The sequence below is a fragment of the Schistocerca serialis genome, chromosome 2, assembly GCF_023864345.2.
Source record: "Schistocerca serialis cubense isolate TAMUIC-IGC-003099 chromosome 2, iqSchSeri2.2, whole genome shotgun sequence".
In the NCBI taxonomy this organism is placed as follows: domain Eukaryota; kingdom Metazoa; phylum Arthropoda; class Insecta; order Orthoptera; family Acrididae; genus Schistocerca; species Schistocerca serialis.
The window spans coordinates 255,653,315-255,797,493 of NC_064639.1; the positions used below are offsets into that span (position 1 = coordinate 255,653,315).

At 41.3% G+C, this 144,179-nt stretch overlaps 2 protein-coding genes across 3 annotated transcripts; both read right to left on the minus strand.

The window, feature by feature from the left end:
• Positions 1 to 1,112: 1,112 nt before the first annotated feature.
• On the minus strand, positions 1,113 to 77,232 carry LOC126457013 (glutathione S-transferase-like). 2 transcript variants are annotated; one of them, XM_050092984.1, is made up of 5 exons: positions 77,074 to 77,232; positions 27,112 to 27,247; positions 20,286 to 20,453; positions 15,166 to 15,308; positions 1,113 to 1,464 (listed from the first exon to the last, which is right to left on the minus strand). In XM_050092984.1, the coding sequence occupies exons 2-5, from the start codon at positions 27,245 to 27,247 to the stop codon at positions 1,297 to 1,299; spliced, it is 615 nt and encodes a 204-aa protein (XP_049948941.1). In that variant the 5' UTR covers positions 77,074 to 77,232; the 3' UTR covers positions 1,113 to 1,296. The 2 variants fall into 2 exon arrangements, with proteins under 2 accessions (XP_049948941.1, XP_049948942.1); XM_050092985.1 differs by lacking the exon at positions 77,074 to 77,232 and adding an exon at positions 57,145 to 57,297.
• Positions 77,233 to 94,741: 17,509 nt separating this feature from the next.
• LOC126457014 (glutathione S-transferase-like) lies at positions 94,742 to 100,851 on the minus strand. The gene is made up of 5 exons (XM_050092986.1): positions 100,698 to 100,851; positions 99,743 to 99,878; positions 98,995 to 99,162; positions 97,671 to 97,813; positions 94,742 to 95,016 (listed from the first exon to the last, which is right to left on the minus strand). Exons 2-5 carry the CDS (start codon positions 99,876 to 99,878, stop codon positions 94,849 to 94,851), a joined length of 615 nt encoding a protein of 204 aa, XP_049948943.1. The 5' UTR covers positions 100,698 to 100,851; the 3' UTR covers positions 94,742 to 94,848.
• Positions 100,852 to 144,179: the final 43,328 nt, after the last annotated feature.

Genomic DNA, 144,179 nt, shown 5'->3' on the forward strand with positions numbered 1-144,179 from the left:
CATGAAGAACAGTCACTACCTATATCATACTGTTATAATCCATACAGACCACATTTTCCACCAGGCTGTAAAATTTCACGATCTTATTTTCACATCAAATACTGAAAAATATAGTAGTGTTATTATGATAAATGAGATGAAGCTCTTCTTTCTTGTGTTAAGTTGAATCTCTCATAAGATGATTACCAGATTTGAGAACAATATTATTACATTTGTTCTACAACAGTTACGTTATTTTTCAAACATTAGGGATAATTTATGACTGATATTTTTAGTGGGAGCTCAGATCACAGTGTTGAAGTGCAGTAGGTATCACTTAGTATCTACATTGAGTGATAATGCCATGAAACCATCACCGTCAGCACAGATGTAACTAAGCTAGATTATAATGCCTTGACTACAAGCCAGTGAATTGAAACCCCCGAAAAGGGAATAAATTTTTACACGCAAGCCAATCCACAGGAGAGTGGAGAATGGAAACAGAGCACTGAATGAGGCTCAGTCTTGATCCATGGGCATTGGAAGGATTGTTAGAACTACTGGGTCAGACCTATTGCTGCAGGCAGATAAACACCTGGGTCAGTGGCTCTGCCCATTTCACACACACCCTCTGTGAGAAGAAAGTGTACTATCCATTTGCAATAATCACAACAGATTCTCTGCATCCATCTCAATGTCTGCTGGCATGGATATTAAGCAGCATCTCTGTAAAACAATTATATTCTTACTTTGTTTAAACAACAACAAACTTCAATTGTAGTTCAGTTGTAAGCCCTCTGATGCCAGCCCCTTTCACATAATAAACTAAAAGACTTGCCAAATATTATTTGCAAGTTATAAAAGTTTACATGCAAATAGTACTAGCACAAAATGTAAAATAAATCAGTCAGTGCTTCATGTGCCATTCTGTGTGTTACTTTCGTTTATTGTGCTGTTACAGATCTAGCATCTTGTTCTTCCAATACATAACTACACCAAATATAGAAGACACATACTCCAGAGTTTTGTTTTTGGCATACCAGCCCCCCACAGGACAGGAGTGTAAGAACAAGGGACCTGTGCTCAGTTTTTACAACAATGTAAGTGATATTTTTGAAACAAAACAAGAGAAACAGTTTTTAGCATATATTGTAAAGATACACAATTAATATAAACATGCAACTTTGTTGCAGGAGCTTATTTTTCTGTTATAAAACAGCAAGAAAAAATTACATATTTAAATCAATGTATGTTCAATTATTTAAAAATATAATTCATCCTCTATATTTTCTTCAACATTATGAAACAATTGTGGCCTCAAAGGTTTGTCACTGGTCTCTTGCTGATCCATTCTTTTATGGCTGGCAGTTCACTTATCTTCTTCTTAAGAGATGCTAGATTTGGATAATCTTTTGTAATATCAAACTGAGCCACACAATTCATGTAATCACACAGTGCAGCAAAGAAAATGTCTCCCCAAGTCAGCTAAAACAAAAGAGAAAATGAAAATATGTATTAAGTGGTATTTCAGATTTCATATTAATTACAACAGGATTGAAGTGAAGTAAAATGAATAAGTCATAATACTATAGTTTTTACTTTTCGTAGTAATATCTGTGTTCCAATATACCAGAAATTTCTTGAACAATTAACAGCTGCATTTCCTTTTAACTTCATTTATACAGAGCTACCTGACATCTAACAGTATTTAAACATAATCCATTATTTTGCAACTAGCATTTGGTATATATGAGGGGTGTTTAAAACGTCCATGCAAAATCCGCGAGATGGCACCACCGACGTGTATCGACGTCATATTTAGTTAGTAGCATCTTTGGAAAGAACACACACCAAGTTTCAGCCGTATTTTTCTATTTCTTTGTGTCTGGCATTCACGTGAATCAAGAAAGTTGAGTGATTGTCAAAAAATGGACGAAAAAGAATTTCTTGTGGTGATTAAACATTACTTTGTGAACGGCAAAAAGCCTCAGGAGGCTAAAGAGAAGCTTGATAAACATTACGGTGACTCTGCACCTTCAGTTAGAACAGTTTATAAGTGGTTTCAAAATTTTTGGAGTGGCCATATGGGCACAAGTGATGCTGAATGTTCTGGATTCCCTGTGGAGGTTATGACTGCAGAAATCATTGATAAAATCCATGATATGGTGATGGATGACAGAGGAGTAAATATGCGTGAGATTGCTAGTGCTGTGGGCGTCTTGAATGAATGGGTACATAATATTTTGCATAAACATTTGGACATGAGGAAGCTATCCGCAAGATGGGTTCTGCGATTGCTCACACTTGACCAAAAACGGAATCGTGTGAAGTGTTGCAATGATGGTTTGCAGCTGTTCAGGAAGAATCCGCAGGACTTTAAGTGCCGTTTCATCACTGTGGATGAAACATGGATACATTACTACACTCCTGAGACCAAACAACAATCCAAACAATGGGCTACCAAGGGAGAATCTGCACCAAAATGTTGAAGACCGTTCCTTCGGCTGGAAAGGTTATGGTGACTGTCTTTTGGGATTCGCAAGGGATAATCCTCATTGACTATCTGGAAAAGAGTAAAACTATTAGAGGTACATATTATTCATCGTTACTGGACCATCTGAAAACCGAGCTGCAAGAAAAATGCCGGCAATTGGACAACAACAAAGTCCTTTTCCATCATGAAAATGCACCAGCACACACCTCAGCAGTTGTGGTCACAAAATTAATGGAAATAGGACTCCAACTCGTTTCACATCTCCCCTATTCTCCAGATCTGGCTCCCTCTGACTACTATTTGGTCCCCAATTTGAAGAAATGGCTGGCAGGACAAAGATTTTATTCAAACTAGGAAGTGATTGCAGCAACTAATAGCTATTTTCCAGAATTAGACAATTCCTATTATTCGGAAGGGATCAAAAAATTAGAACAGCATTGGATGAAGCATATAAGTCTAAAAGGAGACTATATTGAAAAATAAAAAAGGTTTACCCCAAACATGTAAGTAGTTTTTATTTTTGCACGGACTTTTCAAACACCCCTCATATTAACAGACAATGGGCATACATCTTTGCTTGTACTTAGCTAGAACTAAGTTAAATTTTTTGAGCAATGAAAAGTCTATATGAGCTGCAGTTGGAATGAATATATAAAACTGACAATAGGCATGCATCTTTGTAGGCACTGTACTTAGCTAGAACTAAGTTAAATTTTTTGAGTACTGAAATGTCTATATGAGCTACAATTGGCACGAATAAATTGAACTTAGCAGCATTACTTCTACAAAATTTGCCACTTACTACTGAACACTGAAGAAGATAGACTTCCACTGTATGTATTTAGCTGGCACTAGCATCATATTGTATGATTCATGCACAATTACTAACAAAAGTACTAATAGGCAATCTAAGACATAAGAAAAGTTTTAGGGTTGGGAAAATAGGGTAAACTATTAAAAAATACAACTGGGGTTCACTGAAAGTAACACTTCTGGAAGTTGAAACATACAGCAGCATAATGGTTGTTCTTTTAATATGAATTTTAAGAGAATCAGTATTACGAATATGAATAATGTGAAGTACAGAAATGTGTCATAGCAACTTATCACACAACTTTAAAATGTATAAAGACAATCCGAAAATCTTTACATTATCCCTGGAAAATCTAGTGAGATTAAGTATGGTCATGTGTAAGATTCTTGAAAGATCTAACATTGAATCAACTGCTAGGATTTTTACATGTAAGTGCCTTACTGCTTAATTTCAGCATGAAAAATGAATCTGACACAAACACACAGTTCTGCATCCTCATGTACTACACTTACACCTATATCACAATGAAAACAATCAATTATTGATAAAATTATTTAACTGGATAGATAACAAATCTACTCACTTAGTGGCGGCAGAGCACACACATAAAAGATTGTTGTGATTAGCAAGCTTTTGGAGCCAGTGGCTCCTTCTTCAGGCAGGTGGGTTGAAGGGGAAAGAAGCAAGGTGAAGGAAAAGGGTGGAGAGGTATAGGAAAAGGGGTAGATTTTGGGAAAATCACCCAAAACTGCAGGTCATGGGAGACTTACCATATGGGATGAGAAGGAAAGATTGATTGTTGGGGACTACATCAGATAAGATTTGAAAACCTGAGAGCTTAAAGGTAGAAAACAAGGTAATATGCAAGACAGAGATTACTACTGAAACATCATACACAAGTTAATATGAGTGAGAAGCTAAGTGCATAACAGAGGTGGGAGGGGGTGGTGAAAAATAAATGGAAAAGACAATGAAAAACGTAGGAAATTAAAACGGAGTGAAGCAAAGAGTAGTTAGTGAGGAAATGCTGAGACGGAAGAAACTAAAGTAGATTAAGGTCAGGTGGGTGGAAAGAACCATGGACATGTTGTGCTAGTTCCCACCAGTGGAGTTCTAAGAAACTGTTGTCTGGGGGAAGAATCAAGATGGCGTGTGTGGTGAAACAGTCACCGAGGTCACATGTGTCATGTTGTAGAGCATGCTCTGCAACAGGATATTGCAAATTGCCAGTATATATCCTCTGCTTATGCCCATTCATTCTAATTGATAATTTGGTGGTAGCTATGCCAATGTAGAAGGCTGATCAGTGTTTACATAACAGCTGGTATATGACATGTTGTTTTGCAGGTGCCTCTCCCTTTGATAGTATATGTTTTGCCAGTTAAAGGGCTATTATAGATGGTGATAGGAGGGTGCATGGGGCAAGTATTGCAGTGGGTATGGTAACATGGATAGGAGCTGTAGGGAAGGGAGATGAGTCCAGAGGGAGCATAGGGTCTGATAAGAATATTGCGGAAATTGGGAGGGCGACAGGACGCTATTCTAGATGTGGTGGGCAAAATCTCAGACAGAATGGATCTCATTTCAGGGCATGATTTTAGGAAATCATGGCCCTGTCGAAGTAGCTGATTAACACATTCCAGACCAGGATAATACTAAGTCACCAATGGCGTGCTCCAAAGCTGTTTTGTGGAGTTATCAGCAGTACCAGGATTGGATGTGATGGCCTGGAAATCTGCTTTTTAACTAGGCTGGTGGGATAATTATGTGCAATGAAGGCTGAGGTGAGAATGGTGGTGTGTTGCTGTAAAGAGTCTGCATCCGAACAAATACATTTGCCTCAGATGCCAAGGCTGTATGGGAGGGAACATTTGACATGGAAAGGATGGTAGGTTTAATGTGGGCAGAAATGTGTAGCTGGCCTTCGGTGAGGACGAGATCAAGATCAAGAGAAGTGGAATGGGATTGGGAAGAGAACCAATCAAATTTCAGGTGGTCCTATCCTGGCCTTAATTTACATTGATTTCTTCTGTCTCAGCTTTTCTTCACTGTAACTACTCTTTGCTTCACACCATTTTAATTTCCTACATCTTTCATCGTCTTTCCTGCCTATTTTTCACCACCCCCTCCCACCTCTTATGTTCATTGCACTTAGCTTCTCACTCTAATTAACTTGTGCACTCCCCATCTTTAAGCTCTCAGGTTTCCAAATCTCATCCAATGCAGTCCCCAACAATCAGTCTTTCCTTCTCACCCCGTACGGTAAGTCCCCCATGACCTGCAGTTCTGGGTGACTTTCCCAAAATCTACTCCTTTTCCTAGAACTCTCAAGTCTGTTTCCTTTACCCTACTTCCTTCCCCTTCAACCCTTCTGCCTGAAGAAGGAGCCACTGGCTTCGAAAGCTTGCTAATCTCAACAGTCTTTTACATGTGTGTTCTGCTGCCACTTGGTAAATAGATTTTTTATCTATCCAGTTAAATAGTTTTATCTATATCATTTTTCTGAAATATGTTGCATGCATGTTAAGTAAGAAAATACATACAAAACTGGTTGTTAGCTAAACGAAAACTATTTTCACAAATTACTTTAATAATGAGGCGCAGAAGATAGTTTCACTGATGTGTATCCAAGCTGCCTTCTCATTGTATGGACTAACATCTGTGTGATGGGATTATGGATGCATTCAAGTGAATAGCATTTACTTTTTGTTTTTAATAGACACATACATCACCAATTTCTCTTAATACTTCAGTTTGCTTTTAAGCATGAATCCCCAAAGAAAGCTTCCTTCACATTGGTGATTACTGTTACACAACATTTCTCAACTCCAGCATGATACATAAAATAGCCAAAATGTAATTATTACAGCGGATTAGACATAAGTCTTATCCAGTGACATGAGTGCATTCCATCTGGAAGCTCTGTGTTTTTCACCATTTGTTTTGCATTCATTCAGAAAGGTATTGCAGGAGGAGATTGTGAACCCATGCCTAATATAGTCTTTCACACCGAGGCATTGACATACACAGTGGTTGACAATGGCCTTCAGTAGTAACCTCAAATGGAGCTTATTATCTGCATCCATTTTCTTCTGTGGTAGCAGGTCCTTTGTGTTTTCATTTGAAGTGCTTCTTCACTTCTTTCTTCAGTTCCTCACTTAATGAACTTCATAAACCACTGTTTCAGAATTCTCTTGCAATTGCTTCTGCACAACATGTTAATTAAGTGACACTGTTTAAAGTCCACTGTGCTTTGAAAAAAAAGCAAATTTTAACATGGTAACAAAACAAAAAACATTGCTTTTACTTAAAATTTGCCACTCATGACGCTTCTCTGAAAGTTGCAAATGAATAACATGCCAGGCTAAAATGAACTGTTGCATTTTCGGCAGAATTCTTTTTAGATACTAACCAAAGCAGAGGTGACATTTTTTGAATGGTCACCATACAAGTGTGGGCGTGGAGAGGGCCCACTTAATATTTACAAAAAAATATGAGTGTAGGCTTCAGTTTCAAATGACAGTTCCTCTCCAGCAGTTGGTATTTCCCCTACAGTGCCTTCCCACAATCCCCATCACTACTGATCTCCCATGTGTGCCCTGCCACCTATGCATCTACCAGCTACAGTATTGTGTGTGGACTCTAAAGGAACAAGACCTATGGAGTGTCAGTACAGGAAATGTTTAGTGGCCTGTTCCTCTTCCTTTACCACCTGGCACCCCACTCATTCCTGTTCTGTGCCACCTCCCTCTACACTAACATCACCTACACCTATGACCTTGCTACTGTTGAAAACTGCCTTTCCTACACCCAATTGACTCTATTATTATTTCTTCTATTTCTGTCTGTAAGCTTGTGCTTTTTATAATACTAGTGCCATCTGTAAAAAGAAGTAATTTTGCTTGTTGCATATATGATGGAAGTTCCTTTACATATATGACACAATAGTGGATCCAAGATCGAGTCTTATGGAACCCAAAAATTGATTTCTCCCCGTTCAGAAGATTTTCCATTGTTTACTTTGATTGAATTATTAAGCACAACTTTCTGCATACTTTTATTTTGATGTGACATTATCCATTTGTTGGCTAAACTGTCAGTTCCATAAAACCTCAATATTTTTAGGGGAGTATCATGATTCACATGGTCAAATGCTCTAGATAGGTCACAGAACATACCAACCCCAGTGTTGATTTGCTATTTGATGGTTGTGAAAAGTGTAGAGAGCATTCTCAGTTCAGCATGTCTTCTGAATTTCAAACTGTGATTTATGAAGGATACATCACCTCTCATAAATTTTGGAAAATGATGTCTGTAGTGCATGGATTTGCCTGCATTATATCTGAAACCCAACTATCTTTATCAGAGTTGATTTTAAAAACAAAAGTGTTTTCTAATTTAAATATATGTTATGGAAAGTTATTAAGCACTTTGAAAGGATGTTTGTATGATTCCCTTACTTTTACCTCCATGCATTACTTAATGGCACTGTTTTGTGTTGCAAGTGCACTGTGTGATGCCACAAATTCTCTACATCATTATTCCATTACAGAATGTTGGGTAGCAAGTACTCAAAATTGTTTCTGTAGTGGTGCATAGAACATAATGTCCCATGAAATGAACTGGCAAAGCAGTGTCCATATACTGATTTGCTTCATGAAAGACATTACACAACACTATAGTTTCTCGTCATTTACTAGAACTATCATATCCCCAACAAATAAAACAATCTTTTCATTTACATTTGCTCTCAGATGATAAATGTATAGCAGGAAAATAAAGCGGTCCATTAGCCAATCCTAGGGACACACCAAAGTGACTGCATTCAGTTGGCTATATTTCAGTGATTTTTTTCTACTTTTGATCAGAATACCTTACTGAAATCAATTTTGCTTTAATAAAAGAGTTAATTGAAGTATTTTTTATAGAAATTTCAGATATCACCACTATCTGTTCTTATGAGAAGATATTTGTTATCATCCACAGTAATAGCTTCTTCCAATTTAAAATCATCTATTCTTTAATTGTTTATCATACATTAGATTTAACACACTGCTGAGTCATTCACAAATTGCTGTCTGTGTTGATTTTGCCCTTCTGAACTCCTAATGTGAGCAAGACAGTATGTCATTCTTATTTTCAAGTGACATCAGTTTATGATGTATAATTTCTTTGGTCTGCCACATACCCATGTGAGACATCATTATCAGCATCTGACAGACACTGAAAGGGGGATTTACATTTGGCCAACTGGTTGAATCATGCAATATCCAAACTTGTGGGGCACTTGGATATGACAGTGAGCCAGTGTTAGAGAGAATGAGAAGTTGAGGGCAGGCATTCACACTGTCAAGGTTCCATTGGCCACATCTGACCACCACAAAGGAGGATTGAAATATTGTGCACCATGCATTGCATAACCTCTTCACATCTGTGCTGCCATCCAAGTACAAGTAGTAGACTCCCTGCAATGCACTATGTCATCCTGCACCATTGGTTATGACTTCACGTCACGGCTGGTAGTGCCTGAGGGTACTCTGATGACACAGTGGTACACCACAGACATTCTGTGTCCTCATCTGTTGCCTCACATCTGACAGTAACATGGTGCCATTTTTCAACAGGACAATCCTTGTTGACACGTACCACATGTCTTTATGAACTGCCTGTCTGATATGGAGATTATTCTGTGGCCAGCAAAATCCCCAGATCTGTTCGTGGTAGCACAGTTGCAGGACCAGCTCATATGTCAACTGCATCCTAGTGCCAGTATGCAGGATAGCATGGGCCAGTTACAACACTTGTAGGCCAGCTTGGCCCAGAACGGAATACAATGGCTTTATGACATTCTTCCCAATTAAATCAGTGCATGCATACAGGTACAGGGGGTGCAATGCCATTCTGATAAGTGGGTTCATACTGCCAAGTTCTTGGGAAATTTGACTTGATTTTGTAATTACTACAATAACATCACATACCCTCTCAACCTGTGAAGTTTCACTTTGTTTCCTCCTCTCTTTCTGGGTGCTTCATTTTTCTGTCAGGCAGTGTATATCATCACCACTATCACTTTGACTTATTGGTACACTTAAAGACAAATAACTACCTCATAACGTCAATGAGTATTGAAGTATGCCAATAGAAGGCACCATTAAAAGAGAACATAAATGTATATGGCATATGAAAGGAAAAAAATCTTGGGTTGCGCAAGAAATGACTACCTAGAAGAAGAAGAAAAGAACATTCAAACTCAAGAACAATAAAGATAATAAATGCTCAGAACAAGCTAGAAAAAAGTGGCTAAAAGAGAATTGTAGTACAACTCATTAAATGGGGAGAAAGGGAAGACATTATTTACTGTAGAAGTGAGTAAAGAGTAGGCTTGAGCTTGAAATCCAAACTTTTTTAGAAGCTACTATTGAAAGACAAAAATGTAATGTACAAATGTCACAAGAAAGTCGTCCAGACATGGGAAGAGTATTTAAAATTGCTATATGACACAGATCACAAATCAACAAATCTACAGTTCGAATCCTTGAATGATGTGGATGATGTTAGGAAAGAACCACTAGCTAGTGCAGTTTAAATGAAAAACAGGAAGGCAACAAGTACAGATGTGAGATCAAGAGAAATACTTAAGAATTTGAACCAAGAAGCAATAAGAGAAATACTGAGGCTATGCAACAAAATACATGAGAGTTGTGAATGGTCAGAGAACTTTTTGACAGTACTAATGATGCTAATACCAGAGAAACAGGGAATAAAAGAATGTCTTGAACACAGGATAATTAGCCTAATTTAACATGCCACCACAGTTAAGGTGCAAGACAAAAAGACTGAAAAAGATAATGGAGGTGGAGTTGACTGAGGAGCAGTTTGGTTTTATGAGAAATAGAGGCACAAAATATACACTAATGACATTATTTTCCAAAATTAATGAGAAGATGATGTACAGTAAGGCAACTATAATGTAAGGAAACTATGGTGCTCACTAAGGTAATACCAGACTGAATAAAACTTTCACACAACACACACAATACTGAACTGTTGTGGAACATATCATTTCACATGAGCTTCCAATTTGTTGAGAAACTACCTGACACTTAGTAATAAAAGTCCTGAATACAAAGCTCTTCAAAAAACATTATTCCAGTAACCTAGTACACTGTTGCATCAAATGGTGGTGGTAGGTTTCTTTTTTCTTTCTAGTGTGGAATGTGACAGATGCAAAATTCAAGTTTTGCACCTTTTTTTTGCCATTTTGACCATGAAGAAGCAACAAAAATCATTCTATACATTTTTAAACTAGGCTGAATTTGTTGCAATTTCAGATTAAAATGGGCTTGGAAGAGCTTATATTATCTGAGATACAATTTTTCAAAGTCTGGCAGATTTTCCAAACTTGGAAATTTTAAGCTAGTTTTCATGTATCATCACATGCTGTAGTCTTTCTATCTTCAATAACCTGTCTGAAATGTTTCAGCAAAGTAAATAATTATTCAATTTAACATTCTGATTGGCAGTTGGAGAAGCTGATTTGGTGGGAGGTCACTGTTCACAACAAGGTGACTGAAATTGTAGAAAAAAAGTGTACATAAAAAGTTTATTTAACAAACATTTACTTGAGGTGAATGCAAAATGTAAATGATGTGAATGATAGTGTACACAAAATGTGAATTAAAGGTGTTTCCTCCTCTAAAGGACCAGTGCTAAGCAAATCTGATAATCTGCCTTGTTCAGTGCCATTTTCATTGTCCTGAATGTCCGGAAATGGAATGTAAATATGTATTTGTTGATTATCCCAAGGTATAACCTTGTCAAAAAGTCCTAATACAAAGGCAACCCACATGTTGATAAGTATTAATTGATAGAAATAATGATATCAATACCTGATATTTTTCCTTGACTTGTCTGAGCAGCCTATACATCTCAGCATCTTCATTGAACTTGTCCAAGTCTTTGGTTTTGAAATTGATGTCTACCATAATTTCTGGCTGCTTTTTGCAAGTTGTCTACTGCAGGCTTTCCTATAGCTGCAAGCATTTCTGCAGGAAATCACATTTAGCAGGTTTGAGGGGGCTTTTTCCCTCGACACCATCTTTGTCTAAAGGCTTTGGACTGTAGCAACTCATCCCCATTCGAGCAGTTTGTTTTTGTAACCCAGTCACTGCTGCTCCTGGTGTTATGTGCGAAACAAATGTAGCTCTGTAGCATCTTGCATGGGAGGAAGTCTCACCATGTCAAAACTGGTCTTGTAAGCAGCCCGTGTGAAGAGCAGGTAGCACAGATTGTTGAGGATTTGACTGGACCTTTCCCCATTGTACAGCTCAATGAGGAGTTTCTCCTCTGATTCAGCTACTTCAGCAGTTGTCACGGCTGGATTAGAAAAAAACTGCAGCTGTCTCTTTAAGGTCTACATGTTTCTTTAGTATGTGAAACAACTACAGTTTCCCCTGGCCAGAGAAGCATGCAATGAAAACACAGTCACTGAAGGCATGAGGTGACTGACTGTGAATGTTGGGGTGGTTAAGTAGAAGGCATCTGGCATTTCACCTCTTCCGCACTTCTGAATATGTATAGTACCTTGTGTGGGACCACCAAGATCAGTGAGAATGACTTACAAGTCTTCATCCACTCCTGCAATAAGCATGACATGAAAATTAAGAGTCCTTTCTGATAGTGGTCGTGATGATTAATGTGTCAGCACCTTCTTCAGCCTGAATAACCTCAATGTGTTTGGCTTCAAATTTCACCTTCAGCAGTTGAATGAACCTTAATTTGTTTTTATTAGTAGATAACAAATTTCCTTGGGAAACAATGGGAGTGGTGGTTTCCTCAAGGATAAGAGGATTTATTGCCCTTCCTCATCCCTTCTTGAGTGAGTACAAACATCAAGAATGGTTACAGTTCATACATGTAGAAGTTCTCCAGTTCTTCATCCGACTTTTTCAAAATGCATACCCTGTGGAACAGGGTGAGTGGGTCAGAGGTTACTTGTCTGCTGTCAACACTAATAGTACACGTGGAAGAGAAAAGAGAGAGACTTTGATTTTAGACCCAAATTTGACATTTTGGAAGTTTTCCCCCAAAACCTTCAAAGCGCTTTTTTTCCTATTATCTTTTGCCATAGGACAGTTGACACTTTTCTCTCCTATATCTCCACTGCTTAAGAACATTATCAACCCCATTTTATGAAATGGAGGGTACTTCAAAAATCAGTCACACAGTTTCTTTTTATCAGATTCATCTCTAGTAATTCACAATGATGTGATTTATACTTCTGCTTCTTTCATCAATTCACTTATAATATTAAGTTCGCAGAAACCATCAGTAGGTTCCCATCTCTCACTATGTGTTATTTTTCCTATATCTATGTATTCTCTGCCTTCAAAGTATCAAATTGGATATATTTTTACTTCACTCAATCATTTCACACAGGTTATTGACTATGTCTTAGACAAATGACTATGACGAAACATGAAAATTAGCTTAAAATTTTCAAGTTTGGAAAATTTGCCACATTTTGAAAAGCTCTATATCAGAAACTATTATGTCTTCTGAGTCAATTTTGGTCTCAAATTGTAGCAAATTAAATCTAGTTTAAAAACATCACTGACAGAAACGTCTTCCTTCTTGTTCAAAGTGGGAAAAACTGAAAAAGTGTAAAAATTTTGCAGTTTTGGGATACTCAAAAGTGATCCAGGGGGCTGGTGAGGTCAGAAACTTGGATTTTGTATGTTAGTCACATTAAAAAAATAAATAAATAAAATAAAAACCACGTAAGCTATTACCATCACTTGATGGAACCTAGGCCCCCTATTCATGACAAAGTTACTGGACTGTACCTTGCAGTCATATTACATTTAAAATTATATTACATTTTTAATTAACTGGACTTCTGAGAAATTATTTATGCAGATTATGACTTACCAAATACATGTAGAAAACTGTGTTATCTGCAGTTCTGTAATACTATATAAAGACAAGACATCATTTGACATTGCTATCAAAAATAATAAACATTTCTTGCAGGCAGTTTTAACTGTGTTAGCATGGCATTTAAATCAGTAGACAAATTGTTTCTGCCATATATATCCTTTTTCCTTGCATATAATTTTAAACAAAAATTGTATACACAACACTGTGATGTTTTGTTCTCTTCCTCACAGTCAGTTTTCACAGAACACACGAAATCTGTATTTATGGCTTATTGGCTTATGATTAGAATACTGTAACATAATCTGAATTATCTGACACTTTGTTATCCTATGCATTCACTGATTAAATCTGCGCAAAGTACTGTCACTGAAGCTATCATTCTCACTGATCCAGCAACTGGAGAGGCATCTACCAATGTTCAATGATCCCAATCAATCTACCCATTCAATTTAAGTGACTTCAATTCCCAATCAAAGTTTTGTTTCCAATAACAATGAACAAGGCTCAATGTCAGAGAAAGGGGGGAAGAGAAGGAAATGGACACAGAGTGGGGTAAGGAGGATGTGGAAGATGTGGTGGACAGACAATTGGGAGTGGGTAGAGATGGTGATGTACAGACAGAGGGGGGGAGGAGGAGGAGGAGGAGGAGGAGGATGAGGATATGGGTAAAGAGGGGGGAGGGGGGAATGAACATTGAGAGGGGGAAGGAGGAGATGGGTAGAGAGAGAGAGAGAGAGAGAGAGAGAGAGAGAGAGAGAGAGAGAGAGAGAGAGAGAAGGTGAGGTGAGGGGGAGAGGGGGGGGAAGATTGTGATGGACAGACAGAGGGAGAGGGGGAGGGGAGAGGGAGGATGTGGGCAAGGAGCAGGGGAGATGGACAGAGAGGGGGAAGAGAAGGAGATTTGAACATGCATCCAATTCTCACACATATTTAGCAATGGTACATATTGCCAGCTTTGCTATTTATAGATGAAAAATGAGAAATAAATAAATAGTTTTCAGCACCATTAATATATTATGAAGATCCAACATGGTACTTAGAAATTACAACAAAACAACAATAGCTTCCACAGTTTTATATGAATTCTGCATGTAAACAAACACAGTCAGCTGTATGATTATATATAAAAAAGAACAGAATACAACAAAGAGACAACCATGTCATGAATACCATCAATTGTGAATTTATTTCTTTTTCTCCGGGGTGTGAGCAGGTGGATAGAAATATTTTATCAGTTGTTCCAATCATAAGCCATTATTGTTGATTTCCAGTGATTTACAAATAAACATTATCAGTTGAATGGACAGGTGAGAAAGTTCATATTAAAGTGTAGATGTGTTGTGGATGGTACTCCTTAGAAGTTTTTCCACTCTATGTTTTTTCTTTGGAGTACTTTTCTGGAATCTCTTGTGTATTCCAATGGACCACATTCACTTTAAAATAACCAATAACCATGTGGGTCTCTTTCTCAGCTTCATCAGTTTCATAGTAATAGACATTTTTAATACTGTCACTATAGTGCAGAAAGTCATAAAACACTTAACAAATGAGTAGGCAGCAATAATCATGGATGATACTTGAGTAATATCACATACAAGATGGAATTTCCCTGTGAACTGAATAATATATTCTGTATTTATTACATCTGAGCTGCTAAAATAGTGTACCATACTGTGACCTAAACCCGAGATAATGCCTTTCCTCGAGAGTGCATATCCCAAACTCCACTATTCAGGAAACGTTAAGGGCTGATTTAAAACTGACTATTTATAGAATTATTCCACACTTTCTTAATTCTGCAGGTACTTCTCCATGGTACTGCAGGGCTAGGATTTCTAAGAGAGCAGATTTGTTTTTAGTATTTAGCTTTACCACAACCTTGGGGTTGTCACTTGGATAGAATTGTTATACTCTCTGTAGAGCACGTAATGTTACTTACCTTGCCTGCTGCAAGATATCCTCCATTTTCCTTCACCTGTTCATTAAGCCTTTGAAGATAGAAGGGTAGTGTTTCATTAAACACAGTTTCTTTCTTCTTCTGCTTAATAGCTTCATCAGGTTCCCAGTAATAGTCACTTAACTCTGCATCAAAATAGGAAAAATAAGTTTCTGTTATTTAGAACCTAAATGTGAAAACACAGATTTGTAAACACGTAACTCAATATTTATTACTGTCAGTGAAATTACAATTTTTTTAAATGCATGTAATTAGTCCCAGAAGTTTTATTTTTAAGTAATTTTATTCAGATACATGATGTATTAAAAACTCTATAAAAATTCAGTACTATTATAGTCCAGGAAGTGCTAACAACCTAATACTAATGTAGTACACAGAAACAAATACAACTTAAAGGATTGACTATGTTTCTTTTTATAAGTTGAGCTGTGAGGAACAAAAATAAAAATCTTTAAATGAACACTTGCAGAGTTCTAACACAGTGAGCTGGACCTAACTCCACTTTCTATCACTGGTCGCCTACTAATAACTGTAAATTCCCCCCCCCCCCGATTTCCATCTAAATCTAGTCACAAACATCATGTAAATATAGTGTGTGCATAAATTAGGAACATATACTGTGTTCAGACATAAAGATTTACTTCAAAGGAAATAGCCTATTGACAAATAGACAGAATGGATTCAGATAATATTGTTCGTGTGAAATACGACTAGCTCTTTACTCACACGAAGTAAAGGGTGTTGTTGACAGGGGATCTCAAATTGATTCCATGTTTCTCGATTTCCAAAAGGCTTCCGATATCTTTTCTCTTAAATGGCTTCTAATCAAATTGTGAACCTAAGGAGTATCACCTCAGTTATGTGACTAGATCCACGATTTCCTGTCAGGAAGTTCACACTTCGTAGTAACTGATAACAAGTCCTGAAGTAAAGCAGAAATGATATCTGGCACTCCACAAGGAAGTGTTATAAGCTCTTGGTATTTCTGATCTATATAAATGATTTAGGAGACAATCTGAGCAGCCATATTAGATTGTTTGCAGATGATTCTGTCGTTTACCATCTACTAAAAATCATAAGTTTAAAACTGAGTGCGAAATTATTTAGACAAGACATATCTATGCATCAAAAAGTGGCCCTAATTATCCTAAGGTCATCAATATAAGTACTGAAAGGACTCTGGTAAATTTTGGTTACGTAATAAATCACATAAATCTAAAGACTGCAAATGCAGCTAAATATCTAGGAATTATAATTACAAGCAACTTAAACTGGACTAATCAGAGAGAACATTGTGGGGAAGACAAATCAAAAACTATGTTTGATTGGCAGAACACTTAGAAGACGAACAGGTCTACTAAAGGGACTGCCTACATTATACTTGTCTGTCCTCTGCGAGAGTATTGCTGTGTGGTATGGGATCAACCAGATCGGATTGAAGAACAACATCAAGAAAATCTGAAGAAGGGCAGCTCATTTTGTATTATCAGAAAATAGGTGAAAGAGTGTCACAGGTGTGTAATATATGACTTGGGGTGACAATCATTAAATCTATCATACGAGACACAAATGATGTACACATACAACAGACAATACAATCCTATTACAGAATGGTTAATTCCATCCTGGGATCAAACTGTATAATGCATACCAACATGCAATAATAATGAACAGACAGAATTTCAAATCAATGGAGAAGAATTACTTGATCAAGCACTGCATCTTCACAGTAAGGGAGTATCCAGAAAAACAAAACTGCAGCAATAGTTTGTCAGTCAACTGTTTCTGTGAAATGTATAGAGTAATAAAATATTTTGCAATATTACCTTTTTCTAAAGTGATGGGTGTAAAAAATTTCAAGAAATATATGCCATGATTAAAAAATGGTCCAGAGCACAATGTACTGTCATAAATTCTCAGGCTAAATAAAATGTATGCAGGTAGAATGATGATGCTATTGTCAACTTTCCTGGGTGTTTGGATTTGATGATGCAACAATTTTCACAAAGTTCCCACACAGTGCTGTGCAGTAATTTGGGTTCTGTGTTCCAGAAAATCGGTGACCAGTGGGCCCTAGCAGTTAAAAAGAAAAAAAAGTCATTATGCTTTCCTGGAGCTGCCGTGCCTGTTAATTTGACTACAATGTAAAAGTTCTGCTGGGAAACTCTTACAACGCCTCCATACAATCCTGATCTTTCCCCATGTGATTTCCATATTTTCGGAACCCTAATGAGAGGCATTCATGGCCATCAATTTGCATCAGACAAAGAGGTGCATGCCTGGTACAATCATGGTTCTGCAGGCAACTGCAAACATTTTTCCATGAAGGCATTGACCATCTCACAGTGGGATAAATGTTTTAACAGTTACAATGATTATTCCAGAGGTAGTAAACAGTTTACATCCTTTTATCCCCATTTGTATCAGTTTCATTTGACTGCCTCTTATAATGTAAAGCTAGTGAATCACAATACAACAATATTGTTTCATTATTGTGTCTGTTGGACATGTAAAGACCATCAGCACCCTATTTAACAAAGATGTTCAAGGTGAAAAATATGCTCTGGCCTGATAGTGTGAAGATCTAAGTGGACAACTAGTCATGTTATTTGGTATTCCATTCTATTATTTACTAATTTATCCATCTTTTTTGTTTCTGTGGTCCACATTGTGAACATATCATAGGATACAGAACAAGTCAGTCATACAGATTTGTTGTGGTATCATCCTATGGTATTATGTAAATGGTACTATTACATTTTATATTAAGATATCTACCATTGTCACAGTCATCCTTATCCCATCACCATTGAACTTTAAAGAGAATGACAGGAGAAACTGCCATTCACCTGGTAGTTTAAGGTGGATCTCAGATTACAAGGAAGTAACCCACTCACTATGATTTTGTAAACCATACATCACGCACATGGGTATCAGACAGGTTATTTCACAAACCAGAACTGCAGTGAACTGCCATGAGCAGCATCTTTACACCCAATTCATTTGACATGACAGTTTGGAATCTCAGCTGTGAAGTGTTCCTCTTCCATTTGCTTCGCCACTGGGTCCTAAGGCGTTGGGGAAAAGTACTGTGGAAAATGACATGGGAAAAGATGGGGCATCACAGGACATACTTCATCAGCTTCATCTGTTGAGACCTGCCTGGCTCATGAGACCCTCCAAGTAGCTACACTGCTTCCAGTGTAGCCCTCAGTTTCACGCCTCAGCTTAATAAAAATAATAAAAAGTAGAGAGCCCAAAACTGAGCCCTGAGAAACTCCACACGTAATGATACCCCACTCTGATGATGGTGAGATACCTGCTTTCTGATTTCTATTAGAAAAGTATGAATCTCTGCTGCACCACTTACACCTACCTTTGTGTAACAGTATTAGGTGTCTGACACAGTCAAACCTTTTTGTTTGGATGCAAAGTATTCCAGACATTTTCATTATTTTATTGATGGACTCCAAAACATTGACAGAAAATGCAAATGTTGCATCTTCTATTTATCACCCTCTCTGAAATCCAAATTGACTTTTTCTGATGATATTGTGGTCACTAACATGCTTAATACTTCTGGCACACATTAGTTCCTCCAATCCCTCAGAAAAACTAGAGGGCAGAGAGATTGACTGATAATTAGCATGATCTCCCCTCTCTCTCTTTTTATACAGTGGTTATACAACTTATTTTAAGCCTTTCAGGAACTATTCTTTGCGTAACTGATGCATCAAAAATGTGGAAAAGGATTTTACTTACATGGCTATACCAGTATTTTAATAATTATTAAATATGTTGCAAACTCCTGTAGAGTTTTTACTTTTCACAGACTTAATGATTCTTTCAATTTCCTGTGTAGTTCCTGTTACCTCATTCTGTTGTACTGTGCTGTATACACTGGCTTGCAGAAAATTACTGGCTTGATTTATGGAGCCTCATAACCCTATTTGTTCTGTTACTATTAAAAAGATTTTTTTGGAAACATCAGCACCTGCATTTGGACACAATGAGATTATCCGCATTTTTTTATTTATTTTTTCCGTCTCTAAAACCTGCACTTTTCTGTTTCCTTCTATACGAAATTCCAGATAGTTTTTACTTTATTGTTTGAATTTTCAATTCCTGCCTTCAAAAACATGATCTTTTATTTATGTATAGTCTTGTTAAGAATTGTACTGTACAGTTTATAATGCATAATCTTGTTTGATTTCTTGGCATTCTGCGTAAAGCTCCTTTCTTGTTCTACAAGAAATTTTGACACCCATAGTAATCCAAGGCCTATAACCTGATTTAAAAAGGTTTCCACTAAATTTTTAGAAAATATTTCTTCAAATACACTTGTACTCTCATTAACAAATATATTAAATATGGAATTAACATCAACAGTAGCATACACAGGAAACCAGACCACAAGCTGTAGTTGATGATTAAAGTGTTCCATGGTTCGTTTGATGATAATCCTCCAGATTTTTCAAATGAAATTTACTTTTCTTGATGAGAAACTATCCATCATGGTCAAAGAGGACATCTATAATATTTTTCACTGTTAAATTATTATATCCATCCTTGTGTATAAACATGTTGTCTACTGAAGTACTGGAATTGGCTGGTGCTCTAGTTTGAGAGTTTTACCACTGACACTAAGTTGTAATAGCACATCAGGTGTACAAGGTCTATTCCGTTTCTATTTTCTGTTAAGAAGTTCAAATGAAAGTAGCTCATTACAATGAATGAATTAGTTTTCCTAGACAGCAACGGAAAAGAGAAAAACAATGAAGTTCCAGCAGGAACACTGTAAATTGACACAACAACAACTGTTGCATTACATTCAGTTACCTCTCTGCCACACACATCCAAGCACTGTTTAGCACAGTATTCACTTCAATCTAGAGATTTATATACTTCATTATTTCTATAAAGAAACTGCAACTCCACCTTTTCTCATACTAGATCTACAATAATGAGCAGCCAAATAGTAGGTTTCGATCCATAACATGTGGATTTTGTTTGTCAAACACTGTGCTAGTACATTATACATCTAGAATGAAATTAATTATTTCATAAACCATATTTCAAATATTAATAAACACAAAACTTACTCAATCTGAAGTCTGTTATCGTATCAACAGCCATATCAATCTCAGCAGATTCCCAATCATTTTCACCTGCCAGCCCCAGCTTCTTGCCTAAATAGCGGCATATAGCAGTGGATTGATGCATCTTCTTTCCATCAATTTCAAGAAGGGGAAGCTTTCCATACGGTGTAGCTTCAAAATTGGAAACAATAATTCATATTTTGCACATAAACAAAAGAGAAATCACATAAATGAAATTGATTGTACTGGTGAGTTCACTTTGAAATCCTTATATATAGAGCTGTATTTCTCCAGTAATCAAATACAAAGATAAAAAGACAACATGAATTATGAATTCTGATGCAGAATAGCTATTCATATTGCTGCTATAACTTGAATCCTTGAACACATGTGACACCTCAAAGTGAGACAACACAAGTTCTTGCAAAAAATGAAAAACTGATTTTCTGTCAACATTTTTTTCTAAATTTAGTCATAAAATAATTCTTAAGTCCAGAATGAGATTTTCACTCTGCAGCGGAGTGTGCGCTGATATGAAACTTCCTGGCAGATTAAAACTGTGTGCCCGACCGAGACTCAAACTCGGGACCTTTGCCTTTCGCGGGCAAGTGCTCTACCACTTGCCCGTGAAAGGCAAAGGTCCCGAGTTCGAGTCTCGGTCGGGCACACAGTTTTAATCTGCCAGGAAGTTTCAATTCTTAAGTCATCACCCTGCTTCATACAGTGTGTGGAGGTGGATAAAGTACACCTACAAGAAACAAAAAGGAAGTAATAAAGAAACCGCCATTCCATATTGCCACCTGGAATGTCAGGACCATGTGCCCAAGATACATCAATGATTCCCAAGAGGTTGATTTCATTTGTAAGACTGCAGTTATTGATAGAGAGCTCCACTGCTCGAATTAGGGCAATGTGTGACTACAGGAGACGCGGCTACCAGACATGGCCTCTATTAGAGAAGCTAATTACACATTCTTCTGGCAGGAGAAGTCACAAGATGAGCCCAGAATTCAAAGTGTAGGAACTGCAGTTAAAAACGCCCTCCTGAACAGTATTGTGCTAGCATCTGGTAGAACAGAGCAGATTCTTACTTTACAAGTATGCTCTTCAAGTGGAACCATCAACATCATTAATGTGTATGCTCCCACCTTATCATCCAGCATAGAAGAGAAGGATCTGTTTTACGATTTACTCAGTGACAGAATAACCAAAGTGCCTGGCTCAGAGTCACTATATATTCTAGGCGACTTTAATCCTCGAGTTGGGTCAGATAATGACATATGGCTGACTTGTCCGGGTCATCACAGAGTGGGAAATATAAATGATAATGGCCAGAGAGTGCTGGAAGTATGCTGCTTTCATGGTCTGTGTATCAAAAACACATATTTCCAACTTAAAGATCAACACAAGGTGACCTGGTGACATCCCCTCTCTCATTACTGGCACCAATTTGATCTTGTCATAGCTTGGCGTTCAGATCTAAAAAAAAAATGTCCTACTGAAACAAAGCTATCATAGTGCTGACTGCAACATTGACCATGCTCTGGTGGCAAGCAGACTGAGGCTCACGCCTAAGAAATATCACCATGCTAAACAGAGAGGTCAACCGCAGATCAACACATATCATGTTCATAGCTTTCAATGAAAACAAGAATTTGCCAGTAGTTTTGAAAGTGCTTTATCAAGAAATGCACAAACAGAAATGAATATTGATAAAAAATGGGCACAACTTTCTGATGCTCTACAACTCACCAGTATTGGCCTATGGAATGAAAAAGAATAGATACAAGGACTACCATGAGCAAAATTTGGAGGAGATGGAAACAGTCATTGAGGCAAAATGGGAAGCCCTGCTTTCTTATACAAGAAACCCAAACTGAAGAACTTTGGATGACTGAAGTGAAGCAAAGAACAGGGCACAACAAACATCTAGGCGAAATTTATGTGCAGATATACAGAAAGCTGCCAATTATGGGGACATTAAGGCAACGTACGATGGTATTAAGAAAGCGGGTGGTCCAACTGTCAAAAAAGCAGCTCCTCTGAAGACGAAGACAGGAGAAGTTATTACTGATGAAGGCAAGCACATGGAGTGCTGGGTTGAACACTACCTTGAGCTGTGTACAGCTGAAAATGAAGTAAGGAAGGATGGACTTGATGCCATCAAACAAACAAATGCCAGTTATGGAAGAGCTCGATGCAATGCTCACTATCTAAGAACTTGGCAGAGCGATAGACTGCCTAGCTAATGGAAAGGCCCCAAGTGAAGATGGGATCCCTGCAGAGATTATTACGTATAACAACCCTGCCCTTCTACAGCACCTATATTCACTTCTCACAACCATCTGGGAAGAAGGCTGTGCCCACTAAGTATGCAAAATTCAAAGATTGCTACTTTGTATAAACAGAAAGAAGATAGAAGTGATTGCAACAATTACCAAGGCATTTCACTGTTGAGTGTAGCTGGGAAGGCTTATGTACGAGTCATCCAAATGCAAGTGCAATTCCTAGCATCTAGAATTTACCAAGAATCCCAATGTGGCTTCAGACCTGGCCGATCAACAGTGGGTACGATTTTTTCTCTACAACTGCAAGAGAAGTGCTTTGAGCAGCAGAGACCACTGTATATTGATTTTGTTGACCTCGTCAAAGTATTTGGTTTAGTGAGCAGAACCAGGCTCTTCAAGTTGCTGCAGAATATTAGTTGCCCACCTAAACTACTATAATAACTAACTGTCTCTTTCCATGAGAAAATGCAAGCAACAGTCTGTTTCAATGGCAAAACAACAGAATCATTCCCAGTAAATAGCGGTGTAAAGCAGGGGTGTGTGCTAGTTCCTACTCTGTTTGGCATTTTCTTTTCCCTTCTGCTGAGATTTGATTTTGGAGACTGAGGACGGAGTGTATTTACAAACAAGGTCTGATGGAAATCTCTTCAATATTGCCTGTCTCAAGGCCAAGACCAAAGTCAATACAATTGTTATTCGGAAGTTGTTATAAGCAGACGATGCAGCTCTGGTAGCAAACTCAGAGGATGAGCTGCAGTATAAGTTATCACATGCATGTGGGAAGCTTGGTCTTACCATCAGCCTCCGAAAGACTAAAGATCACGGCACACAGCACCACCAACCTTCCATCCATCAGCACTGACAGCAATCCTCTGCAGGTAGTTGACGATTTTACCTACTTGCGATCTACAATATGTAGCAACTTGTCTGTGGACACAGATTACCAAAAGAATTGCAAAAGCATCGGCTGTCATGGGTAGATTGAAAAACAGAGTATGGAAGAATGGACTACTCACATTAAAAACTAAATTGAAAGCAGATAATGCTTGGGTTATCAGCACCCTTTTGTATAGCTGTGAGACATGGAAAACTCTTGCTAAACACGAATCTCGACTGAACAGCTTCCATCTCCATTATCTCCAAAGGATCCTTCAGATCTCTTGGAAGGATAGAGTACCCAACACCAAAGTATAATGGCTCACAAGCACAACCAGCATTCATGCACTCCTAAACCACCAATGTCTAAGGTGGCTGGGACATGTCAGGCTCATGGATCCTGAGCGAATATTGAAAAAATACAGCTGGTGGCCATGTCAAGTGGCAACATGCTGTACGCAATGGGGTTGAGCTTGCAGAGAACGAATGCATACAAGAAGACATCAGGAAGAGGGCAAGATGGAAGGAGAGGGTGGCCTCTGGTGGAAGTCCTTCACATTTCAAGTGCCCAGACTGCAGCAGAGACTGCCACTCTTGAGAGGGACTTTACATCCATAGCAGATGTTGCAGAGTCTGAACCAACTATGCTACACCATCATCTGACTACACACACAAACCACATCAAGGACGTTTTTACCAAATTTGTAACCTGATTTTTTACCCTTCTGTGCTATTCCTTGTGCCCTCTGCCTTGAGCACAGCATCTGTTATATCTGTCTTATCATCAAATTGTGTCTTTTCCTACATCCTCCCCCCCCCCCCCCTCCCACCTGAGTTGCAGTGCTGGCACAATGCACAATATAGCTCTACAGGCTTATAAAAGAGTTTATAGACAGTTGTTCTTCCCATACACTATTTGCAACTGGAACTGAGAGGAAGATAATGGTACCAGAGGCACTCTCCACCACACAATACAAGGAGGCTTGTAAAGTACAGGTGCAGGTGTAGATGTATACTCTACATCTCTGAAGAAGGATTTGACCAAAAGTTAGCAAAGTTCTCAGAGTTTTGTATGTGCCTATCAATGGCTCAGCATCTCAGTTATTCAATAATATTTGAAAGGGGATGATTCATGGACACAGCATGTAGTTATTTAACAATTTATTTCAATTTTACTGTACAATACTGAAAAATAAAGACTGGGCTAACGCTCTACAGCAACATTTATGGTGACCAATGACAACACATGGCTGTAACAATTTACATTTTATATTGCATCTTAACTTATGTAGCTTATTATACTAAAAGAAATCAAACTTTAATCCAAGACCTTTCACTTGAATACAAAGTCATTTAATACACTAGTCATGTCTGGCTGGAGGAAGAGGCTTCACTGGTATGTTTACTATTGTATCTTCTGTTGACAAATATTCCAATGTCAGAGAACACTACAGAAAAGTAATACTTTTAAAGTGAAACCTTATTTGAATGTGATTGATTTTCATGTGAAAATATGAGTTGCATGACAGTTTTCCAGAATATTAATTGTTATTATAAGATGAAGTATGATAGTTTCTTCAGATTTGGTACTTTCATGAAAACTGGCAGTTAAATTACTTCCTTCACTGCTTCGATGAGATAGCTGTACTTGACTTCAGTCAGTGAAAGAGCAATAGATTTGTGCATACTGAGAACTATCATATCACCCATCAGGATATGAAGTTGTAGCCCGTATATGATTTTGCACTAGTACCAGAATTCCACAAACAGCATGATTTTCTACCTTGTGCCAGAATTTCCCCAATCAGCATCTGTAAAACTGGAGAAGTAGATAATCTTCTTCTCTATGGTTCCTCCAATACACATCAGGAGTCAGCCATTTGCCAAAGAGCATTATGATTACTGTTGTTGTAGCTCGATAAGGCAATTGTGTAACTTGTTTTGGTTCAAAAACTGACAGAAAGAATTGATATTAAACAAATTCTCTGAATTAATCATGAGTTTTGTGTTCTCAAGTGGCTGTTTATGTACGCAAATTACTTCCAATTACAGTAGTGTCCTTGTCAGCTTTCTTTCTCGTATGCTGAATTGGTGTACATTTTCTCAGACATAACAAATTTGCCATTATTTGTATTTTATTTTCAGGTTAATTGACCTCTGTAGCTTGGCAGTACCTTCTGGTTCCTAGGACCTTTACACAAAAGCATGTGTATATCTCATTCTTGATTTCTATATTAATTATTATGTTACCTATGTACATGAATATGAAGACTGGCTGTTGTCTTTGATTGGCTATATAGACATGGGTCTGAGTTTTATAATTGCAATAATATTGATTTTAAAGTTGCATTTAACTTAAATTAACCATTGTTACATGCCTAATTGTGTACATAATTGACTTTTTAGATTTACAGTGTTTATACCCAGAATCCAATCACATTGATCAACAAATATGGCTGCTCCATGACTGTTTCTTTGTCTAAGTCTCCAATAAGAAATGCATTGGTGATATCCAGTTACAGATATGACAGTCAAACGTGTTTGATAGAGCCATACATAACTGAAATAAAAGTATAACTTGTCTCATAGAAACACAAGTAGCTGAAATTCCACAAGACAAATCCAGATATTTGGTAAACGACTTTAATTTCTCCAAAGTAAGCTCCATCACTACTGTATTTTTTCCAGAGTGGTTTTGTATTCTATTTATTCATCTGTTGTCTCATTTATAGCCAGTGGCCTAATCTCAGTGTATATAACCTAAAAAATGTCTTGATAATTTTGGCACCCTTCATTTATAAATGGTGTTAGTATCTATTAAATTTGCAGTGAATTCCATGAATTGAAACACCATCCTGAGGGAAAAATCTCCAGTTAAATATGAGGCATCATCAACTTAGTTAAGTCAAGATAAGCACATACAGATTACAGGTACCTGCTAAATGGTTTAGATAACTCAATATACCTCACATGAGAGACAACAAGAGGAATTAAAGTACATACCATTTCACAATAACTATGCACTGAAATGAAAACAGTTTGTAAGCACACCCAGGATTAGAATGTGGTACTACAAGTCAAATGCAAATACTGATGATTCCTGAGCTGTCTATCATTTTATACTATAATCTTTCACTTAAAATGTGTTAATTTGCATCAATATTAAAGATTATCGTGAATTGTATTACTGGACACCTCCAGTGTGACATACCATGTTAGCTTCAGTAGAAACAAACAGAAGGAGAGATAAAAAACAAAGAAAATAATATTATTAGATTAAATTAACTACTCTGCTGTTAAATACAGTATGATTTTACTCATGTGTCTATGAAGGTGTTATAAACTCAAGATTAGCTGCACAAGTAAATTACAAGAACTAGCAAGGTTCCCCTAAAATATAAATCTACTTTGTCAGATCATACACAACATAACATTATGAATTCAATATTTTTGTTAAATGGTAATCTGCTTGATAAGTTCCCTGGTTCATGAGTTAGTTCTCTTTTCCTAAATATACTACTGTTTGATACAAAATCACCTTTCAGCATACGAAATTTATTTAGATATATTTGATTAAATTGCTTGTATTCAATTTCTACAACTATACTTATACAGAAAAGAAATGTTTTAAATGAAGTATACATTAATCCAGACACCATACTTACATGTTTTCACTGGTGGCCACTGCTCAAATTCATAACGAATATCCTCAAAGTCCATCTTCCCATAGGACAAAAGAAAACGTATTGGTTCACCAAGCCCCATAAGAGCGAAGTAAGTTAATTTACATTTTGGTGCCATCTGGAAGTAATTTATATTAAAAAATTAAAAAATTGAAATATACGAGCACATTTAATATAAATAAAAATATATTATTTATTATTATTTACTTCTAGTGTGGCCACATCAATGGTTCTAATTCATATATCTCTGTCTACTACCTTCCTCACTGTTTTAATGAAAAACTAAATTCAAAGTACCACAAGCACTAACAAAATATGTAAAAACTACTTCAGTGCCTTCCAGGATAAATGTTTCCCATGTTTAGAATATCTTTTTTAAAATTATTCAGACTGACATTACTTACATGAATGGATAGTATACATTCTACAGAGTCAGCGAAAAAAATGCATATACTCTTTGTCAGGCTCTATTGAGATATCGATATTGTCGTTCAATCTGGGTTACGAGTGTGTTGTTGTATGGTCTTTGCCTCAACAGCAGTTCTTTCATCTCAGTTTTGAACAAACAAAGTGGCTGGAGCACACTTGACTTTCAAGCAATGAAAATGTATTGTAAAGTGGTTTTTCAAGTTTGATAATGCCATTGAAGTGCAATGTCAGTGGAGGTGGGAGCTTGAAGCAGAACCACCAACCTGCCTAACAATTAAACACATCATTGACAAGTTTGAATTGCATGGAACAATTTGTGATATTCACAAAGGAAGAACAGGAGGACAGCATACAGCTACAAGTCCTGCTTCGTTAACTTTCATGTTGGAAAAGTTTGTTAATTCTGCACAGAATTCTGCTACCTAATGTGCACATGAAGTGGGGGGTAACAGTAAAACTGTACGAAGAATTCTGAAAGCTGCCAAGTGGAAAGTTTACATTCCACGATTACTGCGCGAGATTAATGATTACAATCCTGATCGCCGAATGCAGTTTTGTGAATGATCAGCAAATGGTAACTGATGACAAACAATTTGTGATGAAGGTAGTGTAGAGTGACGAGGCACAATTTAAACTTAATGGAACCATGAATTGGTGTAACATTGTGTACTGGGCACCGGAATATCCGCACGTTTATGTGGATAAAGCGGTCAATCTATCAGGGGCTCGTGTGGTGTGGACTATCATCTAGGGGCTTAGTACAACCATTTTTCTTTGATGCTATTGTCAGAGGAGAAATGTACCTGGATATGTTATGCACATCAATTTTGCCAGGTATACGTGCGCATGTGTGCATGTGTGCTGTATGGAGCTGATCAAGAGGTCTTCGACCAACAGGATGCGACACCATTGCACTATCACCTAGCTGTATGAGCTTTGCTAGATGACAGTTTTCTGGGGCATTAAATTGGACAAAGAGTTCCCTTCATGGTCGCCATACCTAACATCTACGGATTTTTACTTGTGGGGAACTGTGAAAGATAATGTCTATCAATGTAAACCATGCATGCTGGAGGAACATCACCAGGAGATTACAGTTACATGTGCACCGATCTCCAGTGTAACATTGACTGACGTAGTTGTGGTGACCGCTCGACATTCTGTTATGTGTACTGCAATCAAGGGAGAACATTTTGAACTTTTAAAGTAGCCATGCGCTAAACTGAAGTTTGTACAACATGTGTGATCAATTATTAAATGTAAAATAAACACATAAGCAATATTTCTCATTCCTTAAAGTGTGTATACATTTTTCCGGAGGACACTGTACAATAACAATGTTTTCATACCTGTAGCTAAGTGAAAATATATTTCACTTATGTAAACTAGACACACTCCCTAAGAGGAACATGGTGACCATATTGTAAAAAAATCAGAGTCATTATCAGATTATTTTCACACCAAAACTTGCACTTTTGTCAAGTTACTGTACACATCCTTTTCAAGAGTTACATTCAGATCAAATTTTCTTCTTTCAGACCTGTTAATAATACAAAAAGTTTCAAAATAATTGTTACTAATGGTCTGCTTCAGGTAATTTTTAATTGGTTTAAAATCTTAAAATTTGTAGAAAATTCATCTGTTAACAATAGCCACATCATACAGGAAAATACCTTTTTTTATATGTTTCCAGACTGTTGTGGATAAAGATTACTTATTATAAGCAGCTATTTGGTGCATCTACTCATATTCAGATCATCTGATGACGGCTTCCTAAAATGTTAACATTCGTAATGACACCATCTGTGTGACCCTAGTCTGGAAAAAATAGTAAAAGGTATTTTCCTGTATTATGTGGCTATTGTTAACAGATGAATCTTCAACAATACTTACAATTACACAACCATTTAAGCAAACCATTGGTAACAATTATTTTGAAGCTTTTTGTATTATTAACTGGGATGAATCGTCGTTATAAACGCTAACACTAATAAAAATCAATTTTGTAAATACTGCAAGGAAAGTTACATACCAAACAGGGAGAGAAACACGAGAGGGTATGTTTTACATAGAGCATTTCCAGTCCAACAGTTTTGGTAATAAAATAAACTGCTCAGCACATTAGGGGAAAATAATGTGATAAATTCTGTTGATCTTAAGAAAACTGTACTGAAAATTTAGGAGAATCTTTCATTGGTTGTGTCCACTAGAAACAATTTCATGTGAAATTATATGAGCATTTATTCTTATTGAGTCATTCCACATCAAATGGACCACTGGTCCCCATCTGATGAGCTCCTATCTGAATGAAATTTTTCACAAATCTTTCCCAAAGAAATAAAATAAACTGTGCACAATTCTGAATTCAAAATGCAAAAACATTAAAGTTTAAGAGGCTTTCAGTGGAGGGCTGCAAAATGTTAAGGTAGCTCAAGTTTTGGAAAAAATTTAAGACAGGTTAAAACAGAAATTAGCAGTAATGTAAACAAGATATCTGTATTTGATAGACAACGTTTTGTGCTCTTCACACTGTCAGAATTTCAAGGCTATGTTCAGTACCATTTACGTGAAGCACATGTGTGAAGTTGTAGAAGAATCAATTGTGACGATTTGCAACCATTTTGTAGTTGCAGTAACTTTTAAACAAATTAAGTACACTGAGTGCTCTTTAGCAGTCCCACAAAGAAGCTGTTTGTTGTTGGTTCTGGCAAACTGTAGCAGTTATTACAAGTATGTTACAAATGGTTAAAAGGTAAACACCCCATTAAATTTGCACAAACTTCAATGTTGTATTGCTAATTACTATCATCTCTTTTTTTTCATGACAAAGTGCAGATGTTTTGTAAAGGAAAACATTTCTTTGTTTTGGGGATCATCTGGATAATGTTTATTTAATGAACTACACAATACCAATGTCAAAGACTTGCATATTGTTTTTATATATTTGACAGATTTTAGTGTTTTTAGATGTAATTATGTTTGTTTGTCTCTATTTTTACTTTTTATTTACATCTAATCACAAACAAAAATTTAATGTCAATGGAAAACCAGGATGGAAGTAATTATAAGAGAACTGGCTACCACTCACCTTAGATGATTTTACAAATGTACTTCTTCAAATACTAGACATATCTACATGTTTCTGGACAAGCTCTGACTGACATATGCTATCTTTTAATTGCAGATTGTAGACACCAACAATTAATATCCAACTGTCAGTGTGTCCTTTGAGTCAAAAGTGACTATTTTTGTTACATTTTCAAAAAGAGAACAAGCTACTATTCACCAACAGACAATAATACAGATGTACTTCTTCAAGTAATAGACACAGTCATTTCCAGGCCCACACTGTCAAATTTGTGCTGTGTTGTAAGTGGTGACAACAGTATGGTCTTAAGGGAAATAATTGTAAGTGACAGCATTAGCCCTTCTTTACATATTCATCTTTCAATGCAACACCAACAATAGATGACTTTCTGGAGACCTTGCTTGTATAAGTCAGCAATATGGCTGTTCAGGAAATGTTCCACTTTGCAAATCACCTCTTTGTCATTCAGGAAATGCCTCTCATGGAACAGTTTCTTCATCTGAGGAAAGCTGAAAAAAATCACTGGGTTCAGTGTCAGGAGAATATGGGGGAATGAGGCAGAATATTACAGCCCAAACATGCAGCATGTATGACTGGGTCCTGTGCACAATGAACTGGGGTGTTGCCATGGAGCAAAAATACCCCCTTGGACAGCTTCCTGCAGCACTTTGTCTTGAGAGCATCTCATACCTCATCAGCTGATTCTGATAGCATGTTCCTGTAACAGTTTGCCCATTATAAGAATCATCTATTAGCAGGGGCGGTTCTAGAAGTCGGTCAAGGGGGGGGGGGGGGCTAATGGTGGGGGGTTGGGGGAGGAGAGGGGGTTGGGGGAATGGAATATTGCTTAACAAAAGGAGAGTCGGGGTCCTCCACTGACAAATTGGTAAAATTTGGATTTGCTTAAAGTAGTTTTTGATAACTGTTTTGGAGTTCAGGGTTAAAACATATCTACAGAATGTGTGTGCCCAGGAAATAACACGATTTGACCCAGATGTCCAGTTATTTTGAAGTTTTTGTCTGGGGTCAGCAATTTAAGTGTTGGTAGGCATATCTGGCATCTTTAGCTTTCTTGATTATTGTAAGTGGTACTCATACATTAAAATACATCCAGTGTATATTAATAAATAATAAGACGCCCATTTTAAGTTAAATGATATTTATTGGTTTAGATAGTAAGCTATTTGCCACTCTTATCCTTTCGTTAAAATGTGTTTGAAATACATTGCAACCTATATTGCTATACATTTTTTTTTACAAATTATTGAATCTGTTGAAGTAATATATTCGCTGATTTCTGAAGTCATTTTATCCAGTGTAATATGATACTCCATTGGGGGGGAGGGCGGGGGGGAGGGGGGGAGGGGGGAGGGGGGGGAGGACTCCCAGAACCCCCTCCTCCCCCTCCCCCCTTGCCACAGCTCCTGTCTATTAGCTGCACACAATGGTAACACTTCGTTCACCTTGCCCAGTGTTAGTTGGGTCTATGCCTTTTTCACTCACTTCCTTCTTTGTCCTGCCTGTACTACCTAGTGACTGTGTCGTATGATAGTGCATTGTTGCCATACACTTTTTCCAACTCAGCATGGATTGTTGCAGCACTGTTCCCCATCAAAATGCAGAATAAAAATGTCCACATGATCTTACTTAATAAGTGGTATGTACCATTTTGTTTTCGCTCCCCTGGTGACATGCTATGGTAGAGCAGTGCTTTAATATGAATATGTACCAGGATGAAAATCATACACCTGCAAGCCAGCAGAAATTTATTTATGTAGCAACATTTTTCAGAGGTGATAGTTAAAGCTTTATGACTGCCCCTTGTACATTTGTACACATCATCTATAGGTGAGTGGTAGCTCGTTCCCCTTATAGAATTATAACAAAGAAATTGGTCACTTTTAAGTTGTAAGGGAACTGCTCAGTGCTACTATGTCTCTAAAATATCACAGAACATGGTACTCACATTAAATTCACAACATGATCCAATGGAATCAAAATTGTAAACCTAATAACGTAACTCACTCTTACATTTTTCAGAAATATAAATGATATATGGAATCGACACAAGATTTACTTCCAACTTAATTTGAAACTGTAATCATATTTTAAAACTATTCTCATTATTCCTATTTGTAAAAATTATTCTGAAAACAATTAACATGACGTATTTAATTATATATATGAAACTCTCTGGAAGTATAAAATCAATGTATTTTGTAATCTATAACTGTGATCTTTTGTATCTGTATACCAGTTGATCTTTGTAAGTAGTATGTCACATTTTATGCTGAAATGATGTAAGTTAGAAGTGTGTTATGGTGTGAGTTGTTGTGAATACATTAAAGAATTGTGACATTTTACTTAAATATGAGATGATTAGTAAAAGGAAGGATAAAATGTCATCATGCAGTGACACAATGTCCTTATTTGTCAGGTACTGGCTCAGTCACATTCTTAGACATGACATGGATAACTACACGGAGCTGTGTATTGACCTAGAATTTCTTTAACATGTTTTGGAATATTTATATGGTAATTGTAATCTATCCACTAAGAAATTATTCAGACTGAAATTATCTGCTGCTTTCATGAAAATATTACCGAAAATTTCTACAGGTTTTGGGTCACCTTCAATCTGTTTAAAGAAATTTACTTATTGCACTGAATATTTTTTGTGCCTCATTTTTTTTACCATTTTCCAAACAGGTTTTATTGTTGCTGAAGAAACTCATTTTTCTCAAAAATATATTCAGTGGTACAACACTGCTTATTCTCTATGATATTGTGATTATATTTGTGGGATTTAGGATCATCTAATCTACTTGTACAAATCCATTTTAAGAACAATTCTTTTCACAGTCTATGTTTATGTGACAGAATATATTATATTTTTCATTCACATGAAGTGTGTTATGTAGACATTTCCAGTCTGTAATTCTGTCATAGTCTTCACTGCAATGCTTGCTCACATCTAGTGCTTTTCCTTCTATAGATCTAATCAACTGATGTTTGAGTCTTAAACAGATTGATCTTGACATGGGTAAAGGAAGTAAAAGCTTAACATTTCTTTATAGCTGAAGGATTTCCTAAACCACTTTTCATGATCTTTCTATATGCTCCTGCCAAAGCTAAATGTCTCATGTTCCTTCTTTAGATATGATATCACTGCCTTAGTATCTACTATACTAAACATCTAAATCTTTCTACTTGTTTTAGTTGCCCTTTGTACTTTGGCAAACATTTTTGCTACAACTGCCACATAGTCACAGACCAATTCCAGTGTTGACATCCTCAGGTAAGTCAGGACTATTTATTGGGTTTAGACCTAATGTATTTCCATAATGAATTGGTTCTGCAATATATTTTATGTAGTTTTCAGAGGAGGCATTTAGCAATGTTTCACAGGGTGTCTTGTTTCGCCAACTACTTACAAAACTGTTACTATCCCAGTCAAGTCAATTGTTAAATTATTATAATCTACTCCAGTGATGATAGTATGAGTTGGAAACATATGCATACACAAGCAAACTGAGGTTTTCAGAGACAGAGTGTCTGTACAATAGGTCTGAAACATTGTACATAAATGATCTAATGGATAGTGACAGAATCTCCACGTTCGGGAATGACGACAATGGTTTGTGTGTGTGTGTGTGTGTGTGTGTGTGTGTGTGTGTGTGTGTGTAGTAGTCGAATGCTAGAAACATGCAGAGAACTGTTGGAAGACCTACAGTAGATTGACACTTGATGCCAAGATTGGCACTTGACTCTCAACATAAACTGATGTAATGGATTGTGTAAAAATAGGCAGAAAGACCCATTATTGTTTGACTGCACAACTGCCACACAATCATTGCAAACAGTCACATCCATTATATATCCGGAAGTATGCGCGTGGAATGATTTAAATTTGAGTGACCACATCACACTAATAGCAGAAATGGTTGAGATTTATTGCAAAAATTCTTAAAATGACGACGAATTTGACTGTAGTATTATAAAAAATGAGGGAAATGATGTGGCAAAAAACGAAAATTTTTCCACTAGATGGTGCTGTAAGCATCATTATGTAGTTGGTTACAAATGATAGATGAATTGCAATACCATGCCCATGGTATGAGTTGCACATTAAAGCAACCATATTATGCAATGTGCCTGATCGCTCAGGTTTGGTGTTCAATAGTTGTGGCACTGTTCGTTTGGTAAGTCCACCCACCACACAAGGTCGTACCACATCGAATGGGAAAAACGAGGTTTTAATTGTCCTGCGGCCAAAAACGGCACAAAAAGCTACAGTGAGAAAGGTTTTTAACAGTCCTGTAGTCAAAAAGACACAAAAAACAACAAGCAAATCGGTTTCTATCGTGAGACTGGCACAAGGCGCGTTCAACATCTTGACCACCATTTTCTGCCACAAATTGAAATGAAGAGACAGCACATTCCACAACAACTTGGAATGTATCAGGGGTCACGCTCAGTATGTGTTGCGCAATGCATCACTTCAATTCAGCTACGTTTGTAATCAGGACACAGAGCACACCATCTTTCTGATAACCCCATGGCCAGAAGTCATGCTGATTAAGGTCAGGTCATCTGGACGGCCATGCTCTAGGGAAAAGACAGCTGATGATTCTAGCATTTCCAAAATGTCTCTGCAGCAGCTGCTTCATTAGCTGTGCAATGTGCAGAGGAGCGCCATCTTGCATAAACATGATCTTACTCATACGTCAATGCTGTTGAAGGGATGGAATGACGTTGGTGCGCAAAAAGGCTCTCACAACGATTACCAATGACGGTAAAGGTAACAGGACTCGCAGGACCCACCTTCTCGAAAAAACATGACCCTGCCGTCAACCCGCACCACACAATTACCCTCTCATAATGAGGCGGTACCAGCTGATGTACAAGCAAATTTTCCGTTGCCCATATTATGCAATTCTGTGTACTGACAGGTCGTTGGAGATGGAAATATGCTTCATCTGTCCACAGAATGATACAAAGCCATTCACTGTCTAATTCCAGACGAGCGAAAAATTCTAAAGCAAATGTTTGTCTTAGTGGCAGGACAGCATGAAGCAACTCATGAACATGGGTACTTTTGTATGGACAGCAATGCAGGATGTTTTGTAGAATTTTATGCACCATGGTCTCATGCATGTCCACAGTTCGAGCAATTCCCCATGCACTGCAAGTTTGCACACCACCACTTGACCTCTCCAGCAATGCTGTGGTCACATCATCTACTGAGATCGGATCAATTGTTTACCACCCTCTGCCATATTCCACTTTAAAAGAAAATGTCTATTCGAATTTCTTAACCATTTTCTCCAGACCTCTGGCAGACATCGGACCAACACCTTTTCTCATCCCCTTGAGTGTCCGCAATTTCTGCACAGCTACTGGATGCACAGTAGCCGTTCTTGTAAAATAGCTTTACCAATAGCGCAGGATCCTGCACTGAGACATTTCATGCCGAGCGTTTCAGACGCAAATTGAGGGGCAGTCGTGTACCCTGCGCCTTTTATTTTGCATAGTCTGCCACTTACAGCGTCATACAATAGCATGGTTTTAGATAAACTTTTTTTGTTGCTACAACGTTTTCCCCTTCTTCGATAGCATTCTTTTCAAATTTGACGACATTCGTTTTTTGCAGCATTTTGAAACTGGAACTTTAATTATAAGCATCCTGTATTTGTTCTAAGTCTGAGATCCTTACCGGGAAGAAGTGACAGGTGAACTAAGGAGGATACAAATAATCGCAGAGCCCTTCGTCCAGGGTTAGTTTGTAAGTATGAAAGCGTCACGAGGCAACTCCAGTGGCAGAAAGTACGATAGAGGGGTTGTCGATCACGGTGTGGTTTACTATTGAAACTCTGAGGACATACGTTCTTAAAAGAGTCAGTCAACTGCTTTCTAAAACTTTTATCTCGTGAAAATACCATGAAGGTAAGACTAGAGAGATTCGAGCCACCATTCGTGAGACTTGGGCAGGAAATTGGGGTGGGACAATCAAACGTGAAGTTCAAATGGCTCTAAGCACTATGGGACTTAACTTCTGAGGTCATCAGTCCCCTAGAACTTAGAACTACTTAAACCTAACTAACCTAAGGACATCACACACATCCATGTCCGAGGCAGGATTCTAACCTGCGACCGTAGTGGTCACGCAGTTCCAAACTGTAGTGCCTAGAACCGCTCGGCCACCCCGAACATGAAGTAACACACCATTTGGCGGCTTACGGAATAGAGATGCAGAACAAAATCAGTCGTGGCCTTGTTTAAGGCACTATTCCAAAAATCACCTCACATGTTTCAGAGAGGGGAGATGTAACAGTGGGGGCAGGAAAAACTGAATCAGGATGACCATGTGAAGAACTGAACCCCGCTAATATAGAAGACTGTTGCCATTTCATTTGAGCAAACACTCATACAGTAAAACTTCCACCATCACCTTTTTAGAATCGCCGTTGTGTGTCGTTTAATTTATCCTTCATTAGCATAACTTGTCGTTTAGCGTCACAAGTCGTTCGGCTTTTACTTTTATTGGATGAAAAGTAGCTCTCCCCATAAGTGTCAAACCTAATGCAAGTGACGAATGATTAACTGAGGTTTGCATATAAACAGCCACCAAAAACTTGAAGCAACATGTGATAAAAGAATAATATTTACTTCAATACCTGGATTTTGCGATTATTACATTTTGATGCTCTCAATATCCGACAATATTACTAAGCCCCGTGCAAACAGCATTTTGCAACGCCTGCACGAAATGTCGACTATTAATTCCGCTGCAGTTGTTATTTTTGTGCAGTGTAATGTCTGTAAATTACTCCATCGCTGTCACTTCAACGCCACCTTAACAGTTGTCATTCGGCATCTTAATACATTTGCAACTTTCTTGCAAAGGACATTATTATTTTATATTTATTATTATTATCATCATCATCATCATCATCATCATCATCATCGTCATTATTTATTCAAGGATCATCTCACTATGATACATGAACTGTCGAGGTAATTCAACGCAAAACAACAGCTCAAACCATGCAACATATACTGAATACGCAACATGCTTTAAGAGGATAGGAGAGGTGGTCGGCCGTGATCTCGATTAAGGAGCCTTCCCGGAATTTGTCTTAGTGATTTAGGACTGCCACACGGAATATTCAAATCAGGATGGCCGGACAAGCAACTCCATCCTCCCAAATATGAGGTCATTGTCTGAACAGACGCACTGCCCCATTCGGTTGGTTCCTACTGTACAATGTTCCATAATTTACACACAGTCTGTTTCAGATAAGTTTTAACATAAAATACAGTAGCGGTCTACGACGCCGAACACACTAAGGACACGCGTTGAAGACTCCTGGACTGTGAAGGTCCTGTTATGGCTCTTGCATCAACTACAGTCTGTCCATAAAGCAGGTCCCGTGTCTGCAAACTTTCTACTATGCTTCTCAGTCTACCTGAACAACTGCATCAGCTGCCCCCCTTCCTGATGCGTGAGACGAACTCAGGAGAATGACAAGACATTCCTATCATGCATTTTACATCTTGATCACGATTTCCTTGTGAAAACAGTAAAACGTGATGTCGTACTGAAGTGCCAGAGGGTGTTTTAGTTTTCCCGTTTCATTACTACCCACTACTTTGACCCCTGTAGGTAATCTTTAATTATGAATATGCATTACTTATGGAGAATGTTTTAGCTACCTTCTTAAAGAAATATTTTAGTAATATTTTTCATTTCCTTTGGCGATTTACTATACAGTTTTATTCCCTGATTGAGCCAAACAGAGCGTGTACAGGTACAGCTGCCCTTGCAGCTTCAACACGATACCACAGTTCATCAAGAGTAGTGACTGGCGTATTGTGACGAGCCAGTTGCTCGGCCACAATTGACCAGACGTTTTCAATTGGTGAGAGATCTGGAGAATGTGCTGGCCAGGGCACCAGTCGAACATTTATGTATCCAGAAAGGCCCGTACAGGACCTTCAACATGCGGTCGTGCATTATCCTGCTGAAATGTAGGGCTTCACAGGGATCGAATAAAGGGTAGAGCCATGGGTCGTAATACATCTGAAATGTAACGTCCACTGTTCAAAGCGCCGTCAATGCGAACAAGAGGTGACAGAGGCGTGTAACCAATGGCACCCCATACCATCACGCCGGATGATACGCCAGTATGGCGATGACGAATACACGCTTCCAATGTGCGTACACCGCGATGTCGCCACACACGGATGCGACCATCATGATGCTATAAACAGAACCTGGATTCATCCGAAAAAATAACGTTTTGCCATTCGTGCAGCGAGGTTCGTCGTTGAGTACACCATCGCAGACGCTCCTATCTGTGGTGCAGCGTTGAGGGAAACCGCAGCCATGGTCTCCGAACTGATAGTACATGCTGCTGCAAATTTCGTCTAACTGTTCGTGCGGATGGTTGTCTTGCCAACGTCCCCATCTGTTGACTCAGGGATGAAGACGTGGCTGCATGATCCGTTACAGCCATGCGAATAAGATGCCTGTCATCTCGACGACTACTAGTGATACGAGGCCGTTGGGATCCAGCACGGCGTTCCGTATTACCCTCCTGAACCCACAGATTCCATAGTCTGCTAACAGTCATTGGATCTCGACCAACGCGAGCAGCAATGTCGCGATACGATAAACCGCAATCGCGATAGGCTACATTCCTACCTGTATCAAAGCCGGAACCGTGATGGTACGCATTTCTCCTCCTTACACGAGGCATCACAACAACGTTTCACAAGGCAACGCCGGTCAACTGCTGTTTGTGTATGAGAAATCGGTTGGAAACTTTCCCCATGTCAGCACGTTGTAGGTATCACCATGAGCGTCAACCTAGTGTGAATGCTCTGAAAAGCTGATCATTTGCATATCACAGCATCATCTTCCTGTCGGTTAAATTTCGCGTCTGTAGCACGTCATCTTCGTGGTGTAGCAATTTTAATGGCCAGTAGTGTAGTAATTCGGATTGCACCTCCTACTTTTCCTCTTCTCGTGCCTGCCACATTCTCTTCATGAGCATAACGCTCTAATACAAAAGAAAGAAAGAAAAAAACCTTCGCTTCACGAATGAATTATCCTAATGGAAGGAAATCAGTAAATGTGATGTAAATGTACGGACAAATAAATGATTACAAATTCAGAATTCAGAAAAACTGGGTGATTTATTTAAGAGAAGGAGCTTCACAGATAGAGCAAGCCAATAACGTGTTGGTTCACGTCTGGCCCTTACGCAAGCAGTAATTCAGCTTGGTATTGATTGATAGAATTGTTGCATGTCCTCCTGAGTGATAGCGCCCAAATTCCGTCCGGGCGTTATACTGTCGAAATCCCTAGCTGGTTAGAGGGCCCTGCCAATAATTCCCCAAGCGCACTCAGTTGGGGAGAGATCCGGCGATCCTGCTGCCCAAGGTAGGGTTTGGCAAGCATGAAGACAATCAACGGAAATTCTCGCCGTGTGAAGCAGGCATTATCTTGCTGAAATGTAAGTCGAGGATTTTTTTGTTTTTTGTTTTGTTTTGGTTTTAGGGCGCAAAAATGCTATGGTCATTAGCACCCGGTCCGTGGCTTAGTAAACAGTAAAAACCGAAAATGGAAACCAGCAGAAATGGGAACGAAACTCAAAAAATTGGAGAAACTAAAAGCAGAAGGAAGGCTTAAAAATCCACTACAGAAAGGGGTTGGTTGTCCAAAAAAAAAAAAAGCTTCAAATGACTGACGTCATTTCACTGGCACTAATAAACTCGAGAACGCGATCGGCCGAGCGTGTGTCATCTGCTAAAATGGACGATATATCAGGCGACAGCTGTAGACGGGCGCGTAACGGAGTAAAACAGGGGCACTCAATTAAAAGGTGTCTTACCGTCCACAGCTGAGAGCAGTGGGGACAGAGTGGGGGAGGATCGCCGCTTAAAAGATGTCGATGGCTAAAAAGACAGTGCCCTATCCGGAGTCTAGTTAAAATTACCTCCTCCCGACGACGCGTTCGTGAGGAAGAGGTTCAAGCACATGGAAGAGCTTTCACGTCCCGTAATTTATTATGGGGTACTGTCGACCAATGTGCGTGCCATTAAAGAACAACTCGACGACATAAAACGCTCCGTAGATCGGTGAAGGGAATCGATTGAATAGCTGGCCGAAGAAGATAGACTGCAGCCTTAGCCGCTATATCGGCCGCCTCATTTCCACAGATACCAACGTGTCCCGGGATCCAGAGGAACGCCACCGAGACGCCCCCCAGGTGGAGCAGGCGCAGACAGTCCTGAATCCGGTGGACCAGAGGGTGGACAGGGTAAAGAGCTTGGAGACTGAGGAGAGAGCTGAGAGAATCTGAGCAGATAACATATTGTGTCCGCTGATGGCGGCGGATGTAGTGGACAGCCTGGAGAACAGCGTAAAGCTCCGCAGTATAGACCGAACACTGGTCGGGAAGCCGAAATTGATTTGGGGTGTCGCCAACAATATAGGCACTCCCTAAACCTAATGATGTTTTCGAGCCATCAGTGTAAATAAATGTGGCTTCCTTCATTTGTGCACATAGAGCAGCAAATACCCGACGATAAACAAGTGAAGGGGTACCATCCTTGGGAAATTGACAAAGGTCACGCAGCAGGCAGATCTGGGGACGGAGCCAAGGCGGTGCTGTACCTCAAGTTGTCAAGGTTTTAGGAAAGCGGAAGGAAAGAGAATGGAGCAGTTGACGGAAGCGGACTCCCGGTGGTAGTAGGGAGGAGGGGCGGCCTGCATACCCTACATCAAAGGAGGCGTCGAAAAAAATGTCATGGGCTGGATTAGCAGGCATGGAAGACAGATGGCTAGCATAACGACTCAGAAGGACTGCTCGCCGATTGGACAGCGGAGGTTCAGCAGTCTCAGCATAAAGGCTTTCCACAGGGCTGGTGTAAAAAGCTCCAGACACTAAACGTAATCCACGGTGGTGGATAGAGTCGAGACGACGAAGAATAGACGACCGAGCAGTGGAGTGAACTATGCTTCCATAGTCCAATTTCGAGCGCACTAAGGCGCGATAGAGGCGGAGAAGGACCACTCGGTCCGCTCCCCAGGAGGTACCATTCAGGACACGGAGGGTGTTGAGGGATCGCAGACGGCGAGCCGAAAGATAGGAAACGTGGGAGGACCAGTACAGTTTTCTGTCAAACGTAAGACCCAAGAATTTAGCGACGTCCGAAAACGGATGGTTGACAGGTCCTAGATGTAAGCAGGGTGGAAGAAACTCCTGACGTCGCCAAAAATTAACACAAACGGTCTTACTGGGAGAAAAACGGAAGCCGGTTTCGATGCTCCAAGAGTAGAGGCGATCGAGACATCCTTGAAGACGTCGTTCAAGAAGGCTGGTCCGTTGAGAGCTGTAGTAGATCGCAAAATCGTCCACAAAGAGGGAGCCCGAGACATCAGGAAGGAGACAATCCATAATTGGATTTATGGCAATGGCAAACAGTACAACACTCAGCACGGAGCCCTGGGGTACCCCGTTTTCTTGGGAGAAAGTACGGGAGAGAGTAGTGTTCACCCGCACTCTAAACGTGCGCTCTGCCATAAATTCGCGAAGAAAAAGGGGAAGCCGACCTCGAAAACCCCAAGAGAACAGTGTGCGAAGGATGCCTGTCCTCCAACAGGTATCGTATGCTCTCTCCAGATCAAAAAATATTGCTACTGTTTGGCGTTTCCGGAGAAAATTGTTCATGATACAAGTGGAGAGAGAAACAAGATTGTCAACTGCAGAACGATGCTTTCGGAAACCGCATTGGGTAGGTGTTAAAAGACTGCGGGACTCCAGCCACCAAGCTAAACAGCAATTCACCATACGCTGCAAAACCTTACATACACTACTCGTGAGAGAAATGGGGCGATAGCTAGAGGGGAGATGTTTGTCCTTTCTAGGTTTCGGAGCAGGAACGACGATTGCTTCCCGCCATCGTCTGGGAAAAGTACTGTCGGTCCAAATTCGATTATAAATACGAAGGAGGTAACGCAGACTATGGGTTGATAAATGCAGCAACATTTGGATGTGGATACCATCCGGTCCTGGGGCGGAGGAGCGAGAAGAATAGAGTGCATGTTGGAGTTCCCGCATGGAGAAAACAGTATTATAGCTTTCGCGATTTTGAGAGAAGAAAGCAAGAGGTTGTACTTCCGCTGCACGTTTCTTCGGGAGAAACGCTGGCGGGTAATTTGAAGAGCTCGAAATCTCAGCAAAGTGTTGACCCAAGGAGTTAGAAATTGCGACGGGGTCCACTAACGTATCACGAGCGACAGTGAGCCCAGAGACCAGGGAGAAACTAGGCGCGCCAGATAACCGTCGAAGTCGACTCCAAACTTCTGAGGAGGGAGTGAAGTTGTTAAATGAGCTAGTAAAGAATTTCCAGCTTGCCTTCTTGCTATCGCGGATGACGCGACGGCATCGCGCACGGAACTGCTTACAGCGGATACAGTTGGCCAAAGGAGGATGGTGGCGGAAAACGCGAAGAGCACGGCGCCGCTCACGTATTGCGTCACGGCATGCCTCGTTCCACCAAGGAACTGGGGGGCGCCGGGGCAATTCGGAGGTGCGTGGTATTGAACGGTCCGCAGCTGTAAGAATAACGTCGGTAAGATATGTGACCTCATCGTCGACGCTAGGAAAGTGACGGTCATCGAATGTCGCTAGAGACGAAAAAAGTGTCCAATCGGCTTGGGCAAACTTCCAGCGTCGCGGGCGCATATATGGCAGTTGAGGCTGCAGTCTAAGGACACATGGAAAGTGGTCACTCGAGTGTGTATCATCAAGGGCGAACCATTCGAAGCGCCGAGCTAGCGGAACAGTACTGACCGAAAGGTCCAAATGAGAGAAATTTGTCGTGGAGGCAGACAAAAATGTAGGGACCCCATTGTTGAGGCAAACTAGATCCGCTTGGTGGAAGACGTCTAGCAATAGTGAGCCACGTGGACAAGGATGTGGAGATCCCCAAAGCGGGTGGTGGGCATTGAAGTCCCCAACCAGCAAATACGGGGGTGGAAGCTGACCAAGAAGATGAAGGAGATCAGCTCGTGCCATTGGTGTGGACGATGGAATGTATACAGTACAAAGAGAAAAGGTATATCCAGAAAGGGAGAGACGGACAGCGACAGCTTGGAAGGAAGTGTTTAAGTGGATTGGGTGATAATGGAGGGTATCATGGAGAAGAATCACGAGTCCTCCATGGGCTGGAGTGCCTTCAACAGAGGGGAGATCAAATCGGACAGACTGAATATGGGGGAGAACAAAGCAGTCATGGGAACACAGCTTTGTTTCCTGAAGACAGAAGATGACCGGCGAGTAGGATCGTAAGAGGATCGACAATTCATCCCGATTGGCTCGAATGCCGCGGATATTCCAGTGGATAATGGACATAGGGTGAACAGAAAATGGAGGAATGTGACCAAGGTTGCCGTCAACTCAGCGACTGCTCAGAGCTTGCGACCGACAGCATGGAATGGCATTCAGCCGAAGGCAGAAGATCCTGATCCATAGGTTGTTCAGGAGCAGCTCCTGCGACCAGCGATCGGCCGGTTGATCGGCCGCCAGCAGTGCGCCTCGGCGACACAGAGGACGGCCGAGGGCGATTTCCGCCAGGTGGTGCTGTAGATGAGACACGCCTTGGCGGAGAAGGAGAGGAACTGGGTTTCTTATTAGCCTTCTTGGAAATATGATGTTTAGATCAAGGAGGAACCGATGGTTGTGAAGTTGGGGTACGTAAAAAATCTTCACGAGTATGCTCTTTTTTCGAAGTCTTGGTGTCTGACTTTTGGGCTCGAGATTTAGCAGAACGCGATGAAGAGTGAGCCATAGAGTGGGCAGGCGAAAGTGGTGAGGTTGAACGGGCGATCTTTGCGCTGGCCGATCTGACGACCGTAGCACTAAAGGTGAGGTCGCAAGTCTGCGTGGCCACCTCCTTTGTTGGCCGAGGAGAATCAAGGACAGTGCTGTATTTTCTGTCTGAGGCACGGTGGGATGTCGACTGGCGAATAATTTTCGAGCAGCAAAGGTCGACAGCTTTTCCTTCACTCTTATTTGCTGGATGAGCTTTTCGTCATTTAAAAATGGGATAATCTCGAGAGGAAGCAGCGTGGTCACCCATACAGTTGATGCAGTGAGGGGATGGAGGTGGACAAGCACCCTCATGGACATCTTTGCCGCACGTAACACATTTGGCCGGATTGGAACAGGACTGGCTGGTGTGATTGAACCGTTGACACCGATAGCAACGCGTAGGGTTTGGGACGTAAGGGCGAACGGAAATTATCTCATAGCCTGCTTTGATTTTCGATGGGAGTTGAACTTTGTCAAATGTCAAGAAGACAGTGCGGGTTGGAATGATGTTCGTATCAACCCTTTTCATAACTCTATGAACAGTTATTACGCCCTGGTCAGACAGGTAGTGCTGAATTTCTTCGTCGGACAATCCATCGAGGGAGCGTGTATAAACGACTCCCCGCGAGGAATTTAAAGTGTGGTGCGCTTCAACCCAGACAGGGAAGGTGTGGAGCAGTGAAGTACATAGCAATTTTTGTGCCTGGAGGGCACTGACTAACAACAAGGTGCCATTCCGTAATCTGGAACAAGACTTTACAGGACCCGCAATTGCGTCGACACCTTTCTGAATAATGAAAGGGTTGACCGTGGAGAAGTCGTGACCTTCGTCTGACCGAGAAACAACAAGGAACTGTGGCAACGATGGAAGAACTGTCTGTGACTGAGACTCAGCGAACTTACGCTTGTGAGCAGACATAGTGGAAGGTGAGGAAACCATTGCGGAAGAATCCCCCATGATTACCGGCGTCTCCGATGGCGCGCTCCTCCCTTGTGGGGGCCCTCTCTGAGGGCACTCCCGCCTTAGGTGATTGTTCACACCTCAGGTCACACCTCCCGACAAACGGACGGAGGGACCAATCGGCACTTTCGGAAGGTATCAGCTCGGGTAATCACCCCTCCCTGGGCCTGGCCGTAACCAGGGGGTACGTACGTGTCCTACCTGTCTACCCGGGGCGGGGAATTACGTGTTACCCCATCACTGGCTACGCATGGAAATGCGTGGGTCGGCCTTCAGACACGCACAGGGAGGAAGAAAGAGAAAGGGAAAAACAAAGAAAGGGAAAGGAAAGAAGTGAGGTCTCAAACGCAGCAGCGGAGAAAAGGGTAAAGAGAAGAGGTAAGAAAAAGAGAAAGACAAAGGAAGGATGAAGACATACAAGCAAAGAAGGCAAAGAATGCGTTACATTTAAGAGCATCCGTCTCCGGACGTAGGCACAAACCATACTCACAGAGAGGGAGAAAGGGAAGTAAAGAGCCAGAGGTGAGGGGAGGGGAGAGCGAAGATCGGGGATAGGGAAGGATGCGGAAAGGGAAGGTATGCAGCCCGGAAAGGAAGGAGGGCCACATTAGCTCGGGGTCCCGTGCTCGCTACGCACGTATCCACAAAAAGAGTTGTGGACCCCCTGGGGGGTAAGTCAAGGATGACTTGCCATGAAGTACAACAAAACGGGATGTAGAATATCGTCGACGTACCGCGAATGACAACCTAAAAGTCCTCTTATGAAGTAAAATAGCACCCCAGACGATCACTCCTGGTTGTCGGGTTGTATGGAGCGCGACAGTCTGACTGGTACCCAACTGCTGTCTAAGGTGTCTCCAGACACGCCTTCGGCAGTGATGAATCCCGCTGCGAACTGATCGCCGATGACCAAAGAACACGTTTCTGAAGACGCCTCAGACAGTGGTGGGATTCCACCCGGACTTTCACTCTCCCTACCAGCCGACATCCAGGAGTGATGGTGTGGGCTGCCATTCTGTTTCATTCTTACAACACAGCGTTACGTCGACCATGTTCCACGCCCCATTTTGTTCCCATTTATGGCAACCGTCCTGGGCTTAAATTGCAGCAAGATAATGTCCTCTCGCACATGGAGGGAGTTTCTACTTGTCGTGTTTGCCAGTCCCTACCTCGATCAGCAGGGTCGCTGGTTCTCTCCCCAATAGGCAACGTTTGGAACATTATGGACAGGGCCCTCCAATCATCTCAGCATTTTGACGATTTAACAGATAATTTTGCACTATATCTCTCAGGACATCCACCAACTCCGTCAATCAATGGCAAGGCGAATTACTGTTTGCATAACGGCCAGATGTGGACCAAAGCGTTATTGACTTCCTGATTTTGTGAGTCTTCAATGTGGTGTCACCGCCAGACACCACACTTGCTAGGTGGTAGCCTTTAAATCGGCCGCAGTCCGCTAGTATACGTCGGACCCGCGTGTCGCCACTGTCAGTGATTGCAGACCGAGCGCCACCACACGGCAGGTCTAGAGAGACTTCCTAGCACTCGCCCCAGTTGTACAGCCGACTTTGCTAGCGATGCTACACTGACAAATACGCTCTCATTTGCCGAGACGATAGTTAGCATAGCCTTCAGCTACGTCATTTACTACGACCTAGCAAGGCGCCATTACCAGTTTATATTGAGATTATCATTATGTATCAACAAGAGCGATGTTCTCCAATTGTGGATTAAAGTTAAGTATTCCACGAGCTTCGTACTTTATTTATTAGACAACTCCTTTTAACTGTTCCAGACCTCACGCCAGTTTGCGTGAGCTTAAACGCGTGCCTTTCGGCTTCCTCCAAACTCCGTGAATTGGCTCCTGCCAATTCACATCATTCAATATGTTCAAACGTGTGTGAAATCTTATGGGACTTAACAGCTAAGGTCATCAGTCCCTAAGCTTACACATTACTTAACCTAAATTATCCAAAGGACAAACAAACACACCCATGCCCAAGGGAGGACTCGAACCTCCGCCGGGATCAGCCGCACAGTCCATGACTGCAGCGCCTAAGACCGCTCGGCTAATCCCGCGCGGCTTGTCTTCAATCAATCATCCAATTTTTCTGACATTATAATCATTTGTTAGTCTGTACATGTACATCTACGGATTTCTGTCCCTTAAGGATCATCACTTTGTGGTACGTCTTCTTTTTGTTTTAGAATATATTTCCACTGGCCAACATCCAGTTGGTTCCTGCCGCAGGGTTAACCCACGACGCCTGTGGCGCTTATCTCTGACCGTGACCGCCAACTGGAAACTGTCAACAGTCTGCTGCACTCTTATCGAACAAAGCCGCCTTTCAGCCGTTGTGCGGTAATACGTCGAATATAATCTCCCCGAATGAATATTTCCTGCCAGATGTTTCTGCACACCAAGTCGCCTTCTGCGAGTGCTATGACTGGCGACAAAAGAATCGCCCAATTGATTACAAAATGTCGTTACCTCCGGTGATTAAATAGCACTTGAGCATTAACATATTCTGAATTCAAACATAATTAGGTATCTGGAACAGAACAAACTCGTTGATGCTTGCAGAATGGATTCCTACAATATCGACCATGTTGAACCTAAATAGCGCTTTTCATACACGAAATCCTGTAAGTCATGGATCAAGGCTATCAATCAGATACACCACTTCTTGACTCCCGAAAATCATTTGACTCGTTCCTACACTTGCGTTTATTAGCAAAAGCACTATTATATGGGGTATAAAAAAAAGTGACTGGGCTGAGAATTCCTTGGTAGGATGGACGCAGCATGCATCCTCGACGGACACCCAAAACTGAAGTGGAAGTAATTTCAGACGACCACATTAAAATATGTTGAAATCCTTTTTGTTCGTGTAATATACTAACGATGTGGCAGACAATATTAATATAAACCTCAGATTTTTTTTTTTTTTTTTGCAGAGGATGCAGTTATCTATAATAAGTTTATATATAGGGTGATTCCGTCATTATGTTACAAACTTTAAGGGATGATGGAGAAGGATAAATGTATCAATTTGAGGTAAGGGATCTGTCTGGAAACGACTGAGTCGAAAGTTATAAGCGAATATCGTGAAGATATCTCTGACAGAGGACCCCTTCTACTTAAAGTTCTTTCCTTTCCGTATTTTGTGAGGACGTAGTATGGTCAAAAACTAGAAAAAATGTCCAGTAGGCATGTTCTCTAAAGTACACACCTTAAAGAGATATCAGCACTCGTCCATCTCTTCTACTGAATGAGTGCTCATAGCTTTTGAGATAAGCATCTTACAGCCCACGTCGTTTCCGGACCAGAGTCCCTTACCTCAAATTGATAGACTTACTCTTCATCATCTCTGGAACTTTGTAATAACATCACAGTATTACCCTGCATGGCAGAGGGTACTCTGTGTGAATAACAGCGACATTTTGGCCTCGTCCATCCCGTATGGAGCGAGGAAAACATACGTATTACTCTTTATATGCCTGTACATCTACATCTATACTCCGCAAGTCACCCTACGACATGTGGCGGAGGGTACACCTTTTGTACCACTATTCTTTCTCTCCCTTCACTAATAGATTCGCAAATAGTGTATGGGAAGACTAACTGTCGATAAACCTCCGTATGACATCTAATATCTTTGATTTGCTCGTCGTGATCATTTCGCAAGACGTATATGGGAGGAAATAATACGTTGCCTGCCTATTCCTTGTATGTACGCTCTCGGAATATCGACAGTAAACAACTCCGTGACACACACTGCGTCTCTTGTAACATTTATCACTGTACTTCGTTGATCATCTACAAATTACATTTCTTTTAGATTTTTCCACTGGATCCAATCCTGGCATCATCTTCTCCTATAATCAGTTTCATGCGGTCATTCCATTTTAGGACGCTCTGGCTCCTTACTACTAGATGTCTTACAGTTGTTTTTGCCAATAGCTTACTCGAAGAGCAATGGATCTCTTCGTATACTTTCGCGCAAAAGTTTGTTGAGCTCTTAAGCCTGAAGACTGGTTTGATGCAGCTCACCACGCTAGTCTATCCTGTGCAGGCCTCATCTCTGCTTAACCACTGCAACCTACATTCTTTTGAACCTGGTTAACTTTAGTGGCCTTCCTCTGCTATTCTAATAACCCCCCTCCTCTACCTCCCTTTCTTCTACAGTTCCCCCCATTACCAAATTTATGATACCTCAGGATACTGGTTTATTACATGCACAAATCAGTGCTAATCATCTCATACAGTCAAAGTCGCAAATAAACTGGCCAATATATTATGAAAACTAAGAAGGTTCACTGTTATCCATCATTTTGTACACCCTGCTTACTGTAGGACATTTATTTCTGTACGACTTAAGTTTTCCTAAATACACAGCAATGAATAAGGGAAAAAAATCTTAGTTTTCCTCTCCACATCCCCTAATCGAAATTTAGGTGTGTTTATCTGCCGGATGCTGCGAGAAGACATCTTATTTAGCTCATCCGTTACGCTGAATTCACTATCGATATTTTCTCTGTTGTGACCGTTTCCATAACAATTTGCCACGCACAAAACGACCTACGTCCTCGAAGGGCTCCGATGAGTAGTGCTGCTAAAATTTAAGATTACTTTAGGAACAGCAGTCACCAGTAAAGAAGTAGCACATTGTTTTGTAATGAAAATGTGACAGAATTAACAGCAGTTAGAGAAGAGGAAGGATACGCTATGAGTAAAGTAAAGAAAGACTGAAAAATGTTGAGAAAGACAAATGCGAAGGGATCGGGAGTGAGTATGGGTGTCCGCAAAAATTTACAAGTGGCCGGGGAGGAAGTTGGAAGGGGGAAGGTGTAAGCCGCAACGAGAAAATGGTATAATTGTCCATGGGCATTGTTGCAACAAAACATAAGTTATACAGTAACTGCTAAAGCCACAGTACTGTCACACTGCTACTGGCCACGCAATGCTATAACAGGCTAAACGAGTGGTTTCGCAGAATCACAGGAAATCGCTTCTGGAAGTGTATTACAATTCTATAATGAATAAAAATTCAGAACTCCAGATTTATGGAGGGGAGCGAACTACCGCCCCGCCCCGCCCCCCCCAAATCCCTCCCACCCCTCCAAACCTTGAGAATGCCCGGCGGGGGGGGGGGGGGGGGGGCGGCATGCCGCGAGGGGGGGGGGGCGGCATGCCGCGAGGGGGGGGGGGGGTCGGGCAGCGAAGGAATAATTAGAGAAACACGCGCGCGCACGCGCACACACACACACACACACACACACACACACACACACACACACACAGAAGTTTGCCTTCTTGGTGTAAGAGAGGAGCAAGAACAACATGCTCTACATGAATAACGAAAGAGAGTGAGGGGAGCGAAGGAAGGACAAGACACCTTCATTTTCCAAAATGAACCGACAGACAAATGGAAAAAGAAAATGTTGACTCCAGGCATAAAGAAGGTGGAAGCGCACGACATTCGTGCCACATATGATTACGATTGTAAATATTGAGCAAGCAGTAAAGGAAACAAAAGAAAAATTCGGAGTAGGTATTAAAATTCAGGGAGAAGAAATAAAAACTTTGAGGTTCGCCGATGACATTGTAATTCTGTCAGAGACAGCAAAGGACTTGGAAGAGCAGTTGAATGGAATGGACAGTGTCTTGAAAGGAGGATATAAGATGAACATCAACAAAAGCAAAACAAGGATAATGGAATGTAGTCTAATTAAGTCGGGTGATGCTGAGGGAATTAGATTAGGAAATGAGGCACTTAAAGTAGTAAAGGAGTTTTGCTATTTGGGGAGCAAAATAACTGATGATGGTCGAAGTAGAGAGGATATAAAATGTAGGCCTGCAATGGCAAGGAAAGCGTTTCTGAAGAAGAGAAATTTGTTAAGATCCAGTATTGATTTAAGTGTCAGGAAGTCATTTCTGAAAGTATTCGTATGGAGTGTAGCCATGTATGGAAGTGAAACATGGACAATAAATAGTTTGGACAAGAAGAGAATAGAAGCTTTCGAAATGTGGTGCTACAGAAGAATGCTGAAGATTAGATGGCTAGATCACATAACTAATGAGGAAGTATTGAATAGGATTGGGGAGAAGAGAAGTTTGTGGCACAACTTCACCAGAAGAAGGGATCGGTTGGTAGGACATGTTCTGAGGCATCAAGGGATCACCAATTTAGTATTGGAGGGCAGTGTGGAGGGTAAAAATCGTAGAGGGAGACCAAGAGATGAATACACTAAGCAGATTCAGAAGGATGTAGGTTGCAGTAGGTACTGGGAGATGAAAAAGCTTGCACAGGATAGAGTAGCATGGAGAGCTGCATCAAACCAACAACATAGCCATATTCTCATACCAACATGATCAAAAAACAAAGGTTAAGATGTGCACTTTAAAACACAGAACTAGAGACATCTGTTATATTTGCGATGCCGTGCTTTCTAGGAGCTGCGCGATCTATCACGGGAAGCACACAGCTAACGGTGTGACTATTTCGCAACACGACGGTGGCAATCGACGCGGATGAAACTACCATCCTCGAGCAAGATTGGAAGCCGTCAAACATTAACTCACGACTACAGACTGCAGTCAGAGCGGCAGAGCCTTGATGGTGAAATGGCGTGTTAGAATAAACGTCGACAAGTGCGAAGCCGTTCTGTTCACTAGAAGACCGAAACTACTGCGCAAACATCACCACTGCAACCCAACAACACTACATGCACGCCCAATACGTTTCGTGTCTGGCTGGACCGGAAACTGTTCTGGGGGGACCACATTCAACACGTGACCAACAAAGCAAACGCAACTCTACCCTATGCTTAACAGGCGTAGCACACTGAATAGGAGGGTGTCCAGGTCCATGTACACCACACGTATCAGACCTCTTATGACGTATGCTGCTCCCGTCTGGGGATAAGCTGCGCCCACACGCCTGCGCCCTCTGCAGCTCATACAGAACAAAGTACTCAGAATCATAAGCAACGCTCCGCGCTACACACGCACCGCGGATCTTCACCGGGAATATCGACTAGATATCATCTTGCAGGTATTCCAAAAACTCTCCAAACGATTGTACAGAAACACGAGACACTCGCGTAACCGGTTTATCCTCTCTCTGGGTAACTACGACCACAACCATAGATGGAAACATAATAGACCAAAGACACTATTAGCAAGAAACTAAACATCTACGGTCCATAGCACGCTGACACGACAGTGCTGGCGAGCCCCTGCAACACAGCTACCACTGGCAACCCAAGATGCTCTACCCGCCGAAAAACAGGCAATTGCAGGGAAACCGTACTGTACACAGCACGCAACCCAGCCCCCCCCCCCCCCCCCTGCACTGTGAGCTGATCTATGACCGATCGCCCACTAACGTATGACGACCTTGAACTGTTACAGGAACGCAGCAGCTGCAGCAGGCCCTACAACGAGCACCCGCAACGACAAAGATAACGACGCACGATACCTCGCACTAACATATCCACACCTTGCATGCACTGTTGCAGCTAGCAAGCCGCTACTGCGCTTACTACCCGTCCTACTGTCGCAGAGGTTTTTTTGCCTTGGCGCTTGCCTTGGCACTTTTTTCCCTCTGCCCTTACAAACCGCTCCCCTTCGATCGCTTTCGTCCACTTTCTGTCTCCTGATGGACCATGTCAATGAGTAATCCTACCCAGACGCATGGACAACATCACAGCCCGCATCCTGTGACTCACGATATGAAAACTAACATGTTATACGGAAGTGACAGTAGAACTTTTGGTTTGGTCACCACGTTGGTGCGGGCGTGGAGGGGCCCCATCCAAATTTTCACTCATGTGTCATAAGGACTGTAGTACCTGAACATACTTAGTTGAAACAAATGCTGCTGCTTTAGTACGACCAGCTTCTCAAGCGTTTGTGACGACTCGAGGTTCCGTTTTACGAGACTACTTAACACATTACCGGAGCACCGGCCTAAGCAAAACTCTACAAGTCTGGCCGTTTCAGCATTAATTTTTTATCTTCCATCAGAGACTGGTATCATTGTAAGTTACAACGAATCACGTTACTTCAAAAAACAATAATAATAATAATAATAATAATAATAATAATAATGAAATGGCAGAGTCGAAGCATGGCATACTAAAGAATGGTGATGAGTATTTATCTTTACATTTATGTGCGTATCACAGTGAAGTCATAGCGGACTATACCTGCTTTGAATAATGGACACTGTATTTGTACTACTTTTGAAGAGGAAACAGCTGTGTCCCCTATTCGTGGAATGGGCCAGAGCCGCCTGTGTTAAAGATCGCTTCATTTCGATTCCAGAAGTGATCGAGGTACGAGTCAACAGCTCATAACCACCCTGGACGATCTTTCATTTCTGTTCATGCCAAATATACTGTTAACGCATTTTTTAACTGGAGCCGTTACCAGTAGTTTCAACTTCGAATGAACAGCAGGCACCCAAGCGTTTGGTGGAAGATTAGAACAAAAAATAACGAGACCTGAACTTCATTAGGACAGATTTGTGGTCTGCCACTGCTCGGTGGTAAGCGCTCTCGTACGGTATGCCACTGCTCGAAAAACTTTGAATCTCGATTTCTTGAAAGTGCTTGAAAAGCTTATTATTAGAGCAGCATTTTTTGTTACATCTAAGTACGTACTACAATCTTGAGACAGCAAAATCTACTACCTGTTGTGTGTATGCTTCCCTTGTTTGTAGGAAGTCATTTCATTATTAGTTTCTCCATGTTCGAAGGGCGATGATCAATTGTATGTTAAATTAATGAATAGTGGCGCCAGTTGCTGATCTTTATTCTAGGCCTTTTTCAAATGTGTCAAACTACCGTTGTTAAAAGATGCTAAGATACGTACAGTTTAAGTTCAGAAACAATCTATACTTCTCTGCGCTATAGGGAAGCAACGACAAATAGCAGAAACAACAGAAGTCAAGTGGATTTAAAAACTGACGCCTGCTTAGTGTACTACAAACGTTACGTTGATAACATATTCCGTCTTATTCAAAATGGCTCTGAGCACTATGGGACTCAACTGCTGTGGTCATAAGTCCCCCAGAACTTAGAACTACTTAAACCTAACTAACCTAAGGACAGCACACAACACCCAGCCATCACGAGGCAGAGAAAATCCCTGACCCCGCCGGGAATCGAACCCGGGAACCCGGGCGTGGGAAGCGAGAACGCTACCGCACGACCACGAGATGCGGGCTATTCCGTCTTATTCTGTGGCTCACAACGAGAATATGTCCGCAGCTCGTGGTCAAGGGGCTAGCGTTGTTGCGTCTCGATCACGGGGGTTCCGGGTTCGATTCCAGGCCAGGTTGGGGATTTTCTCTGCCCAGGGACTGGGTGTGTTCTCATGATTTCATCATCACCATTTGTGAGAGAGACTAGATTGGATTGTGAAAAGAAAATGGACTGTGTAAAAATTGGTACGGGCGTTATGAGCGCGCTGTTGAGCGTCCGACAATCCAATCACCACCACCACCACCACCACCACCACCACCACAACAACAAGAATTTGGCCAGTGTGGAAATGTCTTTAACAAAATGCATAATTTTTATTGGCAAGCACCAGCGGGAAAAAAGCATTAACTTTTTATTTCCACTGCCATGAATCATTGTTACTCTGCTGCTACTGCGTGGGGGTGAGGTACGAGATTACGGCGTTTTCCAGTTCTTTCCTGAAGCTGCGGTGGTTTCCTTCGTCAGTAGCGACTAGAATGTGACGTCGACCTGTACTATTACTGTTCTTTCATGTTAGCGGTCTCTCAGATCGCAAGTGCGACTTTGCGTTATAGATTCAGTAGCCAGCTCTTCGTCTACTGTTCGTGTTATGGAACCTGATTTTGAGGATACGTTTTTTAAAAAAAAAACCTGTGGACAGTTTAGGAAGTGATGTTGGATCAGATAGCGACAATCAAACTGAAAGCGAACATAATTCAGGGTAGGAACAGTGCGAAAGTGAAGATTAATTTGTTTTCCCACCTGTGAATGCCTTGAATGAAACACGTAATGAAGACAGCGGTGTAGAGACAATCTTTAGTAAAGGTTTTTCTAGAGGTATATATGGTCGAAACAAATAATGCTTGTCGTCTAAGCCTCTTCCAACGTTGGCCAATTGCATTTTTCCGCATGTTGGACATAAGTGGGGTGAAAGCGTTTGTCTTTCGTAATTCCTACAAAGACGACACTCAGGTATGCAGCTTTAATTTTTGCTAACTCCTTGCTGGCACCACACACAAAATGCGAGTCAATAACTATCACCTACCCCGTGCACTTCGTGCATCCATTCACCGTAGAGGTTAGGGAAGGATGGGGAAAGAAGTTGGCCGTGTCCTTTCAAAGGAATCATCAACATTTGCCTGGAGCGATTTAAGGAAATCACGGAAAACTTAACGAGGATGGGCGGACGAGGGTTTGATCCGTCATCCTCCGGAATGCGAGTCCAGCGTGCTAACCACTGCGGCACCTTGTTCGGTATCCCATTCAGTGTTTTGGGTGTAGAGAACGGAATTAGTTATAGAACGATTGGAAAAACGCAAAACATGCCCCACCTGTCGCCCAGAAACGAAGAGAAACACGCCTTTGTTGCAAGAAACCAATCTGACTCTAATCTTTCCAAAAATGTCCTGGGAGCGCAAACAAAACCTCTGTACCTAAAATAAAAATTCAAAAAGTACAAGTGAAATTTTAATTTTTTTGAATGTTTTATGGGATTTTTTATGTTTCATTATTAGATGTATAATACAAAATAAAAAAGATATAGCAAAAAGTAATGTTTGGAGTGCAAGGTATTTGAGTTTTCATAATATTAACATTAGCATGTAATAACTGTGTTCATTTTGAGCAGCTTTCTGTTTAAATGCGTTTTTTCGTAAAAATAATCTTTAAAATTTATTTGAATATATATTTTGTGTGGTATTAATCTAACCCTTTGCATAAAAGCTGTAGGCTACTTTTTTCACTGAAATTGTTAAATGCAATTTTTATGGCTATTTAAATACACCACTCTGTTAGGCTGCACCTACGACTGTGACAAAAAAATGACTAAGGGTTGAACTGCCACTACATGCTAATGAAGTAAAAAAGGAACTTCGCTGGTTGCGAAATATATCCAGGAATGACGGCTATCATAGCATGGTCGATGATGAAATTTATAATTTCATTTCATCTAAAAGGAATCAACAAACACAAAACGGGGTACTACATAACAAATAATTCGTACTGTTTCCTTTCAATGGGCAGGTCTCATGTAAACTGAATAGGTTTTAAAAACCATGTAAACATCGCATATACATCTCAGCCTACATTTTTACGTCTTTCAATATATGGCATTAACACAACGCAAGACTAATATCAAAACTGTGGCACACACAAAATTTAGTGCCCTGATTGCAAGGCTACCTACATCAAACAAAAGGGGAGGAAATTTAAAATGCAATACAAGTAACACACAGAATTAAAACGAAAAGAACCTAAGAAGTAAATGCACCTACGCAGCTCACTTCACACAAGATAGTTACACTGTGCACAACATCGGAAACGATCTGGTAATCCGTTATACAACGAAGAAGCGGTACTTTATGGACATATATAAAGAAATAGAAATTTATACTCACCTGGAAAAACCAAAGAAAAACACGCTTGAAGAGCAATACACACTAAGAAAAACCGATTCTGGCAACGTCCTTTAGAGATGCTGCGCTACTTCGAAAATGTTTACGAATATGCTTTTGTAAGCAGTCTGCGGTGCGTCCCATCTACGCCAGAGCCCTCTACTGTCCCCTGTGGTTCAACTTTAGCACGCTAGAGGACATAACATTCCACTCACTTCGACATCACGTCCACTGCGACTATATTACACTTTAATTAAATCTAAAAAAAAAAAAGTTTTAGTCTTTTGTTGGTAAAGCATGCATTTTGATATTTTAACAGTCAGAATACAACTTTTCTAAAAGCTATAGCATGCTAATACTTTCAATGTATCAAATTGTACAGATTTTATAATCAAGAAAAAATATGTCTTTGGGCATATAACTTTTTCAATTCATGCAGCTTTTACTGTTTTTATCATCTGACCTTGCTTCTCTATAGTACAACGAAAGTTTTATTTCTGTTTTTTTATATTATTTCTGTAGTTTCCTGTTATGTAAAATATTTATATATCCATCGTATTATGCATTAACAATGGCAATTTCAGATACACTTGAAAATGATGTGATATAAATGCCGAATGCGGTCGTCGACTTCATAAAGTTCTTATTAACAACGGCTTTTCATTAAATTATATTCATTTTATTGTTAACGTTGAGAGATGCTAAAGGAATAGTGGACGAGTTGACTTAATTGACATCTGTCCAGTCAGTCACCAGCTGGACAAACGGGTAATAGGTAAAGGAAGAACCGTTTCTCCTCGTGCTGCGGGAAACACAGACATGTAGTTGGGTGTTACGTTGTTATTTTTCGTTAGCAGTTTGCTGGAGGAAAAAAATATGACGTCTACATCTATCGTTTTTCCTTATAACGCATCATCCCGCAGACTGGAAGGAAGCTCAGACGTTGACTATTAAATCTGCAGGGCCCATGACTAGACGATTGCATGCAAGCTGACGTCAGATCACGATGTCAATATTTAGTTGTGCTGACAGTAGTGCTTCATACGTCGGCGCTCTGTCCTTGTCGATGTTTGTCTTACTGTAAAACAAGCCCATTTGCTAGCTCAAGTAACGTGCCTCAACTGTGCGATCCTGTGCTCCTGAACCCATCGATTTCATATTCGCGGGCTCACGATCAACGTGAACATAAACCACGTCCTGATTGATGACGACCCTCCCGCTGTTGTATTCCAACACGTTTCTCCATCCTACATGAGATATAATACGATCGTCTCACATACAGCTAATATTCAGAAGCGATTTCTGAATAAGGAACCCGCTGTGTAATGTTCTCTTACATACGGAGTATATGTGACGTTACTCATATCTGCTTTGTGCAGTTGTGATGAAATGCTAATAATCTGCACATCCGAGCATCAGTTCATGGCAATTTGGATGCCGCCTTCATAGTGATGCAGTTTTAATGGTCATCAGTGTACATCGCTAAAAATAATTGCTTACTAATTGGAAATGCAAGCAGTCCCTCTCTCTCTGTCTTCTTTTTGTCAAACCTCGTAGTCGTCGGGCTGTGAGGAACTGATAATAACCGTTTCTGGCTCAAGTTTCCTGTGGAATTGTACATTTTTGGACGTATGTACTTTCTCATAAGTAAACGTACTTGGTTTACAACACTTACATACACAGCTTGCATTATTGCACTGAAGATGTGCAGAAGTTATAATTTGTGTAACACATTATATGACATTACTAATAATATACACATCAACTGGTTCTTCTAAGAAATACATCAATGGGGCAGAAAGAGTTGTCCACCAATACATCCTTAGGCACCTCTTAAACTGTACATTATTAGTAGCTAAGTTTTTACGATTGTTACGAAGCCACAGAAAATGTGTGGTCCTGAATAACGGACACATTTATGGACGAAATTAAATGATTATTAGTCTTCATATAGATTATTCGCGTTTCTACTATTGATTCCATGAAGAGAGCTCTTGCGCAGAGAAAGAGATATTGTTCATGATAAATCTCAATAAGTAGAAAATATTCTGAGAAGCAGTAGTTGGTTTGCCAGCTCCTTGAACGGGCCTAGCGTTACACACTTTTTAACTCGGAAAATTGGCGTTATGCGTATGATCCCACATGAATGGTTGGCAAGTTATCTAATGCCAGTTGGAAACTTTTTTCGACAGTTGGATTACTGACTGACCCCGGTTTGAGGACTGAATTACATCAGAAAAAAAATTAAGGGGGAGTATTTATCAGTTTTCTCTAAAACGACCAGTCGAATGGTTGACAACCACGTGAAATAAGAATTCCGGTAGCGTGTCACGTGCTTAACATTTATGGACTTAGTACCTGTCAGTGATAAGCTGCAACTTACTTGACACATTTTATTAATTGGTAGTGAGAATAAATATAAACTAAACCCTTAACGATATTATCAGTTATGGTTTTTTGAACGAATGTGCTTAGAATTGAAATGTAAATCAGTAATAAAACGTCTCAGACATTGCCAGGCAAATGACAAAAGCTAACACGGTAATACCAAATTCTTACTAGGTTCACGAAGTACACTTAGTTCTTTTCATTTCTTCCGGAGTCTCTTTTTACTTTGAATGACATGCACGTTTCTATCTGCTGGTATAACTTGCAACTTCTCATAATCTTATCTTTATGCCTTTCTTTCCCTCGTCAGCCAGTTTAATGTTTCTTTTTGCACGACCCTAGATAATGCCGGTGTGAATCACAAACAAGACCACTGTTTCCATCACTCTTCCACTACTTTAGTGCCGATCTCTCTCTATTTACCTTTTTATTATGAAGAATAATAGTGCTTCTAGTTCTCGTAATTTTATCTTTGTTTTTTCCCCTTGACCAGCAGTTTAATAGCTCACTTTCTTAGTTATTCCATACACTGCTGGTGTTAACCACACCACTGTTTTTAACACATTCTTTCTAATTTATTGTCGATCCCCTGCGTATTGACAGTTTCCACTAGAATGTTCCAAGGAATGTTGTATGCAGTAGCGCTTCGAGTGAGCGAGGCTTAATTGTACCCATGTCGAACACATTTCCTCATTCGAACTACTGGAAGTTCCTCCACTAAGATAAACAGAAAACTCAAATAACACAGGTCCAGCAATCTATACTTCGCAATTTTTCTCGGTATTTTTAGTTGGTTTTAATGTTTTTTGATACGGTAAATTCAGAAATGTTACTGGTTTCCCCCCGTCACATAAGGTTTTTTCAGGCAGTAATGATGAAGACACAGAAATTCATACAAAACACATACACTGACGAGAAAAATCACAACAACAAAAATTAATTAATGTAATGAAGTTTTGGGAATAAATTTGACTATGTAACATTTTCAAGTGATTATTATTGCAGGATCAATGTAAGTATTGGGGCAAGGTCTGTTCTGCACCAAAGTGCTGTTATCCTAGATGGCAGCGATGACGTCATCCAAGATTGTGGCCGTGATGTCACCCAACCCCAAGGCGGTTTCTGGCCCAAAGTACCGTTATCCAAGATGGTGGGAAAGTGCCACACCCCCCTGCCACGCCCCCTACACCTGGTGGGAAGTTCAAGTTCCATCAGGACAATGCAACCTCTACTAACCTAAGAAAATTGGGGGGAAAGAAAGGTATCCTAGGAACTGGCGCCAAGTTTGAATTTTGGTGGGAAGATAGGTCAACTGGGCTACCTCTATTAACCTAAGAAAATGGCGCGAAAGAAAGGACACTTGGGCTACCTCCATTAACCTAACCCCCACTCCCCTCCTCTCCCCTCTCCTCCACCAGAAAAATGGCGGGAAGTTCAAATTTCAACAGGATAATGCATCACACCAAGGTTATCTCTACTAACCTAAGAAATGCACGGGAAGATAGGTCACTTGGGATACCCCCACTAACCTAAGTCATCCAACCACCACCTCCTACAGATTCATGGGAAAAGGACTTGAATAGTGCCAGGGTGTTGGAGAGGGGAAGGAGAGTACTATATTTATTTTGGAATAATTTATTTAGGGATGGAGTATATTTATTACACTGATGCAAAACACATGCTCTGACATGCTTGGGGTCACGCCACACAGCCTACAGACATGCAAACCCCTAAAAGACTCTGCAACCATGCTTGCTAATCATCAGCTGTTGAAATCATGCACCAGTCTTTATTTAAACAATTTGAGCCACTACCACAATCCCGTGTCTCCACCACGAGGTCTAGAGTCCAACTGACCTAGTACACAGTACTGCTACCAGAAAGCGCTGTTTTCCATTCCGTCTGATGTGTAGACACACTCAGTACTCGTAAACTGTCCAAATAGTGCACAGCACAGCCTACAGACCTGCTCACAAAATAATACAACAGACACGCAAAGAACATACACAGGCACTGCCCACCTCCCCCCCTGTCCACTGGACTGCAGAGGAGGCTAGCTGCAATCCCCACGAAGTGACGTCGCTGTTAACTGCCAAGCCAAGCACAGGTGCACATTTGGGTCCCTCAAGCATGAGATGGCGGCATCCGCTTCATACTTGGCACCTGAGACATTCCTCTCGAAATACGTGATCACCTAGGCGCCATTGATGATGCGATTGGACAGGAGCGAAGACCTATTTTAAAAGTGCAGACGCTCCAAGGTGGGCTGTGCTTGCATGTGTTCAACACTGCTGACGTGAACCCTCCCCCTACCTGCAGTCTGGCAAAGAGCCAATTGCCGAGTGACGCTGCAGAAATCAGTTCCAGAATAGCATACGCTGTATTCTCCCTAGCAATTCTAACAGATCATGCGTGACGTGTCTAGCCATACCTGCATACCCAGCGTGGGTCACGCCTCATGGTGGAATACTCATCCTGCTGTCAATATACCTCTCAGAAACGTTAAACGTTCACACAGCTAAAAGACTGTGCACACTTGCGAAATCACCCTTAATCATAAGAGCATTCTCCTAGTTTGGAAATAGATCGCTGTCTAAGCACAGATGGGGGCAATTCAGAACAATTACGCAAACAGAAATCGAAGCACTGCCATGCAGAAGAGAAAAAAATGTCACGAATTTTCGGTATCCTACAGCTACAGGTCTGGAGATGTCCTAATGCTACAGTGCAGATGAGTGACAGCATCCGCGCCAGAGATGGATGGTATGCTTAAACTTGTCTTTGAACACTTGCTTTCTCAGAACTTTCCATACATACCTTGCCTCCATCTTGTTCAAATCTGTTTGTAGACACTCCTACATCCCAGCACAAAGGCTGTCTTGTGAATGAATCTAGCATTATGATTGGCGCTTATCGAATTTACCCGCCGAATTACTGATGCCATCGATGTGGAAGCACTGTCAGCCTTGTTTCTTCTTTCTGCAGACAAGGTTTTCAGCGGCAAAAAACTATTTTATACAGACACCATATTGCACCAACAATTAAATCCTCTAACGAGCCCTATATATCGTCAAATATGGAAAGACTCTTAATCAATTACAACGCCCACCCACTGAGGGCAAGAGCTTGAATATTAGAACGTGAAATCGACCTGCGACCCATCAATATATCATCGTGTACCCTATATATCATCAAATATGGAAAACCTCCTACGCAATTACACTGCTCTCCCACCGAGGACAGGAGCATGACCAGCTCACCCTCAGTGGACCAAAGTCACACTCAGAACTGTTCTACAAATTCGGACTCGCTTCCCCTTGTCACAAATACTTTGCTGTTTCTGGTCCGGACCTGATTGCTTGCTTGCTTTTCTACACCCATCTCCAGACTGTGGGATTACAAGAACACATGTATTTTTGCACGGTTCGCCTTAATATTTTACTATTTTCGCGGTACTTCTCGATATCAAGCACACAGCAGTAGCCTACCGATCGCTCACACAACATAATTCCGAAGTTATAGACTGGAAATTATTTCTTTACAAACCTGAAACTTTAGCCCTTATCCCGTCTACGGGGACTTTTATGTGAGAACTCGAAACAAATAGAGGAAACTGATATTTCCATCCTCAAATACCGATGTTGGTGATGTAACAGAATCCAAATCATCCCTATAATTTACAAGTTCAACTAAGGTGTTTCTCACGTCTACAGAACCGGCAAATGTGTTTTTCACATGCTAGATGCACGCAACACAATCGATGTTCTCTCAACTGAATAAAGACGTAAAATGTGAAGAAGCAGTCAACTGAACAATTCATATGGGATGGTAAAATGGTCCAGCACAAACACATGTCCATATTGAATCTAGTCAAATTTCCACGTGATCACGAAAGCTATCCAACACATACTAAGTATTAGTTCGCTATTCAGTCGTCTAGAGGACAATCCGGTTAAGACGTCTACATTCCTGCACTCCAACAGGTCTCTCCATTCGGAGGGCTTCTACCTTTAATGGGAAACGTAAATCATCCCCACACATGTCACCAGCACTGCACGGCAAGCATGCACAGGTAGAATCATCACCCTAGGAAACTGGTTACATATATATTTTATCCATGTGCTTACAACTAAATGTTACGATTGAGGTCTCAGTTGAGCGACATTCGACAATGAGTGAAGTATCGGAAATACAGCTGTGGCTCTGGAAATAGAAATATATTTACCATTCTTATGACTTGACATACTCTTCCCTTTGCTATCCCAGTACTCGATGTCAAATCCATACCTTCCTTACGACTGGACATAGTCATTCCCTTTTGCACATGTTGGAACACAAACACACACATTATAAGCCTGATGCTCAAGGCAGTATAACACTTGACCAATAAATGATTCCACATGATGCACAATAATACTGACCGAAAATCAATGATGCGTTGGCATGTCTCATAGGTTTTTTCTTGTGAGTGCTACCACTGTGTCGTAGAAAGAGAGACGTAATCGGTCAGATGTTAAAAAAACCTGATTGCAGCAACTACTGTATGTTAATGTCACAAGCGGTCTTGGTTCTACAGATCCATACAAGTGTCCATGTTAAAAGCTATACTGGCTTTATAAATTGAGGTACGACATAATCTCTGAATGAGGTGGTTTTTTCCAGACAAATACCGAGACGGTGACGGTAGGAATGTGTATTATCAGACCAACAATTAGCCCACATTGAAACCTTGTGATAAAATTACCGCATTTTGAAGGTGATTCGGCTAAGGAACGTGGTAGGTAAGCGGTATTTGCAACTCCCTCACACCGCCCTAGCTAGATAATTTTATAGTATTTGTAACGCATTCTATCTCGATGCAATGTCAGAGGGTCGGTGATATATCCACTGGGCTACAGGCAATGGTTGATTGAGAAGGATCACAAACAGTAGTAGATGATGTGATGATTGAGGTCATAAGACATGTACACAAGCTTTTCAGGTCTCTGATGCCACGCTATCCACTAGAAATGCTGTCTGGGATTTGGAATCAAGTCTTTCCATTCAAGCACATACCTGCAATGTGTCCTTTAACGATTACAACCACTACTCAATCGTATTTCTGGCACTCTTATGTCTCCAAACGATCCACCTTCCTCGAATCTATCTCCTACAGTAAAATTACCGGATAATTTTAGGTAGCCCCCATGCATCCTGCAAATGCCTCCTCAGACACTATGCTACCATCCCCGCACCTTTGCGCACATGATTGTTCCAGTGTACGTCGGAACTGAGTAGGGGTCAGAGGAAACTATATCTATCACTTCCTGCAATTCGTGCAGAAACAGACGAAGCTGAGTTACTGTGACAGAGCTGTGCTTTGACCATTCTATGGAAATGAGGCCTGCTCCTGCAACATGTAGTAGTATAAAAGACAGTACGGGAACTGGGGGAAGGACGTGTGTTTTGCTACTACATTGTGGTGCTTCTCTAAACTACATGCAAATATTACAGATCCATGTCCATTGACATCTATCTCCCCAACACGCTATCTTCTCTATTCTGTACCATCCATCAGAGAAAAATTATGACCTATAAAAGCTCAACTAACTTCATCTGATAGATAACCAGATAAGATTTTTACTGCCTCTCCCTCCTCCCGTAAGTAGAAAACAAATACCGCATGCATGCTGGCATTGAGCACGTGACGATCCTATTAAATATACAGTTATTGATCAACTTCACAGACCAGTTTAAAGTTCCATCACCTGTACTGTAGGAGGATGACCGTATACCCCACAGACCATACTGTAAGCCGCAAGAGACGCTCCATGTGACCCTGTCTCGTTGTTTGAAACATTATTTTTTCTGCTCTAATATGATCTGTACACTGCAAAACATTTTGTTTTTCTGCCACGACTTCGAGGTCTTTGTCAGGTTCTAAACTGACAGTAAGACGCTCTGATCCACTGCCTCTCGCAGACAACAAGGACATCATCCCAAAGTACAGTGATCCAAGAGGTCGCAGTGTGACGCGATTGACATCATCCAAGATGACTGCCGTGACGTTAGCTGATGACGCAAGTACCGCTACCCAAGGTGGCTGGAAAGTGCCACACACACACTGCCACATAAATTACAAAAGCATCTTTCAGTAACCAATGAAACTGTAACGTTTTAACCTTTAAAATTGCTCTCCTGGAAAACTGATGTAATGGACTAAACCCCTTCTTTCCCTGTGGTCTTCATATATGAACTAGGTGCTGACTCGTTCCATTATCAGTTAGCTTTGGCTCGCATACTCCCACAGATGCTGATAAATTAACTTCACGTGTGCCAGAGGTGTTTAGTCACCCTCTTTACCACATTTTTCCTGTTTCACATTGATGTAGAAAGGGTACAGCTATCGATCCTATACTTGAAGGATCGAATCTACCTTTCAGCACTTTTGCTACAGCACAACTACAGTACATCGCTGCCCCATCGTTCTAGAAGGGAGAAAGTCACGCCTGGAAATATTTTGGCGCAAAGAGTGAGTAATTCGAGCCCGAGCAGGCCTTAGACCAAGTCAGCGGGGCCGGTACAGGGAGCTCGTAAAAAAATGAGTAAGTTCTGCGATGAAATGAAATGTCGTGTGGCTAGGGCCTCCCGTCGGGTAGACCGTTCGCCTGGTGCAGGTCTTTTGAGTTGACGCCACTTCGGCGACCTGCGTGTCGATGGGGATGAAATGATGATGATTAGGACAACACAACACCCAGTCGCTGAGCGGAGAAAATCTCCGACCCAGCCGGGAATCGAACCCGGGCCCTTAGGATTGACAGTCTGTCACGCTGACCACTTTTTTTTTTCTCTCTACCAACTTTTTTTTTATTTTTATTTTTTTTTAGGTGAGTTTTGAAGTGAACCCTTTTTTTTAATGGAACTAAAAAAAACAAGTGCCACCGCCACTTTTCATCCTATAACAAAAAAAAAAAAAAATCTGGGCCACTTCAGGCGTTGGCTCCTGACTAAACCTACCCCAGAGAGCTGCCTATATACCAGGGGAAATATGGGAAATCAAGGTTAGGGCTATCCTTAAAAACAAAACAAAATCTTCCTTTTTCTGAATTTTATTTTAATTTTTTTGTTTGTTTTGTATTTATTTTTTTTATTTTTTTTTTATTTTTTTTGTTTTTGTGTAATTGATCAGAGGCCTTCTGCGCCCCGCTGGTAATATGTTGAGTCACGTCTTCTCGAAATTGATGTGTTCCGTTCAATTGTGCAGAAATGTTCATTGGTTCAAACAGGAAACCGTCGTCTCTCTTGGCTTAACACATTCCAGCTGCGAGGCGGCTCGTGGAAAGCACTCCCAAGGAAGTTCGAGAAAAATTGGCTGTATTTTGGGTGACGGACAACGACATAATGACGGTCATTGAGGTATGTCCAAAAATCGAGTGCAGAGTCTACAGTTTGTCCAAATAAGTAGTGAATGGCATGTCCGCGAATCCAATTCACAGCATTGGTCTTTGTCCGAGGAAAATAGTCACGTTCCGGAAATAATAATGAAAGGGGAGTAATCCGATCCGGTATGTCCCGCGTTAGAAAAGCCACAATACGTCGAACCAAGTGCCAAACCTCCGCCGCCGGTCCGCAAACAAACCGATGTTCATCATTGTCTGGCACTCCACACGTGGAGCATAGAGGTGATTGGGCGAGGTGGATACGATGAAGGCGAAATTGGTTGATTTGCTTACCATTGACAGTTATGTACCAGACAGATTGAACATTCGTGTCAAGGTAACAGGCGAACACCGCGCGCCATACATGACGCCAGTCAACCTGGGGGAACTTTTGTTCAATCGGGTTAGGTGGACGACCTAATTGGAGGACATTGTATACTGCCTTTGTCTTGAGTAAAAGCTGTCTTGGTAAGGTGAGGCGTAGGTAACTGAGTTCCAGAAAGAAGTACCGTATATAATGGAACTGGGCCGGAACATCCGAGATCATCACTGGGGCTGACAGTGAGACCGGCAAGTATGCCGACAGGAGGAGACCAGTGAGGCTCGTTGGGCAACGTGTCCATACCGTCATCTGGGAGCTGACAAATAGGGCGCAAGCTCTATCCGGCACGTGAAACAGACCTATCCCACCTCGTTCACGGGGAAGAGTAAGGGTCGCATAGTTAACTTTGAACAACATCCCAGAGCTGACGAAAGATGCCATCTCTGCCAACATGCGACGTGCCACAGTAAGCGGGAAAGGTAGAACTTGCGCTACATGGGGAACTCGGGATGCGACATATGTATTGACATATCGAGCTCGTTGGAGAATATCTAGGGATCGAAGGCGATGGTCCATAAGACCTGCTCTGATCATTAAAAGGAGGCGTCGGCAGTTGATGGTGGCTGAACGCCGGAGATCAGATGAAAAATCTATTCCCAAACAACGAATGGTATCAACGGTGGTGAGAGGTGTAACGCACTCCACGGGAAGTCCCGTGCCAATGAACATAACTTGTGACTTACGTACGTTTAAAGAGCTACCCGACGCCTCACCATAAGTCGCTACCCACGGCAAAACAGCTCGAACTTCGTCGGCATTACGTAAACAGATGACGACATCGTCAGCATAGGCCGTGCAACAGAATCGGTAGCGATCTATGGACAACCCTACCAAACGTTGTCTTAGTCCACATAGCAAGGATTCCAAGAAAAAGGCGTACAAAATTGCTGATAGAGGGCAACCTTGACGTACGGATCGACCTATTATTATCGGTGGAGTGAGTCTGCCATTGTACATAATCCTGGATGAGGCACCCTGCAGAAGGCGCATCACTACCGTGATAACGGCGACCGGGAAACCCGTATGGTGGAGAACGGCCGTAAGGAACGAATGGTCAACCCTATCAAAAGCTTGACTAAAGTCCAAAGACACAAGTGCCCCAGAGAGGCGTTGTGCCTGGGTAACGGCGATCATATCCCTGTAGCGGCATAAAGCCGTGCGAATATTGTTGTCGCCTCCCAAAGATGCTTGGTCTGACGACACAACATAGCGGGCAACGTTTTTAAGTCGTGCTGCCAAAAGGCGAGTGAAGATTTTCATATCACTGTTCAGCAGGGTGAGGGGCCGATAATCACTGATATTGTTGCCACCGTGCGGTTTATGTACAGGAATAATAATTCCTTCCATGAAAGCGTCCGGCACAGGTACTTCCGGAGACATCAGTTCCCGACAGATGGAGGTGAAGGTGGACTCCAACAAATCACGGAAGGTGCGATAAAATTCGAGGGGAAGACCGTCGGGGCCCGGGGAGCGATTGATGGTTCCTGCCCGGATCGCATCGCGGACTTCCTCATCAGTCACCTCCGACATCAAGTCAATCGCCGCATCTCCTGGGATACCACCGAAGTTGAGCTGTGAGACTTCCTCGATCAACTCTGGGGAATGTGGAACTGCGGCGTAGAGCTGCCGGTAGTGGGCGTGAAGCACATTCCCTATGGCAGATTGGGTTACGTAGCGACGATCTTCTTGATCCGTTAGGACGTGAATCAATTTTCGGCGTCGATTTTGTCGTTCTTGGATGATATGGTACATCGACGGATGTTCATGAGGCATGCGATCAGCAGTACGAGATCGTACTATCGCCCCTTCCAAATGTCGTCGCATGAGATTGGAGATTTGGGCCTTAGCTTGGTTCATCCTTGTATGGCGCTCAGGGGAGGCTGGCATCGTGGAGCATTCTCGTAGGATCCTGTAGTAAAAGTCCATAGTGCTCTTCCTCCAGGCGACAACATCTTTGCCATACCGGATTAAAGTTTTTCGAAGAGCAGGTTTTGCACACTGGATCCACCAGGATATGGTAGACGGATACGTGGGTCGGCGTCTATTACATGTGATCCAAGTGTCTTCTATTAGAAGTCGACAGTCAGGTGAATTAAGAAGTGCCGTATTCAGTTTCCATAAACCACGTCCGTGCCATACTGCCTGTCTTGTGAGAACAACATCACAGAAGTAAGCCTCATGGTCTGAGAAAGCAACAGGCCAGATTTCAGCCTGTCGAGTGTGTTGAATTAGGGATCGCGAGATGTAGATGCGATCCAGTCGGCTAGAGGAGTGCGCAGTGTGGTACGTAAAGCCCAAAAGATCACCGTGAACATGTCTCCACGTATCGACAAATTGTAGCCGCGTGACGACTGTTTCCAGAGCTGCGCATGGTGAGTGACACGGCAATTGATCCTGAGGTCGCTGGGTGCAGTTGAAGTCTCCACCCATGATCCAGTCATCGTGTGGTCCCATAAAAAGGGGTGTGACTTCATTCGCGAAGAAGGCATTGCGTTCACGACGGTAGCTGGAGCCCGACGGCGCATAAATATTGACGATGCGTACACCAAAGAGAGTAAGGGCCATACCTCTGCCGCTGGGGAGGTATAGGACATCTTCGGCAGGAAGACCTTCGCGTAAGATGATGGCAACACCACTACCGGTGTCCGAAGCGGGAGAAAGATGCACCGTGAAGCCATGTGGTGGTGAAAAATCGGCAACATGCACTTCCTGAAAAAGCGCAATATCTATGTCTGCATCATAAATCATATCGCGGAGCAGCGCTAGTTTGTGGGGTGCACGAATGGTCGCGAGGTTAATCGTTGCGAAACGATAATGCTGGTGTTGGAGTCCCACAGGCACTGGCGGGGCTTCTTCTTCAGGAGCGAGAGGTCGTCGATCTTGCCGGTCCGCTGAAGAGGCTGCTATTGTGGAGAGTTTGCGGGCGCGGGCGCAACTGATGGGGGTGCCCCATCATCAGCAGCGTCCACCCCAGTCCCTTCGATCTCCACGTCGTCTGCCCAGGAGACTGATACTGCGGTAGGGCATCGGCTGTGCACGTCATCCACGTGGAGAGGAGACGTAGTTTTCGTCTCATCGGATAGGCTCTCTTCAACGTCGACCTGTGGGGGCGACGGCGTCAGTAAGGAGGGGTGTTCGTTGCCAGTGGTCGCCTGTGGCGGGTCTTTCGCATCAGCCTTTCGGTCATCAAAGATCGGTTTGTCGTCCATCTTCGTGTCTGCATCCCCGGTATCCATCCGTAGAATGGATTCATCAGGGGGTGTACGGCTACGTTTCTTTCTCTTTCGTGTCGACCCTTGTTTTCGAACAAGTCGTTCAGAGTCCGATTGCGGGTGGCTTTCGTCTGACTCCGGACCAGTCTGAAGGAAAGCAGAAGTAGGTACCACTCCCAGATCAACGTCCATCTCAGTAGCATTTTCAGTCACAGTGCTGCGATGATTCGGCAGGTTAGGATCTGACGTCTGGGGCACCTCAGAAGGAATCTCAGGAGCGGTTGCATCTACCTGATCAGACGACGTCAACGGAGCAGGAAGACTCTGTGTAGACGTGCTACCTTCCTGGGCAACCTTGGCGTATGTGACAGGGATCTGAGTCATCACCGATGGGGACGCTTCCTCGCCGACCGGCGTCTGCATCAGGCGGCGTCGCATGCAGGCGGATCTGACGTGGCCTTCTTGTCCACAACCCGCACACGTTCGGGGTTGGCCGTCGTACATGACAATGGCTCGCACCCCGCCAATGGTCAGGTATGATGGAATATGTTTTTTCAGTTCAATTTTGACCTGACGCACACCATTAAGGACATGGTAGGTCGTGAAGGTTTGCCATTTTTCCTCTACGTAACCGATGACGTTACCGTATGGTTGTAACGCAGATACAACTTCGTCCTTCGGCACTTCAAAAGGTAGTTCAAACACCCTAATCGTGCGTTGACCGTACTCTGCGAGTTCAAGTGTTACAGCTCCGACGTGACCATCAGAGTATTTGAACTTAAGTCCATTGGCATGGCGGCGAATAACATCTTCACACACCTCGGTGTTTGTCATTTTAATATGAACGACACTACTCGTGATCGAAAAATGGATTCCGATAACGTGGTTAGGATCTAAACGAACTTCTTCACGTATGAACGTTTCAACTTCATGTGCACGAGGTCGCGCATGTTCAGCTGGGAAGGAAACTTTAAGGGTCGCACGGCGGTAAGCGCTCGACATGTTGTTCACGGTGGACGGACACAAGCCTGAAAGCTACGACGCGGAAGTAAACAAACGCCTGCAGCGGAGCACTGGCCGGCGCGCGGGGCCGTCCGCACGCTGCCACGGCTGAGAGCCTACTGACCACTCAGCTACGTTGCGGAATATTGTCAGTAGAGCCGGAGCATGCTTGCTGAGTAGATTCCGAGTGGTACATTCACACAAGCGTGTGATAAATGAGCGACTGCAATTGTAGTGTGAATGAAATCTGAACCAATAGGTATGTTTTCCTTGAATCCCTTTACAATAAAATAACTGCATCGTACAAAAGTGTTCACATATTAAAAATCTCTTCATTATTAATAAAATTATTTTGGAAGGGACAGAACCACATAAAAATGTGAGACAAAAGGGCAAACATCTTAGTCTCACGGTCAGCACGTCATTTGTTGGCACATATACGTTGGGAGTAAGTCCGCCATCAATATCTGGCTAATTATTAATACCTGTTGTCTAATTTCGTAACTAGCTAGACTAAACCAAGTTTTAATTACTTTTTTTCATTAATAAAAGCACTAAAATAATGTGGGCGGTTTACAATGTGCAGGGTATGGTGTTTGATCAGTGAGAAAATAAAGCAAGCCTTGCGACTATGAGACGCATGATAGTTTCATTCATGCTCTAATTATACAGCCCTTGTACCTAAACGTTCAAATTATCCCATCTCATTTGGCAAATATTGTAACGATAGATTGTTTTTTAAATCTCTTTTGTTAAAAACACACTCTCCCAGCACGTCATCTACCGTTTCCTTCTGCATCAAATAATTTGCATCCAGCTGTATTATATGAGGTACTGAGTAGAACTACCAGCAACAGTAACTTAATATGAGAATGTTTTATAGTCATATGCGCTACCCAACAGAATGGTCTCCCGCGGGTTTTCCGACCAACACGGTTGGTTGCACAGCGCGCCAAGAAGCCAACGCTGTGTAGCCCTCAATCGAGCCCGGCAAGCCGGTTATTATGACAGGCACGTTTTTCTCGGCCTTGCTGACTGCCGAAGAAAAAAGGAAGATGCGTAGAAAGCTGAGTCAGAGAGAGAGAGAGAGAGAGAGAGAGAGAGAGAGCGAGGAGCATGACGGAGGGAGAGAAGGGGCACGAGGGAGAGGGAGAAGTAACGCGCCCTGGGCTCACAATACGACCGGCTGCGATCAAGCTTCTGCCATGCGATGCTGAAACAGTCGATACAGCTACGAAGCCGACGACGGGCTCTTCAGAGACAAATTTAAGTAACTGCGGTAAACAAACTAGTAACCATTAAAAGCAGCTGGTAAATTTCAAGGAAGCCTGAACAACGATTATTACTGGCAGGAGCAATTCTCACTTTTGTGTTACGTCCTGCATTCGGAGCGTAAGAATTCAACTACACTACACGTCTTTGTAAACTTTATTTATAAACAGAAAGGACAGTCAGATGTGCCTCGCAAAGTCTGTTTTGCCGCAACAGCCGTCTTTTCGTTATATATGCTGCTGACCATTGAAATGGCAAGACCATGATGAATGCGGCATGCAACAAATGTCAAGTTTGCATATAGTGTAATACGTGTATTAATATGGAAATGATTAGCATTTTCATGACAACTGACTTGTAAGATGGGTAAGAGTATCGCAATCTACATTCTTTACACAGACCTTTGAATGACATTATCCTGACTGACTGAGTCGTCATCGCCCAGCCCAAACCGATAAGGACAGAAACTTGAAATCTGGTGAGGGTGTTGATCGCATACTGTAGGCATCGCTTAAGAAGGGATTGTTCGAAATTCGACTTCTAAGGGGGGTGAGATAAGGATTGGAAAGGTTTTTGAAAACATCGCGTTATGCACTAGGGTGGCTTATTCTCGTTCTAAAGCACCATTGTTTTGCTTTTGCTGTCGTTTGTTTGAAAACGCAAACTCACCGAACACATCCAAGTTTTACCTGTTCAAATGTGTGTGAAATCTTATGGGACTTAACTGCTAAGGTCATCAGTTCCTAAGTTTACACACTACTTAACCTAAATTATCCTAAGGACAAACACACACACACCCATGCCCGAGGGAGGACCCGAACCTCCGCAGGCACTAGCCGCACAGTCCACGACTGCAGCGCCTTAGACCGCGAAGTTTACCTCACCGACTATTTCAATACACTGTGGAAATTGAACCCCACAGTCACCAGCCATGGATGAAGTGCCACATAAAAAAATTTTGCAAATGGAAGGAGTTGGAATCAATATTTGAGAAAGGGCAGTCAACTGATAAAAAAGAGCCAAGACGTCGTGGCAAAAGAAATTTAAAAAATGTCATGAAATGCTAACCAGAACGTTTGACATAATAACATTCTTAGCAAAACAAAATTTAGCTTTACGTGACCACAGGGAAAGCGGCACCTGTGCCCATGGAGCCAACTTTTTAGATCTGTTGCATCTACTGTCGAAGTAGATCCTGTTCTCCGAGAACATTTAATAAGGTTTCACTTATCATATACCACCAGAAATTAAAAACGAGTTTATAGAAATTGTAGTGAAGAAAGTTCGGCAAAAAATTATAGACTAGGTCAGGTTCGAGAGGTCAAGCATTATTTCCTGATATTCGACAGTACCCCGGATAATTCCCACAAAGATCACAATACGTGATGATTGAAAATCGGTAAGTACGAATAGTGGAATCTTTTACAGATTTTATTGACACGAAAAACAAAACAGCCGAACATATTAATAAGAGTAAGTAAACTCGACATAACGAACTGTAAAAGGCAACCTTGTGATAATGCTGTTACAAAGGTCAGAAGACAGACAGGAGTGCAACAACGAATAAATTTGTTCCGTGCTCATACCACACTCTCTGAACCCAGCTTTCTTACATGTAGCTTCCTTCGATGGAGGTGGAGGTGAATTCAGCTACTTTCTTCGGCACATAGGAAGGTTGTTACGCTTTCGGTGCAGACAAGTATGAAGAGGGTTCAGGACACGCGATGGAACACACGACATGGAATCATTACAAAGAGATTTTGACAGCGCTAGAGAAGCTTGAACGCATGAGCGGAAGCAGGAAATTTGCTAGTTGCAATGCAGTCATTTTCGTTTGTGTGTTTCTTGGGTCTTTGGCAACCTGTGATGTGTGAAGTGAATGATGCTCAGAATTATTTGCAAACGGAGGGACTAAACCTACCTCACTGTGCTCAGAAAATACTCGCCTTACACACAGAATTGGAAGAAGAACGCCGGCCGATGTGGCCGAGAGGTTCTAGGCGCTTCAGTCTGGAACCGCGCGAGTGTTACGGTCGCAGGTTCGCATCCTGCCTCGGGCGTGGATGTGTGAGGTGTCCTTGGGTTAGTTAAGTTTAAGTAGTTCTGAGTGCTAGGGGACTGATGGCCTCAGATGTTAAGTCCCATAGTGCTCTGAGCCATTGGAAGAAGAACGAGAGGAATTTTACTGAACCTCCACTGCTGGAATTAGAGAAAGATTCAAGCCGCTCCAGACTTCGGCCAAAAAATACTTAAGGCTTGCACTACTACCGGGCGTCGCAGATGAGGAATGCAACCTCGACCAAGCTCCTCAAGATTTTGACAGAAGAGTTAAAGCTTGAGTACATGTATCTAAGGACTTTCGTAGCTTCAACAAGGTGTAAGAAATAACTTATTTTTCCGGCGGCCTACTGCTGTTTATTAAAAGATTGTTTTTGAATCCAAAAGTGAAGGAGGGCTACCTAATATAGTTACAATGCTGAGAATATTCCCCACAACTGCCGTAAGTAATGCCAGTTGCGAGAAAAGCTTCTCTAAATAGAAACGGATTAGAAATTATTTAAGATCTACAATGTCCACGTTCAGTTTAACAGTTTGGAAACCGAATAAGAGGTGCTCATTAGCCTTAGCGAATGTATTAAAAGAGTTTGCGTCGCTAAAGAGTCACAGAGTAAAATTTTAATTAAATAAACGCGTTTATTTTGAATCCATCTGAAATAGTGACAGAGCTGAGATATTTTTCTTAATTGTGGAAATTGGGGAGGGGGGTGGGGCGGTAAATTTAATGTTCGCACTGGAAATCGACGCTACGCCACTGCATGATGTTGCAAGTTGGCAACAGACCATACACTTAAGTATAATGTTAAGGAAACTACTCGTAAATGTATGGTGTTGCCGTTTGGCAAAACGCACACACACTGGCTGCATAGGGATACCCTGTGTTTGGTGTCATAATGTAGACAGAAACTACTGAAAATCGATATTCTATGCTAAAGGTCGAATGTCCGTAAACAACCGTGAAAGCAGTCAAAAGAGTGCCAGTTAGATCACATTTGGTTATACTTTTAAGGGGCGTAAAATGGTAGCACAGATTATTTTTCCATGTGTCTAACTGAACGATTAATAATTAATCAATATCATCTGTTTGTTGCCGAAATATAGAATAAATCAAAATTTCTATGTTCAGCCTCTTACATAGCATTTTGTCGCAGACAATATTACACTGAAACTGGTTTCCTAACAAAAAAAAAAGTCCTGCAACAGTGTTAACATCAGTTAAACGAATACTTTTCTACAGAGCTACGTCACATATGTATTCAATATATATTGCTGTTCTTGTTAAAGAGATTGTCAACGTGTATTGTGCACGATTATTAAGAACACATATCTTTCTCAGACAAATTATATGACAGACAGTACTCTATTTAACTTGAATCACGGGCGAGATCAAATTTTTCCTCCCCGGGTACAGAACAGCTAAAAGATGCATGAAAACCTGAGCAGGTTTTACAGGCATATGTTTTTGCAATTTCTTTCATTTTGCTAATCACTTACTGAATAAAATATTTTCCAATTCAACACTGTAAAATTATTCTCCCCAGAAGTTCCATGTTCATTTGCGATTTTTATTTACTTGAAAATTTTGATTCTTCAACCTTCACGTTAGTTCAGTCTGCCTGTATTCATGACAACTGAAAAGTTGTGATTAACGCCAGCCAAATGGTGACCCGATCTGCTGCCTACACTTGAATGCATCAGGATTATCTCCGTAATGGTGCCCTCTGTTTTTTTTTCTTTTTCAAACACAGCAAAATATAGAAACCGGAAAACAAAAATTGAACTTATTTTGTGAGCCTGATGGCTCGCACTGGTACGTAAGCACAATCAAAGATGAGCTCATTTTTGTGTTAAACTCGGGACCGTCTCCGTTTCATGATGGAAAATAAGTGCGACAAAAATTTATTTTTGGCAACATGCTAATTTGTTGACATTTTCCGCTCTATTTAAAACTTATTACGCAGGACAATAATACGACAGATAACACGAAGAAAATCCTATTGTTTCCGTATTAACAGTTAGGGATACAATCCCCATGGGTACAAGGATGGTTGATGCTGTCACACGCCGCTGTCGATGAGATGCTAGTAGTGGTAGTACGTAGTAGTTGAGGTCACATGTCAATCTATACAATTTATATCCTGCAACCGCTCCAAACACACCATCAGTATAGGAAAAATTTTAGTATGTCAGTTCCTCTTACCTTATAGTAGCTTTAATTTCTTGCGAAATTCGAGCGGAAGGTAGTCACTTCGGAAACCAAGGGATTCTTTCCGATTTTGAGCGCAAAGTTCGTCCACTGCCGGGTGAGCGTTTTGCGATCTCAGTCGTGCGAGGCTTCCAACGACACTGGACAGCGCATTCGTGAAGCCGGCTATATAGCGCCTGCTACTGACGTCGAGTGGGTGGGGCGGTGTTACGCAACGGGAACATCCTATACTGCAGGCGTACACTATTATGTCTCACATTATTCCACGTCGTTGTGTAATGAATACAGCAACATCAGAGCACTGATTTCAACAACACCATCGTTCACACCCGTAGCTGTGACAGTGGCACCGAAGTGTTTCGCTCATACCAGCTAACAAGAGGTCTAGTACAAGGGGTGGATAAAAGTATGAAAAGACCAAAAACACAACGCATTAGGATGCCTAATAAAGTGTAAAAAACCGTTAGCATTCAAAACAGCTTCCAGTCGTTTCGCAGCGCACAAATACAGGTCCTATATGGTTTTCAAGGGACACACATCATTCTTCATGAAAAAGAGTGGGAAGTTCAGGCAACGATGATAGAGGTGGAAAGCGATAACGCGCCCTGCTCTCCAAAGTAGAGCACAAAGCGTCAGTAACATTGAGACCCGGTGTCTGGTGGCCAGGGAAGATGCGACAATTAATCCTTGTGTTCACAAAACCAGTCCTGGATGATGCGAGCTGTATGAACAGCAGGCCTTTCATCTTGGAACACAGCATGACCATTGGGGAACAAACATTGTACCATGGGATGGACCTGATCAGTCAAAAGGGTTACAGTCCTTGGCAGTAATGTGGCCTTCCAGATTACCCTGGAACCCATGAAATACTACCATATGGCTGCCCATGTCATCACCGATCTCCTTCACAGGAACTCAGAAACAAGAGTCATCCGACCAAATAACATTCTTCCACTGTTCCGCAGTCCAGGTTTTGTGGCTTTTTGTACCACGTTTTCCTTTTACGAGCACTTGCATAACTGGTGAGAAATTTTAGAATTCCAGCTCGTCCTGCATATGGAGCCCCATGTGTTTTGGTGCTGAAAGGGTTCACGAGCGCGACATTCAGTTCTGCAATGATTCTTGCAGCTGTCGTCGTCTCATTTTTCGTCACAATTCTGTTTATTTCGTCCGCATTGTAACTTAGCGGATAATGTTTCTCAGTTTTCACTGTATGCAGTATAAATCTTCGATACGGTGCAACATGAAAACACTACGGCTACATTGGCTATCACCAACAATTTGCCTACGTTCGAATTAACTTAGCTCCGACATAATGCACTCGCAGACACACAGAACTCTGGTCTGATCACTACTGACACTTACAACATATTGACATTGCACAGATGTTGCTCGTTGTCAAATATAACAGCACAACCTGTAGGCCTGGCTAGCGGCTACAAGTATGCATTTCTCGAGGTGATTCCATATTTTTGTCCAGTCCCTGTAAATACAACCACGTTGTTTTCTCCTGCTACTCTTATCAAATGGTAAACTTAGTTGCTGTGTGCGTGATACTTCAAACTCTTAGAGAACCGGAATGGATTCGCAAAGGCCTGAAGTTTTCTCCTGGCACTTAATGTGAGTTTCAACCCCTGACAATCCTTTGTGTATATGAAACATCCAAGTTGCACCCTAGTTCGAATTCTCCTCTCCATTACAACACCTCGCAGAGCACTGTAGTGTTCATACCACACATTGACTTGACTGCTTTTTATTAGCTTTTTAGCTGCATGTCATATATAATTGTTTTTTCATTAACTTATTAGCTACATGTTATACATGGCCTAACTACAACAGTAAAAGAATGTTAACTTCGTAGTTTCAGGAGAAACTGAAACAAATAAGGCTCAAACATGGGAAGAAACACTACCTTCAAATGTCTGCTGTATTCTCAGTGTTTAGCATTGTTCACAACCGACACGGAGTCTCACGACTGATTCCCAGTGTACCAAAACAATTTTTCTGACATGGGACTCTCAGATCCTTTCAACTAAATTAGTTGCTTGGCCGGAGAGAAAAAAAAGGAAAAGAAAAAAAAAAAAAAAAGAAGCAGCCTTATTGAAAACTGGTCTCCAATGAGAAAGCTGAAATGCAGCTAGGACACAAAACAGCTACCTGCCTCCACTGCCTAGTCTGCTAATGCACACCTGCACAGTGACATTTGATTCAAGAGACAGCAGATTCTAATTATGGTGATGGGAGGAATTTTTATCATCTATGTTTGGAAAGCCTGTGAAGGAGAGACAGTGATGTGAAATTCTCGACTGAATGCACCAGTGTCCTGGCTTATACTTCAGATCCCTCCCAAGTGCCTTGTGGCATCACCAAACACAGAAAGGCTACTGATCTGATGGGATACCTATATGATTCTATACACATCATATGAAAGAATTAGCTCCTCCTCTAGTAGCACTCACTGGAATAGCGAAGTGTTCCTTATGACTGGAAAAATGCGGAGGTCACTCCCATTTTTAAGAAAGGTAATCAAAGACAGACATAAAACAATGGCCCCACATCTCCAACACTGGTCTGTTCTAGAAGTTTGGAGCAAGTTTTATGCTTGTGTATAATGATACTCCTGGGTATTGCCAATTTCTGTAGTATTCAATATAGATTCCGAAAAGATTTGCGCAAAACACAGCTCACTGCTCTGTTTGTTCATGAGACCCAGAAAGCCACAGAGACTGGCATCCGGACTGAAGTTATCCAGGACGTCTAGGAGGCATTCAACACAGTTCACATTGCCACTTAATGAACTACTAGAGACACACAGAAAATCAGACTAGCCATGTGGTTGGATTAACAAACAGAACACAACATGTCATTCACAATGTAAAGCAACTTCAGTTTTATCCAAGGGACTGTTATAGGACATTCCTTTTTATAATTTATACAATTGATCTGGAGCAGAACATCGAAAACTCCATGATGCTTTTCACAGATGATACTGTTGCATATGGAAAAGTTTGGAAAAGTTACAATGTCAGAAAATTGTAGCACAATGCAGGGAGACCTGCAGTGGATAGACACTTTGGCAGGGATTGGCAACTGACCCTCAACATAAATATAATGTGTTCCACATAAATAGCCAGAAAGACCTATTACTGTGTGATTTTATGACCACAGAACAATCATTGGAAGCAGTCACATCCATAGAATGTCTAAGAGCATGTATACGGAGCAATTTACAGTGGGATGATCTCATAAAAGTAATTGCAGGTAAGGCAGATGCCAGACAGATTCACTGGAAAAATCTTCAGTAAATTTAGTCTATCCACAAAGGCCACAGCTTACAATCACTTCTTAAACCAATACTTTAATATTGCTTAGTGATCTGCACCAGATAGGACTGATAGAGGAAATGGAGAAGATCCAAAGAAGAGCAACATGTTTTGTTACACGTTCATTTAGTAAGCATGAAGATATCACTGAGAGTCTCAGCCAACTAAAGTGGCAGATGTTGCAAGAGAGACATTCTGCAACATCGTCTGGGTTACTGCTTAAGTTTCGAGAGTAAGTGTTCTCTTTACAGTCAAGCAATATACTGCTTCATTTTAAGTAAATCTCACAGAAAGTCCAAGAAGGTAAAATTAGAGATTTGAGCTCACATGGAGGCTTAACAGTGATTGTTCCTCCTGCAAACCACTCTTAGACTATAGCATGAAGAGGGAAAAGTGACTGCAGTGCACTAAGTACCCTTTGCTAACACCATAAGACAACTTGTCGAGTATATATGTAGAAGAAACAATAGCAGAAGTGGTAACATCAAGATACTAGGAGCAGAAGTAGGAAAACATAGATGTAAATTATAAAAATAACTGAGTTATTTTAATTTAGCATGAGAAATTAAAAAATAGTAAACATACAACCAAATGAATAATAACTGAAAAATTTCAATCCTACAGTAACAGAATGGTAAATGTTTAAAAGCGTTGGGGAGGCATGATTTAGTGCCAGCACCAGAATCTTGCACAGCCCACAAATATTTACATTTCATGTTGCAACTTATCCAACAGAGTGGGAGGGAGAAAACTGTGCATCACATACAAGCATACATGTAAACAGCATCAAGGAATTTTTTAAGAGAAACAGACCATGTCTCGACACTGGGTTTGACAGTCTCCTGGTCTTTCATCAACAGTTAACAAAAGCATAAAATCCATATTGCATCAAAACAAATTACAGTAACATTAGGAAAGGAAAAACAATCTGACTAGACACAAATCAAAACCCAGCTCAAGATAGCAGCAGACCTACAACATGATTACTCCTTCAGTAGTTTAACAAAGTTACAGCCAACAATTTAAAATACTTAAAAGTTAGTTAATATTGTACATCAAGTACAACACTCATCACAAAGAAGATTCGAAAAATTGTACAGTAATTTTGTAAAAAATCTGTAAGACTTGGGTGCTCATTAGCACACAGAAGAAACACATATAGAATGTAAAACATATGTTACAGTCAAGGCAACCATTCACTTACAAACAACGAATTCCCTTATATAAGGGACAGGGACCCAGTAATTTACGCTCATGTCCATGAAGTGGTTTTTAAGATCATCCTTTCATTACAAAAGAGGAAGCAAAGCAGCTCTCCATACTGTGTATTAGACTTCAAACCACTGGATAAGTGCTATCTGTAGGTATGCTACTCTGTGGTGGTATTACAGCTAAGCATTTTAAATTGTATAGGTGATGCATCACTTACCCCATTAAAGGCAGGGATGCCCATGAAACCAGTCATGTGATCTACAAGCTAAGCTGCAACCACTACACTCCATTCTACGTGGGTATCACAACCAACAAGCCATCTGTCTGCACGAATGGCCACGGACAAACTGTGGCCAAGAAACAGCTGGATCACCCCATTGCTGAGCTGTATCCTCTCTCCTCCTTGTCCTTGTATGCTCCCACAAGCAGCACTTTACCATCCCGAGCCCTAACCTGCTATGCCTCCTCCTCCCCACCCCAGCCTCCTCCTTTCTGCAACCACCTGGTTACTTCTCCCATCACGCACTACTGCTCGCAGTCCAGTCTCAACAGCCAGTCTGTGGTCTAGTGTGTGAGAGTTGCATTTGCACGAGTGTGTGTATGTTAATTATTTCCAATGAAGGCCTTGATAGCCAAAAGCTCACTTTCTGACATTCTTTTTGTTGTGCCTATCTGTAACTCAGCACCTCCACTGTTTGGTGAGTAGCAGCTATCATTTTCATAATATAGTAATCAAGGAAAAGATTTTATTAGTTTGTGTGCTCATTATATGATCCCACACCAGAAAAGAGCACTAACCAACACCATATTGGTCGCATTTCCCAAAACAATGGTACCGGAGGCCTTTGTAGTCTGGTCCCTTCATCCCCCACAAAACAACCAACCAACCCACCCAAAACAATGACACAGTTTTAATGTATCCTCGGGTTGAAGCAAATTAATGGACCACTATCACCACACTCCACACCAAAATGTTCCTGCATCTACTCACGGCAAAGATGACACCATATTTTCCATGCCATATAGTGTCTGGGGGGAATGCATTTGGAGACTCATCAAGTTCACAAGTGAACCACTTGAAGACAATGATAGGCTAACTTGTGATGTGACCCACAGGCTGCTGCAGGTCTCTTGCCAGGATATTTATGTCTTGATTGGGTGTGCGAGCACTTAAGGTAGGACACCGATCTGAAACTGAGCAGTAACATGCAGATGACCTTACTGATGATGTTCTTTTTCTCCCTGGAATTTTCTCAGCAGGTGTGAAATATTCAACGATGGCATTTTACCCCGGCCCATCTAAAACTGAGAATGACTACCTCCAACCTCTCAATGATCTGGCTATGTGGAATGGCATCAATGTGTGCCCATTATGCACATAGGAAATAATCGGCCAAAGTTTATTATTTCAGATTTCTGCCAAAAGTAGGTGTTACATGATGACTGAAGTCTCGTATTGGCGCGCCATGCAAATCACAAGTTTGTGTCACTGCCACAGTTTAGTCGGCAAATACTTCAAATTCAGTGCTTCCTTATATTATGGAAGATGGTGCTTATAATAAAGATACGTAGTCTCATATCAGTCTATCAATATGAAGCCCAACCTTAGTATTCACCAAGTGCAGAATAGTGAGCCATAGGAATATAACCTTCTTGGTGGAGCCGGATTCATGTTGTAAATAGTGGAGGTACAAAACTTCAAACACTAGCACTGAGGAAAAATGTTTAGCAAAGAAGCTCTTTATGATGGAAGAGAAGTTAAAATCAAAACTCCTAAAACAAGAGAATAAAGCAATACACATACTAATGGAAGATAATATGGAATAATATTATTATTTATAATCATTACAGCGCAGAAGTGTTGTAACAAATGTGTATGGAAAGGCTATGCACAGAATCTCAGTTGTGGCGGGTGGTGGTGGGCAGGTGTTGGTGTTTGGTTCCTATTTGAGCTAGTAATGGGGTAGAGTATTTTTGGTTTAGCCTAGGCCAGCAGCTATTTATATAGCAATTCAAAGATCTGTCTTACCGTAGCTGTGATGCAGTAATTAAGTAGGGTTTGAATGACAAACCAGAGCCGGCACCCAGGCAAATTGTTTGAATTGATTTATTCCTTTTGCAAAACTAATGGTTACAGTAGAACATGCACCAGTCAGATTTTACATGGAAGCACAGTCACCTATAAGTTAAGTAACTAGTCCGGAGTGAGACTGATGGTTCAGATTTTGTCTACTGGTGTAGTGGCTCTTTGACTAAGATAAGTTTTAAATGTCTGAAAAATCTTACTTCGTTTACATAAATAAATAAATAATAATAATAATAATAAACATTTATCTGTGAGGCTCTTGGAGCACATCACTCCTATACTTCAAACCAGCATGAATCGGTTCAAATTTTGTAAGAAGGTAGACTAATACATGTAATTAACACTTTTGCTGTGGCTGACGATTATAAGCGTCAAAACAAGCCACAAGCCAGTGCGGCTGATGCTTATAAGCGTCAGCGCTCACTGTCGGATTACTCAGTTTAGTTGCAGCGTCTAAGCTATAAAAAATAGCATCAAAGCGTGTAAACTTTTGTTTTGTGTGGTCAGTTATTGAATGTATATTGTTGGTAATGGCAGCTAATGAACCAACACCTGGACCTTCCAATATGAAAAGGAGCAGGAAAAGTGTTAAATTGACAGAGGAACAGTTACTTAGTGTACTAGACAACAGTGATTTTCTGTGTAGTGTGGACGAGGCATACCACCAAGATTGTCATTTAGAGGCTTCAAAAGAATTGCAGAGTGATGATAGTGTGGAAGCACAGCTTTCGAATCTGTTTCGTGACAGTTCCGAATCTGACGATACGAATCACGACGATTATGTGGAAATCGACGATGAAAAAGAGCCCGACCTGTCACATGGAGATAATCCAGGTGAGTCCTGGCATAAAGAACCACATAATATGCAGTATCACCCATTTACGAAGGAAGAATTTCTCCAAATTCATCCTGCTGGCAATTCTCCTATGGATTTCTTCAGATTATTGGTAACAGATGAATTGTTGCAACTTGTAGGTGACGAAAGGAACGATAACGCAGTCAACATATTGCTGAGCGAAAATACAAGAGGGATCTAGGATCTGTAAATGGAAACCTCTAAGTTTAGGCGTTATCATTAAGTCAGTATAGAACATGATCCTAAACATCTTACAAGGTCTTGACGTCGGCCTGTGACTCAGGTGTCTTAGGAGAGTCTGCTCCGAGTGGTACCTTTCCTTTCAGAGTGTTACCAACCCACACTCACAGGTTGCCGGGCCGCACTGGAGAGTTGTGCACCTGCACCGATGCCGCAGTGAAAGTGTTAATGTTTGTCTTGTTTTGTGAAAGCTTTATCTGCATACATTGCTATGATATAGTGGTCTGAAGCTGCACATAAATTCCAGATTTAAACAATCACACATGCCAATTTTCTTATGGTAATTATAAGAAGCGTCTGCAAAAAACTTGCATCATTCGGGTTTTACTAAAAATAAAATATCATCCATTTGCCCATGAAACTGTGATATGTAAAAAATGTGTTGCATTTTAAGTGTTGTAATTGGATATAATTAAAAAAACTTGTAACTGCAGTTGATTATCAGTTTGTTGTTAATATGTTAAAAGATTTTATTCACCCGTGACTTAAAATCACTGAAAAATCTTCGAATGTACGAAACAGTACATGTACTAAAGCACAATTATTCCCGGCCCTGTACAAAAGATTTGATCAAATGATCAATGACCACACAGAAAATCAAACAAATCCAAAAATTGCTCAGAAAAAAAAAAAAAAACAATAATTGTCAGAGAAAAGGACACCTTATTTCTAACCAACAGAAAATGTTTTACTGCACTTTCTTCAATAACTACAATGGTATCTTCTAGACAATTTATTTTCAGACAGAACAAGCTTAAGTTTATCAACTGTCATACAGGATTGAAAGTTGTTAGTATTTTATCATGCATATGTTGTTTTGCAGTTCTGCTTATTTCAGGCAATCATACTCATACTTAAATGGGATTGGTGGTTGGAACAATTTGTACCCAAAATTATTCACGAATTTTTCTGGCGACTGTTTCTCAATTTTTATTTTTTCATACTTTAAATAAGCCATGACAAGAATTTGAGATTGGAGATGATGACCAGATACACACTTGATAACAGTTAAATTATTAGCTGGGCAAATCATTCAGCTTCCAATATAGTAAGCTTTTAAGTAAGTTCATCTATGTCATACATTAAGTTTATCCATGTAATATGAACTTCTTACCTACATTATTATCATCAACTTAGCACACTATTTAATATTTTGTTTACTTGCATATTTATGTTCACTGTTATTTCATGCACTATGTTAAATATTTCTGCTTATTTTCCATTGTTTGCATAGACAGTCTCATGTGGGTACAAATGAAATGTGTGTACCTATAAAATGAATATAGCAATGAAGAAAAAATAAAATCGAAGAGTAAAGAATATGAAAAATAATAAAATGAAAGTGTGAAAGAAATAAAAAGAGAAACCTCCTGTGGGCATGTGGTCTTGTGTTAGTGAAGCTCGTGTGCTCTAAGGAAACTTTATGTTATACTAAACAGTTTCAATGCCAAAATTATGGCACAGTAAGAGCTGGGAATCAGAATGAAAAATGTTATAGCACACAGAAAGGCAAATATTTCCCAGGCAGAGCTGGGGATTTAAAAGGGAACTAGTTTTTTTAACTTACCTGGCAGTTTCAAATACATTTCAGTCAAACATCTTGACATACTTGTGTTAACCCTACTTCCCCAGCACTATGAGTTCTTAGCTACAAAATATTGGCGCACCTGCAGCTTGTGATTTATAAGCTAAGTCCCTGATCCTGTGTTGCAAATCCATAAGATGTACCAGGGTTAAAAAACAATATGGCTGAAGAACATAACGCCATGATGCATATGTTATATGGCCTGGCTGCTAATACTAACAAATACCAAAGCACAAATTTGAAGATGTTTTGATTTAAATGTTTGAAGATGCCAAATTAGTCAAAAAGCAAGTTTCCTTCTTTAACATCCCCGACTCTACCAAGGACATATTCATATATTTTTTAGTGCTATTATAGGAGCATTTTTCATTCTGATTAAAAAAAAAAACATTCAATCAAAATCATTTAAGTCCATAATACAATTTGATTAAGAGGTGGAGGATGCCTAGGAAGATTTACCGAAATTGATAAATGACAAGTTTTGTAACATGGTAGGGGGGAACTTTAATGTACAAGTTGAACAAAAACTAAAGAATCACTTTTCAGTGAAAAATTTTGGATATGATAAAACATGAAAGTAATGCATAAGAAAAATTTGTAAAGATTGCTTTCATCATGAACAATTTTCCTGAAGAACACATAGAAAATGAAGTTTCACAGACCAAATGAAACAACTGAAACTGATTGCACTCTTATCAAACACTACTCAATAAATTATTCATTATTAAAATCCAGAGCAAAAGGGACAAAATCAGAAGTGTAGTAAATGAAAATTTATGTAAGAACACAATGGTGTACAGAATCAAATTCAGCATTAGGTTCATCATCTTAAAATATGGTTATTTCACTGATAACGAGAAAAGGGCCATTATATAAGGACAGGAGTTACACTGCCGAATGAACAATTTTGCAGATGTGAAAGTATAAATCTCAAATAAAACTAGGTAACTATTAAAGAGAATGCAGGAGTGTCATGCAAATAATAATAGGAACAAAATACAATGAAACTATTCAGAAATGGCTTTCATAAGTGGGAATGTACAATGGAAATTTGTTAAGGAAAATAAATGGAGATTAAGAAAACTTTAAGTGGGACAGGCACAAATTTCATTAGTTAAGAAGATACGTAAGCAGAAAAAAATTATACAAGCATTTGAAGATTCCTTTTAATGTTTGAATAGTCCAAGAGATGAATCGGAACAACTAGTTCATGAAGGAATGTTCGGATGGCCAGACGTGTATGAAGCAAGAAAGGCACCTGCAAGTATAGTAGCAGTAGAAGTGAGTGAAACTGATGTAAAAGTAATATTAACTAAAATTGCCACTAACTTCACAGAACAAATTGATATTAATCAGATAATAGATAAGTAGGGTTCAGAAGTGACCCTAGTGGAGGGGACCATTTGCAAGTCATGAATGAAATTATAGAAGGAATAAAATATCAGAGTTACCACTCAGCTTAGGATTCTTTATGATATGATTTCAACTAACTCTGTACAACAAATAGCAACTGAGAAACAAGGCACTGAAACAATGTGTACTCGTGTAATAAAGAATATAAACATCAATGCAGAAGCTTTGAATAAACAATATAATGAAAAAATATTCAAGAGGGATTAAAGAAAGGAGATACCAGATCACCAAACTACTCTCAGCAGCCCTAGAGTGTTTTTAGATTCCTGAAGTTGGAAAAAGGGAAGGGAACATATGTGAAGCATCTGCCTCGTTTATGGTGTTTGGCTCTGGTACCTACAAATCCCAACAACTAGTAGAATCTATGTACAAAAGAAGGCCCGAAAACTGGACACACTAAAATAATGTGTAACCAACCTATCAAAAAAGAAATAGATCACGTAACATTGAATCTGAGGAATTTTTATATTTAAAAATCACTGGATTAACAGTAGAAGCAACAAAAGTAAAATAGCTTTCAGTGCTTTTGTAAAGTCTGCTGCATTAACAAAACCAAATTTCTGACAGGTATGAAAAGAAAAGTTTAGTCAGTTTCTACTATTTGGTTTCTATAATATGTATAACATGAAATCCAGTCAAAATCTGAGTGTTGTTCAGCAAGCAATATAGAAAAGAAATTTAAGACTTAATGTTCTGTTCAATAATGATGTCATTAAAGATGGAGCACAAGCTCGGATGGGGCAAAGGACGGGGAACAACCGCATCTTAGGAACTAACCTGGCATTTCCTTCAATAAATTTGGGAAACAACAGAAAATACAAATCTGGAGCTCTGTACAGGGATTTCAGCAACTGCGGTCTTCCTAAATGCGTGTCCAGTACACTAAAAGCAATGGAGAAAAAGTTTGAAGAAAATTACTACGAGTGACTGGTAACAAATCTCTGTATGTGGGATGTAACTTTGTAATAGCAAGTAAGAGAAGGTGGAAAAAACATGTAGCCAGATGAAAGGTTCATATTAGAATGAAGGAAGTACTTTGCTGAATTCCAAAGAGACATGAGATGACACAATGGAAGGTGAGTACAAGACATTAGAAAACAAAGAGTGAAATGGATATACACAGCTGTAGTTCGTAATACATGGAGAACTCTAGAGGCCTTTACCCAGCAGCAGATACAAAATGGCTGAGAATGATACAGGGTCGCTTACATGACATAATACCATTGGCCAGATGCACTACCAGGCAGGTGAATTGTTCTATTTTTGTTGGCTTCAGGGCATTTGAGGGAATTATCATTAACACCCTTTTGATAATGATTAAAATTAGTCAGTTGAAACAAAGAATCTTAATAATTAATTCCGAAATGGAAAATAAAATACTGTGGAATGTGAATTATACTAAATAGATCTAGAGGAGTAAAGTCTTCATCTACTTACATACTCTGCAAGCCACTGTACCACATGTGGCAGAGGGTACCCTGTAACACTACTAAGTCATTTCCTTTCCTGTTCCACTCTAAATGGACTGGTGGAAAGATGACCATCTACATGCCCTAATTTCTCGCATCTTATCTTCATGGTTCTTACGTGAAATGTATATTGGCAGCAGTAGAGTCATTCTGCAGTTGGTTTCAAATACTGGTTCTCTGAATTTTCTCAATAGCATTTCTTGAAAATAATGTCATCTGCCCACCGATACCCATTTGGGTTCCTGAAGCATTATCTCTGTAACATATCTTGCTGTCCGCACCCACCAGTAACCTATCTAGCTGCCTCCCTCTGAATAGCTTCAATATCTTTGTTTACTCTAACGTAGTACAGGTCCCAAAGACTTTAGGAAAAAATAATAGATGAAAGTAGTGTCCTACATGCAATCTCCTTTATATATGGACCACACTTTCCCGAAATTCTCTCAAAGCATACCATTCGCCTTCCCTGCACAATCCCCCTACCCGGTCAGTAAGAAACCCTAGCTTAACAGTGAAGGGATTAAGTCAGTTTTATAAAACTACTTTCACTGTCATAGGAGGTTAGACTTAGCACTTGTAGCTTCACAGTTGTCACAGCAGCATACTGTTCTCTTAACCAGAGGACGAGTCACTAGCTAATCAATTGATTCTGCCTTGTCACAATATACACGCAAAAATTTACTGCTCTTTTACGAATTTTGTCGCTTACATTATTTACTGCTGACAGTCTTTTCTCTAGAAAACCACTGGCTACTGAGCAGTGTTCCATACATAGCAGAGATTACTACCCCGATTTCTACAGAAACACAACCCACTATTCTTAATGGAGACCACTGCAGTAACCACCTTAATGCCATGAAAGGAGTCCTTGCATCTGAATATCAGTCCAGAGTGAACCTAAAGCAGAAATGAGATTGGTAACATGAATGGCATTTCAGTTTCCACAACAGAATATTTTAGAACCTGCAGAAAAAGGGCCACTTGCAATCTTAGTGCTTACTAAAAACAAAAACTCTACATTACACTTATCGCACATACTTCCTTTCATAAAGTTTTGCAATTTAATATTTATATAGATAGCAAAGAGCAACTTGTGGACACTTCATAAAGATTCCACAGTTGAATTTATGAAACCAGTGTGTTTAGATTTTATTTAAGAAAAGCTGTTTTTAGTGTCATAAACAAAGGTCACATGCTTTAAGGTGATTTTTGTGCTTTACTTTAAAGTGTTGTGTTTCTTTTTTGCTTCTGTTGACAAATTTGTCCTAAATAATATATCTCTTTTTCCAACAAACAGCTCAGTTCATACATACAATACCAGGAACGAAAATGATCTACACAAGGACTTAAAAGCACTTACTTTAGTTCAAAAAGGGGTCCACTACTCAGGAACACTCATCTTCAATAATTTGCCAGTAAACATAAAAAATTTAGTTACAAATAAAGATCAGTTTAAAAGGAGCCTGAAAGACTTACTAGTGGCCAACTCCTACTCCATTGACGAATTTTTTAATACAGACAAATGATGTATTGTATATATTCATACTATTAGTATTGTTATTTCAGCTTTAAAAAAAAAAAAAAAAAATAAATAAATAAATTGACATGTTCCACATCGATGAGGATCTCCTCAGCACGGATCTATGGAACGAAAAACTAATCTGAACAATATTGAATTTGCCTGTTCTACTGTTACTCATTTGAATACCTTACCTTTCATAATTTCGAGCACCTATGGCCCTATTTGGCTCCTTTACATGAGCCCCAGCTAGTTGCAGCATATTTGTTTGTTAAGAAAAGTATTTTCATTTACTGACATAATAGAATTATAATGTTGTATGTTCAACAGTACACTGTTTTAGGACCTACCTTTTTCTGAATTCCTGCAGGCGGCTTCCACCCTCTCCTTCACTTTGTGACTGTCACCCTTCAAAAACATATTCATAGGCGAGGTATATTTTCCTGTCATCTTCTATTTTCTTGTGTTTCTCTGAATGTGTGTGGTTAGTAAGAGCTGCTGGCCCCCATAGAGGAAATGTTTATTGGAGTATTGCATCACATACACATCGTACAGCTTAACATTTCTTCTCGACCCACAGAATCGAGAATTCTTAAAAAAGCTCGACATTTCTTCTCGACCCACAGAAGCGAGAATTCTTAAAAAAGCTCGACATTTCTTCTCGACCCACAGAAGCGAGAATTCTTAAAAAAGCTTGATATACAGATGTGCCTTACATTTTGCATGATTATCACAAAAATGTTTAACGTTTCATTGTACATCTGAACTATAAGAAATCGCATCGTATACCAACATAAGAAATCACGTTGTATACCAACAACTGAACTTTCATTCAGTCATACCAACATGGCATCTAACACAACAGAACTGTTATTTTGTTAGCTCTTTTAACTTATTGCATCAGTGTACACTATAAAAATGCTATTTATAATATTTGCACGTATACAGAATAACAGCACACTTGTGTTAATGAGATACAGGGAAGTCCAACTATTTATTCAGTATCCCGCCTGGATAGGCAGTGTGTGGGTCTGCTCCTGAAACTTGAAGGGTAGGCTGAATGTAGGAAGCTAGGAGGAGCAGGTGAGGTAGAATACTTGGCACTGCAATTGAAAGCGGTTTTACTATGTACTTAACTTTGGCCGAGATGAGCACGTAGGTGTGAAGCTGTACATCAAGTTACAAAGTTACAAGTAATGGCTCGCCCACTGTGAAATAGAAACAATGTTGCTTGGTCGTCTGCTTGGCATCAAATGGGCAGAATCCGTAGCGGCGCTCTTGGAGCTGCACAGCGCCGTCTAGAAGGCACTTTCGTCAGTGTCATAGTGCCAACTTTGCAGGGCGCACCTATGTTGTGACATCGTAGCTATCGATGCCGCAATTTACATGGTACAGGCCCTGCCACATGCCCTGTCATCAATATCAAGGTCATCCAGATTTTGTGAATCAAAGTTGCATTACAAGATAGAGAGCAACAAAAACTTAGAATAAAAATTATTTGTTCTCGAGAGCAACAAAAACTTAGAATAAAAATTATTTGTTCTCGTTTTAATAAGAAAATAGTTCATTAATTACTACGTTACAGTTAATAGGAGTAGAAAGTTCTGAATTCTGGAACTTCATTGAATTTACTAGTTTTTTTTCCAAGGCACATAAGAGTCCCAATTTTCAAGTATCACGAACCACCCTCACAACGCTTTAGGTAGCACACCACAGCTTAAGTGCCAACACAGTGGAGTCCAGTAGGCTCCCATTGGTTTATTGGTGGCAGAAGTCATCCAGCCTGCTACCTGTCTAGTGACAACTAGTTTAAATCAGATTATAAAAGCATTTAATACATAGGTCTGCCAACACATTTAATACCTTTTTCGTTCTTACCAGACTGCACATGTGCAAATCAAAGTAAGTTTAAATACTCTAACATAAAGTGTTTAAGTATAAAAATTTCAATTAATTCTACTTCAAGATTTTAAACATGGCTGCAGCAGCAACTGTTAAAATTCTTCACAATAAAGGATGGCAGCCAAAAACAGTTGCAGGATAGAATTTTTTTTTTTTTTTTATTAATTATTCTATCCTGCAACTGTTTTTTGGCTGCCATCCTTTATTGTGAATTAATTCTACCCATTCAATTTCTTCACAAAATGCAAAACATTATTTTGAGGTTGTATGGCGCACAAAAGAATAGCTGCAGCTACTAGTAATCAAATGTTCTACTTTATCAAATTGATATAAAAATAGAAAGGCACCATGATCCACCTATTTTTAGCACAGCAAAAGCATCTGTACAGTTAAACAATGAAGTGTTATAAAATGAAGGTCATATACACTATGTTCATATTTTAATGACAGTCTGTTGGGAAATGACCTCTGTTAGGCAAATGAAGTTTCTCCCACGTTCGGTAGCCATGACTAGTGGTAATCTACACTTAGCCAAATTTCTCTTATTGACTGCCACGTAACTGGGGCTTCAACAGAAAATAGAATTTGAGAACATGCCCTACGACTTCCTTCAGTTTCCTAAAGTCACTCAACCCTTGGCTCCTCAAATTATGTGGCTTTTATGTCTATAGTCTGAACCAAAACTTGCCATAATACCAAGAGAGGTAGGCTCTGGCCAGAGTGCCTGGAAATTGTAGCGTAAGTTTTGTTACAAATGACTTGTGATGTTCATACATTAAAGTATAATTTCCCATATACTTCTGTATTCACTTTGAATCCCAACCATCGGTTAGTCCTCTTATGTACTGGTTTTATACTTCTGAAAGATGGCATGAAACAATGGCTGCTAAAAATGGCACTTCGTGCAGAGTCAATGAAGAGATTTGTGTTAAGTTCAAAGGAAGAAGGACTATCTTAAACGAGGTCAATTTCATTTGTCACTCACTACATAGGCCAATTTTGAAACAATTCTGTAGAACATGGCAGCATCGAAATGTAGTACGAAAGGTATGATGGGCAGTAGACAAAACCCACATACCCATCTAACACAAAAGGGCCACAGAATGGTTCCATTCAAAACTAATCACCAGACATGTTAAGACTGTCTCACATTGTCGTAAGTGTCTTAATGTATGCGGTAGTTACTTATCAATGGAAATATTCCATGGGTCAATAGTGTCCTGTGTTTGCTTTTCATTTTATCCCTTACAGAAGATAGAAGTTTTTTGGGAACTATTTTAACTTAATCATAGGGTGGCTGACACCCAGGTACATCACTGCCTGGGCATTGTCATGGGGCACTGATAATGTGGCTGAAAAAGGTTGTGTCAACTACAGTTTTCTCCCTCAAATTCTTTGAGTAATTTTGCCTCTTAATGCAGAGCCACATAGACTCAAAGAATTTCTAGAAAACTTAGGTAATTAATGTGCCAGTTGCAATGTAGTACAGAGAGTATTTTCCATTGTGTCTTACTTTGCTCTTTTGTTCCTGAGAACCGACAATATAGGCAGATGGGTTTAGAGTTTGCTTAACACAATACACGATTAGGTTAACACACACACACACACACACACACACACACACACACACACACACACACCTGGGTGAAACAATGTAATTCACCTGTTTGACACTGGCTTGTTATTGGATGGTCAACTAGATATTCCCAATGGCTTAAGATATTTGGGAATAAAGTCATCACTTACATTACACCATTTGTATGCTGTACATAATCTAAGCAACCTAGTCTACCACAGCATCATTTAAATTCAAAAAGGAGCCTACTTTGCTCATGTTAACATTATTGTATTATGTGACATGTCTTTAGAAGGGTACCTTACTATAATTTGGAACACCTTCCTCTATTGACATCTTTATTTTATGGCTTATGTGCCAATGTGCGAGCCAAACCACACTCCAATTAAGGCTACACCTAAAAGTGCCTTATCCTTGTGAGGTTAAATACAGTTATGAATAAAATAAGGAAACTTTTTTGAAACATTTATTGCTGGACTACTTCCACAAGAAAATAAAAATTTAATCACTGCAGTATTATACTCAACATACACATAAACAGATTGACATGAAAATATATATATATTAGATCATCTCCAAATTCATCTTTCAAACTTCAGAGTCTGGCCTCTTGGCAATCCAGGCCTTAACAGCTGGTAGTTCAAGGACCTTGTTCTTGAGTGCAGCAAGGTTAGCATGATCTTTAGTGATGTCAAAGCCAGCCATATGATTAACGTAGTCTAATATTCCAGCAAAATAGAAATCTGCCCATGAGAGCTGAAACCAAAAACTTTCAGTTACCTATTAATTGCAATAGCTGATATTAACATTGAAATTACCATTATGAGACTAGTATTTAGAGAATGGCAAAAGTAGCACAAAAAATATTTAACTTAACATACTAGACAGCACTGTTTCAAAAGCTGAAGGTATGGACACCTTTCACACATTTCCTTTAGCTCTCCTTGAAAAGATTCAAGATACACAGAACACTTTAAATGCTTTTTGTGCCTGATAATACAGCATTATGTAGTTTGTCAGGAGACACTGTCACATTGAAAAAATATTTTAGCTCAAGAGCCTGGAAAAACCTCTATGTATCACAATTTCTAGCACGATAGTTCAGTTACATTGGCTATAGGGAGTAATATCTGCATTTGTAATAATGTGACATTACATCTGGAGTTTAACCACCACAGATAGTAGTGTCCAAAGTGTACAACTATCTCTCACGGCTAGGTTCCGCACATGCAGGAGATAAAGTCATATGAACATGGATCGAGAAATATATAATTGAGATATCAGACATAGAAATCAGTCAACTAGCAAATGAGAAACTAGTGTGACACATGCAGTTCACTTCGCCGGCCAGAATGGCCGTGCGGTTCTAGGCTCTACAGTCTGGAGCCGGGCGGCCACTAGTCGCAGGTTCGAATCCTGCCTCGGGCATGGATGTGTGTGATGTCCTTAGGTTAGTTAGGTTTAATTAGTTCTAAGTTCTAGGCGACTGATGACCTCAGAAGTTGTCGCATAGTGCCCAGAGCCATTTGAACCATTTTTTGCAGTTCACTTCCTGATAAGGTGCATTTGAAGGGCTTGCCCCCTTTGCCAGTCTGGCTTCTGCAAGGTGTCACAATGAGGCCTAAACAGATTCAAAAATTCTCATATTTGACTGCCCACCTGCATTCTTGCAAGAACAGGTGCTTCATACTCCACAAATGTGGTATACATTGACATCTGTAAGTGGCCCCACAGGAAAATGTCTAAAGCATTTGAGGCAGGTGCAGGCCAAGCAATTGGTCCACCCTTATGCAGCAATTAGTTTAAAGTTAAGTCAGGTGTTGGCAGACAAGAACACTAGAACAGGCATAGGCACCACTGTGCATAAGTACATCTACCAACACAGTTTAGTGAAACGCACAGGTGTCAACCTTCGGCACAAGAACTGCCTTTACATCCACAAATTCAAAAAGTAGTGATGATCCTGAATCCCTGCCCAGACATTTGTGGCAAACCTTTGTTGATGGGCTATTTCAACAGCTGCATGTTTATTGATGTATGCTCACTCATGCTGATTGTGGAAATTCTGGATACAATCAAGCATGAATGTTGTCTGTCAGAGACCATTACTGCTGGAAAATGAAGCCTAATGCTGCATTGTTGGCTAAACCACTGACAAAAATTAACATCATCTACGAAAATCCTCTGGGGCTAGTGCCTCACTCCACTGCAGGCGATACACATACACCTGTTCAGATACACACCAGACTGTTTTGATTGACGTTCACCTGATGACCCAGTGCAGACTGCTGATTCCGTTCTGCAACTGCAACAACTACTTCCTCAGCTACGTGTGGTGCGCCATGGCTGCCCTCTTGTTCCAGGTAAAGATGTGAACTACCCTGCTCCTATAAGCAGTGGCTCACTTCCGGAAATTTCTCTCTGCAAGGGCACCAGTGGTCTGGGTATCATACATCTATGTCGATACTCTGCAAATTACATTTACTTGCCTGGCAGACGGTTCATCGAACCACCTTCACAATTCTTTACTATTCCCATCTCTTATAGCGTGTGGAAAAATGAACACCTATCTCTTTCCATACAAGCCCCGATTTCCCTTATTTTATCAAGGTGATCACTCCTATGTAGGCTGGTATCAACAAAATATTTTCGCTTTTGGAGGAGAAAGTGATTCATACAACCAATGAACTCCAACACCACTGCCCTTTGCCAAACCTTACTTTAAATGCATGGATGCTTAACAACCTAATACACCAATGCCAAACAGTACATACAGGAGAATAAGCAGTCAATACATTTCTAACAGTGCACGACTTGTTCCTACAGGAACCCACTTTACCACAGTGGTGAAGTGCTAAAGAAGTTGTACAATGTTGGCTGGAGCAGTCTGTAGGGCCCACCATAAAGAACAGTAATTCTAGTCCGTCCATGGTCCATAGAGACTGCTGTCAAATCACAGTATCTTCACACAGGACTGTAGGACTGCTAGGGCAATTTCATAGGGAGTATTATTATTAAAGTACATGGTAACTGATGTCCATCTCCAATATCTTATGACATTTACTTCCTGGCTGATCATATTTTATCTCCTGAATGTACTGATCCTCAATGAGAGATTGCCATGCGTTTTTGGACCACAATGTAGTATACTATCAAAGAACTCTCTGTGGCTTACAACAGTGCATGCCTTAAAGCAGTGATTTTTCCTCCACATTAAATTTTTATCGCTCCATATTGATCTTAATAATTCAGAATGAAAGAAAAGTTATTCAGCTATGATGCTTTTCGTCCTGCACTATTGCATTTTAAACCTTTGAAATGAACTATTTCGTCACCCCCCCCCCCTTCAAATGTATATAGGTTAACTATTCACTTACAATGAACTGTTTAACAGTACCAGTCCTGCTTACCTTTCCATTTGCCAGATAGCCTCCATTCTCCTTAACCAGGTTATCAAGTCTTGGCAAAAAGAACGGCAGAAATTCATTGATGATTGGTGCTTTCTTTTTCTCTTTTACAGCTTCATCAGATTCGTAGAAAAAGCTTCCCAGCTCTGAAATTCAAAACGTTTTCTGAAACTGATGTCTTAACCTTTTGTTTCTGTTAACACATAAATCACATCAAAGCTGATAAATACTTTAACTATGTTTAATTATTCAGCTTAAACCTTTTGTTAAAAAGGTATCATCAATACAACAGACTGGTAATTTAACAATTAACACTATACACAAAATAAGCAGTGAACAAAGTAAATTTATGTTTGTACTGGTTATGGTAATCTGGTGTCTAGCTGTTTGAGAAGTGTATGTGTTTACTCAAAGCAGAAGCTCTGGCATCTATGTAGATCCACTAAATCTCCACAGTAGAGCTAACACAGTTCTGTATTAAAATAAAAACTGTCTCAGAAGCTATTATTCTCTCCAAGTTATGGAGCAGTTATTTCAGAAACAGCACACAAGCTACAATTCAGAAATGAACAAAAACTTAGTTTCAGAGTTATTTGTACTTGAGATTTGAAGAGAAGCTGATGCAAGTTGCAACACCAATGAATAACAAACATGAAAAGAAAAAAGAAGTCATTAGAACCAATCTGCAATATAGCCAGCAATCTTTGTTCAGTCCATAGTGAACATACTGAATCATACAAGTTGTCCTATGCAAAGAGGAACATTAATATCACCGACCATTTACCAACCCCCCTGACTAATCCGGAGATAAATCTGGTGCAAATTACATACATTTAATATCTACTATTAACAACACAGGAGAGGGACAACGTATTAACTCATTCCCAGATCCACCATACACATGATTTTTGGATGTTTAATACCCTTACATTTAACTTTTGTTTGGGCTACAGTTCCTAACAACTTTTATTGCTGACGTTACATTAACTCTTACAGCAGGTCACCTGTATTTAGCGAACAGCCAGGAAAGTGCAATGTCATGTAAACACACGACATTGATAACCTCCTCGTCCTCCCTCCCTCCCCCCCCACCCCCCCAATCCATGTACTATGTCTCTTATCATTGTCTTGCTATTTGCAGTATTTTGCATGTAGAAATTGTACCTTACACAATTTAATTTTCTCTTAACAGAGGGTAACAAATTATCACAGCAGGAAAGTTGGATGCAACAACCTTAGGAACATACATGTATCTTACACCTTAGTCTTACAAAGTTTATGTTGAAATTAAAAATATAGGAACAAGAACAAATTGAAAGATACATACTCATTCTTAAATCTGTTAAGCAGTCAGCAGCCATATCTATCTGAAGAGCTTCCCAATCATTATCACCAGCCAATTTCAACTGCTTTCCCAAATACCGGCAAATAGCAATTGACTGATGTGCCTTCTTTCCATCAAATTCAAGGACAGGGACTTGTCCAAATGGTGTTGCTAGATAAAAATAGAAACAATATAGTATTACTTGCACAAATGTTTTTAAAATTGCTTGAGTTTGGAGGAACACTCAAAAGCAAAATTTCTCCCTTATTTCGTTGTACTTTTAGATGTCTGGCAAGTCCCAATATTCTGAAGATGAACACATCCGATTCATATGGTCAATTTTTATTCAAAACAGTAATATAAAAATGGATTTCGCAGCCAAAGACACGAATGTCATCACAAAAATTAATTTAAACGCAAATTATACATAAACATTATAACTGCATGGTTCTCAGACCTCATGAAATAACAACGGTTATCATATCTTTATTTCCATTTCCAGTAAATCTAATCTAATCTAATCACAAGAGCCCTTGGTACATCGTCAATACGATACGCAATGCACAGTCACATTAGATACAATTTCTCACCCTCATTTAGTTATCCTGCTTGCCGTAAAACATTTGCATTCCTACAAACCAAGTGGCTGAACCATGTGTGGTGTTTTTACACTTCACGCTTTATGAATGATACAGTCCACAATTGGTAAACTTTTTTGTAAGAGCCAACAAATAAATGCGCTACTACTTACATGGTTTAATTGAGGGCCACTTCTCTCTTTCGAAACGATCATCTTCAAACTCAATATCACCATATGATAACAGAAAGCGGATAGGTTCTCCCAAAGCCTTGACAGGGAAATAAGTTAACTTATATTTTGGCGCCATCTGCAACAAAATTTAGTCAGTTAATGGCACTAAAACTTGTTATTTAGCAGTTAACACTCCACACATCACCAGAACATGAATTACTTATCCGTTTTAACGCAGCTAAAAGTGTCGGACGGTTTATTTGTTGAGCATTTGGTAGAAGCTTGAGCATTTGGTAGAAGCTATTTGTAAATTAAGTTTTGCATCAATAGGCATTAACACTACGAAGAGACTTTGTTAGCAGCTATAAGAAATAATTTTTCTATTAACAAACTTCCTTTCTTCGGATGATCTCGTTACCAAAAGACAATTTCAAAGTAGCGATAGAAATTTCTCATCCGCCCTTATTATCTTGAATTGCGTGTTCGGCAAAGCTTTTCACAATTAATTGTTACTAAACATGTTTCACATTTGTTTTTAGTAAACCGCAAATCAGAAGACTTGCATCTTTTCAAAACTAATTTAATAATTAGGACAGAAGTATATCGAAATTTACTACAATAGCTGTTTCCCGCGATGCGCCTCAAGCCACACAACAATATCAACTGTGGCGATACACTTTCAACCGCTTGTGTCAGATCCCAAGTACCTGGTTTCAAATAACTCGCTAACCACCACCAACACTGTATCTGACAGAACAGCCAACAAGCCACTTATTTTAATGAGCGACAGATCTGCACTTCTCATTGAAAGTTAACAAAGAGCAGTAGAACGTACCGGTGTCTTTCACAAAAGACAAACTAAACGTGTACCTAAACAGGCAATATAGTAACCAAATGCAAATCAGAATACGAGTAATCACCTATAACAACTTAACAGATAATCTAACACACTTACTACAACACTGCGAATCAATTACTCCACACAAACGCAATCAACGACAGACTGTCAAGCACTGAAAGTACAGAGCTAACAGCCTTGAATTTAAGCAAGTTATTGGCCTTCCTCTCGAAGTTTCTGTCAGAGACGCTACTCTCCCAGAGAGGTTATTCTGCGTCCGTAGCACGATCCAATTATTATGGAAACATCCGTTTGTAAAGTTGAAATTTACTCACATTACACCGTATTTCTAAATGTAGTGCACAATAACACCATCATTCATGGCGTTGCTGGTCTATGTATCAGAAAACAAGTGTTAACTCTTTAGGCGCCAGTATACATATCACATCACTACGAATCATTTATCGGTATTCTGCTTGCTTAACTTCGAAAGACAGTAGGTAAGTTTCTGACATTTTCGCTGCTTATTCACTCAGCGTTGTGAGAACAAGCGGGTTCTCGATAACATGTCCAAAGTGCACAAATATTGTTTATATTCGTTATTAATCACCTGTTAGATTATAAGCCTAACGTGGCTACTTGCATACTTACCTTTCTCATTTCCAGTGTCGTAATTGATGCCTGTAACTATAACGAGAAATAATTTATCGCTAATGAGTTGTGTAACTTTCTTCTTTCCTTCTTACTTTCTTTCAATACAGATGATTCGCATACCGCCTCAAGAGGCAAAAAAAAGTCATCTCGATATGTCACATTCATTTTAGTAAATAATACTTTCAAATAAGTGTACTTCACATCATGTTTCATTCGCCTTCGTATTGACACAGTAGAGGCCTGTAATTACCTATATAGAGTGTCTCAAAAATTCACACATATTGCGATTATAAAAGTACTTAAAATTTGGGACAATGGAAATGATTACGATACAGTTACATGTGTTACAAACTTATAAACTCATTATTCAAAGCAAATTCGCTGCTTTGTGTAGAAAAATCATTGTTTTGGCTATGACCACTAGGTTTAACTTATAATTTATACACAAAGTACATATGTTCCTTGAATAACTGCAATATGGTATTGCTGAGAATGTTATTGTAGCTAAATTTTATAATGCTAGGTTCAAATGTACTGACATGGTCAGAGATAAGTCATCACATAAATTTGGTTGCACATAGCGATAAATTGGCTGCAAGGCTTTTCGCCCATTGAGCTCTTATTTCACACTGTCAAAAATGTGACATGGAATGATAACTATAACAGAATATGCATCTGAACGCATAGGTAATTGGGTGTTGCAGCTTCAGTTGACAGATGAAACTTGTAATTCTTGTAAAATAACAGGTCCAGACATTAAAATGAAAATCAGCTAGGTTAATTTCAAGTTATTTGTTCACAGTCCTAAAAACATTTACGAGCCCTAGTGTGCATGTTTTATAAGGCAAGGGATGAGTTGGTTGCTATTGGAAAGCCATTAGAAATTGCCCTAACTGCTGGGAAGGAAATGGAAGCTGATGTAAATGGGTATGTTAATGAACCACAGAGACATGTGACAAAGATACCAAAGGCTCCTTAATTAGTGTCCTCACCCATGGATACTGGCTCCTCTCACAGCACCTGTAACTACATATCACCTTGATGATGAGTGACAAGTCAGTGGCAGACCTATGGGTTCCTGTATAGGGAAGGCAGCGACCAGGGAGAACTCTTTCAAACATGTATCAGGTACTAACTCCCACTTAAACTGAGTATGTATGAACACTTCACCTCTTGGCCAGCCAAGTGTGTTCGAAGTCAAGACTAACTGTAAAAAGCAGTTGACAGTTAATCATATGGCGACTAATGGTACCACATAGGCAAATAGCAGTAGGGTATAGAAAGGAGGACTCTGTGAATTCAGAGTGCACACCTGTGGACTCCATTCAACATGTTGAAAGGCAGTTCCAGCAGTTATTGAGGGAACAGGTTTCTATCAATTGTAGAGTGAGGATGATGTTGGGACGAACAAGCCTGACACCTGGGCTTCAAGGTCGTACTTGGGTCATTCTAGTGACCAGTAGAGAAGAGTCAGAAGGCCAGCCTTGCTTATGGAATTTCAACGAAACTCACACTCTGCAGCATTGTTCTCAGAACTGAATGTGTGTAAGTGGTTCTCTGTGGACTGGAGACAAGAGCAACCTGGGCCGAGAATTTCTGTACTTGCACCACAGAGTTGAGAACTGTTGAGTGCCCCAAAATGTATCAGGAATGCACTACACACCAGAGACTGCAATATGTGGTGTTCACACAAGGCTTTTTTTTTTTTTTTTTTAGATTAGGCTGCTCTCCACGTCGTCCAGATAACGATAAATGTGGTGACCCTAGTGATCCCGAAGTATTAGCGTAAGAAACAAAGAAACATCCCTCCTCAAAAATCATACTTTTAAAATCCTGATGATCAACTGCCAAAGCATTCGCAACAGGGATCCAGCGTTTGAAGCATACAAAAAACCAGTGTAACTCAGATAATACTGGTTACAGTAAGCTTCTGTATCAGAAATCGTTAGCAGTGATATTTTTAGGGTGAACTAAAGTGTATTTCAAAAGCATAGGCTAGTGGTAAATGACAATGATATTTGATTAGAGTAAACAATAAACTTAAGTCGATCAAGATAAGCTAAAGAAGCACAAGACAACATTTGGGCAGGACTCAGTATAATTGTTGGGCATAAACATATAACTGGATCCATCCTCTGATCATTAGACTCGCTTCCAGACTGAAAACTTAACAAAAAAGCTCAGCTCGCTAATACATATTGAAAATGACAGCACTTAGTTACAGTATAGCTATGTATTCAGATGACATATTTCCTATAGCAAGTAATGAATTAGGAGAAGAGCTGCAAGAAAATGTTATCAAACACATTTATCTGAGTGTAAATAATTTCTTTCTGTTGCTACAAAAAAGTGGACATGCTTTTATAAGGAAATGAACATTATGTCTAATGATGTCTGTCTGCAGTATACAAATTCAATTATAAATTATAAATTCTTATATACTGTTGTTGATAGGTACATGACGTGGGACAATCATGTAAGTAAGATGTACTCAAGTAATTTACATGTGTATTCCTAACAACAAACATGTCCAAAATTGTAAGTCTAGATGTACTGCAGAAATGTATTATGATGCAAGGAAGGAAGTAAAATTAAAGTTTTACATCCCACACATGATGGTGTCATTAGAGATGGATTCTAAGTTCTGAGTAGGACAGGATGGAGAAGGCAATTGCCATGCACCTTTCAAATAGTTCAAGCGATTTTGAGAAACCATGGAAAAACTAATCTGGATGATCAGAACAGGATTTGTCTGGTAAATAAGGACAGTCCTACAACTGCATCATCTTGTTTAATTATATACAGCTAATCATGTCCTTATATATCCTAAACTACTTCTTTGGTTTCAATTAAATTTGATACACTTATCTTACTGTATGAGAATCAGCACTGTGGGATTATAGTCTCCTATCTCCCATACTAAGATAAATACAGGAATGAGTGGATTTTCGACGATGACATTTAGGATGCTGTGCTTAACATGTATGTTGTGTGGGTAGCATTGGCATGCCTTGCAGGGACTACAATGTGTGGATGGTGAAAGCTGAGCAAAAAGAATAGGGGAGAAGATCGATTGTAAGAGAGGAGGAGCTTGAGGTGAACAAGGAGAGGGTTAGTAGAAGATGGGTAAACAGAGAGAGGAGAGGATGTACAGAGGGGGGAAGAGGAGATGACCAGAGATAGTAGGCTGAGGCAGACAGAGAGCATGGGAGAGGAGGGGATGGATGGGAGAGGGCAGAAGATGAACAGACAGAGGTGTGATGGACAAAGAGAAGAGGGAGGAAAGCATGGGCAGAGAGAGAGGGAAGAATGAGATGGACAGAGAGATTGAGAACCCAGAGATGAAAGAAAGGAGGGTGCAGAGATCGATAATGGAGGAGGATGAGATGGACAGAGAGAGGGCGCAGAGGAGATGGATAGAGAGAAGTCAGAGGAGGGGATGGGTAGAAGGATGGGAAGAAGAAGATATTGAGAGGAGGTGGAGGCGATGGACAGAGAGTGGAAGTGTGAGGAAGAAGTGCAGGAGTCAGGTGGAAGGTGTAAAGGGGTAGTGGGTGGGTTGAAAGAAAAGAGGGGATGGAAGAGAAGGTCAGAGAGAGTGGGGTCGAAAAAAAAGGAAAGAAAAGTGGGTTTAACATCCTGTCAGCACCGAGATAATTAGAGATGGAGCACAAACTTGGATTGTGTCAGGGATGGGGGAAGGAAATTGGCTATGCCTTTTTCGAAGGAACCATTCTGGAATTTGCCTGGGGCGATTTAGTGAAATCATGGAAAACCTAATTCTGGATAGCCAGAAGGGGGTTTGAAATGTCATCCTCCTTTATGTGCATCCAGTGTGCTAACCACTGAACTGCCTTGGTCAGTAGGGGGGATGGAGAGGTGGACAAAGAGAGGGGTGGAAGAGATTGACCAAGAGAGGGGGTAGGAGGAGATAGAGAGAGTGGAAGGAGCAGGTGGACATGTAGTAGGGGAAGAGGAGACTGAAAGAAAGAAGTGGCAGAGAAGCAGGAGAGGGAGAGGAAGGAGAAGGAGATGATCAGAGATAGGAGGTAATGGATGGAGAGAAGGGGGGAGGGGATAGGCAGAGAGAGAGAGAGAGAGACAGATGGGGAGGTGGGGATGAGTTGGACAGGAGTAGTAAGAAGGAGAGAGATGGAGAAAGGACAGGAAGAAATGGATAGACAGAATGTGGAGGAGGATAAAGTGGACAGAGAGTGGGTGCAGAGGAGATGGAGGCAAGAGAAGATGAAGGACAGAGAGAAGGGGAGGAGTTGATAATCAGAGAGAGCGGTAGAGGAGGACAGAGAAAGAGGAGGAGAGGGGATGCAGGAGGAAGGTGGAAGGTGTAGAGGAACAGGAAGAGGAGGGAGCAGGAGATGGACAGAGAGAGGGAAGGAAGAAATGGATAGAAGGCAGGGGAGGAAAATGACTGCCAAGCATTATGTGAAACAGGAAAGAATGCATACTCACTAAAGCTTTTCTAATACAATTTTTACTCTTTTAAGATATGAACCATAAGCTAAGAGTTTTCTATAAACTGTCACTGATAAGCAAAGTATCGAAAGAAAATGTAAAGCAACCTATTTTGTGTTAACTTTATATTATGCATACTTGTTGTTTACATGTGTCAAAGTATATAGATTTGTCGAAGTATATAATTAAACTGTCAAAAATTTACTCTCCTACAGCATTATTTTATGTAAGCAGCAAGGAAAAGAAGAAAACCAGCGGAAAAATGCTCCTGTCAGGGCACAAAAAAGACGAATATGTTCCTCTTTAAAAGAATCTGACAGGAACATGAGGAACCACCAACCTCAATCCTCATTCCACCTTCACAAAAAATTTTGTCATGTGAACGTGTTCACACTTTTTTGTGCTGAAAGAGAGTCGTAGAGAGACAGTCACAGTGGCACAGAGAGGAGTTAGTGTGAGTGAGAGAGAAAGAGAGAAGAGACATTAATGGTTGGAGTGAGAAAGTGACAGTGAAAGAGAAAGAGAGATGGGTGAGGACAATGGTAGTGGGCACCAAAGAGAGAGTAAATACAGATGGCTTTTTCTGAGGGAGAATTATATTAAAAGACAAAGAGAGATGGGTACAGATGGGAGCAGTGGGAGCAAAAGAGAGAGGAGACAGTGGAAATGAAAAATGCAGGTGATGGAGACCATACATAGGCTTGGAGGGGAGGGGGTTTGGACCCTCCCAGAATGGCGAACATATACGTATAGGGGAGGGAGCATTTTGGACCGAAATTTTAAACAAGTGGGTAGAGGGGAAAAAATAACTGGGATCCCCCAGAATATTTGAACTGCTGAGGCATGGCGGAGACAATGGGAAACAAAGATAGAAAGAGGCAGGGTAAGTGAGAGAGGAGACGGTGACAGTGGGGATCAATTGGAGCAAAAGGGGACAGTTGGAGAGGGATATGCTTATACAGACAGTGATAAGTGAGAGAGATGGTGAATCTGAAGGATTAACTACAAAGAGAGAGCATGTAAAAGGATTTAGAATGTTCTGTGTTAAAAGAGCACAAAACTGTTTGCAGCCAACATTTTTAGTGAGGATGGTGGAATGAGGATTGAGGCAACTGGTTCCCCAGTTTTCTATCAGAGTCTTTTAAAGAGGAACATATTTGCCTTTTTTTGCGCTCTGGCAGCAGCGTTTTTCCGCTGTTTATTGTACATATTTGTAAGAACATCTACATAAAAAATAAAAGTGGTACTATGTTGAACATTCATTCACATTCATTCTAACACAAGATCGAAGAATTCTTCAGCTGAGAAGAGTCCTTTGGAGTGTTTTGTACATCAAACTTGTAAACAACATAATAATCACTATTCAGAAATGTATTGAAATGTTATTGATGGATTGAAATGGTATTGAAGTTGTTGAAGTTCAGCTTTTAATGTGTATTAAAGACTAAATTAGAACCTTATAAAATATTAAACCGCCTATTGAGATCATAAAACAAAGGAACAACACAATGGAATTTTGTATTTCTGTCCTGTGGTTCTTACACCATGTTTCATTTAAGATTCGGACAGCTGTGAAATTTTACATGCTTTGAAGGAAGATAGTAAGACGAAGAGTAGCGACAAGAATAAAGAGAATTCTGTGTATGTGGTGAAGAAAAGTTGACAATATTTTTATAACTGTGTACTGGTACATTCGCCTACCCATATAGCCATACAGTCTAGTGCGCTGGTTCCCTGGCGTGAAGGAATACCGGTCCCCGGCACGAAACTGCCCGTCGGATTAGTGTTGAGGTCCGATGTGTTGGTCAGTCTGTGGATGGTTTCAATGTGGTTTTCCATCTGCCTCTGCGAATGTGGGCTGGTTCCCCTTATTCTGCCTCAGTAACACTATGTCGGCAATTGCTGTGCAAACACTTTCTTCATGTACGCGTACACCATCATTACTCTACCATGCAAACATTGGGGTTACACACGTCTAGTGTGAGACGTTCCTGGGGGGAGGGGGGGGGAGGCACTGGGGGCCGAACCACACAATAACCCTGCGTTTGGTGTGGGACAGCGGTGGGGTGAGTGAACTGCTGCACCCTGTTGTGGGATTGTGAACCACTGAGGGCTACAGCGGGGACAAAGCCTCTCCGTCGTTTCTAGGTCCCCAGTTCCATTCAGTATAATACAGTACTGGCACATCCTATTTAAAAATACACTCCTGGAAATTGAAATAAGAACACCGTGAATTCATTGTCCCAGGAAGGGGAAACTTTATTGACACATTCCTGGGGTCAGATACATCACATGATCACACTGACAGAACCACAGGCACATAGACACAGGCAACAGAGCATGCACAATGTCGGCACTAGTACAGTGTATATCCACCTTTCGCAGCAATGCAGGCTGCTATTCTCCCATGGAGACGATCGTAGAGATGCTGGATGTAGTCCTGTGGAACGGCTTGCCATGCCATTTCCACCTGGCGCCTCAGTTGGACCAGCGTTCGTGCTGGACGTGCAGACCGCGTGAGACGACGCTTCATCCAGTCCCAAACATGCTCAATGGGGGACAGATCCGGAGATCTTGCTGGCCAGGGTAGTTGACTTACACCTTCTAGAGCACGTTGGGTGGCACGGGATACATGCGGACGTGCATTGTCCTGTTGGAACAGCAAGTTCCCTTGCCGGTCTAGGAATGGTAGAACGATGGGTTCGATGACGGTTTGGATGTACCGTGCACTATTCAGTGTCCCCTCGACGATCACCAGTGGTGTACGGCCAGTGTAGGAGATCGCTCCCCACACCATGATGCCGGGTGTTGGCCCTGTGTGCCTCGGTCGTACGCAGTCCTGATTGTGGCGCTCACCTGCACGGCGCCAAACACGCATACGACCATCATTGGCACCAAGGCAGAAGCGACTCTCATCGCTGAAGACGACACGTCTCCATTCGTCCCTCCATTCACGCCTGTCGCGACACCACTGGAGGCGGGCTGCACGATGTTGGGGCGTGAGCGGAAGACGGCCTAACGGTGTGCGGGACCGTAGCCCAGCTTCATGGAGACGGTTGCGAATGGTCCTCGCCGATACCCCAGGAGCAACAGTGTCCCTAATTTGCTGGGAAGTGGCGGTGCGGTCCCCTACGGCACTGCGTAGGATCCTACGGTCTTGGCGTGCATCCGTGCGTTGCTGCGGTCCGGTCCCAGGTCGACGGGCACGTGCACCTTCCGCCGACCACTGGCGACAACATCGATGTACTGTGGAGACCTCACGCCCCACGTGTTGAGCAATTCGGCGGTACGTCCACCCAGCCTCCCTCATGCCCACTATACGCCCTCGCTCAAAGTCCGTCAACTGCACATACGGTTCACGTCCACACTGTCGCGGCATGCTACCAGTGTTAAAGACTGCGATGGAGCTCCGTATGCCACGGCAAACTGGCTGACACTGACGGCGGCGGTGCACAAATGCTGTGCAGCTAGCGCCATTCGACGGCCAACACCGCGGTTCCTGGTGTGTCCGCTGTGCCGTGCGTGTGATCATTGCTTGTACAGCCCTCTCGCAGTGTCCGGAGCAAGTATGGTGGGTCTGACACACCGGTGTCAATGTGTTCTTTTTTCCATTTCCAGGAGTGTAGTACTTCTTTGTACACAGAATTGGCTATTAGTGTTTACATATTGTGTTTTACGCATAAAATTATTTTTAAATGTATTTGTTTCTGGATATGTGGTATTTTTGGTGATGTACAAAAAGTAGGGATTAAAAATAAGAAAATCTGTGTGAATGGGCTCTGAAAACCATGCGATGTCACTCGACTGCTGCGTCATCCTCTACTATGTGGTGTCATGCGGATGCGGTATGGAGGGATGTGGGGTCAGCACATAGCTTTTCTGGCCATTGTCGGCCTTTAGGCCTTGGAGGTGCTACCTCTCCATCAAGTAGCTCCTCAGTTAGTATCACAAGGCTGAGTGCACCCTGCTCCTGTCATCCTGCCAAAGAAAAATCCGTGACATACTGGGAATCGAACGTGAGTCACATGGCAGACATCTACACTGGCCACTAAGCTATAGAAACAAACTCTGTGTGAAACTAATGACTTTTGATTGTTAAAAACTATGTCTCTTTTATCATTCTGTGAAACTTTTCGATTTTTTGTTTAATTTGATATAGTTATGATATGTTAATATGTCAGTCAAATTTTTCCATGAACCAACTATAGTGGTATTAATATTTCTGCTACTATAACATTTTCCTGAGACTTTATGACAGTTTCAGGATCCTTCATTGTGTTTGAAATATTAATACATACCAATGGTAGACAAATTTATTGCTAATTGTATGATTAGTTCTTTAATGTATGACACAGCTTCTTATTCTATATAAATGTGGCTGATATGGAGTGAAACATTGTATTGGTGGGTTAATGCTTTAAGTTATCTTTTAACTGTTGATATCATGTTACCACTTGATAAATGTTGCAAATGAAAAAAAAACAGTTTAATCAATAATATTGCTGTGGATTTCAGTCAGAAAACTAGTTTCATGCAGTTCTCCATACTCCTCTACCCTGTGTGAGCCTGTTCATCCTTGAATAACTATTGCAACCCACAACTTTCTGAATCTACTTACTGTATTCATCTCTTGGTCTCCCTCTACGTTTTTTACCCCTGAACGTCCCTCAAATACTAAATTGGTGATCCCTTGATTTCTCAGAATGTGTCCTATCAACCAATCCCTTCTTTTGGTCAAGCTGTGCCACAAATTTCTTGTCTCCACAGTTCTATTCAGTTCTTCCTCATTAGTTACTTGATTGACCCACCTAATTTTCAGCATTCTTCTGTAGCACCACATTTCGAAAGTTTCTATTCTGTTTTTATCTAAACCGTGTATCGCCCTTGTTTCACTTCCACATGTGACTACACTCCAGACAAATATCTTCAGAAAATTATCATAACATTAAAGTCTATGTTTGATGTTAAACAGATTTCTCTTCATCAGAAGTGCTTTTCTTGCCATTGCCAGTCTACATTTTATATCCTCTCTACGTCGTCCATCATCACTTATTTTGCTGCCCAAATAGCAAAACTCATCTACTACTTTAAATGTTTCATTTCATAATCTAATTCCCTCAGCATCACCTCATTTAATTAGACTTCATTCCATTATCCTCGTTTTGCTGTTGCTGATGTCTATCTTATATCTCTCACAGAATTACAATGTCATCAGTAAAACCTCAAAGCTTTTACTTCTTCTCCTTGAACTTTAATCCCTATTCGAAATTTTTCTTTTGTTTTCTTTACTGCTTGTTCAATACACATATAGAATAACATTGGGGATAGGCTACAACCCTGTCTCACTCCCTCCTCAACTACTATTTCCCTTTATGCTCCTCGACTCTTATTACTGCTATCTGGTTCCTGTGCAAGTTGTAAAAAACCTTTCGCTCCCTGTATTTTACCCCTGCTACCTTCAGAATTTCAAGGAGAGTGTTTCAGTCGACATTGTCAAAAGCTTTCTCTAAGTCTACAAATGCTATAAATGCAGGTTTACATTTCCTTGACTTATCTTGTAAGATAAGTCATAGGGTCAGTATTGCCTTGCATGTTCTGCATTTCTTCAGAATCCAAATTGATATTCCCAGTGGTCTGTTTCTACCAGTTTTTCCATTCTTCTGTAAATAATTCATGTTAGTATCTTGCAACCATGACTTATTAAACTGATAGTTCGGTAATTTTCACACCTGTCAGCAACCGATTTCCTTGGAATTGGAATTACCACATTCTTCTTGAAATGTGAGGGTATTTCACCTGTCTCATTAATCTTGCACACCAGATGGAAGAATTTTGTCATAGCTGGGTCTCCCAAGGCTACCAGTAATTCTGACAGAATGTCGTTTACTCCTAGGTCCTTGTTTCAAATTAGATCTTTCAGAGCTTCTCGCAGTACCATATCTCCCATCTCATCTTCATCTACGTCGATTCCCCTCTCTATAACATGGCTTTCAGTTCATCTCCCTTGTACAGATTCTCTATAGACTCCTTCTATCTTCTGGCTTTCCCTTTGTTGCTTAGGGCTTGTTTATGATCTGAGCTCTTGACATTCATACAGCTGCTTCTCTTTTCCCCAGAGTCCTCTTTAATTTTCCTGTAGGAAGTATTTATCTTTCTTCTAGTAAAATATGCTTCTGAATCCCTACATTTGTCCTCTAGCCATTCCTGATTAGCAATTTTGCACTTCCTGTCAATCCCATTTTTTAGACGTTTGTATTCCCTTTCGTCTGTTTCATTTGCTGCATTTTAAAATTTTCTCCTTTCATCAATTAAATTCAATAACTCTTGTGTTATCCAAGGAATCCTACTAGGCCTTGTCTTTTACGTTTTTGATTCTCTGCTGCCTTCACTATTTCATCTCTTCAAGCTATCCATTCGTCTTCCACTGTATTCCTTTCCCCTGTTGTAATCAATTATTGCCTGAGGCTCCCTCTGAATCTGCCAACAACCTCTGGTTCTTTCAATGTATCCAAGTCCCACCTCTTTAATTTCCTATTTTTTTTCAATTTCTTCAGTGTTAATCTACAGGTCATAACAAATAAATTGTGGTCAGAGACTCCTAGGAATGTCTTACAATTTAAGATCTGGTTCCTAAATCTCTGTCTAACCATTATACAATCAATCAGAAATCTTCCAGTGGCCCCAGGTCTCTTCCATGTATACAGACTTATTTTATGAATTTTAAACCAAGTGTTAGCGATGATTAAAGTGCAAAACTCTACCAGGCAGCTTCCTCTTTCATTCCTTTTCACCAGTCCATATTCACCCACTATTTTTCCTTCTCGTGATTTACCTACTCACGAATTCCAGTCCCCATTACAATTAAATTTTCGTTTCCTTTAACTGCGTGAATAATTTCTTTTATCTCATCATACATTTCTTCAATTTCTTCATCATCTGCGTAGCTAGTTGGCATGTAATCTTGTACTGCTGTGGTAGGTGTAGGCTTTGTGTCTATCTTGGCTACAATCATGCATTTACTATGCTGCTCATAACAGCTTATCTGCATTCCCATTTTCTTATTCATTATTAAAACCACTCCTGCAGTACCCCCATTTTACTTCGTATTTCTGATCATGTATTTACCTCACCAGATGTTATGTTCCTCGTGCCACTATATCTAACTTCAACCTATCCATTTCCCTTTTCAAATTTTGTAACCTACCTGCCCAGTTAAGGGATCTAACATTGCATGTTCCAATCGGTAGAATGCGTTTTATTGATCCTTATGAAGACGTTCTTCTGAGTATTCCCTGCCTCCAGATCCAAATTGGGGACTATTTTACCACCAGAATATTTTACCCAAGAGGACGCCATCATCATTTAACCATACAGGAGAGCTGCATGTTCTCAGGAAAAATTATGGCTGTAGTTTACCCTTGCTTTCTGCCATTCATGGTACGAGGACATCAAGGCCATTTTGGTTGTTATTACCAGGCCAGATGAGTCAATAATCCAGACTTCTGTCCCTGCAACTACTGAAAAGGCAGCTGCCCCTATTCACGAACCACACATCTATCCGGCCTCTCAACAAATACCCCACCTTTGTGGTTCTATCTGTGGTGCAGATATCTGTATCACTGAGGCATGCTAGCCACCCCACTGACGACAATGTCCATGGTTTATGGGGGGCAATAATACTACAAGAACAAATACAGCTGCTAAATTTCTGAACTGTGTGCTAGAGTCATAAAATGGTTCTGGGTTGTGTGAAGATGCACTGCTTGTCCTTTTTTTCTAGAATGCGTTCTGGGTTGTGTGAAGATGCACTGCTTGTCCTTTTTTTCTAGAATGCTTTACACAAAAGTGAGAGAGATTTTTCAAGCAAATCTGAAGAAAATTTCACAGAGAATGATACAAGTACCCCACATAGACAACTTAAAATTTGATATAATTTGTTAAATAAAACACTTTTATGAGTTTACCAAGTTACTTTTTTTACAAACATAATTTGTTATATTGAGTAAAACAGTAGTATGTTATTTTAGTAGTACCATGCTGTGTGCCAGTTATGTGGTATCAGCTGGTTCTTATCAACCCTTTTTAATGATTTGATGAGAATGAATGCACTGCAGTTCTCCCTCGAACTTTGACTGAGGGGTTATGTCGTCAGCTCTGGTAAACAGGGCGTGTTCTCCGCCATGGTGCGAGCAGCTGGCATTGTCAGTTGCCCCAGGGTCGTCCATATGGTCAGAGCTGTAGATGCACTGAGCTACAAACATATCACGCATTTTGTATCCACCAAGTACCACCTACAAGCAGTCCATTGCAGCTGCTGAATGACCAAAATTTATCAGTTGGTGAAGACCGTCAGTCAGCAAAGATGCATGCAAACCTCTTTGACTACTAGACAGTCGAAGGCTAGGCACATCAGTGACTTACATCAGCAAAATTCTCCTTCAGTACGTAACCCTTTTAAGGGCTCTCCTTCCCCCAATTCTGTACCTTCTAATACAAGAACTTTCATCATGTTTATATCATTCGTCAGAAGCAGTCCGGTTTTCCGCCAACAACTACAAGATTTTTCCCGTGCCTTTTAAAACAACAACAGTAGTCAATTTCCATGACGCCATTTTATATAAGTTGCTCGGGTGCACAGTTCCTTCCTGCTTACAAAGGTGTCAAGATGTGTAGTGAATATTATTCAAGATTGTGCGTATCTATGACTGTAATGAAATGAAATGGAAGCGAACAAAGTACATCCATTTCTACAAATTTTGACAGTATTAAGAAAATGATAGTTGCTACTCACTATATAGCCGAGATGCTGAGTCGCAGATGGGAACAACAAAAAGACTGTCAGAATGTTTGCTTTCGGCCAACAAGGCCTTCATCGGAAATAGACAACATGTATGTGTGCCTATGTGTCCGTTTCCGATGATGGCCTTGTTGGCCGAAAGCTTACTGCTGCTACTGAGCAACAAAATTATAGCATTCCAGCCTTAGCTGGAAGTCGGGCTACACTACAGACGGCTCTGTTACTACACTCACTTTTCTTCCATCTAGTTCGCACGTTTAACAAAAGAGGCGCTACTTCCCTCATTTCTTGACACTAGTTCCGCCAAGACCAGGAACCTGACAACTGAAACATTCTTCAAAAAACTGTTTAGCGTCTATATCGAAGTGAATGTCGGTGGTGGAAGGGGATAGCTGGCAGTTGGAAATGCATTTTCAAAAGCGATTTTGATGTCTTTAGATGACCAACCAGAAACGATAATGGAAAATAGGCTTGCGAAAATCGGATTTGAGAGCGTCATATATATATATATATATATATATATATATATATATATATATATATATATGTGTGTGTGTGTGTGTGTGTGTGTGTGTGTGAATAAGGATGCTGCCATGAGCAGAAATATGTTGATAGATCTTCGTGTTCATATATCACTAACAGTAGCTGACATACGAATAAGGATTGCAAAACAGTTTCTGGTCAGCGGTCGAACGAGGCAGAAGTAAATACCTATTACACATAATTTTGGCTACAGTATTAACATTCATAACAATCAGCGTAAAGGTCAAACTGCACATTTATAGAAAATAAATAATCAGATGAGTCATGTCGTCTTCATGAGTTAATAGCATACGATCCTGTAGTATTAAATTGTTTTGTTTTATGTATTTTATTGCAAGCTTTGCTTGGAGAGAGGTCTCCCGGCATTCACATCCGTGTTTTTAATTTATGAAATGAAGATCTTCTTATTTACTGTTGATGGAGGGTGTAAGAAGGATAGAAGCTCTTATTGACGCACAAAGTACAGTAAATGCAAGTTTAATCTTAAAACAAATGCTGGACCCTCAGCTAGTTATCACATAAAGAATATTCGTGATTTTACATGCACAATGGCGTAAATTCCACGCTAAGCCCAAGGACATTGAAAAGTTGCAAGATATAATTCTTACATTTCTATAAACGAGTGCAGACCTGAAAAATAAAGTCACATGCCAAAAAAGGTGTTGCACACGTCTATGTAATCACTCTTTGCAACCAACACATCCTACAGAGTTTCTAATCTATGCAGCCTCACTGCTGGATTATAAACATAGCCCAAGTAATATCAGCCCAACCATCTGAACATAAAGAGACGTCACGTACTTGCACGCATAGCCCTAGAAACCACTGTAGAGTGCATGGCAGAGGGTACTTCCAAGTGTACTAATCATTAGGGCTTTTTCCATTCCATTCATGCATGGAACGCGCGAAGAACGACAGCTGTAACTCCTTCCGGCACGTTGTAATTAGTCCATTATTGTCTTCGCGACAGGCGCTAGAGATATATTCCTACATTCGTCATTTCAAGCTTATTCTAGAAACTTAGTGAGCAGACATGCAAGATGGTTTGAGTCTATCTCAAGCGTTTGTCGGTTCAGTTCTTTCAGCATCTCTGCGACACTCTCCCCTGAATCAAACAAACCTGTGACCATTCGAGCTGTCCTTCTTTGTATGCGTTCAATGTCACCTGTTAGTCCTATATGGTACGCCTCCCACACAAATGAGCAATACTCCAGGACGGCTCGCACAATTGTTTTTATGCAGTTTCTTCTGTGGACTGACTGCACTTTACTAGTATTCTACCAATGAACCATACTCTGCTGCCTGTTTTACTTACGACTGAGTCTCTGAGATCGTTCCTTATCATATCCCTACGTACTGTTACTCACCGGTATTTGTATGAGTTGACCGATTCCAAATGTGACTCGATGATACTGTAGTCACTGTATAAGGCGCAGACTATGTTTCTCTGTGTCATAGTATGGAGTGATGTGACGGTAGACTAGTGATCTTAATCTGTGATTTTGGTTAAGAATAGGCAAAAATGGGACTTGAATATAGGAACTAACAATCGCTATTGCTTTTTCTGTAGCGTCCACTGATGATGGAGTCGTGTTACATAATTGCAATGGCCACACCGTGGTGAATTAAAGTAGGAGTAATTTATGACCTGAAAGTATGTAAAACTATTTTTTATCCTGGCGCAATGGAACCAAGCACCACGGCATGGTATTATCTAGACGAAACCAACTCGAGCAATATCTCATATAATTCTTAATCTATTGCGTGGTGCAACTGAAAATGATCCAGAAAGGTCGAAGTGGAAGGTTTAATTTAAGCTTTGGGAGTTATTGCAGTTGCTTATACATGAATGAAGTTACACTACTGGCCATTAAAATTGCTACACCACGAAGATGACGTGCTACAGACGCGAAATTTAACCGACAGGAAGAAGATGCTGTGATATCCAAATGATTAGCTTTTCAGAGCATTCACACAAGGTTGGCGCCGGTGGCGACACCTACAACGTGCTGACATGAGGAAAGTTTACAACCGATTTCTCATACACAAACAGCAGTTGACCGGCGTTACCTGGTGAAACATTGTTGTGATGCCTCGTGTAAGGGAGAGAAATGCGTACCAACACGTTTCCGACTTTGATAAAGGTCGGATTGTAGCCTATCGCGAATGAGGTTTATCGTATCGCGACATTGCTGCTCGCGTTGGTCGAGATCCAATGACTGTCAGCAGATTATGGAATCGGTGGGTTCAGGGGGGTAATACGGAACGCCGTGCTGGATCCCAACGGCCTCGTCTCACTAGCAGTCAAGATGACAGGCATCTTATCCGCGTGGCTGTAACGGATCGTGCAGCCACGTCTCGATCTCTGTGTCAACAGATGGGGACGTTTGAAGACCACAACCATCTGCACGAACAGTTCGACGACGTTTGCAGCAGCATGGACTATCAGGTCGGAGCCCGTGGCCGCGGTTACCCTTGACGCTGCATCACAGGCAGGAGCGCCTGCGATGGTGTACTCAACGACGAACCTCGCTGCACGAATGGCAAAACGTCATTTTTTCGGATGTCGGATGAATCCAGGTTCTGTTTACAGCATAATGATGGTCACATCCGTGTTTGGCGACATCGCGGTGAGCGCCCATTTGAAGCGTGTATTCGTCAGCCGGCTGAAGTGGCCGTGCGGTTCTAGGCGCTGCAGTCTGGAACCGCGAGACCGCTACGGCCGCAGGTTCGAATCCTGCCTCGGCATAGATGTGTGTGATGTCTTTAGGTTGGTTAGGTTTAATTAGTTCTAAGTTCTAGGGGACTAATGACCTCAGAAGTTGAGTCCCATATTACTCAGAGCCATTTGAACCATTTTTGTATTCGTTATCGCCATACTGGCGTATCACCCAGCGTGATGGTATGGGGTGCCATTGGTTACACGTCTCGGTCACCTCTTGTTCGCATAGACGGCACTTTGAACAGTGGACGTTACATTTCAGAACTGTTACGACCTGTGGCTCTACTCTTCATTCGATCCCTGCGAAACCCTGCATTTCAGCAGGATAATGCACGACCGCATGTTGCAGGTCCTGTACGGGTCTTTCTGGATACAGAAAATGTTCGACTGCTGCCCTGGCCAGCACATTCTCCAGATCTCTCACCAACTGAAAACGTCTGGTCAATAGTCGCCGAGCAACTGGCTCGTCACGATACACCAGTCACTACTCCTGATGAACTGTGGTATCGTGTTAAAGCTGCATGGGCAGCTGTACCTGTACATGCCGTGCAAGCTCTGTTTGACTCAGTGCCCAGGCATATTAAGGCCGTTATTACGGCCAGAGGTGGTTGTTCTGGGTACTGATTTCTCAGGCTCTATGCACCCAAATTGCTTGAAAATGTAATCACATGTCAGTTCTAGTATAATATATTTGTCCAATGAATAACCGTTTATCATCTGCATTTCTTCTTGGTATAGCAGTTTTAATGGCCAGTAGTGTAATTGCATAGCAACAAAGCTGAGAAGCACGGGAATAGTGTTTAACATCCCGTTCATTGGAGACGGAGCACAAGCTCGAATTATGTGAGGTTGGAGGAGGGAAACGGGCGTGCCCTTTCGAAGGAACCATCCCAGTATTTGCCTTAAGCGATTTAGGAAAATCACGGGAAACCTAAATTGGGAGGGCCGGAGGCAGGTTTCAACCGCTGTCCTCCCGAATGTGAGTCCAGTGTGCTAACCATTGCACTCCCCTGCTCACTAACCAAGTTTCTACATGCTACTGTCTCTTACGAAATCCAGACTTGACAATGTTATCGGCATGGGGGGGGGGGAGGGGGGGGGGTGCCTCTACGGGAACAGGCCGAAGGACTTTATAAGCTTGTGTGTGATCCAGCACCAGCATGCTTCAACAGAGATAGGCATTGCCGAGAGGAAAGAACAAGAGAGAAAATTGTTATTACTCATCCACAGAAACTCGTGATGCTGATAAACTTAAAATTTCGTTGACCAATTTGCACAAGATAACAGTCAATGAAACAAGAGAACGAGCAAACTACGCGACCTAAAACAGTGTGGTCTAAGGAATTTAGCTTACAACACATACGGCAAAGGCTTCAGCAGTTAGGAATGAATTTGGTACAAAGAATTGTGAGTACTAAGAAGCACTCATCGCGAAATAACTAATGGTACACCAGCAAGCAGTTACATTGCGTCACAGCAATATTGCCTCGTGGTACAGCTGTGTAACGTGTCCCCATCGGCCTACAGCATCTCCAACGTGTCCAGCCTGTACCACGTGCAGTATTCAGCTGCCCTTTCGCTCACACTACACGCATGAGATAATCCACTTTTTGGCGCAACTTTCGGCCAATCACGGCTCTAGTTTCCGTGTGCAACACGACGACCCAATCGGCTCGCGTCCGAAGCTCATCCTATGGTTCATCGTCCTCCCTTTTTAACGGACATACTCTCTTCAAAGATCTCGAAACTTCTAACGCGGACTTCCAGCAACCACTGGAAACACACGCCCACGAACTCGGCGTGCCCCAAATCATGTACGCCGAGAGAGAGAGGGCTGCTGTCACCATCTCTCTCCTTGTTCTTCGATTGCTCCCCCTGCTACTGTCCTGCACATTCCAACGGTTCAGCCCTAGGTTTCTAAGCTTGGAGATAGCAGAAAATTCTCCTTAGTCCACAGCCAGTCTAAGAGAATGGATTTCATGCAAGACAGGGAGTGTTCGTGAAACAGAGGCTTCTGATCATAAAGGAAAACTCAGGATTAAATAAAACACATACCACACAGATCATTTCCAATAGACATGGGTTCAAGGAGAAAATAATAAAGATACCATATTAATATGTTATAATACACCGGTCGGTGTGGCCGAGCGGTTCTAGGTGCTTCAGTTTGGAACCGCGCGACCGCTACGGTCGCAGGTTCGAATCCTGCCTCGGGCATGGATGTGTGTGATGTCCTTAGGTTAGTTACGTTTAAGTAGTTCTAAGTTCTAGGGGACTGATGGCCTCACAAGTTAAGTCCCATAGTGTTCAGAGCCATTTGAGCCATTTGTTAAAATACCATGTCTAGTTGATAGGCTAGACTATAATGAAAGATGTACTCAAATAAACGGATGTCTTTCAGTAGGATACTAGGAGTTTTAGTTTGGCAAAGTTCAATATTTTTGATTTCGAACATTTAAAGCAAGTTGCCAGTATTTACACCACTTTGAAACCTCATCAAGATCTGACTGAATTTTGTGAAGCTTTCTTCGGACAATATTTCAACATAAATAACTGATCTTCGAAAATCGGAGGCTACTATGAATATTGTCTGTGAAGTCATAAATATACAACATGAACAGCAAACGTCTCAACACGCTTCATAGGGACACAGCTGAAGTTACTTCTACATCTGTTTATGACTCTCCTTTCAAGAAAATATGCTGTATCCTCCCTACCAAGAATTCTGCAATCCAGTCACAAATCTCGCTTGATACCCCTTATGATCCTGGTCTCTATCATGAACGTGTGTAACATTTAAACAAATGCTTCCCATGCCCTTTGAACTTCGTCTCCGTACTCCTTGAGGTGGAAATCACATAAGCACAGATTTTTTTCGACATCTTATGCCAACCTCAGTTGGAATGAAACTGTTGCAATTTTTAACCCGGGAACACTGCACAGGCAAATCAATACGAACAATATAGAACTGACAACTTGAAACGTGAGACTGAAGCATAGAAAACCATTCTTACAAGTTTCAGCAAATCCTGTTTCACGAAACCGATGAAATTAGTGCTTCATGAAACGACTGTACACTGCCCTGTGTTATGTCTGTTGCAAACAACTTCAGTTTCACGTTTCATGAAATGGGTTTTCTCCACTATGCACCACGCCTTATTCTTCCTGTTTTACCGTCCCTGATAAACGATAAAACGAATATCGTACTAGGCTAATTTGGATCGTCGTGTCGAATAGCCACAAAAAATCCGATTAAAAAATAATTTTGTTTGCAACGGGAAACCAACCAACGCTTTCAGTCTACGCTGGGCGTTCCGTGTAAGACATAATGGCCCTTTTTTTTCTTGGTTTGGGAGGGGGCAGGGGGCTGAATTTGTGGTGAGTCCTGTGGGACCAAACTGCTGAGGTCATCGGTCCCTAAGCTTACACACTACTTAACCTAACTTAAACTAACTTACCTTAAGGGCAACACACACACCCACGCCCGAGGAGGACTCGAACCTCCGACGGGGGCAGCCGCGCGAACCGTGGCAGGGCGCCTGAGACCGTCAGACCGCACAGCTACCCTGCGCTGTGGTGATTGTAGGGAAGAGGGGGGGGGGGGGGGGGAGGCTGATTCCAGCTGCGCACTGCAAAAACTTAATTGCAGATATGTTGCAAAGCACCAGAGGAAATGTGTCTGATGACTCTTAGAAGAGACATTCTAGTATAGGATTTAAATTTGTGTGTCGGTGTTGATGCTGAGGACAACACAACACCTGGTCCACGAGTGGAGAAAAATTTTCAACACGGCCGGGAATCAAACCTGGGCCTGCTGCATGGTAGGCAAACATGTTACCACTCAGCTAAGCAGGCTGAATGGAGGTGTGCAAAAGAAATGAACACCTAAAAAGCTATTCTGATACGAAATATAAGACAATTTACACCTTTATTATATTTGATAAACTATTATCTTACCAGTTTATGATTCAGAAATTTGGATAATGAGAAAGGAAGACAGGGAAAGCCTTTGGGCTTTTGAAATGATGCAGAGAAAGATGGGAAATTGAAAATCAGTTGATATGGTAAAGAATTGAGAAGAGCTAAGAGGAGAGAGAGAATGCAGGCAATTTCGTTCGTTCATAGTGTTATCATAAATGAAGCAGCAACCAGTAACCAAATTTTGTAGAATTAGTACAAAAAATTTCAAATAGTTCGGTGTTTTGGACGTAATGCTTGTGTCACTACAGTCAGTATCTAATAATAATTTGTTGCTTGTGTTTGGGAATTTGAATTGCATACGAAAACCATCTCACAGCTTTCGTGGCGTCTGTATCTCCTTATTCGCGGACACAACCATGCTCGCGTTCGTATTAGTTTCAAATTTGTATGTCAACCATTTTGTACATTGAAAAGTGCATAGACACACAGAGGCAGTTGATCCCCGTGGCGCCGGCCGGAGTGGCCGAGCTGTTCTAGGCGCTACAGTCTGGAACCGCGCGACCGCTACGTCGCAGGTTCGAATCCTGCCTCGGGCATGGATGTGTGTGATGTCCTTAGGTTAGTTAGGTCAAAGTAGTTCTAAGTTATAGGGGACTGATGACCTCAGAAGTTAAGTCCCATAGTGCTCAGAGCCATTTGATCCCGGGGCGAAAATGTGACATAAATACGACAGCACGCTGGCTTGTGAAATGCTCCAACCTACTAATGACACAATAAAATAATAAGAACACAAAACAGTATGACAGTATGTAAAACAAACAAAGTGAGTGATGTTAATAAGCAATTTACGGCAAATATCTGAGGAAGGCGATCTTCTACGATTTCATTTCAGTCGCTCAATGATACCATCGCACATTGTTGAGTCGATATATTTTGATTCCGGTTTTTGCATGAGTATATTTTTGCATGTATGCTTGGTATCGCTATCGTGGTTGAATCTCTGTGACATAGGAGACATGTATGTGAATTACTTAGCTTTAGTGCGCTGTTTTTGGTGTATTATGCAGCGACTACACATTAAAACGGATAGCGTCTCCCTTGAGATGCATAGTGATCTAAATCGGAATACTTTTCTGTATTGCGCTACAGTTGTGTATTTGAATGAGTATGCACTATAGCGCCCGAGCGTTCAGCACCCGACACAACAAAAAAACTTTCAGCTCTTCCGGTGACCTTGCGGCGCGCTACGCTCAATTGTCAACTCCAAAGAGCACTCTTGGTCAAGAGCGGCGAGTCAGCGGGCGGGATGTTGCCACACTGTGCAGCTGGCAAATGGGGCGGTTAGTGCGGTGGGAGGAGGCAAAGCCTCACAATTGGAGAGTAAACAACCGCAGCTGCTCACTGTGCGAGGAAGCTGCAGTTCGTGCAGCACCCACGACTGGCACTAAGCTTAAATATTGTAACATCGTTATACAAACATGATTCGCAAAATGTGAGAAAAATATCAGGAAACACGAAAGAAACTGTGAACTTACCTCACTCAGTTGTAAGACTAGGTAAATATTAGTTTCTCACTGAATGTTTCAGCCTCTTTGCTGTTGCACTTAAGGGGGATAGGACGTCAAACGGGCCGATTTGGAGCAGGAGAATCACCACAGGACATTTTAATTTCTACTCTCTATACTTTTACAAATAAATTCATAAAACTTTGTCACCCTGACCAGGAAGGATTGACGGCTCACACTCATAGCGGTGGAAGTGCGAAAACGTAGCAAAATACTTTTTTTTACATGTGCAATGTCATCATTTTTTCACTTATTACTGGCTGCATTTGTTGCTATAGGTAAACTTTTCTTCCTAAGTAAGAGAGATTCTTCGATGAATTTTTCATAGCATACAAACAGTAGTTACAGGTGTATAAAACTCTAGAATTTTCCAAATCTATTAAAAAATGGTGGAAAAAATTGAGACAATTAACTATAAAACTTGAATTTTTTCTAAACATGAAGTTTAAAAGTAACAGTTCATTCATTTTTTCATAAATTAAATAACTTCTAGAGTTTCGTACACCTGTAACTATGGTTTGTATGCTGTGCAAAAGTCATCAAAGAATGTCTCTTAATTAGGAAGAAAAGTGTACCTATAGCAAACAATGCAGCCAGTAGTAAGTGAAAAAATGATGAAATTTCACATGTAAAAAAAAGTGTTTTGTTACGTTTTTGAGCTTCCACTGCTGTGAGTATGAATCCTGAATCCTTCCTGGTCATGCTGTTAAAGTTTTATGAATTTATTTGTAAAAGTATAGACGGTGGAAATTAAAATGTCCTGTGGTGCATCTCCTGCTCCAAGTCAGCTCATTTGACGTCCTACCCCCTTAAGGGGAGGTTTACTATCTTTTGGTTAAAAAAAATCGATTTTTTTAAAATTGCATTTTTGGATCCATGAAAGTGTTTAGAATCCACCCCTGAAACGGTTTTTCCCAATACGGAACGGAAATGTTTGATTCGCGGTTGAACAAAAAGATGCACCTGTCTGAAATCGGCCTTTTTCACGCACCAGTTTTTTTCTTTCGGAGGACGGGTTATTGCACCGGTGCCTGGGAGGAAACACAAAAAATTCAAATGAACGTTTGAACGCGTGTGTTTGGAAGTCAGCGCCCAAGCATTTTTTGCATTCTGGTGCGGAGACTGTGGAGATTGCGACTTTCCTGGCAGTGAGCAGCTTCAACGAAGGGTATTCAGCAATTCCGAAGACCATGACAACGATGGACGTCACTCTGGGTCTATTCGACGCAGTTCGCCAAGAATTCGGACGACCACCGGATTCAAGCGGCCAAAAACCGCTTGTCACCGGCCGTACGAGCGGCTCTGGAGCAGCGCAGGATGACCCAGATCGAGCTGAACGCCCTCTATGAGGAAGAGGAAGGACTAGTTTATGGACCCGGACCAGCAGATTGAACGTACTTTGCATAATATTGCATTTATATGTAGTCAAAACTTCAAACGCGTTTTTCTCGAAATGACCTTTTTTTTATCGCGCGGTATGGTAACTTCAAATCTACTGAACCGATTGGCATGATTCCATGTTTCCGACGAAGCTAACTAAATTGTCTAGGAGTTGTACCACTTTTATTCCAATCCATCAATTATAAATATTTTTACTTGGTGACGAAGTCGAAAAATCGATGAAAAAAACCCTTTTTTTTCAAATCGCTGCCGTTTTGTTTCCTATGGTCCAAATAACTTAAGTGAGGTATAACTCCTAAATAATCTTATATACTTCACTAACGTCAACTCAATTTTGATTTCAGACGAGCCGGCTGACCTGTGACATACCGCGCGTGGAGGTCTACATCGAAATTTTGTTTCGTTCCGACGGCACTTCCGCCTTTGCTCTTCGACATTTACGGTCGAAAAAATTCCAGTTTGTAGAGGAAATATCAGTACACATTTTGACATTGATATCTGTAACACATACCGAGAAAAAAAATCTCAAATAACATGTTTTTTTCGGGCCTAAGATAGCAAACCTCCCCTTAAGGAGTTTGATGTGCCTTTCCACTTTGAGTCAATTAAAACTCACAAGAGTGATACAGGATTTCCAAAATACCTATTATGAACTCTCATACTGTCTTAACTGTACTAAAACGTTTTCCAGCATCAGATTTCTTTATGTGTCTATCCGCCCGGATAGCAGGGCGTGTTCAAGCGCCGCTTCGGGACGGGCAGGTGCGCTCGCGGCTGGCCGGATCTGCCCGGCGATTTGGGGACATAGAGATCCGTGTTTTTTTGTTAAGTGACAGAAGATACATCCGCTTCATTCAAAGTATGAAGCCGCGATAGAGAAAGATGCTACAAAGCGACACGGGAAATTCAGATTTTATTTTGTCTTTACATATGAACCATTATCGACTCGTACTACACCTTGTGTTTAGATTGCATTGGTTTTCCTTTTCTTCCCCTGACATGTTTGTTTGATATGTTGTCTGTCATTAAGTGGCTGCTTAGTTTCTTTTCCCTCTGCTATCGATATCTATGTTTTTGCTTCCGGGAAACTGCTATGGAGGAAGTGAGATTTTTGACCGGTTGTAACCTTGTGTGGTGGCGCGGAAGGAGGGGCGTTGCGTTCGCAGAGAGAGTGTGGTGGACACGGGAGGGCAGTGTGGTTCGCCAGCGCGGACCAGGCGTGGTCGGTTGTACCGAGTCGCCACGTGATGTATGTCGGTTGTGTGTAACGAGCGGGTCGAGTTGACGGAAGAGCTCCCCGCGTGTTGGTTGTATACAGAATCGCCCCACGAGTAGTTGCTGTTCATTTCGCCCCGGTGGGACGTTAACAAGCTTCGTTAAGTCCTCCGTTTCAACACTGGAGTTTAAAAGGACACACCTAACATGAAGGAGCGGTCACTACCCGTCAACGTTGCAGAGAAGACGTGAACTCCAGAGACCCAGTTCGCTTGCAGACGCGGAAGTGTTAAGACGTGCTACGCGGTCGCTCTTCCGTGTGACGCTTGTGTTTACCTACTAGTGCACGCGCGTAACAGCTTTCGTTTGGTACGGTTTTCTGTTAGGCACATTAATACCTGACATTACTATCGGTGACGGCAAGCCCCGCCATGTATGGTGGGGTGTATGGAGAAGGGGGTGGTGGCTTCGACGCCCCTATGGGTAAACATCAACAACAACCATCTGCCCAGCGGCTACATCCAGATGCAGCACCCTTACCAGCTCCTCCAGGAACTACATTGGAAAACACGACGGCTGTGATCAGCCACTCGTTAGCAGTTGTTCGGGGAGAATCTGGAATACAGCCGGCAGAAGAGCATATGGATATATCGGAACAGGATTCCTCCAGCTTCTCCGCTACGAGAAACAAGCGACAAAGTGAGGTCAGTCTGGATTTAAGAAATTCCAAAACCTTCATAGCAGACGCTAATCAACTCTTACCTGTAACTGCCGTTTCAAATGTAGCTGACCCCCTGTAGCAACTGCTTCTGGGCTCACTCCTAACCAACATGCTGCAACTAACACCCCTCCTGTGGGACCTGCACCTACTCCGAGGTCTCTCAACTTTTACAAACGTACAGATAGGGGACCATTCGTTGTTTACATGGAATGTTTGGACAAAAACTTAGGCCGCTTGCACCCTATGGCAATAGGGAAATTATTGCATATTTCCTTGCCAGAAGTGAAGAATTCTATCCTTAACATCTCTTCAGCAGGAAAAACAAAAGTTAAGGTGGAGCTGAAAACCCCAGACAAGGCTAATTTCCTAGTTACCAGTGAGGTATTAAAGTCAAAACATAGAAGTTTACAGTCCTTCCTTTGTTGTCCATAAGCTGGGAGTAATCAGGAAAGTAGACACCAACCTTGAAGAAGCGGAGATTTTGGAAGTCGTACAATCTCCCTTCCCTGTTGTAGGCTTCGGAGGTTTACGAAGAGATATGGTAAAGACCAAATCGTTAAATTGCAGACCTGTTTGTTAACCTTCAACTCTCAAACCTTACCGGAAGCCGTGTCTATTCACGGAACAAGATGTCCCGTAGACCCTTACGTACCAACTGTCAGGCAGTGCTTTAATTGTCTTCGTTACGGGCACATCAGCAAACAATGTCGGTCTCAGATGAGATGCATTAAATGTAGTGGTCCACATAATGTTGAATCCTGTGTCTCACCTATCACTATTTGCGCTCATTGCGGGGGACAACACGCATCCACGGACCGTTCCTGCCCGGAATACCATATACGGCGACGAGCTCAAGAATTAGCTACGTTCAACAACATTGACTTCAGGGATGCGCTGTCTATTGCTCGTATGCCAACCTATGCATCCGTCACCGGGGTTCAACAACATCACTTGCCGGCTCCGATCATTCCTGCTCCAACAAATTTGAGCTCTCCGGACTTTCAAAACCCACAACTCTTCCCGCCCCCCCGCTGCATGCATGCAGAGTCAACAACGCGGAAGTGGGGACGCAACTCAGTGTGCAACTGTGCCCCAGCAGACACACGTCGCTTACGGGCCTCCCCGGCGGCAGGCGCAAGTAAACAACCAAAGTAACGTTCGTGATTGGTCTCAGTACCGCAGCCTGTTATATCCGATGCAACATTCATTCACTCCTATCAGCCAAAATCCATACCAGCCTGCTGCTCACAGATTAGCAACCCCACAAGCGCCGAATCAACGACAGCCTCAAGGTCATGCTGAACTTATAGATAAGATAATAAATGTGATTGATATTGTCATGCAAAACATGAGACAAAATAGTGCTATGAACAATTCCGATATCCGGCACCTCGTTACTGGCATATTTCAATCTCTCTCTCCCTAAATTATGGCGGCTTTAAAAGTATTGCAGTGGAATGCGAGATCGGCTAATTCTAATAGAGAAAGCTTGCAACAAGAACTGTTCGTAAGTCAGCCTGATATCGTTCTGTTATGTGAAACTTGGTTCAAATTCGAACGAACTGTTCGCTTTCAAAATTATTCTATAGTAAGGGAAGACCGTCTCGATGGGTGGGGCGGCGTAGCTATACTGGTAAAAACTTCGCTACCGCATCGACTACACGCGTTACACGTACCTGTCACCAACCTTGAATTAGTTGCTGTGGAGATACGAACTGCCCACAAAACCTTTACAGTTGTCTCGTTGTATAACGCTCCCCACCACAGTATCATGGAAGATGACTGGAGACAATTAATAAGTCAGCTTCGTCCTCCCTTTATCGTAGCTGGAGACGTGAATGCCCACCATGTAGCGTGGGGAGGAGACGTGACAGACAGGAACGGCAGGATCTTGATAAGCGTTATCGAAGATGATAACCTAGTGATACTCAACGATGGCTCTCCTACTATGATAACTTCACCTCTCCGTAGACCCTCCGCAGTTGATGTAGCTCTTTGCACCCCCTGCTTTACTGAAATATCTAATTGGTGCGTTACAAAGGATTCAATGGGATCCGATCATCTCCCAGTAGAGTTTCACATTAACATCAACGTCGATACTACGCACATCTGTTACTCTAATAGTACGTGGAAAATCAAGGAAGCCAATTCGGCCTCTTATAAGGAAACGGTTCGGCGGGCACTCGCAAATACGAGACGTGACTTACGGGACGAAGATGCATACCCAGTTTTACTCAATGCTATGAACGTCGCAGCTGGCATCAGCATCCCTAAGAAAAAAGAGTTTACAGTAATGAAGCACCGTTCTCCCCTTGGTGGAATTCTGAGTGCTCTCGGGAAGTTGCGAAGCGACGACTCGCCTTGAAAACCTATCGTCAGAATCCTTCATTGGACAACTTCTTGGCTGTACAAAAAGTGAATGCGCGAGTTACCAAATTCCTGAAGAAAACCAAGAAGGACAGTTGGAAACAATTTTGCCTGTCCCTAAATAATGAAACCAGTATGGCAAGCATCTGGCATAAAATAAAAGCTTTTAGAACAAGAAGACTGTCTTCCTCCCCTTCTGCTACCACGGCCTGGTTAGAGGAATTCATAGATACAATCGCTCCTCCCACGGTGCCATTTTTAAACCATCGGTTCCCTGCTGAAGAAGACCGCTATCATGTTCTCCTTCGTCCTTTCTCTATAGAAGAACTCAACGAAGCTATTAAAGTATCGAGCGACAGTTGCCCTGGCATTGATCATATACATTACTCTATGCTTGTACACCTGCCTATAGAAGCGAAAGACTTTCTCTTGAACATTTTGAATCAGTACTGGATGAAGAAAGACCTCATATCAACATGGACGAGGCAAGTAATAATTCCAATTCTCAAACGTGGTAAAGATCCAAATGTCGGTACTAATTATAGACCTATTGCCTTGTAGTCGTGTGTTGCAAAAACACTGGAACGAATGGTAAAAAGGAGACTAGAATAGAATGGTGGCTTGAAAAACGTAATTTGTTGCCTCGGAATCAATACGGCTTCAGAAAAGGCAAAGGGACCATGGATAACCTGTTTTTGCTTAATATGGATATCACGTCAGCCTATCAAACGAAAGAGACAGTAGTGGCAGCTTTTCTTGACGTTAAGGGTGCATATGATCACGTTCAAATACCGATACTCTTGGACAAGCTGGCAGGATTCGGAATTCCTTCACGGATGATCTACGGTATCAGTACCCTGATTACTCAAAGAACGATCTACGTCCGTTTCAAAGGTACCATGATCGGACCTTTTTATGTCTCCCAGGGCTTGCCGCAAGGTGCAATTTTAAGTCCTCTCCTGTGTACTCTATATACGCACGACCTAGAACGCATACTTACTCCCCCCACAAAAATCCTACAGTATGCTGATGATATATGTGTTTATTCTACTGCTGCTTCATATCTTCAGGCCATAACGGCATTAACCACAACCATCGCACACATCGATGAGTGGCTCTCTATCAATGGGCTGGAGATCTCGGCTGAGAAATCAGCAGTCGTTCCCTTCTCCAAGTCGACGACGGCTCGCACTGAAGATCACATTACCTGTGGCAAGTACACCTTCCAAATAAAATCTCACGTTCGATTTCTGGGGATGATTTTTGACTCTCGGTTAAGCTGGGCGCCCCACATCCGATCCACCGTTACCATGTGTGAAGAAGGTTTAAATGTAATCAGATCACTCACTCGTGTCTGGTGGGGAGCGCACCAGAGTGTTTTACTCACCATGTACCGAGGGATAATTCGATCTCGATTAGACTATGGCTGTCAATTCTACCACACTGCGTCAAAGATTCATCTCTCCAAATTAGATACTCTTCAATATAGAGCCATTCGTACCTGTCTTGGAGCCATGCGATCGACGCCCACCAACGCCCTTTTAATAGAAGCAGGGGAGATGCTCTTGAGCATTAGGCGTCAAATGTTATCGGACAAATTCTACATTCAAGGCATGGCCATTATGGACAGTTCCGTCTATCAAAGTAGAGACTGCATTTATCGACTGTGGATTGCATCCCACAGAAGGAATAAAGTGCCAGCCGTTTGTGCCAACTTTGACACCCAACTTTGACACTTGGTCACCTGTCATACATTCTATACGGAGTTCAGCGCATCTACCTGTTTTTGAATATGATCTTCAAACGCTCTGCTCCCAGATCCCAGTCCATTATTTAAGTACGATCTGGCTGGACAGTACTAATGTCAACGTTGGCTTCAATCGTCTCGTTCAAGCACAATCGCCGAGTTTTCTCTGTGTATATATCGATGGCTCCAAAATTCTGCAAGAAGAGTGTACAGGATGCGCTTTTTTCTGCCCTCAGATCCAGATCCGCAAAACCTTCAAACTGCCTACGAGCACTTCTATTTTTACGGCGGAGACAGTGGCAGTTTTGGAAGCACTTAAGTTTGTCTCTAGCACTTCCTTCCCCAAGATATGGATAGTATCTGACTCGCAAAGCGTTATTAAAAACATTCAGTACAGTCGATGGAACAAAACGACCAACAGTTACATCTTGGATGTGATATCGGAACATACTCGCAGCACACGCACGGGCCGGACGATCCATTTGTTGTGGGTACCTTCCCACTCCCGTATCCTCTATAATGATGAAGTTGATGCATTAGCCAAACAAGCGGCGACGTTAGGCACCGTCCTGGATCTGCACCTCCCTTATACAGACTACTTACGTGCAGTCAAGGATCACGCAAGACAACAATGGCAGGAAACGTGGATCGTTTCTCAACAGACAAAAGGCGGTTATTACGCGGTGCTACAACCTCGGATTCCTTCACAGCCGTGGTTCATGAGGACACATCCGGACCGATCCACAATTTCTACAATCATAAGACTCCGCTTCAATCATGCCTCTTTCCCACAACATCTACATCGGATCAACGTTTACAGTTCACCAGCATGTGAGTGTGATCCTGAGTCGGAAGCTGATGTCGACCACATCTTATTTATGTGCCCCACATTTGATCGTGAACGGTTGGTCTTTTTGAAGACATTGCTGAGTATGTGCTACCATCTTCCTCAATCAGCTTCTTCTCTTTTGTGTACTAAAGACGTTCGTCTATATAAAGTGATCGTTAACTTCATCAAGAGTACTGGTCACAATCTGTAGGTTTTAATGGTGTACGTCAATTATAAATATGTCTTGCTGATGAAGATATTTCAGAATTGGTGTGAATTGTAAGCCAAGACACTTTTAATTATTTTCCAATTCAATTCAATACAATGTTTAAAGCAGTATGTACAAAACTGTAACAGTTAAGCTTTTTATTCTTGTAAATATGCATTTCTGTATTTGTTTATTCAATTATGTGTACATTGTCACTATGTGTTGCCGATGGCTAAATTGAGTACACACTCAAAGGCCAACTAAACAAACAAACAAACAAACAAACAAACAAAAAACTCCGGAGACAGAGCGTGTTGTCGCGTAACCGTGGCGTGTTGGGTACGCTGGCGACGCGTGCGCGGTCGGAGGTGTGGATTCTTGCCATCGGAGGTCGTGTACTGCCTGTTCGAGCATAATTGCAAGTTAAGTTCGTGGAAGGTTTAATCATTAAGTAATAATTTTGTGTAACCAGCGTCTCTTCTGCCTTGTGGCCTCCGGCGACCGGGTTTCCTGTCCCTGGCACCGGTGTAATTGGAGACAGTGATCTTTTCTCCTCCTCTCGTTACTGTCCGATGGGAGGTGTAGTTTTGGCAGTTTAATTGTTTCGCGATTCTGTCGTGGGTTATGAGTAAATTCATGCTTCTTGTTGGTTGATCATGTGGTCGCTCATTCAGGACTGTGTGCTGTAATGTTTCCTTGCACGAGGTTAGCTCTAATTCTGTCAGCAAGTTAAGCCATCTTATTACAAGTTTTCGCTGGCTAAAAGTCGGTGCAGTGGCCAGGTGGTAACAGAAAGGGCATCCGTCCATCCTTTAAACTAGCCGACACTGCACCGATGCCGGACAAAGGCACAAAACAGGATGATGCTATTTCGTTAGATATCGGAATAGCTGGAAGCCAGAGGTGACAATCTGTTAAATAGGTGAAAGTTCCTAAAACTTAGTGGATGTCACTTCTCCTTCACATGTCTGTAATTATTAGTAAAAAGTTCATACATATCGCACAGTCAGCTGATTTGGTCTGTGTTGGCATTTTAACGTGATCAGTACACGCAAATAACTCAGGAAAATAGACAAAGTCAGAATTAGATCTGTATCTGAAAAGAAATCTATCGGCTACTTGCACTTATAATGAAACTGTTATTACTGGCTCTTCGGTCTTAAGCTTATTACAATTTAATTAAAGAGAATTTTACACCAGAATTTAAAAAGCATCTTCCATGGTTACTCTGCAAATTGGATACAAATGTTTATACATTTTTTGTTGTTTTAGATTAGAAACAGCGTTTTGTTTATAAAGTTGGAGTGCAAATTACTCACTGTGTTTCTGCCTCTTGTTTACATATTCTCTGGACCCTGCTTCTTCCCTCCATGTTAGCAGTGGTTGATATCGAAAGACTTCGTTTCATACGTACACTTTGCAGTTTTTGACTTTGTGCAGTATTTCTTGACATGCGTTTGCTTTTTTACACTTCACTTCGCTTTTGTAAATCGAACTGAAGTTATGTGAGTTGTCACATAGCACAGTATTACAGTGTTTATGTCTGATGGTCTCTTTTCGTGTAGGCTGTAAGCGTTTCAAACCTGTGAAGCATTTTTTTTTTCAATTGTCTTTTTAATAATGGATTAGTATTTGTGTGTGTGTATGTGTATATATGTGTGTGTGTGTGTGTGTGTGTGTGTGTGTGTGTGTGTGTGTGTGTAAAGGGTGGTTTCGAAGGGTGATGGGGGTAGGGGAAGGGAGAGAGAGAGGGGGAAGGGGAGAGAGAGAGATAGAGATAGAGAGAGATTAGAAGGTGAGGGAAGGTAGAGGGTAAATGTGTTTGGTGTGTGTGAGTTAGTATAAATTAGTGAACCTACACGAAATCAAGGAAATCTAGGAAATTTCGTTTTAATGGCTAGTAAAATATTGTGCTGTAATTGTCAGACAACTGGGGCGTATGATGCCAAAAGCACATATACTGTGGGTCAGAAGCCCCATAGATGTACTACCCATGCCAGTTAATTTCTAGTTGTAAAATCAATTGCACCTAATACATGTACAGTTAAATAATATAAATGTTTAGTGAAAAAAATCTGTAAACAAGTTTTAGCATTCCTAATTCCGTTGCACTTCATTCTTCTGTGGTACAGTAAATAACTTGTTAAGTCTCTCTTACTTAAGTGGTAATATGACCAGTGAGATGGCATAAACATTTGACCATTAACATGCCACAAAAACAACAGAAGAATCACAATTTGAGACATATTTATAACTGTCGAATTTCTTGGCAACTCTGGTAAATACATAACTGAATTTCTCTCCTTGTCAACTGCTATTGTGGAAACTCAAAGAAGCAACATTCCATTTGATGACATATAGTTGATATCTTCGTACTAGTGGTTAATAAGGATGCATAAACATGCCAACACACTTCTACGTGACCCTAGTGACTTTGTTACGACTAATGGATCGAGATTTACGTGCCAAAGTTTGAATGAAACACCCTGTATGTACGATCACTGCCTAAAGTAGGTCCTTTAGAAGTTAGGCAGGTGTACAGGGTATTAGATACTCAGGAAGCAACAACTGTTGAAGTTGTTACACGAACTCTACACCTGCGTCGCGGGATGTTAGTAAGGAGGGAAAATTTGGGGTAGTATCGCTCATGGCAACGAGAAACGGAGCTCAGATACACGTGTGTGATTGTGATAATTAAAAACTCATCAACTGCTTCTATAACTTCCTTATTAATTTGTACTGCTTCATTTTAGATACGTCATTTATTCATACTTGTACTCTTATTGTAACTGATTATCATACCTGCTTATTCTATTAAATTCACCCATTCGTTTTTTATGTTTATCTGCATTAATGGAAAAATACAACCACATCACCAAACCTTGTTGAAATATTTTCCACTAACACGTATTCCTTCTTAGTTTTTTTAGCTTAAGGATCTGAAATTTTCCTATACATCTGTGGTAAGGAACCTCCTCTTTCAGTTCTGAATTTCTCACTATCCTGGTGAATTTCACGGATGCTGTCGCCCTGACGCCTATATTATTGAGTATACTAAGATCATTTGAACCACTGTCTTGTTCCGCAAGAGCTGTAAGTAAAACATTAACTTGAATTTTTTTTACATATGATTTCCAAACAATTTGGTCATGCATTTTCATTGCTAGATTCTCTAACTTCGTTTGCGAGTTGCAAGTGGTTTGTCGTCCCGTATACACTTCTGATGCCAGTCTTTTTCTTTGCTTAGTTAAAATTTATTGTTTTTTTCTATGCAACTGATGATAAGTTTAGAGAATAGCTAGTACATTGTTTGTATGACGATAATTGGTCTGTAGCTTTTTTATGTCTTCTCTTTCTCTCATGAAAGAGGTTGCCAACAGAATTGTTTCCTGTTTGGAGAAGTAAAATCCTCTGCGGATATTCTATAAACAAATGTGCAACTTCCTTTTGTATAGCATCCCTCGAAATTTAACCATTTTATTTAGACACCGTGTTGTTTCGATGCCTTTGCTTTTTTCATACGTCAAGCCGCTTTTTACATCTTATTTGGTCATAATTCTACAGTGTCATTATTCTCATGATCAACCATCAATGTTTCTTATTCATCTTGTGCTATTTCCATAAGTACTCTTATCAAATGATAGACCTTTTTGTCTAGTTTTGCATAACTTTATTTTCTAAGATGCAGAACTTGGTGCTTAATTTAATCTAGTGTATCTCTCTACCTTTAGATAAATTATAACGATCTACATATTTAACTTTCTGCCTGATGAGTCTGTTTCTTTCTATCTTTGTATCTATTTACACTATGCATCTTACGAATCTGTTATCGCCAGCAACTTGAAAGTGATTTAAGATCGTGACATACAGTCGAAATCAGGCATGATATGGGTTTCATACACTTGGATCACGTTCAGGTGTGGGCTATATTAGCTCCTTCTTTTCCAAGTGGAACTGCGACCGACCACGACAGTGTTCAGTATTCGATATTCTCAGAAGAACTCTCGGTAGTTAATTGTTTGTAAGTAATTTAAAGATTTAAGATAAGATTGGACGGGATCCCCAAGAGCCACATCGTGACATGCTACAGCGGAAAGCCTCTCACACTATCTGAAGTAGGCTTAAGTCCAGTAAACACTCGAAATACTTGTTCGTGGCGAGATAGATCAGTAACTACCTTACGTAACAATCTAGAACCGGCTTTCAATTACTATTTTTTAATTTTAGCAAAACTCTCCACATCGGACATTTGCGATACAGAGAATTCATGTCTTTCCCTGCCCTGCTGATCTTGTTGGTTCAGTCCTCCTCCAGTTTCAGTGCCATATTTCCGCCTCGCTCTTTCTCATTGCGTTGCTTCAGCGGGAATGTTGAGTTATGGTAGCTTTTAGTAACAGTCAAACTATTTGTCTGACACAGTAACAAGTTTTTCTGTTGTAGTAAAGCATATGTGTCACGCTCTGGATATAATGCTGTAACTGTATGGCATTATTCGTCGGGAGACTCCGGGAGGGGGTAGTTCGGTCGCCTGGTCAAGTCTTTCTATGGCCAATATTACACTATCAAATTTATTTGACAAAGGTGCTTCGTCAAAGACGTTGAACGTAGCGTGTAAGTAGGCTGTTTAGGTTTTTATCTTGATAACGCCACGTAGCGCTCTGTATGAAAATCACTGGCTGTGCTGTGTGCAGTCTGTGGCTGGTTGGCATTGTTGGAATATTCTCTATTGTAGTGTTGGGCAGTTGGATGTGACAGGCGCGTAGCGTTGCGCAGTTGGAGGTGAGCCGCCAGCAGTGGTGGATGTGGAGAGAGAGATTCCAGAGGTTTGAGAGGTTGCTATAATTGGACGATCTGGACGTGTGTCCGCCAGAAAAAGGAAATTTGTAAAGATGGATGTCGTGAATTGATAGATATATATATGATAACTTTTGAACGCTATTAAGGTAAATACATTGTTTGTTCTCTATCAAAATCTTTCATTTGCTAACTATGCCTATCCGTAGTTTATCTTTTATTTAGCTGGCAGTATTGGCGCTCACTGTATTGCAGTAGTTCGAGTAACGAAGATTTTTGCGAGGTAAGTGATTCATGAAAGTTATAGGTTATTGTTAGTCGGGGCCATTCTTTTGTAGGGATTATTGAAAGTCAGATTGCGTTGCGCTAAAAAATATTGTGTGTCAGTTTAGTGTTGATCAGAATAAGTAAAGAGAGAACTGTCTGAGTACGTTCAGTTTTACTCAGCTGTCTTTGTATCAAATAACGTAGAAGTTTACCAGCACAGTCATTCATAATTTTTCTAAGGGGACGTTTCAAGTGTAATAGGGCACTTTTGTCCAACATTGCCTTCTCTAAAATTTATTTGTTCAGATCTAGAGCTTCGTCTTAGATATGATCAAAGAAAGTGATGTCTTCTGTTTACTCCAAGCGGCTGGCATATATAAACACACTGTGAAATCATTGTGCGCTGTGGATATGGCGTGGAGAAAAACATCCAAAATGCGGAAGAGGTCGTATTTCGGAGCTTATTGTCGCACTATAAATATGGAAAGGGAAATCCTCTTCCTTTCTTTAAAACCAACTTAGATAGTTTGCATTGACAGAGCTGTGTAAGGAGTCAAAAACAGGAAAGATTGAACGCAAGTTTATTGTCACTGCTGATGTATATTTGCTAACTGAAAGGGAATTACAGAACTATTGTTATTGATCAAGGACGGGATCTGCCTCTTGATGACTGGGTGTTGTGTGATGTCCTTAGGTTAGTTAGGTTTAAGTAGTTCTAAGTTCTAGGGGACTGATGACCATAGATGTTAAGTCCCATAGTGCTTAGAGCCATTTGAACCAAGGACAGGAAATTAGCACAATACGGTTCACTAATGGCGCAGCAGTGATACCTGAAAGTGAAAATGAATTAAGTTTTGTGCTAAATGCTTGCCGCAGGACTTGTACACGTAAAGAAGAAAGCGTCACAGGCGCTAGAGGAATAAATGTTGCAGCTGGGAAAGAGAAACGTAATCGGTATTCGCAAAGCATAGAAGCAAGGACAAAGCCAAGAGGTCTTTTATAAGAATAAAGAGCAGCTAATGTTCAAGAATAAAAAAAGTCGGTCTGGTTTTGGGTGTACTAAAATAAGTGTGAAATTCGTTAAGAAATTCGCAAGACGATCAGCATAAAGCGTCAGAAAGTACCTGGAAAGCCACGCGAGATTAGCCGAGCGGTCTGAGGCGCTGCAGTCATGGACTGTGCGGCTAGTCCCGGCAGAGGTTCGAGTCCTCCCTCGGGCATGGGTGTGTGTTTTTGTCCTTAGGATAATTTAGGTTAAGTAGCGTGTAAGCTTAGGAACTGATGACCTTAGCAGTTAAGTCCCATAAGATTTCACACACATTTGAACAGTACTTGGAAAACACGTAGATGTACTCATAATCAGTCCCTTTTGAACTTACACACATCAGGTCACAATTCATTACTCATGTTAAAGGATTTTATATGAGTCGATTACGACTCGGGTACCGTGAACTGTGTACATTATACTGCACTCAGATTTTGTTACTATCTGTTAACATTGACATGAGGAGCGATATTAGTTTCGTATCCGTGTTGGAAAAATCACTGCCTCGTTAAGTGACAGGAACTATTAAAGGAACTGCTTTGACAACAGCAATTTCTCAGTTGACGTTATGCGGTTCTTCTGTTACTACATTTGGGGCAACTACGACGAAATATTCGGTGACAGTTTAATACCCCTTACTGTGCCACGTCAAAGATATTTGTCAAAAAAATATGATGAATATTTGATCAACTAACGGCCTATTTGATGCCACTTCGGCGACTTGAGCGTCTTTGTGATGAACATAACATGAAATGATTAGGACAACACAAACACCCAGTCCCCTAGTAGAGAAAATTTCCTACCCACCCAGGAATCGAAACTCGGACCGTGCGATCTAGAAGCAGCGACACTAACCACCAAGCTGCAAGCCGTGCGCACCGTCTCGCTCCTGTCTGTTTTATATTTTCCCCATAATTTTTATACTAAGATGCTTTCACAGTTGGAAATAACCTATTATTGGATGACTTAACATACTTCCTACCAAGCTCGAATTATTTTTTCACGAAAGCGATATTCCTTGTACGTCTTTGTTCAACTGCTCAGTCTAATACCACTTCTACGTCTAGCTTTCATCAATTTGATCATTAGTGTCCTGACAAAGTACCATTTTTTTCAAATGTTACCAAATTATATTTTTGATGTTTCGCCATTGCTTACGTCTCACGTCCATTCATTATAACGTCGCACGTGTTCAACTTCGAAAACTTCTCTGATTACTGAGCTAGTTGGTGCACTAAGATACTGTACTTGCATTCGGGAAGACTAGGATCAAAATTCCTCTCCGGACATTCAGATTCACCTTTTCCGTGGGTTCCCTAAATCGATAAAAGCAAATGCTTGGGCGATTCCTCTGTGAAAGACAAGAATGCGACAGGTACACATCGTAACGGTAAACTGCAGCCTTTTGAAGATGTTCCTGGGTGTGTCGCGATAGCGCCTCACCAAGTGCCACCATTCCAAGATTTAAGAATGACGCATACGGCACGCCCTGCTTTTCTTTATCAGACACGCTCCGTTGAAGATAGCGTGTTGCTGACTTAATGTCTGACGTAGATAAAAGCAGTGGCGTTGCTAGGCAGTTTGGCATCTGGTACGGTATTTCAAATTTTTGAGGGAGAGAGAGTAATTTTGTCGTACAAGTGTTTATGTAAGCAAAATACAATGTTAACTACTTTGTAAACAATAAACTCCTGGTCTTTGGCGGAGTGTGCCAGAAGGAATGCCTCATCTCGCCAGTCTGCAAAGTTAGACCGCATGAGTAAGAAAGTGCAGCAGATGGAGGAGACTCGTACTGTGACGAATGTAAGAGGCACACAGCTTGATGATATAGCCGTAAAGGTACTCATCAAGGGTCTCAACTTCGCAACGACCCCAGAAATGTGCCGATTTCAGGTTTCGTCAGTGCAGTAGAGCAAGTTGCAGCCACACTCCCACCCAATGTGGCGAAGGAAGTCCGTCGAGAGACTTGCAGGGCACTCACCAACGCCAGGCCTCTAAAATCGAACATCACATCTGAGGAGAGGCTTGCTATGAAGAAGCTCTGGGAAGACAACGGTATTGTAGTACTGCCAGCAGACAAAGGGAACTCTACAATCATTTTACAGCGGGTGGATTATGATGAGAAAGTACGTCAATTTCTGGAGGACCCAGCATGTAGAACTTTGGAGTGTGACCCCACTGACAAGATGGACAAGAAGACCGAGGCTCTCCTGAGAAGATCATCAGACAACTTTGGGCAAAAGCACCAGTGCCACCCAGACTGTACGGTCTGCCTAAAATACACAAGGAGGGCGTGCCCTCTACTCTCAATTGTCAGTAATATTGGGCACCTACGTATCTGAAAAATCTGCCGTCTCCGTATGTGGGGAAATGTGTTCACCACATCCGAAACTCAAAAGACTTCCTGCAACGCCTCAAGCAACTACACATCACAGATTCCGACATCATGGTTAGTTTAGATGTGGTATCACTGTTCACTAGGGTCCCACTGAGAGACTCGCTAGACCTGACTGCAGAAAAATTTGACGGTGCTCTGCTGGACCTGTTCAGGCACACACTGACATCCACGTATTTCCTGTATGGGAACCAATATTACGAGCAAACTGAAGGTGTAGCTATGGGTAGCCCACTGTCTTCTGTGGTTGCCAACATGTTCATGGAGAGATTTGAGGAGAAGGCATTAGAGACAGCCAGATATAAATTCACATGCTTCTTCAGGTATGTGGATGACACCTTCGTGATCTGGCCTCATGGGAAGGACAGTCTCAATGTGTTTCTGGAACATCTTAACTCGTGACACCCGAATATCAAGTTCACCATAGAACAGGAGAAGAATGGCCAGCTGCCGTTTCTGGATGTACTAGTCAAAAGGAAATCAGATGGACCAATTGGCCACAGTGTGTATCGAAAACCCACACACACTGATTTATATCTGCAGGCCAACAGCTGTCACCACCTCACCACCCTGCACAGAAGAATGGTGCTCTTAAGACACTGGTCCACAGAGCACGTGCCCTTTCAGACCAAGAAAGTCTACCGACAGAAATAGAGCATCTCAAAACAGTGTTCCACAAAAATGGATATACACCAAAACAAATTAAGATGGCACTCCAACCAGCCACTAAACCACAAGTTCCAGAAGCAGAGCAAGATGAAGCAAAGAAGGTGGCGTATTTGCTCTATGCTGGTTCTATTTCTGCCAGAATTAGTAGGATCCTCCGTAAACACAATATTAAGTGTGTTTTCTGTCCATCCGGCAAGATCGGGGGACTGGTGGGAAATGTTAAAGACGACCTGGGTTTATGGAAACCAGGGATTTATAATATACCTTGCCAATGTGGCACGACCTACATTGGTCAGACGACCAGAACAGTAGGTAGCAGGTGCAAGGAACATCATAGTCACACCCAATTAAGACAGGCAACAAAATCAGTCATTGCTGAACACTGTCTAGAGCTAGATCATGCCATGAAGTATGAAGAAACCAAGTTTCTAGCACAGACGCCCAGATTTTGGGACAGTGTTATAAGGGAGTCAGTAGAGATAAAAGTGTCCGATAATCTCATGAACTTTGACACGGGGTACCAGCTAAGTAGAGCCTGGGATCCTGCTCTGAAATTGTTGAAGAAGCAACGAGGACAGCTGCAGCACTCCACAAGTAGAAGAACTGAAGGCGTGGACATGGAGAACGATCCCCACACAGAGTTCCAGGCGCACCAGACCGAAGATGGAACGCCCAGCGTCGGGTCTGACGGTTGCGGACTGGAGAGGGAACATCTAGAACCGCAGTGGACCGAAAATGGAACGGCAACGCTCCAGTGGGTAGGAGAGGACCACAGGGAGAATGCCTGGTACCACAGACGGGATTCGGAACGCATCAGACCGAAGATGGAACACCCAGGAGTGTGTCTGGCGGGCGCGGACAGCAAAGAGAACAACCAGGACTGCAGCGGACGGAAAAGGGAACGGCAATGCTCCAGAAGATCGCAGCGAGCGGGCGCGGACCACAGAGGGAGCGCCTGGTGAAGGGGGAAGGCCACAGGCACAAATACTGGACCAGGTCCACTCGAGGAGTAGTCTCAGGTCGCACCTGATAAAGGTAACAACCTACGTTACCAAAATATCGTGCAAAAACGACGCTGATATCCGGCAGAACACCTAACAACCCAAGATGTCATTAGATCGCCTGGAAAGCCTGAAGAATTACATTATGACCACCTGCTTAGTAGCTTGTTAGTCCGTCTTTGGAACCACATACATAACTGATTCTGCCTATCAGGGATCCGACAGTTTGTTGGTAGGTCTGTGGAAGTATGTGGCATTAGGTGTCTACGTATAGATCTTGTAAATCGCGTAAATAATGGGCTGATGATTTACCTACGAGGTGATGGCATCGAACAGCAACCCAAATGGGCTCCATAGAATTTACATCATGCTAATTTGTTCGTCGAGACGTCAACGCGAGTTCACTATAACGCTCATCAAACAACTGTAGCACGCTTCTGGCTTTGACACATGGACAGTTATACTTCTGAAAAATGACATACCAGGCAGGGAAGACATCAAGCATGAAGGGATACAGGTGGTTTGCAGTTGTCAGGGTGTCTTGGGAGGATTGCTGGGGAGCGGTTCTAGGCGCTACAGTCTGGAACCTCGCGACCGCTACGGTCGCAGGTTCGAATCCTGCCTCGGGCATGGATGTGTGTGATGTCCTTAGGTTAAATGGCTCTGAGCACTATGGGACTTAACATCTATGGTCATCAGTCCCCTAGAACTTAGAACTACTTATACCTAACTAACCTAAGGACATCATACAACACCCAGTCATCACGAGGCAGAGAAAATCCCTGACCCCGCCGGGAATCGAACCCGGGAACCCGGGCGTGGGAAGCGAGAACGCTACCGCACGACCACGAGCTGCGGACGTCCTTAGGTTAGTTAGGTTTAAGTAGTTCTAAGTTCTAGGGGACTGATGACCTCAGAAGTTAAGTCCCATAGTGCTCAGAGCCATTTGAACCATTTTTGAGGATTGCTACCACAGGTCTCTACAAGCGCAGGAGGATCTCTCCCATAGCATAATACTGCTCCCACCAACCTGCGTCCGTAGCGCGCTGCACGTTAGAGTCACAGACAACTATCGACGTAGGGCAGCAAAAATATGATTCCCGAAGAGCCGACATCTTTCCTTTGGTCGATGGTCGAATCCTGATTGTCCCGTGCCTTCTGCAATTGTAATTGAGATGTCGTTGGGCCAACATGTAAACACGTAGGGGTGGTCTGCTGTGGAGCTCCGTGTTCGGCAGTGTACGATGAACGGTGTGCTCCGAAACACTTGTATCTGCACCAGCACTGTTGCCTTTCGGCAGAGATGTCACAGAGCACCATCTGTCCTACTTAGTGAGCAGACAAGGCTCCGAACCTCACGTTCTGTGAAGATTCGTGGTCGTCGAACCGTTTAGCGCCTAGTGGTAGTTTCACTGCCCTACCTCTTTCCATAGATCCTCACGACAGTAGCTCGTGTATATTCGCCCAGCTTCGCCGTTTTCGAGATACCCGTTCACAGGATCTGCGTAATAATAATCTGGCCTTTCTCAAAGTCGCTCATATCAATGGATTTCTCTCTTTGCAGCCCGTCCGGGACTGCTCCGCTTACAAACTTTTGTAACCGCGTCACGTGCCCGCAACGCCGTCAGGCGGTATCTAACGCCACGGTAGGCAGTAGTTTCAGTTTAGCAGTGTAAATATGTACATATATGCGCCTTTACGGCGAATGTACATCTTCTGTGTTGATGTACTCGCTCTTCCCAACCCTTGAGGGACTCAGCTGAATAGCTGTCAGGAAGTAGGGGATAATGGGTGGACGACACACAACACTACATCTGTAGTGTGGGGCACGTGGAAAACGGGGCTGGACTGGAGGTGTGCTTGGATGGCCGAGGCGTTTAGCCGGCACGATAGCTCAGCGTGTTCGGTCAGAGGGTTAGTTGCCCTCTGTAGTAAAAAAAAAAAAAAAAAAAAAAAAAAAAAAAAAAAAAAAGAGAAAACCTGAGTGAATAAATCAACGAAGAACCTGAACGGGTGTCATCGGACATCCGCCCCGAACAAATTCGCCGGCCGATGTGGCCGTGCGGTTCTAGGCGCTTCAGTCTGGAACCGCGTGACCGCTACGGTCGCAGGTTCGAATCCTGCCTCGGGCATGGATGTGTGTGATGTCCTTAGGTTAGTTAGGTTTAAGTAGTTCTAAGTTCTAGGGGACTGATGACCACAGATGTTAAGTCCCATAGTGTTCAGAGTCATTTGAACCATTTTTGAACCCGAACAAATTCTACG

What these genes read in the sequence shown, in the direction of transcription:
- LOC126457013 (XM_050092984.1), bottom strand. Translation starts at nt 27,247, where the DNA reads ATGGCACCAAAATGTAAATTAACTTACTTCGCTCTTATGGGGCTTGGT. An exon ending in GTGGCCACCAGTGAAAACAT is followed by an intron (nt 20,454 to 27,111) that starts GTAAGTATGGTG and finishes CCAATTTTGAAG; the next exon opens with CTACACCGTATGGAAAGCTT. An exon ending in GATAACAGACTTCAGATTGA is followed by an intron (nt 15,309 to 20,285) that starts GTAAGTTTTGTG and finishes ATTTTGATGCAG; the next exon opens with AGTTAAGTGACTATTACTGG.
- LOC126457014 (XM_050092986.1), bottom strand. Translation starts at nt 99,878, where the DNA reads ATGGCGCCAAAATATAAGTTAACTTATTTCCCTGTCAAGGCTTTGGGA. An exon ending in GTGGCCCTCAATTAAACCAT is followed by an intron (nt 99,163 to 99,742) that starts GTAAGTAGTAGC and finishes ATTTTTATCTAG; the next exon opens with CAACACCATTTGGACAAGTC. An exon ending in CTTAACAGATTTAAGAATGA is followed by an intron (nt 97,814 to 98,994) that starts GTATGTATCTTT and finishes TTTGAATTTCAG; the next exon opens with AGCTGGGAAGCTTTTTCTAC.